Raw genomic sequence first — 144,179 nt, 5'->3', positions numbered from 1 at the left:
TCTAGAACGTTTGAGACAAAAAGGCGAAGAGAAAAAATTATTAGTGGGATGGTAATCAACAGAATTATTTTGATTTATTTAATAATGCAACTGATTATCTCCATTGCCTTACATTACATTGACAACAAAAGCATTGCATACAAATGGCTAAAAGATTATAGCTCTATGTTTTTATGGGCAGACCATGTTAAAATGTCCACAGTACAACAACAGTATCACACCAACTATGACAGAATATTAGGATTCAATTACGTTTTGTAGTTATGATTTTGATTATAATGCACTTGCTCACAAACAGAATCATTAGCCAGAAACAACTTATTCATCACAATTTCACATTATATATTCTACTTATTTAATCTTTCACCATTATCTTCACCGATTATCAGTTTCATCAGAATTGAGAAAAAAAAACAAGCAAGAGAAAAAGACAGTAAGCATTGAGACAAGCTACAGCTCATCGTGGCTATATTCTAGGAGCTCTACAATATCCCAAATTTCCTCAATTTCATTTTCAAAAGCTTTCTTTCCTTTGGCAAAGTCAGTTTTCTTCTGGGCTAAAAAGTTTATGACGACGCCCTTCAGATCTCGCAGTAATGTGGACCGGTCAGTCACAGCTATCAGTTGCCCCAGAATGGGATAAATTTCCTCAAATAGTTCTTTATTGTAGTTTTCCTCCCATGTAAGTTCATTCTTCAGTTGTGCCTAGGATAAATTTATTTTATCAGATGGGAAACATTTGATTAGCCATATAAAATAAAATTGTTTAATAAATTATAATTCCAATAACTCACCTTCTTTTTTGCTGCTTCTTTTATTCCACCTTGGAAGTATCCTTGTAAAATATCCTGAAAAAAAGAAATAAAACTTTCAATGGGTATCTATAAATGGTAAAGAAAATCACTGTAAGCTTTAAATTGAATTGTAAACTCTCGGCCGACAAAAAAAAAAGTCTTGCAATTGAAGCTTTTGCATTTGTTTTAGTTTTGTTGAGACAAATTCTTTAAATCACATCTTTTCCTGCCAACATGTTTACTCAAGTCAAAGTAAGAAGTCCCAAACCAAGAAATTACTCAAGTGAGAGTGAAAAAGTATTCAGTAAGACGGCTACTCAAGTACTAAGTAACCAATCATAACACCTGATGATATATTTCAAAATTATGTAATCGGGTAGAAAGAACTATAAGGTTAGGCAGAAATTCTGGTATATTAAAGGCAAATTATACACTAAAAAAATAAACACTTTTCTAAACTATTTTAATGTTAATTTAAATATTAAGCTTTAAAGCAATACTTACAGCAACTAATGTAAATATAGTCTGTTAGAACAAAGTACTTCCAATGACAATATCTACCGATTACTGTGTGTTCATTTAACCTCCAAATAGCTCAATGAGCTCAGCAGATCGAAAATAACATTAAAACAACAACGGTTGTGATTAGAAGAATCAGAAGAAGTCTCACTTTAACCTAAATCTAGGTTTCTGTCTCTCTGGTGCATTTTTTGGTTAAAACAAATATGTTCTTTATTCATGACGTTACTCACAGTGGGTAGAGTAGCCAGACATTTTACTCAAATAAGAGTATACTAGAGTAATAATATCACTCAGGTAAAAGTAAAAGTACAATGCAGTAAAATTACTCCTAAAAGTACATTTTGCTCAAATAGTTACTCAAGTAAATGTAACTGAGTAAATGTAACGAGTTTCTACCCACCTCTGGTATTACCAGATCACGAACAGACTTAAATCTTTAAATCAGAAGACAGACTTTTACTCTGATTCTCTGAAAACATGTCAATACCATTTAAAGCCTGAGCTGCCACAATTGAGGAAGACTCTTGGATAGGTGTAGAAATGTTTTCAGTAAAAACCGAGTAAGTGTCCGTTTGCCAGCGATTACGGCCTGTTTGCGGTTTTCTAATGATGGAAATAACTGAGAATTTGCATGTATCTGTGTGTGTTACCAGGTTTTCTTTGTCAAGCATTGAACTTGAGAGGTTAATCAGAGTCAGCAGAGTGAAGAGGAGAAGCAGTCCTGCGGTGGGTCTGACATGGGCGACCATGATTGCTGGAATAAAAATATTTGTAAATTAAATTACTTAAAAAAAAAAAACTTGAGTTTGATCTGTTCTGCCTTTGTTAACAATGATATATTGAAGCCTTAATTGTTCAGTAACAGAGCTTACCTGCTGGACGGATGACCGTAGACCTGATGTTGAGATGGAAATCAAATAAATGACAAAACAAGCTACAAGTGCTTTAAATACTCTTCAGGATGCCTGTTACATGATAGAATCCACCTGCGTGATCCACCTCTTAGGTTTCATTATTGAGTTCAGCTATTATCATCAGTTCTTATGACGCAAAATGACAACAGCACCAAGGAATGTGTACGGTAATATTTTCTTTCAGTTGTTGTTTGTGTGTGTCTAAAGGCTAATGGTGTATTTTCTTTAAAGCTTCTTTTACTTTTGATCTGAAGCAGAAGATGTTTTTCATCCTGTGCTGAACAGTTTTAGTGCAACCAGTGGCTTTGCTCAAACCTTTGGTCAGCTACTTGTTTGTTTTTGACTCAAACTAATCAGCCAGAGACATCTCTGATTTGGTTCAGACTGGAAATATTAAAGTAGGTCATTTCCAAACGTAAGAGTTTTAAGTTTCTCTCCTGGCTTTTTTTTTTTGTTTTGTTTTATAGATTACAACAAAGCATTTAAAGAAGAGACTAAAAACACAGTTCTTATTAGAGATAACTAAAATATCTTTGATCAAAGCATGTTCTATGATTAACAAAGATCCAGCCACAGTTTCACACTCAGGTTTGCAGGTTGTATCCCAGTAGTGAAGTGTGAAGAGTGTTAAGAAGTTCAGCGGGTTTAAAAAAACAATAAAACATTACTAACAACAGCCATGAATACGCATACTAGCTTCATGGGTAATTTAAGTAGCTTTAATTGACCTGGGAGGAAGCTGAACATGCATGTACAGAAAACAACAATTGGAGGCAACTGGACTTTTGCTCAATTTTTCGGAGAAAATTTTGACATCTACCCCGGAGGTCAGGTTCACCTGAATCATGATGAGACTGCTGATTTAATCTCTTTGGAACATGTTGGGGGACCGCGCTGTAAATACTGGGGAGTTTGAAGAGCAATCCTCCCCCTCTGTTTGATGTGATGACTTTTATCTTTTCACCCCTCTTTCTAAAAAGGAGAACAGTGCCAAAGATTCTTAAGACTAAAAGTAGGTCTTAGTGACTTCATTCTTGGAGAAATATTAGAATTAATAACATTAATGATAAGATAATTATTAAGATAACATTTAAAGGCTGCAGGAATAATCTATGTTAAAAATGTGAAAAACTAAATATTTCACTTTAGACATTTTCTTGTCATACTATAGTGTCCATATTTTAAGTAATTCTGTATATTGTATGTTAATTAGGCAGATCCAAGTGTTCCTGTAGCGCAACAAGTTGTGAGTCTTTTCATGTTTCATATTGTGTTTTTTAATAAGTGGATTGACATGCAGAACCGGTTTGACTCTGACTGTTCCATTTGTTATTCTCATCAATCACTTTTAAATGTTTCCCATTACTGTAAAATAGTGTGGCTTACAGTAACTGCATACAGGTGACTCTGAAGAAAAGAAACCTGTGTGAGCTCAGCAAAACAAAAGATAAAAACGTGCCAGTCTCATCATGCGTTTCATGATTACCGACCTGCAATTAGAATGACAGTCGGGTTTCAGGCAGGAGAGAACAAGATTTAATTGTTTTGCAGTACCCCATTGATGGAAAAATACATTTGATTAGATTAAAACGTGCAAAAATGGCACATACTCCTTCACAGATCATCTCCAAGGTGAGCTAACACGATCTACAGTTATCTGTTCGCATTGGCGAGAATTAGAAGCTTCCAACCTGTGATAGAAAACGTTCTTACTGATTTAAATTTTAAACTGAACTTGATGACATCACATATTAACTGTATTATATGTAGTGTTATGAATAATACAGGAAAACCCCATATTCAGACAGACAACAAGAGTTCAGTTCTTAAAAGGTTTATTGAAAAGGAGAATAATAGCAGATGAGGCAGGTGAACAGTACCGAACTCGATCAGATGAGGGCAGAACCAGACAGGTCAGCCCTGACACAGTGATGACAGCAGAGACTAACCACAACAGGTGCTTTAGACAGAGGAACCACCTGAAAAGGGCAGAGAAGACGACTGGATCTAACAGGGAAAATAAAGCAGACTTATGCAGCATACAGCAGTGTGGGCTAAACACAGCAGGGCAGAAGAATCCAGCTGGCTGAACGCACAGAAAATGGTAGCGGCACGCTGTCAGTACGTCTGAAGCAAGACCAGACGTTCAGGCAGTGAAGCTGACGCAGGTATAAGTAGCCATGTGAACAGGTGAGCAGAGATGACTCTGATTAGCTGCAGCAGGTGGAGCTGATCAGGTGCACAAGGGGGGGCTGGGTGATGGCTGAGCTGATTGGCTGAGAGGTGACAGAGTTGAATCCAGGAAAGTCCAAAACAAACAAAAACCTAAATCATGACGTTTAACTCTGTAAATTGGATTTAATTAGTTTTTTAACTTTTTGTAAAGTGCCTTGAGCCGATGTTTATTGAAAGTGTGAATTGAATTAAATGATGATAGGCCAAGGTATCAGCAAGAAGACCCTGTGAAGTCCCATCATTTAAAAGAAATCACATGAGTGGTGTTTTTGGTCAGAGCACTAACTGATATTATCGTAAAAACAAAACTGAAAGAAACATTTTGTGTAAGGGATATATAAGAAACAACACAAACAGATGGCGGTGCGAGATAATTACAGCTAACCTGAGACGTATTTAAAGCACCTTTGGCACATCAGTCATTTCCTCTGTTGGCATCTGAAAAGCAGCTCTTCTTTCATTTATCCAGCAGGTAAGATCTAAAAAAAAGAGCCACATTTAATTTTTTGACTATTGTTTTATTACAAAAGTGTGTACAGTGCTTTAATACCCAGAAGAATGGCCGCAGCAGACGGATCAGGAAGCCTGGCTGGTGTCAGACCCACCAAAGGACTGCTTCTGTTCTTCGCTCTGCTGAGTCTGGTTTATGTCGGAAATTCACTGCAAACTACAGAGAATCTGGTAAAAAAAAAAAGTGATAATATTGTTTACTGCTCAGGTTTTCTTTGGAGATGACAAAGTATGGTTGTTATATGAATGAAATGACAAGAAGACATTTTAGCACAATGTCTGAACGCACAAATGGCATATGAAGAAGGAGAATAGTCTCATTTTAAATATTTCAAGTTCTGTTATCTTTGTCAATTATTTTTTTGATTTTTTTTTTTTCACTTTCCAATTACGTTGAGTCAAATTCTGTTTGTATTCAATCCAGTCATAAGTAAATATTTACCATGTATTCAAGAAAGCTTCCTGAATAGGAAGCGAAACTTCTTCAAACTATGCAAAACCAGTCCAGTTGTTTTGTTTTTTACCTTTTTTGGAATGAAATTTCTGTGAATTTTCAGGAAATGCTCACAGAATACTATCAAGGTGGATTCCAAGAAGCTGCCAAAAAGAAGGTAACTAATGTTGTGCAATTACATGCTTTTAAATGTTTTAATCTTTACTGTCTGTCAGGTATTGTCCAGTGAATATCAGTCCAATTTAGTGTTGGAGATCATGAGATTTCAGAGACTGTTACCATGGAAGTTACAGATAGACAACGGACTCTGGAGACACAGAGTCTGACATTAATAATAATAATAATAATAATAATAATAATAATACATTTAATTTATACTGCACTTTCTATCAAACGATCTCCAAGTGCTACAGGGAATATATATATATATATATATATATATATATATATATATATATATATATATAAAAATAAATAAATAAAAAACATAAATAAATAAAAATAAAAGCGTTAAAAAGCATTAAAAATAAAACATCTAAAGGGGACCAAAAGCTTTGCCAAAAAGAAATGTTTTAAGGCCTTTTTTAAAACACTCCACAGATGCGAGGCAGCAGCACAAAATGCCCTATCTTTCTTAGATTGTACAGAATGATAAGAGGAAGATGTGTCAGCTAGGACACGTCTACATTATAGTATGATCTTCTCCACCAATGTGATGAACGGAGCACTGATATCATATTTTGCACGCCCCTGAATGGGTGTACACAATGAGTCCTACTCAATGTCTGTGTGAGGAATGAACAGGGGTCTCTCTGTCGTCCAGAAATCTACCCGTTGCGTTGTTGTGTGTTTGAGCTCAGTACTAAGGCTGAAAACATCCTGCTGCCTTTTAGATTAAATATGATAAAATATAGTTTCGGTTTAAAGAGTCTTTTTATTACTACAGAAGTCCACAATAGGACAGTGACATTGTGTTATGTCTTGGATCAATTAAAACAAACAAATACTTGAATACTTGAAAAATACTTGAAAAAATTATGCATTTTACCTGAATTAACAATATCAATAATTCTTCCTTACCAGGCTAGTGAAACTCAACAAAAACTACTAAGCAAATTTAAAATTAAGGAAACGAAGGAACTATATACACACAGAAACAACAGAGGTCAAATAAAAATGGTTGAAAATCATCATCTGAAAAAAAAATTATTAAATGAATTCAAGAATTTAACAAGGATCTTTAAGTTAGAGGAACAAAGTTAATATTAAAGAATTTGGAGTGAATCCAAATTAGCTTAACTAATTTTGAACAACATTTATGTGTTCAACCCATTTGCAATGCAACTCCGAGTTAAATTAAACATTATTTGACAGAATAACAATCGAAATTTGTTTTGCTAAATTAAAAATCAATAAGGACATTTGATTTTTAATTAATGTAATTACTTCTCCAGAAATAAGTAGGGTTAGACATGGACTGGTAACTTAAGATGGTGGTGGGACACTTTAAAAGTGCCCTGATATCACTGTATAAACCATTTCATGATATTGCTACACATGTTAATTCTCTAAAGAATTTAATAAAAAAAAAAAATAACATCAGCTTGTTGCTTATAGTCCGAATAATACGGTAGCTTTGGTTCCTGTCTGTGGAAATGTCTGTGGCTCTCCGAAGAGATCGATTTGAATCGACAGGAAGGTTTTGAAGGATCTCGGGAGGCATCCTGCTCCAGGTGTAGTCCTAATGTTTAGGCTCCTACCATCTCATAATTCTCATGAATATCAGATTACAGTCTGATGTCTATATTCCTCATGGCTGATCCACAGCACCGGTCTTACAGTGGCTTATAACTGTGTCTTCATGTGATCAATTTATATTAATAAATGAAAAACAAATGAAGAATATGTCTGTGTTTTAATTGAAATATATCTATTGTAAAACTTTATGAGCATGATGTTGAGAACATGAGCCAAAATCAAACTATTTTCACTGTTTGTTTTTTGCCACAGGCACAGCTGGAGGGTGAGCTTGCAAGTTTTAGAGACTTCTTCCAAGAAAAACTTGACAAGCTTTCCCCTCTTCTGAAGCGACTGAATGCCATAACAGAGGACTCTGACTACCTGAGAGACCTCCCCACCAAGGTCATGGAGTTTCTAAATGAAAAGATTCAAGAGGTCAATGATGACATGCAGGCTTATAGAAATGAGATGGTGGAGATCTGGGACTTCATAAAAGTCCTAGATGATAAACATGAGGAGCTGTAATGAACCGTGTTCATAAGATAATTACCTGCCTTCTTTGATTAGTTTTTATGTACAAATCAAGAATAAATGACCAATCAAACACAAGATGATAAACTGCATGCTAAATGATAAAGGTGTTTCTGACTGCTTGGTGATTCTATTGCTTTGTAATCAAAATAAATGTAAAACTTTCAAATAAATTTAAAGGATACTGATCTAAAACATGGTTTGGTGTGAATGCATTGGGTTGCACAGATGCAAACGTGTGAATTTACATCAGCTGATCTGGACAGCAATACAGGAAGATAAAAAAATCTAAACCAGGTCTTCAAGAGTTTAATATACTTGGTTATTTATGCTAAAATGGGATTTTTGATTTGGATTGTTTTGGAAATTACATGCTACCGTACTTTACTGTAAAAGTTTGATGTTCTTGGTCTGTTGTATTTTTCTAAAGATTTTAAATAAATCAGAATTGAGCTAAACCTATTCTTACTACCCCTGCATTTTTTGTCATGTGCCTTATTATGTTTGAGATGCCAAATAAGATGCTAAAATTTCCCCAACGTTCAGCTTTATAGCGAGAAACCTGATTACTGTACTTCATGACAGTAATCAGGTAATCAGGTCATGTACTTCATGACATTAGACATTAAATGTTATCTGGGTTCCCTTTTAAAGTTGAGGCATGAACATTTAATCCCCTCCTCAGACAATGCAAACATATAGAGTACAAGACAAATACCCCACACTCCCCCACACTCTCCACCCTCTGTCAACTCTTTCCTGTCGTGTTATGTCCTTCCTCAAAGTGTTGTTGTCCTTTTTTATCTACGATTTCAATGTCTCTACAGCTTGGGGTAGATCATTCGCCGTGATGCTAGCTTCAGCTAACTCTGCTACATTGCTAACTTTTGCCGATGTAGTGCATTTCTCCTGTCCTTTAGGCATTTTGTATCTTGCAAGCTTCTTACCATCCTTACCACCAATTTCAAACTTGTTGCCCAGAATTATTTATTTATGTCGAGTTTTGTAGGGTCATTTTGTTGTATACTGAGAAGCAGTTACCAGCTAAATCTTGCTTACAGTGTCATGACACCGGAAGTCCTCAACAGCTATAACGGGTTTTTAATGGCAATATGACAGCTGCGTCAGAAGAGGGTCAAATTCTTTTGTGCAAGTCAGATATAGCACAAAATAAGGAGAGACTTTTTTGTGAGGTTGTTTTTCTAAGATGTTCTAAGTGCTGGAGTGGCATAAGTTATAACAAATAGGTCTAAGATGTCATCAATAGTTTTAATAAAATCTGAATATTTAACTAAGATTGAATTAAAACATCATGGAGACCGTGGAGTAGGTCTGCCCGGCAGGATGGATGGGATTATATCCAGAATAATTTCCTTTGGCCTTTAATATAAAAAGTGAGTTTACAATTGTCAGGGTTCTCTGTGTTGGCTGCTCTAACTCTACTCCTCAGGTGTGTCTAGTTGGCTGAGGAGGCGTGGTCCACACCTGCAGCTCGTTGCAGGCGGCTTCCTCTGGCTTCTTAAGCAGAGCACTGGCAGATGGAAGACGCCGGAGCCTTAACCAGTCGTGGTACGACGTGGCCTCTGTCCCAACTCTCGGAAACCAGCTTGTGAGTTTTTTTGTTACTCTTCTTTTTTGAGTAATTTTTTGTACCTCTCTGTTGCTCCAGATTTTGGTGCTTGGATGCACTCACCTGTCTTGACGTCCCGTCCGAAGAAACAGACCAGCAGACCTGTCTGCTCAGATTTTGCTCTGGCGCTCCCCTCATACTTCCTGGAAGTTACCCAGCGAGGCCTGAGATCCCCTTTCCCGGGTTCTGTTGGTTCTGTGCTCACTCTGGTCAATCCATCTGTCAACCGCTGCCGATGAGGTCGCCTCGGATTCCTCGCCAGCTACATCTGCCGCCCTCAGCCACTAGCCACCTATCTCCATCTGAGTAGTCACATAGAGTTCTCCTGACGCTACTTCTTCCCGGTTAGGTCCGCCCAGCCTAATGGTAAGCAGCGCAACTCCTAGCAAGTTTCCTGGCTCTTATTTCAGAAGAACTCACTTGCTCTTTCTTACAGACTCTCCAGCCGTGACGTTCTGACCCAGCCGAGTCACCTGTAGTTCCGTCCATAGACCTGCCTGTTTTCCTTTAATAAAAATCTTAAAACTGTGCATTGCCTCCCGTTCGTATCTGCATGTGGGCTCGTCATCTGAAAACCATGACAGAAGAAGGCTCCGGCCACCAGAGTCCAGCGGATACGTTCGGGCGGCAGATAGCCGCACAGCAGGAACAAATGCAGTCGCTAGGTTTTGCTGTCAATTCTACTCAGGAACAGCTTCAGAGATTAGCCGCTCAGGTTAGCCTACTTGTGGACACAGTCACTTCCGCGAAGACGTCACCTGTCACTCAGGATCACGTTACCCCGCCTTCCGACGCTCCGAGCATGGAGAATCAGGTTTGGACTCCACCACTTGAGGGCGCGTCACCTTGTCCGGAGAAATTCTCCGGTGACGGTGGAAGTTGCGGTGGTTTTCTTTTCCAGTGCAAACTGGTGTTTAACCGTTCTCCCCAGACTTTCGCCTCTGATGAGGTAAGGATATCTTATGTCTTACGTCTACTAACGGGTAGGGCTCTTAGGTGGGCCGAGGCTCGATTCCCTGATTGTCAGTCGTTTGGGATTACTTTTCAGGACTTCATTGCTGAATTTAAGACAATTTTTTCACCTGAGTTGGATTCGGCACAACAGTCTCGTCATCTCCTCACTTTGAAACAGCGCGGTCGACGCGTATCTGATTTTTCCGTGGAGTTTCGTACGTTTGCTGCTGCTGCGGGTTGGCAGCCGAGACCGTTAAAGGCAGCTTTCTTTCAGGCTCTAGACGAGTCGTTAAAGGATGAGTTAGCTCGGGTTGAGGAACCTGAGGATTTTGAGGAGTTTGTAGCACTTGCTATCCGTTTGGATTCTCGATTACGCAGCCGAACCCGTTTTAGATCCAACCTTGCCTTGCAATCATCCACCTCCACCTCTTCTACATTTACCAAGAAGGAACCCCGTTCTTTTACACCTCCTCCTGAACCCATGCAGTTGGGGCAGGTTGGTCTTTCCAATAAGGAACGTCAGCAGCGTGTCTCGGAAAACTTATGTCTTTATTGTGGAGGTGAGGGTCATTACCTCAGAGATTGTCCTGTTCGGCCAAAAGACCGAGTCCGCCGCTCTTAACGGGGGGATCGGTGGACAGGTTGGGATCTATTCCCCGGGAGGCTGTTAAGGCGTCATTTGGTTCTCGTTGTTGTTTACCAGTTACTTTAATATTCGACCAGGAAAGTTTTGATGTTTCAGCTCTAGTAGATTCAGGCTCTGATTTTAATCTCATAGATCAGGCGGTTGTGGACCAGCTTCGAGTACCTGTCGATCTTTTACCCGAGCCACTCCAGGTCTCGTCATTAGATGGGCAGAGATTGACTCTTATTACCCATCGCACCCGACCATTGGTAGTGATAGTTTCCGGTAACCATCGGGAACAGCTTTCCTTCTTTGTCTTCCCGGTAAAGCGTTCACCTGTGGTTTTTGGAATAGCCTGGTTAAGGGTCCACAATCCGCAGTTTAATTGGGCTGAGTCCCGACTGGAGTCATGGTCACCTACTTGTCATTCCCGCTGCTTGCAGTCCGCTCGGCCCGTAGCCGTCTCCTCTACTTCCTTGACAGATTCCGGAGACATGATTGACCTCTCTCGCGTTCCAGAGGATTACCACGACTTACGGCAGGTATTTAGTAAAACTCAGGCTTGTTCTTTGCCCCCACATCGCCCATACGACTGTGCGATTGACTTGTTACCTGGGGCCCCTCTACCGGTGAGTCGGCTCTATAACATCTCCAGGTCAGAACGTCAATCGCTTGAGAAATACATCAGTGAGTCTTTGGCTACGGGGTTAATTCGTCCTTCTTCCTCCCCATTAGGGGCTGGTTTCTTTTTTGTGGGCAAGAAGGACGGGACCCTTCGACCCTGTATAGATTATCGAGGGCTTAACCAGATAACCGTCAAGAATAAGTACCCGCTTCCTCTATTATCATCAGCCCTCGAGCCAGTCCAGAATGCCAAGATTTTTACTAAGCTTGATCTGCGCAACGCTTATCATTTGGTTCGGGTGAGACAGGGGGATGAGTGGAAGACGGCTTTTAAGACTCCGTTAGGTCACTTTGAGTACCTAGTCATGCCCTTCGGCTTGTGTAATGCCCCGGCAGTTTTTCAGGCATTGGTTAACGACGTCCTGCGGGATTTTTTGAATGTTTTTGTTTTTGTCTATTTAGATGACATCCTGATTTACTCTCGTGACCTAGAACAACACAAGCAACATGTGCGACTTGTTCTCCAGCGATTACTAGAAAATCGCCTGTTTGTAAAAGCCGAGAAGTGTGAGTTCCACCAGACTTCAGTTTCGTTCCTCGGTCTTGTTTTGGAAGGCGGTCAAGTGAGGTCAGACCCAGAAAAAATAAAAGCAGTAACGGAGTGGCCAGTTCCTGAGTCACGTAAACAGCTTCAACGTTTCCTTGGGTTCGCTAATTTCTATAGGCGTTTTATCAGGAACTACAGCCAGATAGCTTCCCCGTTACATGCTCTTACCTCCACCAAGGTCCCTTTTAGCTGGAGTCCTGAAGCCGATGAGGCATTTAATCGACTTAAGTCCCGTTTTTCCCAGGCTCCCATACTCGTTCACCCTGATCCTGCGAAACAATTCACCCTTGAAATAGACGCTTCAAACACAGGTGTGGGAGCGGTCCTATCCCAACAGTCTGAGATAGATAAAAAGTTACACCCTTGTGCATTCTTCTCCCGTCGCTTGTCCCCTGCCGAGCAGAACTATGATGTAGGCGATCGTGAACTGTTAGCCATTAAGTTAGCCTTGGAGGAGTGGCGGCACTGGCTAGAGGGATCCGAGCAGCCCATCATAATATGGACAGATCACAAGAACCTCTCCTATCTGCAGACAGCCCGTAGACTCAACTCAAGGCAAGCCCGTTGGTCATTATTTTTTTCTCGTTTCAACCTCACCATAACCTACAGACCAGGCTCCAGAAACATTAAACCAGATGCTCTGTCTCGTCAATTTGCCCCATTTGAACAAGAGAAGGAGCCGGAACTTATTCTTCCCCCCACATGCACTGTTGGAGGTCTGCATTGGGATCTGGAGGACAGGATTAACCAGGCCCAACTATTAGATCCGGATCCTGGTACGGGTCCACCGGGACTAAAGTATGTTCCCCAATCTGTTCGTCCGGAGGTTTTACGCTGGTGTCACGATGCTAAGTTTTCCGCCCATCCGGGCATTTATAGAACCCAGTCTCAGGTGTCCCGGCGATTCTGGTGGCCATCGTGGACCAAGGACGTCAGAGACTATGTTTTAGCTTGTCCTGTCTGCGCCCAGAATAAGTCTTCTAACCAGCCACCTTCTGGGTTGTTGAATCCTCTTCCTATCCCCAAACGTCCATGGTCCCACATTGCCATTGATTTCGTTACTGGACTCCCTGTTTCCCAAGGCATGTCAACGATTTTGACTGTTGTTGACCGTTTTTCGAAGTCTTGTCATCTCATTCCCATCCGTAAGCTACCTAACGCCCTCCAGACTGCCCAACTCCTCATTAAACATGTTTTCAAGCTCCATGGTATCCCTGTTGACATTCTCTCTGACCGGGGTCCCCAGTTTATTTCTCAGGTCTGGCGGCACTTTTGCTCCGCTCTGGGTGCCCGTTACACGCTCACCTCCGGATACCATCCTCAAACCAACGGCCAAACAGAACGAATGAATCAACAATTAGAGACCACTCTCCGTTGCCTCACGTCATCTTCACCTACCGACTGGAACAAGTTTTTGCCTTGGGTAGAGTATGCCCTGAACTCTCACATCACCTCAGCCACGGGACGTTCACCTTTTGAAGTTGCCTTAGGATATCAACCTCCACTCCTACCCACAGACGAACTCAGGATTCCCTTCACCTCCGTCAACGACTATATTGCTCGCTGCCAGAAGATATGGAAAGAGACGGTTACAGCACTCACTCGCACCGCAGAGCGGAGTAAGAGGTTTGCTGACCAGCACCGCAGACCAGCTCCCCATTATCGCCCCGGTCAGAGGGTTTGGTTATCATCCAGAGATGTATTGACTAACCCATCCGCCAAGAAGCTTGCTCCCCGGTTTACTGGTCCCTATGAAATAGAGACAGTTATCAACCCGACCACCGTCCGCTTACGTCTTCCCCCTCACTCTCGTGTTCATCCCACTTTTCATGTATCCCAGATTAAGCCCGTTTTGGACAATGATTCATACCCTCCTTCCGGACCCCCTCCACCCTCCCAGGACAGTCAGAATCCTCGCGTCATCAGGGTTGTGGATGCCCGTCGACGAGGTAGGGGTCACCAATACCTCGTCGATTGGGAGGGTCGCAGCTCTGGGGATCGCTCATGGGTGTCTGCAGCTACCATCGCCAATCAGGATTTGATTCGGGATTTCTGGTCTACTCAGCCCAGCACTTCTTCGTCTGGGCCGCCAGGAGGCGGCCGTTGAGGGGGGGGGTAGTGTCAGGGTTCTCTGTGTTGGCTGCTCTAACTCTACTCCTCAGGTGTGTCTAGTTGGCTGAGGAGGCGTGGTCCACACCTGCAGCTCGTTGCAGGCGGCTTCCTCTGGCTTCTTAAGCAGAGCACTGGCAGATGGAAGACGCCGGAGCCTTAACCAGTCGTGGTACGACGTGGCCTCTGTCCCAACTCTCGGAAACCAGCTTGTGAGTTTTTTTGTTACTCTTCTTTTTTGAGTAATTTTTTGTACCTCTCTGTTGCTCCAGATTTTGGTGCTTGGATGCACTCACCTGTCTTGACGTCCCGTCCGAAGAAACAGACCAGCAGACCTGTCTGCTCAGATTTTGCTCTGGCGCTCCCCTCATACTTCCTGGAAGTTACCCAGCGAGGCCTGAGATCCCCTTTCCCGGGTTCTGTTGGTTCTGTGCTCACTCTGGTCAATCCATCTGTCAACCGCTGCCGATGAGGTCGCCTCGGATTCCTCGCCAGCTACATCTGCCGCCCTCAGCCACTAGCCACCTATCTCCATCTGAGTAGTCACATAGAGTTCTCCTGACGCTACTTCTTCCCGGTTAGGTCCGCCCAGCCTAATGGTAAGCAGCGCAACTCCTAGCAAGTTTCCTGGCTCTTATTTCAGAAGAACTCACTTGCTCTTTCTTACAGACTCTCCAGCCGTGACGTTCTGACCCAGCCGAGTCACCTGTAGTTCCGTCCATAGACCTGCCTGTTTTCCTTTAATAAAAATCTTAAAACTGTGCATTGCCTCCCGTTCGTATCTGCATGTGGGCTCGTCATCTGAAAACCATGACAACAATGAGTATTACTTTAAAAAATAAAATACTTTAATCCTCACTAGGGAGGTGAGGTTTCAAGAAAGTAAAGAAAGCCCAAATGCAGCAGCAGTCCTACTCCTCACGCATTCCATCCAGAAGTCCTAAACCTTCTTTAAAATTTAGATCAGCTCCACCATTTAGCTCTTTCAATTCATACCATCTGATACCAGATAGAATAAACGGATTAAATCACATCTGCTACACATGGGGGTTTGGAAATATATGAGTAAGTCCTGAAAACAGCGACATCCATGCTTTGGTTAAGGATGTAAAAAAAAAAAAAAAAAATGTAAAACTGAAGGTAAGCTGGAGGACAAGGTCTAGCATTCCCACGATAGCATGCAGAGAACTCAAAGAGCTTTACAACTGGTAATATTATTCCTGTTTGGTTTGGTTTACATGCAAAAAAAAAAATTATAAACCAGGAGGAAAACATCTTCCTCCCTGAAAGAGTTACCGCTGGCCTGGAGTGCGATGAGGACACCAATAATCTTTTAAATCTGTTAAATAAAGGCTGTATTAATGATTTTGTCTGTTGAAAATGTGGATATAGATATGTCATAGATATTTTCCTGCTATATTGAATGTAAATAAGTTAGATCAAAGCTTCCCTGTACTTCTGTGTTCTTTTTAACATACTTACTGGACTGGCAGCTTCTTAGCAGGGGGTGAATTTGCATGCCTCCTCCCATACGACAAACATCTTTCAGATTTAGTTTTGATAAGTGACATAACACACAGAACAGGTCTGACTCTGACCCTCCCATTTATACTTCTCCGTAATCAGCTTTGTATGTATTCCATCACTGTAAAACCATTTGGTTTACTGTAACTGCGTACAGGTGATTGTGAAGAAAAAGAAACCTACGTGAGTTCAGCACAACAAGCTAAATGTGTCTGTTGTATGATGTCTGAATATTTGTTACTCTCATCAAGATAAGAAGTGAACCAGTCTTATCAGTATGAATGACGCCAGCTGTTTTTAGTCTATTTTGTTTAACTATTACAGAGCTTAGCATAGACTTGACCAAGCAAGTAAGCGTGTCCTTTCTGTGGCTGTTGGGCAGTTCCCAGCTGATGGAAAACCACATTTAAAATGCACTGAAAAACAGTGAAATAGGCTAAATATACTCAAGCAATTGTCCAATACATCCATGTTGAAGAAGCCATTTATATCAAATGTAATAACAGTTTATAATTATTTGAAATAATAATAAAAATAATAATAAAAAAACTGCAGTTAAATGATTAAAAACCCAATAACAATATTTGTTATCTTAAACCCAAATGTGTAATTGGCCATAACTTTAGGTTCTGTTGGACATTGTAGCGGCTGGTTGAGTGGCACCACTGAGTCGTCGCGTGTATTCATGTCTCTAAGGTGAAAGAATACGTCTCGTTTCTGTCTATTTAATATTCCATTAACATAGTTAAGCTCAAGCACCATGACAAAGGTACAAAATCCAAGAAATAAACAAGTTTTACCTCTAACTCCGACAGATAATTGTGCAAAAGATTTATTTGATTTGAATTTTTTCACTATCCGATAATACAGACAATATTTGTTAAATTTTTTTTTTAATTTCATGAACAGAAAGAAGCCAAAGATCATAAAGTTTCTTTAGGTATCACCATTTCTGTCCCTGACTCTCCTCGAGATCGGTCGTGTTTTTCAGCTCTCCGCAGAGCTCCTTATCTGCTTGCCCTGCCCCCACGTCTCTCCTGCTATTTGCTTCGTTCTGTGTCTTTGTGCAATTTCTTCACAGCAACCGAAAAGCTCGGAAAACAGAAGCTAAGAATTATGGATCTCGTCAGCTGGTCTCTAAATGCCATTGATAATTGCAATTTCTGATGTATCAACAACTTCAACGACTGCTAGTGGCGAATTCGGCTTTTATCAGACTACCAGCGGGATTTGACGCAATCACAAAAGCGATGAATGAACAGAACATCAGGCTGGAGAAGCTAACGGTGGTGGTTGGGAGAGGCGAGATGGGATAACTGTCTCCCTCCTGGAACATGACCGTATAACGTGACCGGATAACATCTGGATGTGAAGATGCGAAAAAGAGCCCTCTAATTTGGAAAATTGGACCCCGGAGCCAGTGATGAAAAGACTTTTAAAGCTGAAGTAAAAGTGTCTCAGCTTGTTATCATAACAAATTGTGTATTAAATCAGACTCCCTTTAACCTAAATTCTCCCCTGCGTTGTTATGGCGAAATCGCACAGAACTACCCCTCCACCCCCCCACCCCGCTTATGCAATGAGGGTTTTTTTTACGTAGGGTTTCTCATACTGTAACGTTTTTTACATTATGATAAATTCTTGTCTTTTTTTCTCCCTCCACTATCCCCATGTTTTAATCTTAGATCGACAGATTTCAAGGCAGCGCCTGTAAACTCCGTTTAGGCGGGGTCCGGGCAGTTTGGAGGAATGTGGCCTTGACGGCTGCGCTGTTTAGCAGCAGCTGGCTGGCTGCGTTCCTTGGCAATGCAAGGCCTCAGTCAATCGTTCCCCCCAAAATGTTTGTTTGTTGAGTGTATGTGATGGACGGTTGTACTGGAACTGACTTTTCGATTGCAATGCAAATTGTAATTGACAAATAAAATTTGATTGATTGATTGATTTCATTGATTGATTTGTACCTGTTAAAGCTTGTGCGGTCACAGAGGCTGGAACAGCAGATAACCCACTGATGCCAAGGACTTCATAGATGTGGCATGCGTTAACAAATAAAAAGTTATCTTGGGGCAAAATGGGAAAGTAGAGCCTGGATTTCCCCGTGTAACAATGACACGTATACCAAAGACAACATGGGAAGAGTCGACCAAACCTGGAGCAGGGCTTTTGCTGATCTATATGCTGACATAAACCAGAGTGGGGCTCTCTCGCGTCCGGATTTCTACGCATTGTTTAATGTGTGAGAGTATAGTATTCTGTTTCCAGCATCATTCCTTCAAAACTATTATGCAACAAATGCAGTTCGCTTAAGAGGAAAAGAGCCAGGGCTAAGCTGCTTAACTGCAATGTGGTGTGGTAACTTTAACATACCTTTTGCACCAACAAAATTACTGAAATTGTCATCTTAGCTCTCAGTAACTGATTACGAAGCGGGTGGAGTTAGTCAGGCTTGATGAATTTGATGCAGTCTTTGTTTCAGTTCCCTTCTGTGTCAGAGCACTAATTTATATTGTTATGAAGCAAAAGTGAAAGAAAAGTTTCAGGTTAAGGAATATGTAAGAGGCAGCACAAACAGATTGAGCTGCAACACAATTACAGGCAGCCTGAGGAGTATTTAAGGCATCTTTGGCACAACATATGGTCATTTCTTATGTTGGCATCTGAAAAGCAGCTTCTTCTTTCACTGATCCGATTGGTAAGATTTGAAACATTGAACACTGACATTACTGCAAAGAGTAACATTTAATTTCTAAACCTTATTGTTTAATTGACTTTACATTTTTTTTTTTTTTTTTTTTTTTTTTTTACAGTGCTTTAATTTCAGAAACATGGCAGCAGCAGATGGATCAGGAAGCCTGGCTGGTGTGAGACCCACCAAAGGACTGCTGCTCTTCTTCGCCCTGCTGAGTCTGCTTTATGTCACACACGCATTGGTAGCTAAAGAACATCTGGTAAAACATAAATAAAACTAACATCACTACTCATCTTTTACTTAGAGAAGACCAAGTATGGTCAGTATCATAAAAGGAACAACAAGAAGGCATATTCTGGCACAATGTCTGAACACAAACAGAGCATAGAAAAAAGTTTTATTTACATTTTTAGGTCAGCTAACAGTTTAGATAATTATTAATTTGTTTGCTTTTAGGGTCTGCGTAGCATTTCCTTTTTTTTTTTTTTTTTTGACTCCCCAATTATATTGAGTCACATTATCTTTGCAGCCAAGCCAGTCATAAGTAAAGCCTCACGATGTATCCAACCTTGTATATTGGAAAATATTTTTCTGTGAATTTTCAGGAAATTCTCACAAAATACCATCAGGGTGGATTCAAAGAAGCAGCCAAAAAGAAGGTGTGTAGCTGTCCCTTTACTGAGCTATCACTGTGTCTATATGTGATCTGTTCATCATGAATACATAAAAAGAATTTCTGCATTTTACATGGAAATATTTACCAGCAGGCTAACACAAATGCTTTATGAGGATGTTGTAAAGAATTTGAACCAATTCAACGTTTTTTCACAGTTTTTTTTTCTTCCCAACAGGCAGAGCTGGAGGGCCAACTTGCAAGTTTTATAGGCTACTTTGATGGAAAACTTGACAAGCTTCTTCTTGTCGTAAAGCGACTGAAGACCATAACAGAGGACTCTCACTACCTGAGAGAACTCCCCACTATGATCGAGGACTTTCTAGATAAAAAGATTCAAGAGTTCAATGATGACATGCAGGCTTATAGAAATGAGATGGCGGAGATCTGGGACTTCATAAAAGTCCTAGATGAAAAACATGAGGAGTTGTAATGAAACTTTTTTCATAAGCTAATTACCTGCCTTCTTTGATTAGTTTTTATGTACAAATCAAGAATAAATGACCCATCTGGGCCTTCATAGAACTCCTGGAAAATACACACGATGAGCTGTAACAAACCTTGTGCATGATCAAAATGGCTTCTCTTCTGTTTGATTTGTGTTATGTTAACATTCAAGAATAATGTTGATGCAGATGTTTCTGACCGGTTGGTGATTCTATTGCTTTGTAACCAAATGAAATGAAAAACCTTTAAATTAATTCAAAGGATTCTGATCAACCCTTTGTTGGTGTGAATGCACTGGGTTGTACGGATGCAAACTTGTGAAGTGATAAAAAAAAATATATGTTGTTCTTGATTTGTTAAATTTTATCCTGTTGACCTAAAAAGACTTTCAATAAATCAGATGTGAGTTAAGTCTAATCTTACAACAACTTCATGTTTTTTACCCTATGCTTCATTACCTTTGGAATTAGAATTGCATTACCAAGCTCCATACCTTTCAGCTTAATATTAAAGAAACTTTATTATTATTAGATGTTGAATTTTAAAGTTGAAGAACGAACGTTTAATCGCCTCATTGAAAAGCAGGCATGCAATTCCATCATCTTAAGGGAATAGCTTATTCAAAAAAATTGGATTCACAAGGAAGATTAAAAATAATTGATGAATACAATTTTGTTCAATGTAATTTAGTTCTGCAAGTTTTAAGTCAAAGACTTTATCTGAATACCAATAATAGCTCCTCTCTCCTGTTCCATAGCCTTTTACGGGGTCAACATTAAGTGACGGGAAAACACATGGATGATGAAAGTCATATACGGGGCTACAGCCTTCAAAATATACCCAAAGTGTGTACTCTCTTCTCTCCGGACATTATTGTTGATTTCCGTTAAGGGGGCTTTGCTTATATGTCATGTCATGGCAAGGATTGTCGGATACCTTCAGGGTTCTTGCCGCCGGTAAGGGACTTTGCACGGTTCCTGGGTAAAATAAGCTGTGGGAGGAAACATACAGGCTCCTGCCTCCATCCTTACAGACTGCACTATTATCATGGTGACCGCTGACGCACCTTCGCTTTGGCTAAAGAGTCCCTTCTTTGTAAGGGTATTCGAATGGAACCCAAGCAAGATTAAGGAGCAACTCGATATTTTAATCTACATAAATTGAATGCTATGGGTTCTCCCCCATTTTCTCTCAACTAGTTTTCTCCTGTCCTGTGCCAGGGGGGTTCTTCTCTGAGTTTGGTGGATAAGATTTGCTTTTATTTTTAGTCAGGATGTTTTTTGTTGTTGTTGCTATCGTTTTGGCAATGGAGACTGCTGTGCAATTTATTGCATTTAGGTTACTCAATATCTAATCAAGTAATCTCCGGTCTGTCAAGTATTGTCCTGTGAATAGCGGCCAAATTTTGCGACGATAAGAGCACAATATAAAACAGTGATTCAAGCTCTGGCATTCTTAAAGAGCAAGCCTTGCACACATGTAGAATAAATTAGGGACAACTTCTCTTCAAAATGTAAGAATTATTTACTGAAATAATTTTATTTCAATCAGCAACTCCTTAACTAGGCAAGTCAAACTTACCTAAAACGACTAAGCAAAATTCCCATTAAATAAAACAAGAGAGCTATGGACACACAAAAAGAAAGGAAGGATATAAGAATGGTTGAAATCCTGAGAAACTTAAAAAAAAAGATAAAAAGAATTGGAAACGGGGATAATTAAGATGTTTATCACAGAAAATAAATCAAATTGCTTGTCCTCTCTGTTAAGGCACATGAGTTTCTGTAGTATACAGAACTTAAAGATACAGTCAGCACAAGTTTCGCCAGCCATGTCCAAGTCTATGGTGAGAACAGCGGAGCTACAATGAATGGCTAACACCGAAGCTAGCCACTAACCTAGCCGCTAAGCTAACCGGATACATAAACACTAGAAGTGCACATGCACAGCCAGCAAGCAGAAACTAACAAGGAACAAGGACAAACACTGGGCATTACATGAGCACATGAGAATGACTGGCATGTGGGTCAACCAATAGATAAGGTGATACCCACAGAACTTGAGGGACGGGGGGGGGATTGGTCAGAGTTTTTAAAGGCCTGCAGCTCTCACAGAGATAGGTCTTTTAACATCCTTTTTCTGAATAATGTGCCCATTTCAATAAAATTCTATTGTATTGACTACTGTAAAGATGGAAGGACCATTTCACCCAGCATAACAAAAATTGTTTTTGAACAGTATTACCAACTATAGCTTTAATGATTGGCTGAAAATTAGTTTTATAAATGACCAATGCGCATGAATACAGTTTACCGTTGCCACATGGTGCTTTCACACTGAACTTGTTCTCGGTGACCAAAGCGACCAATTTACATGGTATTCATATGTACAGGTGGAACGCAAGAGTGTTGCAATGCAAAGCAATGAAACAGACAGGTTTCTATTGATGCTACAGACACGATTTTGGATATTACAGCGAAGCCAAAGCGAAGCCAAAGCAAAGCCAAAGCGAAGCAGCGACAACACCTGGGATGGATGCGAAGCAACAGTAGATGGAGCTGAAAAATCTTAACTTTTGTGTCGTGTTGCATTGTGACAACCAATCAGGAACTGGATGTGGCTGTGACGTGGGGTGAAGGACTGAAGTGGAGACAAAGCTGTTTTCATTCAACATGGAAGATAAACTGATTGTGTCGGTCTGTGGTCAGCCTGAGTTGTGTGACTCAACCAATTAATACTCATGAGACAAGTCCAGAAAGGACCACGCCTGGAGAAGAGTGAGTGAGCAGACTGCAATGGCAGGTAATACTTTTAAGTTAAAGTGTCCCTGGCACCATTGTACTACATTTTTTTCTGGATTGTTGACCACTGTGCAAATTGCTGGCAATTTATCAGGCAAGTGAAAGCACACAAATGTGGCGACTTTGTGGTGTAAATGGCGTTAAGGACAACAAAGTCAATGCTTTTGATTCGCAATTATGACCTCAGTCTTGTGAAAATGTGTGTGCAGAGCTGTGAAAGTGTGTGTGAGCAAGTTGGACTACAAACCTGTGGGTTTTGGTTTTGGTCTCTGTTTTTGTTTTAATCATATCCCCGTTTATTCATGTTCTGTGGGTCTTGCCATACTTAAAATGACAACAGTACAGCAGTATTAAACAAGCTCTGACAGAATAGTGTGATCCAATTACATGTGATAGGAAAGGCAAGTTTGTTTATTAAGTATTTTTCATTAACAAGACGATTCAAAGCGCGGTACATGAACAAAACAAAATAACAGAGGAAAGAAAAGCGTTACAGAGACATTATAAGACAAGTTGGACTTCCACATTAACATGTAAAGGCAACTGTAAACAAATGGGTTTTTAACTTTGATTTAAAGCAGGGGTGTCAAGCTCCAGTCCTCGAGGGCCGGTGTCCTGAAACTTTTAGAGGTTTCCTTGGTCCCACACACCTGAATCAAATAGGACAATTAGCTCCTCAGTATGCAGTCACGTTGTTCAGAGTCCTGCTAATTACCTGATTATTTGACTCAGGCGTGTCGGACCAGGGACACATCTAAAAGTTTCGGGACACCAGCCCTCGAGGACTGGACTTTGACACCAGTGATTTAAAGGAACTCGGGGTTTCAGCACATTTACAGTCGTCTGGGAGATACATGGAGCATAAGAGCTAAATGCTGCTTCTCCTTGTTTAGTTCTGGTTCTAGGTATGCAGAGTAGGCTGGAGCCAGAAGACCTGAGTGGTCTGGATGGTTGATACACCGATAACAAGTCTGTGATGTATTTAGGTGCTAAGCCATTCAGAGATTTATAGACTAACAGAAGTATTTTAAAGTCTATTCTCTGAGATACAGGGAGCCAGTGTAAGGACTTTAGAACTGGGGTGATGTTCTCTACTTTCTTAGTCTTAGTGAGGACGCGGGCAGCAGCATTCTGGATCAGCTGCAGCTGTCTGATCCACTTTTTAGGCAGACCTGTGAAAACACCGTTGCAGTAATCAATTCTTGCAATCTTGTAAGCGACTTTGTAATTGTCTTTAGATGCTTTTGAAGGTTCAGCTCTGAGTCCATCACTACTCCCAGATTTCTGGCCTGATCAGTGGTTTCTAGCTGAAGCGACTGAAGCTATGTGCTAACTTTTAATCGCTCCTCTAATGGTCCAAAAATTATTACTTCAGTTTTGTTTTTATTCATCTGTCGAAAATGTTGGCACATCGATGCATTGATTTCTTCAAAACATTTACTCAGTGCTGGAATGGGTTCATAGTCACCTGGTGACATGAGATGTAGAGCTGTGTGTCGTCTGCGTAGTTATGGTTAGTTATAAGTTAGCTATTTTATAGTTATGTCTTGTCTATGCATCTGATAACAAACATTAATTGGCCAGAAACAGCTTTTTTGTCATATTTTATAATGTTAAAAATGTTTTAAATCTTTCACCATTATACTCACCGACTCTCAGTTTTAACAAAATTGAGAAAAGCATGTAAAGCAATAAGAAAAACTACAGCTCATCGTCGCCATATTCTAGAAGCTCTATGAAATCCCAGATTTCCTCAATTTCATTTTCCAAAGCTTTCTTTGCATTCGCAAAATCAGTTTGCTCCTTGACTAAAAGGTCTATGATGGCGCTCTTGAAAGCTCCCAGTAATGGAGAACGGTCGGTTACGTCTATCAGCTGCTGCAGAATGGGATGAAGTTCCTCCAGTAGTTCTTCATGATAGTATTCCGTGAATCTAAGTTTATTCATGTGTTCTGCCTGGAAGAAATTAATTTCAGGAAACATTTGATTAGCCATGTAAATGAACACAAATTGTGTTTGATCTGTTATGAATCCAATAAATCACCTTCTTTTTTGCTGCTTCTTTTATTCCACCTTGGAGGTATTCTTGTAGAATGTCCTGAAAAATTATAAGAGAAACAAGAGTCCTTAATTTAAATGGATCAAGTGAACTTTCAACGGCTATTATTAAATGGAAAAAAGTGTTAACTCTGAACTTTAAATTGAAATGTGAACCCCATGCTGCCTTAAAACAAAAAAAAGGAATATTGAAAATAAGGAGTTTTGTATTTATTTATTTATTTGTTTTATTGAGACATATTCGAGTTATACTTTTTCCTTCCATTATTAGATGTTTGTAAACTACACACAAGGATGAAAGTTCACAATTTTAAACCAAAATGAGCGGTCCATTTGCACCTCAAGAGCAAAGGACACACTTTTGACAAAAATGATGATCAGGTTTTGGACATGGAGAATGGATGGTTTGAAAGAGGGTTGAAATAAGCTTCTGACTTTGGATTGTCAGGAGGCAGACTGACCTACAGCAGGGCCAGCAGTGAGCTGAAATGGGGCATCTAGATACAAGCAGCACATTGATGTACACTTCAACAGCATCAACTCGTCTAAACATGCAGCGAGGCAGCAGGACCATCACAAACTACAAGTACAGTGACCAGCAACCCAGCAGCAAACTATTTCTCCCTGCATCTGCCTCTCGTCCTGCAGCCGCACCAAGTGACCTCCTCCTTAAGGAAGATCAACACCAACAAGACTGCAGGCCCACACATGGCGGACACTAAAAACATCTGCTGACCAACTGGCAGGCGTCTTTCTGGACATCTTTAACCTCTCCCTGCAGCTCTCAATGGTCTCTGTCAGCCTGAAATCATCCATCATCGTACCTGTCCCCAAAAAAACAACCATTACCTGCCTCAGCATCTACTGTCCTGTTGCTCTGACCCCTGTCATCGTTAAGTAGGACACCATCCCCACTGGCCTGGACAGCCTGCAATTTGTCTAAAGGGAGAATCGCTCTACAGAGGATGCTGTCTGACCAGGACTTCACATCGCTCTGATTCATCTGCAGCATCCCAACACCTATATGTTAGGATGCTATTTGTGGACTTCAGCTCAGCCTTTAACATTGTACTCCCAGACATGCTGGCTCTGAAGCTGCTCAACCTGGGATTTATCCACACCTCTATGCTCTTGGATCAGTGACTTCCTCACCAACAGGCCCCAGGGGATGAGGATTGGGAACCGCACATCTGCCCTGATCCTCAATACTGCTCTGCCGCTGGGTTGTATCACTACTGCTCTGTTAAGCTTGGTTGTGAATTTTGCAGACGACACTACTGTGGTGGGTGTAATATCCGCCGACAATGATACCCACTACAGAGAGGAGGTCCACCGTCCTACACAGTGGTGCTCCAGGAACAACCTCCTCTATAACAACAGCAAGACCAAGGCTTCTCCTTGCATACAGGGACAGGTGGTGGAGTATGAGGACAGCATTAACTCCTGGGAATTCACATTTCCTCTGATCTCTCCTGGACTGTGAACACCTCCCACCTGATGAACTATAGCGCCTGCTGATAATCGAATAGACCACCAGCCCAGATCATAATCTGTTTACAAGCATGCTACTGGTTCCACAGGTTCTTGATCCAAGGAGAATTATTTACACAGTCTCTCACATGCTAATGTCTATTTGCACACTTTTAGTTTCTCAGGGAGTGTTTGTTTGGACATCCAGGTTCATTGCAAATGTCTGTAACTGCACAGGATTTTACATCATCCTGTAAACAGACTCTTTGTTTTGAGCATGCACTAACTTGAACATTTCAATGTTTGCTAAAGACTATTTGCACACTTTTTAACTTTTGTTTGTCTGATACATTCACAAGGTTGTACAGTAATCTACATTGTTGTGTAAAGTGACTGTTTGCTACCTTTTTGTTTATTACTTGCCCATTTTTAGCATTTCGGGACGGCTGTCGATGTATTCAAACACTTGGAATAATTTTTTCTTGTTGTGTCTGTGTGTTGTGTGTGAATCTGCATTCTGCACATCACCTAAACATCAGTATGGTTACATAATGATAATAAAGATTTTTGATTCTTGAAAGAAGCCATCGTTGTCAAAAGTGAAAAGCCAACAATGAACAGAGGGGGAGGATTACGCAAACAACTCCTCAGTGTTTACAGCTCGGTCCTCCGACATATTCCAGAGAAATTACATCAGCAGTTACATCATGATTCAGGTGACCAAGTACTCCAATCACACCAAGTAGTAGCTTCTAACGACCCAGGACAGTGATTTGCATCTGACCTAGAATACACCTAGGAGAATGTATATCCTTAAAAACAGCAGCGCTCCAACTACTGGTTGCTCAAGGGCGAGCCACCAGAATTTACAAAGGACACCCTTGGGTTTGAAACGTTAAAAAAAAAAGTGAGCGAGTGAAAGTTGCTTCCAATTTAAGGCTGTTTGCTGTTGCCATGCCCCGGATAACTGAGAATTTTCACAGACCAATGAGTTCAGAGCTCAAAACGAAGCATGGGATTTATTACCAGATTTCCTTTATGAAACAGTGAACTGGAGAGGCTGATCAGAGTCAGCAGAGTGAAGAGGAGTAGCAGCCCTGTGGTGCGTCTGACATGGGCGACCATGATTGCTGGAAATAAAATGATATTTAAAATAAAATTAATTTAAAACATCATAGCTGGGTCATCTTTGCCTTTGTTAACAATGAAAAATTAATTGTTCTTACCTGCTGGATGGATGACTGAAGACCTGATGTACAAGTGACAAAGAAATCACAAGACAAACCACAAGTGCTTTAAACACTCCTCGGGTTACCTGTTACATGTTAGACTCCACCTGCAGGAACCACAGCTTAAGTTTCACTATTTATCATTATTAGCTCAGCTTTTAGAAAAAGTGCAGCGTCATCAGTTGTTATGACATGAAATTGAAACACCACACAGAATTTGTCATACTTTGTTGATTTCAGTTGGTTTTTTGGATGTCTGGTTGCTAATGGTGTATTTCTTTAAAGCTTCTTTGACTTGTGATCTAAAGCAGAAGGAACTGTTTTAGTGATTTGCTCAAACATTTGTTCAGCTGTTTTTTTGTTGTTGTTTTTTTACTTGAACTAAACAGCCAGAACTCTGTCTGGTGTGGTTCTGACTGACAATATCAAAAAAAGTAGACGATTTCCATACATGAGAAAAATCACAGAGCTTGGGGAAGTTTTCCTCCTGGCCATATTAGAGATTACAACAAAGCATTTAAGGAAGTAACAACTGACTAACAACAGTTTTTTTTTTTTAAACACAGTTTAAATTAATATTTTGATCAAAGCACGTTCTATGATTAACAAAGATCCAGCCGGAGCCTAGAGTTGCCAACTTACGTTTTGTGTTCATGCTTTGTTGCACATTAAGGTTTGCAGGGTGTTGTGACATTAGTGAAGAAGTGTGAGCACCATTTAGATGTTCTGTAGACCCTATAAAACACAAAGTACAACCAAACAGCCACAATGGTGTACAACAGTTTCACAGGAAATTTAAGTAGCTTAAATTAACCTGGGAGGAAGCTGGACATAAATACACAAGGGGAAAAAAAACTTTCAAACATCGCAGAAACATCTACCACCTTGTAGATGTGAACGTGAAATGCAGAGGAAGGAAATGCCGTAGTCCACAATTTTTAATAATAATAATTATTATTATTACAATGTCAAGTTACACAACGTGCAAGTGCAAATAGCTGTGTGAGGAGCAGTGTCTTCTCCAGCAGCAGAACCACAAGTGACAGAAGCAGGCGCCTTACTAACGTCTCACTAACTGGCTAAAATCCTTAAAACTCTTCCAGGAGTATATATGTTAAGATAAGTACATTACATAAAACTGGCTAAAACCCTCCATAAACCATAAACCATATAAAACCCCAAGCTGCATACATAAAATCCTAAACCAAACACCAAAGATAAATCAAAACTCCATAAAACACTAAACAGCTAAACTCTGCATCCATATGCATTTCACTGCCTTGGTCCAGCCCAGAACCTTCTGATGACCCTCGTTTCTGCACGGTCCTCTTTTAGGTGATGTACCTGGACACAAGGAAAAGGTAAGTACAAATATCATTCACTAAGACACCTTAAGATATAATAAAACACACAAACATCAAGCAGAACTAAATTGAAATATTGCACAAATATTGATCATGTTAGATCTCTAATTTCTGAAAAGATTTATAGGCAAAGCAGTCTCATTGTGCATTTTAAGATTACTGACAGATCATCATCTCGACTTTTAACAGGAATTTTTTTTTTAGTAACTAGAAAGGTTAGAGTCTGTTTTTTTTCTACAGCAGGTGGTTTTGGGCAGGATTGTTGACTTTGATGTAGTTTTTGTATCTGTTTTGTATCAGACCACATATTGATATTGTTATGAAGCAAAAGTGAAAGACATGTCTTGTATAAAGGATATGTAAAAGGCAGCACAGACGTGTTGAGTAACTACATCACTACCGGCAGCCTGAGGAGCATTTAAAGCATCTTTGGAGCAACATTTAGTCACTTCTTCTGCTGGTGTCCGAAAAGAAACACCTCATTGTTAAAAGGCTGCTGTAAAACGAAGAGCAGCACCAAACATTTGTTTAGAACTGAAAGAGTCCCCACGTTGTGTTATAATAGCAAAGTTGAATACTAAAATAACTCATTGACAGCGGCGAAAAAGGGTGACGCTGAAAATATATTAATCCAGAAATGATCAGACATTTATTTCTGGTCTGATCAGCCTCTCCTGACAGAAAAGAAAACACCGTCTCCTACACTTCTTGTGCAGAATAGGCTAAAAAGAAGGAAAAACCCAGAGTTAACCCAAACAACCCTGCTACCGTGCGGTAATTTGTTGTCATAATTTGACTCAAAATAAAGGCTGTTGAGCTTTCTGAAGCATAAAAGGCAGGGTATGCAGGAATTTACCCCAGAAATCCCTCTGGATATCCACTATCCTAGCCTTGGGAAATGGGGGTCCTGAACACTGAGATTCTTTCAAAAAGCAACATTTTACTTCTTAACTATATTGTTTATTATTGATACAAAAATGTGTACTGTCCTTTAATATCCTAAAAAAATGGAAGCAGGAGATGGCTGGTGTCAGACGGAGCAGGGTTTCAAACCCCCAACCCCCTAGTTACAGAAAAAATACCTTAGTTCCTGCACCACTGTAATAAACTGATAAAGTTTAGTGCTCAGCTTTTGTTTGGGGATATTTATTCATTGTTGAGAAAATAATTCCCAAATAGAGTACACGGAGATTGTTTTAAACATTTTACTTGTACATTTGACTTTACTTGTCTTTTTACATAAGTATCAACTTCATATTTTTGCAGGTTTTCTTTTGTTTTTTAAACATGTCTGCCTGTCAGGGTGCATTTCTGCCTGCTGCGCCCTAGACATTTTCTAGCACCTTCCTTCCTCCAGTCAGCCCTGATTCCACTCACTAATCATCCTGGACTCTCTCCACCTGCAAGCCTCACTATATAAGCTCACTCCAGTCAGCTCTTCACCCCTGGTTCGTCTCTCATCTTCACTCGATGAAGGACTTTGCTCCCTGCTGCGCTCCATCCTCACCTCCCACCTGGATCCCGCTCCGAAGCTCAGCTGCCAGCCTTGGGTTCCGTCCAGGACTCACCCACCGTCCTCCAGCCTCATCCCGTCTGCCTGCTCCTGCACTCATCATCCACCTGCCCCAGCCCGGTAAATACCGTGGTTCTCTTCCTCCACAAATCATCCTTCTTCAATAAAATTCACAAAACGAAGCTCTGTGTGTGTGTGGTTGTGTTCGGGTTCATCAGGACAACTCATGACACTGCCTAGCTTTTTTTTTTTTTAACCATCCATAATAATAATAGAACATCTACCCAGCTGTTATAAACTTCTATATCACTCTATTTTTTTTATTTCTTTATCAATTTTCAGGAACTTCTCACAAGGTACCGTCAGGGTGGATTAAAAGGAGCAGCTAAAAAGAAGGTGGGTTACAGGTCACCCTTAATAACATCTGAACCAAAACAGTCAAGAGTCAGCTGGGTTCAAATTTCCCATTAAAAAAACACAAAAAGAAAAAAAAACCTAAATCATGACACCAAAATGAAAGATACTGGGAAAAGGTACACACCCATGGTAGTTGCCTAGTGACCCAGGCTGTGTGTTTTTGTCTACACACGTGTGTGTGTGTCCATCTGACAAAAGAGGATTTAGCTCAGTTTTCTTGCACTATTTCTTGTCTCCCCATTCATTTCGAATTTTCATTTAATTTTTATCTGGAACATCAAGAGTCTTCAAAAGTAATAAACCTCACAAAATTGTATGAAAATCAAAACAATTTATATAATGGAAATCCTTGTTGTGGACAAGGTCATGGAATCTGAGCCAATTAACTACAACTTTTAAAGACAAAGATTTGAACTTGACTGGAACACAACATGAGGGTTAAAGTAGATATCCTTTCCTGGACCTCTGCTATTTTTCATCCATTTTCTGGATATCATTTTTTATGAAGTACATAGATAAATAAAGTTTTTTTTTTAAAACGTTGAAACTTTTACTTTAAGTGACCCAAACAAACCCTAAATGGTTGATAAAAGAAATTATGACAAATGAGGTGATTACAAATATGTGCAAAGAAGTGTATAATCTGAGGGACACAAGGTGAGCTGATAGAAGCTAATTCAGTAACAAAACCTAATGTTGTCACAAAAATCTGATGCATTTAAATGTTACACAAACATAACCTTAGCAAATGCAACATTCAGTTTCCGTTTAAATACTCAATCATTTCAGGGAACAAAATAGCAAGAAGGCAACGACGACTGTTTACTGTTTTAATTTTCTTTATTATAAAACACATGACAAAGAAACAACGATACGTTTACGTTGAAATCCACTCAGAAAATGAGGTGAAGGTGGCTCGGGATTACAAAAAGGTCCATCCTTTAAGACATCATTTGTCATTCGACTTGTACCGATAATCCGGACGGCGGGTCAGCCCTCGCTCAGGCGCTGACAGTAACCTGATCCTGAATCAGCCTCTGGAGAACTACAGTCGCGTTGACAGAAACAGCCCTGTCTTTGGTTCTTTCGTCTCTGACAGTGACATCTCTCTCATCTCTAAAGGCGTAGAAGAACCGGGCCCCTGTTCGGCCTTTGGATCGGTCGGGGCGTGCGGTGTTAGCGGTGCTACCACAGACAGAGGATTAGTGACGCCTGGTTAACGAAGACACGAGCTAAGACTGAAAGTGCACTTTTCCTCTTGCGGTTCCCATCGGTACGGCTGAATGAAAGACGGCAACGACAACAAAATATGGCTTTTCCACGTCTACGCAGGTAGGCGTTTCATCTTTGATTCTGCTTGAAACATTGGAGTTGCATGACAGCTGACGTTCGTGTTCACAACAGTGTCGTTTACATTTAAAAATTTACATCCGAACAACGTAAGCTGTGGCTCTCCTGAGTGTCTACGTTTACCGCATCGAACATTTCAGTCCGTCAGTAGACGTTCTCTCACAGACTCTGACATATAGGCTCGTAGATCTCTGTAAGTCTCTCGCTCTCCGTGCCACAGCTCCCCATTCAAAGGCATTTGGCAGTACCTAAAGTGGCATTTAGTTTGCTTGCAGAATGTTCTCCTTTTATATTGAGCTTTCTTCACACGGGGCCAGCGGTGCTGGATATTCCAACATTTGAAAACTGGACAGCTCGTCCTCCAGTCCTTTCATCCTGTCTCCCAGCACATCTTCCACCCCGTTTCCCTCTCCGGACCCCTTCTCTTCCGTCTCTGGCCGCGACGGCTCCCTCAACCCCGTCCTTACCCCCAGCGCGTTGGCCACCAGGATTTCCGAGTGGAGCTGCAGCCCGCCGCTGCTTGTGTCGTAGCTGGTGAACGGGGAATGCCCGTTGCTGGGGTTGCTGCTGATCCTGCCGCCGGCGACGCTGTTGGCGTGGTGGCCCCCGTTACCCTGACTGCCGAGCAGCGGAGCGGTCGAGCTCAAAGCCGCCTTGCCGTTTTGTTTCTCCGTCGGCCGGATCCCCTCGGACAACAGGCTGGAGCTGGTTTCGGACTGGGGGGTTGTCAGGGAGCCCAGCAGGTTCTGCCCCTTTCCCGGCGACAGCAGATGATCCGGCTGGTCCGACGACGTGGGGGTTTTGTTGCGGTTCACAAAGTAGAGGAGGAACGCTCCCATCACCAGGCCCATGAAGAAGAAAAAGATGTAGATCGCCAAGACGTGTCGGTTTCCCGCCAGGGCCGCTGATCCTTCAACATTCGGGCCCTCCAGGCTCAGGAAAAAAGCTGCTCGGCGGCAGGGGGTCGGGTCCCGGATGTTGGGTCCTCCTTCCTGAAGGATGCATAGGAAAAAAAGATTCAGTCTATGACTTTCTGCGATAAAGAGAAAACTATAATACAATGCTTTACAATGTATTTATACTTGTAAGAAAGCCATTATTAGCCATGGACTCTGGACTCTGCACCACGTTTGCATCTTTATTTGTTGCCGACCTTTTATTACCCATTTAAATAGTACACAACTCAACGTTTACTGCATTTTTGCACTTATTATTTCCACTGCATGATACTTTTCTATACAAATGTCTTTTTTTCACCATTATCTTTGCACATAAACAAAGGTTGAACAATTTTCTGCACACTGTTCTTGCACACTGTTTTACTCCTGCACTGTTACACTGCTACACTTTATATTGTATTGTAATGCTGCCTTATTCCACCTGAAATCCCATTACACTGTTGTAAGCTGTATGCAGCGAAATTTTGTTCTGTATGCACTTTGTACATACAAAATGACAATAAAGTTGTCTAAGTGTAATTATTGAGGCAAGACAAGTTTATTTGTATGGCACATTCTAGTAACAGGACATGTCAAAGTGCTTTACATGAACGCAACATAAGAAAAGAAAAAATTACAGAAGAAGGTTCAAGAAAGGCAAGTTTTCTTTCCACTGTCGCCACATGATTGTTCAGGAGGAGGGATTGCTGCAAAGCCAGGGATCTGAGGCAATGCGCTGGGTTTCCTTAAATTGCAAACTTATTTTTACCAATTCAGAACAATAAATTTAACTTGATTGCATTAAAATTAGCAATAAATTGGAATGTATAGAGTCTGTCAATCTGATCAGATTGAACTGAGTAAGGATTTCTGTATATAAAGTAGATCCATTTGTTTTGTGTGAAATGGCAGTATGTCAGTAAACTGAAATTGAAATCAAAAATGAAATTTAGATGCAGTGAAATACACGGTAGACTTGGGAGTGGGGCTGAGGTTTAGCCTCTGAACATGCTCACTATGTTCATTATTACGTTAGAATGGAACGATCAAAGTCGGGACCTGACTTTAAATATGACATTTGCTTTTCACAGACGCTCTCCATCCAGTCTGACTGAGCCGGAGTCATTTTGCATTGAAGGACTTTACATCTCAATGTGTGCAAAGAGACATAACCAAATAGATCTGCAGCTGGAACTGTAGCAAAAGGCGGTTTTACAAAGAACTGACTCAAGCCTCACTAGTTAGATTTTTTTTGTAAACGCTCTGCTGGTCTATCACATAAAGATTCATCACCATGAATCATTTTGGAAATGTATATAGAGGTGAACATTAACCTGTACCTGACAAGTGCAGACGTATTTGCCCAAGTTGTCCTCTGTCACGGTCACCGCCAGGTCAGAGTGGTGCTGCCTGGTGTGCCTGTGGGGGGGATACTCCCAGCTGCACGGCCGAGGAGACAGCTGGACGCACGGCAACAGGATCCGCAGACCGATGGACACTTTCAGGTCCTTGAGGAATGGAGTGCATCGTCCTGCATCACCCAAAACAAAGTACTTAAAAATAGTATTTACCATGGGACAGGAAGGGTTTACGAACAAGAAAAAAACAACTTATAAAATATATGGATCTACTTACCCGCTTCTGCATCACACTTTTTCAAGGCCTCATCCACAACATCACCTGGACCAGGCCTGGAAGAAGAAAAAAATACATATAATCACTCAAGGACTGTTGTCTAATGTTTTTTAGTGTTTTTATTTAGATTTTAATTTAATTTGTTTAATCCATGGATGTTTTATTGCTCTATGTTTGTTTCCTTATTGTGTTTTCTTATAGTTCAATCATTAATTTGTACTATTTTCTCTGGTTAATTCTATTTGCAAACGCAGCAGTGAAATCGTCTACAAGGAACAGAAGAGACCGTAGTTGAGGAAGTTTAGGTCCTTCAGCGTTAGCAGCAAGATGCTGCAGATGTTCTATAACTATGTTGTGGAGAGCCTGATCTCTTCTGCTATCATCTGATGTGATCGAAGCATTAGAGATAGTGAGCTAAAGAAGCTCAACAAGCTGATAAAGAAGGCTGGTTCTGGTCTGGGGACTCCCTCCAGAACATCTAGAGACGATTATGGAAAGAATGACTCTTCATGAAATGAAAACATTTCAGCCTCCTCTTCATCAAATGTCAGACCACGACACAGCTCTCTACGGAAAATCCTTCCTGCAAACCGACCATCAGCAACTACAGCGACTATAACTAACATTTAAAACATTTAATTTCCCCTAGATTATTTATAAAGTTTTATAAACTGAAGATGTTACAGAATGGATACATATTTGTGCGATAAATTTGCCGAGCTGTATTTGTATACGCCATTATAGTTGTTGTTGTGGTGAACTAAACATTATTAATTCAATATAGAAAGAGCAAGCAAATGTAAGTAAAGTTACAAAAGAATAACCATACTATCTAAATAGCTATGAAAAATTTGTAATATATATGTGTTAACTGTGCTAAATGAAATTTTAAGTCTTTATTTAAAAACGTGCCTCTCCCCTCTGCCAACTTCCTGTCTGATTACTGTGAATAAAGGCAAATAGCGTCACGATATATATATATATATATATATATATATATATATATATATATATATATATATATATATATATATTTCAAAGATGTGTGATCAGTTCTTAAAGAGAGAAGGAGATAGAAAAAAACTTAAGTTTAATTGTTTTCTGTTTGATGTTTTTCTGATGGCTATATCTTGATATAATGGGTGGATTATTCCTGGGTTCTTTGATCACTTCTCATTTAATTAATGCTTGTTATTTTTGTCTGTGTTATTTCTCTCTTTACTATATATTACACTGTCTTGACTACTGCTAGTGGTGTAAGAAGGATAACTTTAGTCAAAATCAAAATCAAATGAATGACGCAAACTATATACATTGCATAAGGATCAAAATCACCCTTAAGGGCAACTTTTTAACCTTTATAATGTGTGAAATCTGGCTTTGTGATAGTCCCGTTGTACTCACTCTGTTTCTGTGAACCTGCACACCTTGTCCTCTGCGCTCCACTCACAGCCCACTCCTCTGGCTCTGGCACAGACCTCACAGCTGGGATACAGAGCGCAGCCCTCCGCCTGCACTCTGGCCACAGACAGCGGGCTCCCCACCAGCGCTCGGCCCTGGAAACACAGGCAAACCTCGTAGAATCGCTGGAAACCACAACTGTGTACCCGGTTTTCCTAAAGGACACAAATATAACAAAGGCCGAAAGCAAAGTGCTTTACCTGATGCAGTAATATGTTGTTGACAGGCTCTTGTGGCGAGAAAAGAGGAATCTCTTGCAGCAAAGTTGCGTTCTGGCCCGCTACCGCCACCTGGTGGAGCTCACCACGATCTGCAACACAGAAACCAAGGAGCAGGTTTGCTTTGTGAAATAACTCGTTTCTGGCAAACCATTGAAAAATAAATCCACACAGACTGAGATCAACTGCATTTTGCTTATTGCTGCAATGTTGTAAATACTTAACAAGTTGCCTAACCTAACAGCAACATCTATTCATGGAGGTTAGGAGCCTGTTTCCTGCCTGAATTTGTTGTTTTAAAATGTATATGGAAAATATAAAGGAAATTCTGTCTCTGTTTATAAAGGACATTAAAGTAGTTAACAGTGACTCAACAAAACTGTTCGCACCTGTTCCAAGATGAAGGACAGCTCCCTTTTGGTCCTCTGCCTCGCCCATCAGCGTTACAGCCAGCTTGGTGTATTTGATTCCCTTCCGGACCAGCAGGGGCGCTGCTGTGACGCTGTTCTCCATCAGAGGGTGGTCCCTCACAAAGGTCAGCACCTTGTCGGGAAGTTTCAAGGAGGATTCGAATCCTTGAGCCTTTAGAGCGCTGTTCAAACACTGAATGTTAGAGGAAGAGAGAGAAAATAGTTATAGGAGGAGAAAAACAGAACATGTAGGGTGAATGACAGCAGGCGGCCTGGTGGTACCTGGCCTGGCCTTGGTGTGGGGACCGTCTCAGGACTGTTCCAGTTCTCGCATGTCTTCTTCAGCTCTTTAAAAGGACCGTCCATCACTTTGCTGATGTCAAACAGACTGAAAACACACACAGCTGAAACATCATTGGGCTCCCTGTAAAAAAGAAGGAAAGAAGGGCCTTGTTAGCAAGAGTGGAATAAAGTAAAGACATGTAGCTGCATATAACACTCCTATAGCTCCTTCATAAAATCTGAAATTGGATGACGTTAATACCCAGAAAAAAGGGAGTGCAGCACTATTTTGCCTTCATGTTCAAATCAATTTATCTGGTGATCTTTGCTGTGCAATTCCTCCCCACATATTCAGTTGTTGACTTTCTTTTTTATAAAAGTGAATGGAAAATGTACATTTGAACTTTGTGTTGATGTTCCAGCAGTCGTTGTTCCTCCCCAAACAATTTACTTTTGTTTAATTGAACAAGCGAGCAGCTAAAATAGCACACAGACTTTAAAAATGTATTCACACCCTTTGGCCTTTAGTACCTTTTTTTTACGTTAGCACCACATGCTTCAATCTATTTTATGAGGATTTTATCTGATGAACCAACAAAAAGTAGTTCACGATTGTGAAGCGGAAGGAAAAACAGCCGTTTGGAGCTGTTTACAAAAAAATCCTGCTTTTTATTCTGATAGCTGTGAATAAAACCAAGGGCAAACAGAAGTCACCTACAAACATAAATGATACATGAATATCAATAAATGTTTGTTTTCAGAAATACAATCTAAAATGGTGTGGCTAATCCACTTTTAGTATATACATTGTAAAAAAAATAAACTTTTGCTGCAACGCAAGGCCTCAGTCAATTGTTCCCCCAAAATGTGTGATGGACGGTTGTACTGGAACTGAATTTTCGACTGCAATGCAAATTGTAGTTGACAATAAAATTGATTGATTGATTGATTGGTTGAATTACAGCTGCAAGTCCTTTGATTTAGGTCTTTAGCAACTTTGCACATTTGAAAAAAGACCATTTGTTCTGTGTTGTTGTTTACAAAACACTGCAAGCTTGGTTGGATTAGATGGAGAATGTCAGTAAATTTTAAGCTTAGAATTGAAGTCCTGTCTGAGATTAACAATTGAATATCAGGCTGGACATTGAACCGTTCTTTTATAGTTCCTGCTGTTTGTTTCCTGCTCCACGATTAACCTGAACCTCATTCTCAAGTGTCTGAAAGCCTCTAAAACAGTTTTCAGCTAAGATCGTCCTGCATTTAGCTCCATAAATCTTCTATAAACCCTGAATAGCTGTCCCACCCAGACAAAAGGATCCCCCACATCGAGATGCCATGTTTCCTGGTAGGAATGGTGTGTTCAGAATCATCTGCAGTTTCCACCACATGTAGGCCAAATAGTTCCATTTTAGCCTCATCTGACCAGAAAACTTTCCACATAAGTCGCCTTAAATGACTTGGGACTTATTTTGGCTTTCTGTCACTCTTGCATAAAGCCCCGATTTGCTAAGTACACGAGTTTCTGTGACTATAGGTTCTCCCGTCGAAGCAGTGGATTTATACGAACAGAGATCTGTGAGATGTTTAAAGTCTGGGATATAATTTTAAAAAACTAAGGCTGGTTACTATTTAGATGCCTACTGAAGGGAACCCGTTGATTTTATTTAGGGGCAGCTTAGTTAAAGGGACTGAACACAAAATGCTGAATACAAATGCTTTACAGTGGTTATAAAGAGATAAAATGGGGAAACAAAAGGAGGTCCTTAAAGCCAAAAAGGGCCATTTTTTTTACCACTGGGAGGTGAAGAGCCCGTAGAAGTGGGTGCTGCTGGGGTCTCCTGGGGAGTGTTGAGCCGTGAAGACGTCCGTCAGGATGTTGTAGCGCTGACCGCTGGGTTTGTCCTCGCACACCAGCTGGGCCTTCAGAAAAGTGGTCCACCGTCGCTGCAGCGTCTTCATCCCCCCCACATCAGACTGAACATTGATTCAACAGAGATTTAGTCGAACGAAAGCCAGAAACGAGAGGAACCAGCCGACTCAGTCGAACCTCCGGGGTTACCTTGCAGACCCGTACCACCCTCGGCACCTTGGTGTACAGGTCGTGCTCTTTGGCCATCTCGGTGAAGAAGAAGTAGATTTTGTCGTCGTCTCCTGTCGGGTTGCTGTCCGGGGTCTGCTCTATGTAGGCGGAGCTTACGAACTCCGGGTCTGGAAGAAATGAAAAGGTCATTTGTAACGTGCGACACCAAGATGAGACGTCTGTGTTGACGGGCTGAGCATCTCACCGTTGAGCCAGTTGATGGATTGATCCGTTCGGACGCGCTCCTGCTCGGGGCCCGTTGCCCTGGATATGTCATAGAGCGTCCCCAGGAAGTTGCTGGTGGCCGCTGTGTATAAGATGCCATCTGAAGAAAAGAAAGAGACAGGGTTGAACAAAAAAAATCTATAAGAGGAAAGGCTTAGGAAGCTGAAGATAAGCAGGTAAAGAATTGATCAAGAGTTTGAACTCGCCTGCCATCACAGCTGTGTAACGCTGACTGGGCTCAAAGGGACACTTGCCCTTCCCGGTCTCCATCTTCACTGCTCCGTCCTCTGTTTTTTCCAAGGTGAAGGAGGGAAGGTGCTGCAGGACCAAAGAAAAATAAAGGGGTTAAAACCTAAACGGCTACCGTTCAGAGGAACTGTGACCAGTGGCGGCGCCAACGAGGGACCGCACTGCAAAAACAGAACTAAAAATAAGTCAAAATTTTCTTGAAATTAGTGTATTTGTCCTTTATTTGAGCAGGTAAATAAGATTATCTGCCAATGGAAGGAGTAATTTTACCCCAAAAAGAAGATAATTACATATAATGCACTTGAAATAAGTTGATGGAGATGACTTCTTCCTATTTTAAGTGCGAAAATCTTATTCCATTGGCAGATTATCTTATCTACCTACTCAAATCAAGGACAAATGCACAAATTTCAAGATTTTAACTTATTTTAGTTCTGTTTTTGCAGTGCGGGGTCTGTGGTTCAAAGGCTCCTCCTAAAAGTGTGCCGGCTCTCCTCGCTGGACTCCCACACTGGACAATCTCATGTGCCGAACTTATTCCACTTATTATTATTTTTTTCTCTAGTCATGTTATAGTTTTTATAGCATGCCATTGGGTCTCCACACCAGACCTTGTCTCCTTTTCCACATTTATATGATGACAACGTCAAAAAAACTCCTGAAATTATCTTCTGGTTATCGTATGGTGCCGTAATTTCATAAACTGGCCCCGTCTGACTATGGCTTTTGAAAAGACTGTCTACAGATAATATCGGGCCATTGCAATGTGTCTTTATGCAGGACACTGAACATCATCCTGTCCCTTAACCATGATCAGTGTATGAATATCTGTGCAAAGGACAAACATTGAGGATTCAAGTACTCTACTTCTAGAGGTAGTTTAAAAAGAATTACTACTGTGAATTATAAGGGGTAACATTTAGGCAGTGATCCCTTTGCAGTCAACTATCAACATGAAGCTAGAGAAACACATCAAACATGCTGCCGCTGCTGTAGTTTGTGTTTTTTTTCTGGTGCAGCAGTAGCAGAGAAGTAGGACGACGAACCAAGAATGCACACTGGGGGTCGAAGGCGTAGGTGCCACAGGCGTAGACTCGACCATCCTTCAGGTATTCCAGCAGACGGATGTAGTTGTTGCAGTCAGCCTGCAGGGGGAGACAAAATTACAGAAATGAGAACCAAGCCTGAGTCTGACTCCTCGGTTCAACTTCAACATTCAAAGTAACCATAACAGCACACGCTTACGTTTCTGTTTAAAACCTTTCATTTAAAGTTCCTATTGTGTCAGACATTTGAAGATAAACTGCAGACTTAGACTGAGAAAAGAAATAAGCAACAAAGAATTGAGATATACAGTAGCTGCATATGTTTCTAAATGTTGTTGTTTTTTTCTCATAAGGATGTATTTGGTCTTTAAAAAGTTTTGTTTTGGGATGAAGTGAACAGCATACGTGCCTCTAACTGGATATTTGAAACCCCAGAGCTTCAGGCGACACTTGAGATCCCGGCCGACCAGGCCGCTCTGGCTCGCATCGCAACAACCAGATATAAAGATGAACATAAAACATGGATGTGTGTCTGTATTGTTCACTCTTCTGTCTGTCTGAAGTGGAAAAAAACACCCTCATAGTCTCACCTCGCTTAGCGGGAAACCATGACGCAGGTAATTTATGTTGAAGCTTGCGTGTGCGTGCGTGCGTGTCTGTGTATACAACATAGATTGCTTGTTTTCCTGGATGAGCTCAAGGCCTCTTCCCCAGGGAACGAGGGCCGGATCATGTCACCTGAATCAACCCCCACCGCTAACCTGCACCAGCGCTACAGCGCTTCAGCTCAGTGGGAGGACCACAGCCGGCCAGGAGGGGGCGAGACGCGCTCCACTCATTCAACAGAGGATCAAATTAGACACAGCAACATGTAGGGGATGCAGTATCGTTACTCTTTTCCTATTTTTAATCATGATGAATTTACATTTTATGTTTAAAGCCTCTATGATTTCAGCCTTCTGGGTATTTACTAAATGCAGCTGGCCCAGATAGAATAAGGGATTTCTTCCTTAGCTGACTCTTTTCAGTAACATGATGAATAAAAAGATTACATTTGTCGTTTCTGAATCCATAATCTGTGTTTAGTAAAATCCTGCTGTTCAGGCAACGTTGTAATGATGCAGTCAGAACTATAGATACATCCCCACTAATATATGGATGCGCTTTAGCAAGTTGACCTTTTTATCCACACTCGTTTTGTGGTCGTCGACAAGCTGATTCTATTTTTTACAGAACAATAAAGAAAGCCCTGTTCCAACTCAACAGAAATCTGAATTTTTATAAAATCTGAGTTTTATAACACAAGGGTAGAGCTAGTTAACAATAATGATGGGATGTATGATAAAAGTGAGGGTTTTCAAACCCAGAAACACTACATAGCCTGTTGGGTATGGCGGTGGCAGCATCAGGCTGTGGTCCTCTTTCACTCCCAGTAGAACTGGTGCACAGGGGACAGAGCCAAAATAAAGATTACAAACCAGCAGGTCTCAAATCAGCAGGTGGGTGTTTAAAAAGGACAATGATCCAAGCACACATCAGAACCGGTTCTGAAATCAATCATTTTAAATGAACTCTTTCCAGTGTTCCCAAGAACCTTCCTGTACCCCTCTACTTCTCTCTCACATAGAAAGTACTCCTGGGTCAGGGCTTTTCAAACCCCCAGTCGGTGGTGGCACATGGCCGCTCACACACAGACTTGCAGATTTGTGAATTATTTTCAATTATCTTGACCATTTCAGTATTTGGTTTGAGGCCCCAGAGTTTCACATGGAATTGCTTTGGTCTGCCTAGAAGTCACTAGGAACTGTAAGATATCTATTTTACAACTTGCAGAATTTGGTTCTGGTTCCACACTGTCGCTACATGCATGCCCGGAATGAGGGGTCGCTGCAAAGTCAACGACACAATCCAGACGACTGTCCCCTGTGGCTACATCCAAGAGGAGGGAATGCTGTACATCAATGACTCGCTGGTAATTTGATAGCCGATAGCTACGTTTACCTGGACAAAAGTAATCAGCATAAAGGGATAAAAAAGCGTCATGTAAACAAGCCCATCGGAATATTGCGATCAAACTAATCTCAAAGGGAATGAAATTGTATTACGAATGAGAGCGGTGGTTTATGCCGACTGATAATCCGATCAACGTTCACATAAAAAACTCGTCAGGATGAATGCGCCTGACGTAAAGGTGACGTATCTCTGTGTTGTTGAGTGGCAGAAATACGTCGGGAAGCAAAACAGTCGGAGCTCCCGATACAAACATTCTGTTCAGAACAATAAAAGAGATAAAAATTATTGTTTACTCTGACGTTTCAGCCATAATTATAAAGCTGGTGCTGGTCCTGCCTGGGCGCTCGGAAGGCAAGCGAACTGATACAAAACCTGCTTTGTTTGCTATCTTTTGTTGTTCACCAAAGACGGAAGTTCTTCTTCTGTGTTTTTTTTTAAGGGAAATTTGATAACTGCACGTCAGAGTGGTTCTATTCTGAATAAATTCAGGTGCATAGAAACGCGCATTATGATCGGATTAATTGACTGTGCGCCCATATCAACGGTACAATCCGATTATTTTTTGTTTTTTAATCCTACTGCATTTCAATCCGGTTGTGACATTTTGTGATTTGATAGAACTGACTTTGTAAAGTGCCTTGAGATGATGCGTGTTGTGAACCGGCGTTATAAAAATAGACAGAATTGAACTGAAAAGTGGTCAAATATCCAGTCAGAATCATACTAGTAGCTCATCGAAGGCTACAAAAAGCACTAAGCTGAAGTGCATCTTGCTTTGGGGCATTTCACCTAAATACTAACGAGCGTTTGTGTGTATATATTTAAGTCTGAAAACAAAAAAAACATTTGCACCCAATATCTGTTTTTGAAAGTCAGTTGTATTATCAGTCCATCTAAGAAAACAGATAGAATGATATTGATTAAAGAAAATTTTAAAAGCCCAAAATTTAAATGAAATTAACTGCACATAATTAGATTAGGAATATGACTTTAGAAGAGAGTTTCTAAGTGGATGAGTTCCTTAATACATTACTTGTATCTTAGTATTCCCCAGACATCTAAATGTCTGCACCACCTTCACTCTAAAGCTGTCTAAACCTTCAAAAAGCCCTTGAATGTGGTGTGAAATGTGAAGAGACAAACGTCCTCAGTTCTACAAATATCTCTCCCTCCAGTGGTTTAAAACGGAGAGAACCAGGCACACAGACGCACGATCTTCTGTTGAGTCTGTCGCCTTGGTCCTCTAATCTTGCTTTAGCTTTTTCTCACAGTTGCTTCCTTCTCTCTCCATTCTTTTTATTCCCTCTGACTCACACATATAATCTTTTAATCAATGTTTTTGCAAGGGGGGGAAAATATCCCCCTTTATTCCTGCCTTTTTTCAGTGAGTCAGCTCCCAAAGACTTTAGAGAGGGACAAAGAAATCTGCTCAGAGCTAACAGCGAAACTGTCTTAAAATGGACTTTTTGCTCGTAGGAAGCGGATTCTTTTTTTTTTTTGGCAACACAGTTGAGAGGACGGCAATTTCTCAAGTATCCATTAAAGCTTAGAAGCTTTTTTTCTATCTGACCAGCATGAATCAACAAATACACATGGAGTGTAGCATTTACTGTACGCGGACACGGCAGAATGAGATGTACAGCTTGGCCGTACAGTACGCTCTATTTATTCGGTCTCCACAGACAGTTACCGGACATCTGTGACTTCATATACAGCCTGTCTGCGTGCCACTGTGTCTCTTCACGAGCTAACACCCTGTATGAGGGGTTGGCCAGAGTCCCAGAACTTCCCATCTGATGCCCAGCAGCATGAGGTTGTGGCGTACTCTCGTGAGCGAGCGCACACACGGACCAAAAAAAAAAAAAAAACACACGCACGAATGCTGCCGAAAATAGTTGCAGAGGTAAATGCAACTCTGGTCCAATACATCCCACTTGAAAGTACTTGTGTGTCCCAAAAAAATATGTGCATATTTTCCAAAAACTACATGACATTGTTGATTTTTTTTGTGTGCCTTTAATCCATGTTTTTATTAGAATTATTATTATTTTGATCTTCAAAATCATTTGACAGAAAACAAGGTTACAGACTGCTACACTTATCCCACGGATATTTCTGGATGTTACAGGTGACATAAAGGTACAAGTAATATTTTTGATGTTCTACACTGCAAAAACGGATCTAAAAACAAGTAAAATGTTCTTAAAGTTAGTCTATTCGTCCTTGATTTAAGCCAGTAAATAAGATTATCTGCCAATGGAATGAGTATCTTTGCCCCTAAAATAAGATAATTAGACATCCTGCACTTGAAATAAGATGATGGAGATGAATTGTTCCTATTTTAAGTGGAAAAATCTTATTCCATTGGCAAATCATCTTATTTACCTGCTCAAATCAAGGACAAATGCACTCATTTCAAGAAGATTTGACTTATTTTTAGTTCTGCTTTTGCAGTGTATTATTTCCACATCGGTCGGCACAATTGGCCGTTTTATGTTCGAAAATAGATCTTATTATATAATTTTTTTATTAAATATGCCATGTGACTGCTATGACACCCTGAGAACCTCACAGGGGGCCAAGCCTGTGTGGCCACAAAAACGTCATTAGACTTCAACGCGAGTTAGATTACGTGATCTATGTAGTAGATCTTTAAGAGCCACGGCGTCTTTCTTAACAAGTGGAAACCTTTAGGGGAGTTCCCTTCTTACGACCACAGTGTGCATCACCAGGTGGAGGTGGAAGGGGACGGTATAGTGGAAAGTTTTAGTCATTTTGAAACCTGGCTTTTAAAATGGTCGTGCACTCTGAAATTTGAAAGTGGGCTTTGTCTTGTAAAAAAAAAAAAAAAAAGATTTTGTGTTTCCCAGAGTATTATAGCAGGATTAATGACATTGGAACAGTAAATAATACCAGTTACTGCATATCAAGCTACACAAATATGCTATTTCGTGAAAATATTTCAGACAGTCCCTTATTGCGCCTGTAAATCCGAGGTGTTTCTATCTGAGCTAGATCAAAATCGACGAGGGCCGTTAAAGGGTCTTACCTCCGTCTTTCCTTTCCCCACACAAGACTTCCTCTTCTCTTCCGGCACGTCCCAAACAATCTAAGAGAAAGGTGAGAAGACAGAACAGCATAAGTGACCATGAGCTGCTACTCGGCAGATGACTGGGGCTCAATGTTAAATTAATCGCCATGTTTTAACCCTTAGCATGTTCAGAGATTTGCTATTCTTGTGTCATTCCCAGGCACAGACTGATCTCCAAAGATCCTTTAACACAACTCGTGTTGTCGCAGCAGGTAGCGCGACCCATATACGGAGGCCTTAGTCCTCGACGCGGTCGACCCGGGTTTGAATCCGACCTGCGGTCCTTTGCCGCATGTCTCTCCCCCTCTTCCACCCCCCTTCCTGTCAGCCTACTTTCAGAAAAAGCGAACCACTAGAGCCGCAAACCCCCCGCCCCCCCCCCCCAAAAAAAAGATACAATCCTTTCTCCATTTTCGCAAGATGTGTACTTGTTCAGCGTGCCGGAAACTTGCTAAAAAAAGAATCAAGCCGCTAAATCAAAGGAATCAGTTAAAGATACTCTACTTGGTAATTTATCTTTTGGTTAAAATCATTTAATCTAGGAACTTTCTATTGAATCAAGTCTTCTCTAAAGTTAATGCTGTATTATGCAGGTTGCCAAACTTTTATAATCTAATCAACAGGACTTTAGTTAAAACAAGAGAATGGCTTATTTTACACTCGCGTTTATCATAGGATGCTACATACTACACCTACTCTATCATCTATAATGGTAGAAAGTGCTCTCCAATGAATGAACTACCCAGGGGTACTTCATTTCTTCTCAGGTTTGTGTCGTCCAGTGTTGTAGTATTCGAGTCCGAGACTCGAACTCGAGTCCGAGTCATTAGCTAAATTTAGAGACTCGTGACTTGACTTGGACTTGAGCACTGATGACTCAAACTTGGACTCGGACTCCTACATTCAGATCATTCTGACTCGGAAATTGAGAAAAAGACTCAACTTTTTTTTTATATCATTAGGCTATAATTTTAATATGTCATTAGAATATTATTTGGTGTATGATTTTAATATCTAAATTATTAGTGCAATGTGGTGGAGTGTGGATTTTTTTTAGTTTAAAAACATGTAGGCTATGCTTACTTTAGTGCGGAACTTGGACTCGACTTGATCAATAGTGACTCGACTCGGACTCGACTCGGATTTTTTTTTTATGACTTGGACTTGACTCGGACTTGAACACTGGAGACTCGAACCTGGACTCGGACTCGAGGCATAGTGACTTGACTACAACACTGGTGTCGTCTGGTGTGAAAAGGCGACACAGACGTCCCTAATTATTTGGGCTCCGTTTCCGTCCACACAGCTCGCACAGACACGTTCAGACTCGCACTGTTACCTTTTTTGGTTGTTGGTTCAAGTCCCTGGTATCTACAGCTAGTATGGCGTTCCTGGCGCCCAGGAAAAGGGTGCCGGAAGAAGGGTGCAGCAGGTAGGTGCTGACGTTTGTCACACTCTTGAATGTCTTTTGGTCCAGAATGGGGGCTGTACCTAAAACAAAAAAAATAGATAAAAAGAGAGAGAAGAGGGATTAGCACCGTTTCCTAGATAAGCAGATTCTGCAGCAGACATCTCGGTTGATGAGTCTCTTCTGGAGTCTTTTTCCATGTTTGTTTTCTAAATATCTTTCTGGATTCTTTGCATCTATTTTGCATGTGGAGCTCTGCATTCAGAATCAAATTCGCTCCCCCGGGAGGAATAAAACAAGCTAAATAATGCATCATAGTAATGTACAGTAAACAATAGACTCGTCTCTACATAATACATGGTGTGCTATATCAGCTATATTTGTCTCCTCTTCTGAAACAGATCACATAAATCAAATCCCTGAAGCTTTTGAATGGAGCTCCGGCTCTTGTTTGCTCTCTCAGTCAGTCACTCTCCTCCTACTCTTTCCTCTTTACAACAAAGAATCGTGTGTGTGTTGTTGTGTGTGTGTGTGTGTGTGTGTGTGGTTTTGTGCGTTCGCGCCCTCACTACAGAGAGGGAATGCACAGCTGTGTGTTCGGTGTCTTTGGAGATCAGGTGGAGGACTTTAACTGCACCTCTGTGTGTTTGAATGTGCAGATTTCAAAAAGATTTAGCAGCGTTTTTTTCTGTGTGTGTTACAGCGCCAACCTTTAATGAAAAAGGCCGACACAATCATGAATAGAGCAGACGTGCAAAAACACAGCTTCATGTCCATAGAAGGTGAAGCAGGAGATTGGTTTGCACACAGAAGGACGCAGTACCCGATGATTATAGAGGATTTAATATCAATGCAATAACAATAAAACAGCAAAAAAATGCAAACAACCACAGATTTAGGCCCCCATAGAAAAGATGCATCACGTTTATATGCATTAAAGTATTTACAGGTACATCTTTAAAAATTTGAATAATGCTTAAAAGTGCTACATTTTTCACCAGTCATCTCAGAAAGTGAATCTAATATATTACATAATATCATTGCCCATAGAATGACATATTCAGAGTCTTTCCTCCTTGTAATTTTGATTATTATGGCTGACGGGTAATGAAAAAGCCAAAGTCATTCAGTGACTCAGAAAATTTGAATACGGTGAAAAGGTTCATTATTGGAAACTCAGCGTCACACGCTAATTAATTCAAAACACCTGCAAAGGTTTCCTGGCTCAGTATCGGGGGGGGGGGGGGGGGGAGTAGACCGCTGACTCTATGGAATAGCGTCTCTATAAATAACCGTTTCACTATATGAAATGACTGGCAAAAAATATATTGAACTTTTTTTTACACATTATTCAAATTGTTGGAGACCTGTAATGTGCTTTCGGCACAACCTGCGCACTTTATAGATCTACATCAATCCCTTATGGTTAAATCTGCAAATAAATAAAATAAAATGAAGTATAACATACAAACACAACTGACTTGTCTAAAGTGTACAATAGCAGCATTCAACAACTTCATGGAATAATTTAAAAAGTAGGTTTTTTTATATACGTTCTGTGGCAAATGCTAAAAACATCTTCATGCTCTGTAGTGCAATGAATTTCTTGCATTTATGCAGTTAATGCGCTTCATATTTTCTTTTAAAGATTTCCATAATGGGAAAAAAAAAAAAAAAGAACAAAAACAAGGAGCATGGGCTGCATGCCCGCTGATTTCTATTAACAGTGCCAAAATGTGACTGCCAGCATTTAGCTGACAAAAATAAGATGTCTGTATCATGATTCCATCTTCTGCTTAAAATTAAACCAAGAAAAGATGACTTTGTAGTATCTAAGATCTCACAAAGGGAGCGGACTAGTAGGGTGCAACATATATTTAACAAGCCTGAGTAACTGCTGGGTATACCAGCAGCAAAAAAAACAACTTTTTGATGACGATGAAGCTTTTATCTGAGAGGATAACATTAAGAAAAATGTTACAAAAAATGATAAATATTGGAAAAGATTCATACACAGATCAAGTGTCTGACATTAAATCAGACAGAACCTTTTTTTTTAAGGTCAGAATCACCAAAACTATTTCTACTTGCTAAACGTCAGAGATCAAATGCTGCACAAAATCGATAAAAAGTCTCTTAAATGACCAGACCTAGCAGAGAACTAGCTATGATTTAAAATTTCAGATACTTTTAAACTGCAATTTGTTACAAAGTACCATTTTGTTCCACTCTTTTATGAAAGATATCACTGACATCAAAGTTTGAAGGACAGAAAAATAGTATTTGACCTCCAGCGGGAGGATTTGAGCCATTAAACGAAAACCTGGCTTATAGACGATCGAGTGAAGGACGGCAAATCTCCTTCATCTGGTTTCAAAACGTTTTCATTTTAAAAAGTTTGTTGGAGTTTCTGACACTTTTACTTTTGTTCTCCATTTACCCTTTTTGCTCCTTTTTCCTGCACAATGTGCTGTCATGGCCAGGGACAGGGACTAGATTAAAAATGAATGAAAAAGCACAGAAAGCCTGAAAAGTTATTGATCAAGACCACATTAAAATGTCCCAGGCAGGTTTGGCTGCTAACCATGATGGAAAAATGTTGAAAACAGGTAGATCCGCATGCTCCTCTTTCATTTTTTCTTACCTGCAACATTGATAATATAGGAAAATATAGAGATGAATGATGGGGGATACACAAAAGCAAAAATGAGAATCAACCCTGCATCTTTTTGTACGTCCACTAACAGAAAATATGAATTTTCTGGGGAAGTTTTTCAACAGGATAAAAGTCATCACTCCGATCATATAAGGACGTCAACGGTTAGAAAAGAGCTCAGTTTCTAGTCCATAAATTACGTAACACTGGGAATTGCTGGAGGAGCTGACAGAGAATGTCTCCAGATGCACTTTGGAGCAACATGACCTCCAAAGTAGCAGCTGTGGAGTGAAAGATTTACGCCGGCGCAGTCATCCTGTTTCTTCTGACTCAAAGCGCCACGTCGGGGTTATTCTGATAAATGGCCCCCAGCGCTGACATGGTTTTCCACTCAGGAGCCCGTCCACATTGCTCTGCTCTGCGAAACGAGAAGATCCCGGACACACCGACATCTGCCAGTAACTCAATCACAGACACTTTCTGTCCTCTCGCCTCTGTCCAGACCCCGTCATCCAGATAGTCTGTGTCTGTTTCCCATTACATTTCACATGAACGTCAGTTCTCATTCACTAAGAAGCCATCTCTTCGACTAATGGCCTCCAGGCTGTCACAGCACAAGGCCGCCTCTGGTTTGCCCGCGCTTCCTGGAAATCAGTCACACTGAAGACGGAGATGTTGAGCGACACAATGAAACTCAAAGTTTAAACGTTTTCTGACAAGTTTTGCTGCCGTCAACCGATCATTCTAATATTCTCTCAAAAAAAAACGCGAGAAGAGACACAATCTCTTCGGGTTCGTCTCATCCTTTATCCGTTTCCATCCCAGCGTCTCCTTTCCCCTCGCACCTCACGGCACCGGGACCACTTCATCAACCCCACACGTCAGCTAGTAGCTCTTCATTTCTGGACGCACTCACACACGCACGGACGCAGCCAAGTGCAGCAAAGTAGACATAAGCGTCAGTGACACGAGCCAAAGGCAAGATCTGGAGCCGTGTCCTTGTGAACTCTCCTCACTGGCTGTGTAGGACACAAACACACACACACACACACACACACACACACACACACACACACACATGCACATGATGCCACCACCTGCTGTTCGCCCTAATGTAGAGAGATGATTCCTAGAGCTGCACCATCTGCCGCTACATTAACAAAACGCAGGACTCTGACCGTCATGAAGCAAAACTGAGGTTTTACCTTATATCTTTATGGTGATAGCCACCACTGTTGGTCTGCTGCACCTCGCTGCACTGCTGAAAATAAGTAAAATTTTCTTGAAATGAGTATATTATTCCTTGATTTGAACAGCTAAATAAGACTATTTGCCAATGGGATGAGTATCTTAACCCTAAAATAAGATTATTAGCTATTCTGCACTTCATAATAAGATGATGAAGATGAATTGTTCCTGCTTTAAGTGCAAAAATCTTATTCCATTGGCAAATAGTCTTATTTACATGCTCAAATCAAGGAAAAATGCAAACATTTCAAGAACATTTTACTTACTTTGAGTTCCCTTTTTGCAGTAAGTATATTAAATCCCACATTCGGTCTTTGTCATTTCGCTTCCTGTGGGACACGCGTGGGTGCAGACGTACGTGTGAGTGTCCGTTTTTTGACTGGCGGGGTGTCAAACGTTTAACGGAGAGGCGTCAAAATCAAATAGATCTTTAAGTGTAGTCGTGTTTTTAACTGAAGGTGGTGTCACGCTGAAAGCAACTAGTTACCTTTTATACCCGGGCTCACCGGAGAGATTTAAAGGAAGAAATCATTGAGGGGGAAAGAAAACAGGAGATGAAAATATTGACGTATGTACAACAACAAATGCCAACCAACAAATGGTTGCATAAATACAAATAGCTCTTTTTAAACAAACTAACTGACTTCTCTCAGTTCTACCTTCCTCGTCTCACTGAGACGGTAAAGCTACACCGGCAGCACATCTCTACCTTTTTGCACGTACCCCAGTCAGGAGACCAGCAGGGAAAAGGTGGGGCTGGTCCAAATAAACAAAAACACTGTTAAACCGATTGGTATAAACCAAATGAAATTGCCATTTTTAAAATTGCCAGTACCTCTGCCCCATCACGACACACTTCTCAAAACGCCATAAGGTTGTGGAACCCCCTGGTCTCTATTACAGGAGAGGATCATAATACCAGAGTGACACACGCGGTGACAAATAACAGCTAGACGGGGTTTTATTTATAAGCTATAATCTTTAAAATCTCTATTTCCACAGAGTTATAAGAAGATTAACAAGCTAAAGGGTTGGGAATCATATCAAACCACTAAACAGCTCCTGTATAAATGTACCGAGTGTGTAGCACAGATGCAATTTAGATTCTTTATGACCATAATTAGAGAAGGGCTGCAAAATATAATTTACTTTTACTATATATTTTACTCTACTAATGTTGGATGACACATTTTTCTGACTCCTGTCTTTTCCATCTTTATAACCTTATTTTCTGTTAGCTTTAGCACTTGAGCCACTTAATAATTTAATATGCATGCAGTGTGTCTAAAGGGCAGTGAGAGACTATCCCAACGGACCAATAAAATATTAGCATGCTGAGGGTAAATTGACGATGGCAACTGAAATATATCCAACCAAATACGGCACCGAAGACATTTATGTCTGCTTAATGGGGTGCCGTTAATGGGGAGTTTTTCTTTCCACTGTCGCTTCATGCTTGGTCAGTATGAGGGATTGCTGCAAGGCAATGGACAATGCAGACGACTGTCCCTGTGGCTCTACGCTTCTCCAGGAGTGAATGTTGCTTGTCGGGACTTTGAAGCAATCAACTGGTTCCCTTATATAGGAAAATTTTGAACAATCTGTATAATATGATTGAATTTGACTTTGTAAAGTGCCTTGAGATGACATGTTTCATGAATTATCGCTGTAAAAATAAAATAAAATTGAATTGAATTTCTGCCTGCGACATTGTGACAATGATTGTTATTCTATGTTATGACGCTCTATTGGAGGGCATCCCACTTTTGCCCTTTATTTTGCACATTCACAGCGACATGCAAGGCTAGCCGACGGTTCAAAGTCCAACAGATGCTACACTTGCAAAGAGACTTTCAATCTCGCTTAAAGACACTTTAAAGTTACAAGTATTACGAAGTGCGGTATCATGGTTTATCTTTCTGAATAAGCAGACAAAACCTGCATTGCGTGTAATTTGTCTGAATAAAAGTAGGTTGCCAGTTGCCAGAAACGTCTGCATTGCATGTTTATGTAAATCAATCAGCAGCAGATGATAGCAGCATTGATACTTGCTGTTAATGTTCAGTTTCATAATTTAATTTATATATTGTGAAATAACATCCAGCTTTTATCCACCCTGGTTGAGGATCTTCAAAATTTGGTGTTTCTTTCTGCCACTGGACGTCGGCAGGAGGTTTCTGGCTTCCTGCGCCTGTTAGTCATCTGCAATCAGCGGGCCGGTCTTCAATCAGAGAGTCTCCCTGGTTTTATCAGGTCCTGCTGTTGTTTTCCTGCACCCTGTCGGTTTCTGCAGCTCTATGTCAAGCTGCCATTTTCACCCTCGATTTTTGGAGTTCTAGAGGCTCAGTTCAATTATTTAAGCGTGCCTGCATCCCGACTCCCTTGCCTTCCTGCCAGCATTTGCATCCATCGTCAACCAACGATTGACGCCATCTTGAAGACATGTCTGAACTTGTAGAAGAATATTCTACAAGATATAGTTTCTGGGTTTAAATTAGGGGCCAATGAAATAAATCCAGGAAGTAGACGTAAGCATGAGCATTAATTTGATTTAACCACCTCCAGGTTAACATAACTGGCTCCAGCCCTGCTTGGTCCAAAAGAATGTATTCATGATTTTTTTTACTTTTCAGAGGGTTTTGGAAAGACCGTAGACAACGAGATGTTAATTTAATGTTGTACAGTTTACCTGATAATGAGCTGAACATATATTGTTGCAAAAATGTCAACAAGATAAGATTTCTTGCATACATTTAATCTCATTCAGGGTTAGGGTTCTACAATTATTGTTCTTTTTTTAATATGCAACACAATTTTGCTAAATAATAATTTAAAAAAAACAGGCTTTTGCAAATATAAAACGTAAGAATTTTTAACGATCTTAAGCTGAGTAAAATCTAATCTGAAGCAAAAAGCGAGCGGCAGCGACATAAATGAGTAAGTACTCCTAAAATACAAAATTCTCTCCCTCGCCATGAATCATTCATTCATTATACATTAAACATGACAGAGAGGCTTCCAGGGAAGGATACCGACAGAGAGGCAGTGTGTGTGTGTGTGTGTGTGTGTGTGTGTGTGTGTGTGTGTGTGTGTGTGTTGTCCATTAAGGATTTAATAATCTGACTTTTGCTCTGAGGGACCAACCTCAGTCCTGCGGCTGCAGGGCACCGAGGTACCAAGTGGGAAGTGATAAATTATACACCTCCCTCCTTCTTCTGTCAATCACAACTGACGGGATGGAGAGAAAAGCTGGAGGGGGGAGACGCACATGTTCATCCCCCCAGAGTCTCTGAACACACACACACACACACACACACACAAACGTTTGGCGCCTGCAGAGAGACAGGACACAGCTGCATGAACACCACAATCCCACAGACACACATGCATACAGCCACTCAGTGCCACTTTAAATTATGCAGCTGCAGCTTCCTGTAAATAATACGTTTTGGCTACTACTACTACTGCTACCACTACTTCACAGGTTAATGCAGAAAAGCAGCCGTCGGTGGGCTGTCTGAGCGAACCGGCGGTCTGACCCGATCCACGTTTGCGTCTCACCCTCAAATTAACCCAACGCTGGAGGACGAGCAGAACGAGGAGAGGAGAACAGCCTTCCTGGTCTGTTTCGTCTGCCGTAGACACCTGTTGAGACTCAACAAGGACGAGTCAAACGGCGCTAATCTGGACGCCGTCTAGTGATCAGGTTTCAGGACGCAAACACGCATCGATACGTGTGTTGTTTTGCTAACTGCTTCCCTTTGTAAATCTGTTAAAAACCCCACAAAACATGATGCCAATCTACAAAACCCTTTGTCTCTTTAACTCCAACAACACGGGTTTTGTTTGTTTGTGCACCTTTTATTCTCTGGCCAGCACTTGAGTCGGCCTTGATGCAGAATTGAAAGTGCTTCATAAATCCTTTTTATTTAGAAAAAAAGCGTCAGTAAAACTGGAGCAATCTTAAAAAGGCAACTTGTAAAATAACCAGCACCAGTTTTTACACGGAGCTTAAAAGGTACGGTTTTAACATGTTTCAAGGTGCAGGAGAATATAGAGATGATGAAAGAGATTAGATCAATTGAAATGTTAGTAGAGTAGGAAGCCATGTTTTATTGCTCAAAATATGAAGCTGTAACCTTGAAACCCTGCTCCCTCTGTTCACATCCCTGTGTGGTTTTAATGCCCAAGAAGTTACATTATTTAAAAAAAAAATAAGTTGTTGCGGCTTTTGCATGGTTTTGTACTCTAGACGACTGTTAGGAGCTTCATGTTCAAGTGGACTTGGTTTCCTTACATCTATTTTCATGTCTAGTTGCTGTTTAATGTGTAGTTTGTGTTTACATCTCTTCTCCGGTTGTATTCTGAAAAGCACTTTTCCTGTCTCTGCTTTACTCCCAGGGCTATTAGTACCTGTATACATTACCAAGGCCTTTCACATTTGTTGCTATAAAACAGGTTAACGGTTGTGACTAGAGATGCATTAAGTCTGCCGATTATGATTTGGGCCAATTCTATAGTCAATAATGGATGCAGATATCTTTGTTTAAAATGTTGTTTTATTGACACCATTAAAATGTAGCAAACCTCTACCAGGTTTCTTTATGGAAGTAACGCTTTCTGAGCCCAACAGACAATCAGAATCAGCTTCATTTGCTACTTTGCTGTCAGATTAGACACTAAAAAGATAAGTATATTTTAAAATGTTGTTGGAAAAATAAACAGTTTTTATGGTAAATACATATACAAAAGAGGAAGAGAAATATAGTTAGTAGACATCATATAAACTATTTACTATTAATGCTTCTGGCAGGTTTCACTATGTTAAACCAGTGTAATGAGCTTTATTGGTAGAGATGTTTCTTTAGTGTTTGACTGTTTAAATTGGAAAGAGATTTATTATAAGCTTGTGTTGTTTATTGTAGTTAGCATCAAAACACAGCAAATGAGCAAAATGAGTGTGCTCAGTGGAGATGACAAATGGAAAGATTAATTTTATGCAGAAAAAATGTTGACTATTATTTACAAGATAAATACAGATTCTGTCAAAAAAAGACTCTAAATAGAGGAAAACCTTTCCTTATCTTTCGTTTTGTGGGTTTGATGTTTGCTTACTTATTGTTTCTGAATGCCTCATTGTCTCTGCTTTGACTGATGACAGAAGTCAGCTATTTATGTATATCCTGCCTTAAATGTTTAGACTTTGCAAAAGCTAGAAGAGAAGTCATTTAGCAAAAATGGTTATCTTTGAAAAAATAAAAACACCAACAAATTAGGATAAATCCTCATATAAAAAAAACAACCCTTGCAAAACATTTTGGTGAACAAATATCAGGCTAAATAATGAATGTGTAAGTGACAAATAATCAGCCCTGAAGTTGCTTTATTCCAGCACCGTTTCCACTTCCATCAGAAATTTTAACCTTACAAATACAAAAATCATGAAAAACATCTCAGCACAAATATGTCAACAGACCAAAGAGCCAAGATGAACCGAGACAATGAAGCTCATTACACTCCCTGTAGCGCCTCCCACCATATATTTTTAACAAACACATCTAGACGTGAATAGATTTTAACAATTTATTGTTAGTTTTTAAAGCTTTAAATGGTCTCGCCCCATAGTATTTGTCCAAAATTTTAACTTTATGGGAGCAAAACCGGCCATTGCGGTCTTCAAATCAGTTGCTTTTAGAAGTAAAACTGGCTTTTTAATAAGTAGCAGTGGTGTGACAATTCCTTTCTTTTGTTTCTTTGTAACCTTTTTGATTTTATTGTTTTCTATGTTCTCTATTTCTATTGTATGTTGTGATTCGACTCATTTTAGAAACATGCTGGTTGTTGTAAAGTGCTATATAAATAAATTTTGATTTATTTATTGATATCTTGACACCAAGCACAACACAACTGGAAGCTACAAAAACCTGTGTGTCATTTTTATATTTTTCTAAAACCTAGACCACCGACAAGTAGGCATTTCTCAAAGTTACAGTGGTTTCAGTACCAGAGAAAGTGCTGGAGAGACCTCCGTTATCTCCGGTTGTTTGGAGCACACAGTAACATACCCCTGCCCCTCCCCCACGTGTTGCTGGTTAGCCACTTAGAAATGCTTCTGGTCACAAAAAAGCAAACACTAACCTGGACATTCAGAAACTATGGAGCACCATCCACTATGCTCATTAAGGTAATACTGATTAAACACCACTACAGATGACAAACTATGAGTGAACTGTTTATTAAACAGCTAAAATCAGTTTGTTATACTAGTCTTATTGTATAAAGTTCACAAATTTTAAAAAAAGTAAATTCTGTGCAATATGCAACATGCAAGATAAAGAATCTTTAGGCATTTTGTATTATAACTGGAATGATTAAAAAAAATTAGCAGCAATAGCAATAAGTGGTGCTTTTATGTTTCAATCAAAATAATTTTGATCATTTTGTGTATTTGTTTGAACTGCCTCAACACACCTAAGTGTAATAATCAGGTTATGAGCAGGAGTCTGGAGAAGTTGACTGCAGACTGAGGGGATAATTCAGCCATTTGATTCAGGCGTGTTGGACCAGGGACACTTCTAAAAGTTTCAGGGCACCGGGCCTCGAGGATCAGAATTGAGGACCACTGCTCTAAACCATGATATTTTTCCTTAAGGTTATCAAACTATTAGACTCTAATACTGGCCCATATTCCAATTATAGTGTTTTGCATCCATTAGAATTGCAACCTTTACCCGAACCTCCATACTTTGGTTTAAATTTCCCTATAGGGCTGTACGATTTTGCCAAAAATCTAAATTACAATACATTTCACACAATAATTGCGACTTAATTTTGACTTTTCTCTGCATTAACCACAAGAAACAAAAATGACCTGTAGATAAAGATGACTGTAAACAAGGACTATTTACAATAAGAAACTGAACTGTTTTTATTATTCAGAATATTATTATTGAAGAGAAAAGCTTGCTGAGTTGTACGTCAATCCTTGTTGAATATAAAGTTCAACCAATAAACAGGTCTATGTGTTAAACAGTTTAACCGTTACTCAATGCTATGGTGAGATTCCTGACAGTTTCTGGTAAAAATGTATGATTATATAAACTCATAAACAAATATTACAATTACATTATTTCTCTGTTGCAACTCTCTTCCACACACCTAAAGGATGCGTCTGATCCAATAATTGTTACAGAACCAAAAATTGCAGACCTCTGCGATATGGAAATTGTGTTTTTTTTTAATCTTGACTATATTGCAAATGCAAATAATCCGGCCCTATTTAACTATGAGGGTCAGTACCTAAAATGTACAAAATTGAGCTCTGCAGTAACGCATCACAGCATGTCAACCATTGTTTATTCCCCTGTAGTTTGTCTTCTTTTCAGCCAGATGTATTAAATCCACACCCAGGGGGTTTCTCTGGTTACAAAGCGTCGGAAAATGTCAGCATGTCAAAAGTCATAACTTATAAACGGTTGAAGTGCAGCATTTACAATGTACTAACCAATGAAATAGACATCCACCTAAAAATAAAAAAAATAAAAATGTCCCTCTTTAAATGTCAGTATTTTTGTGGGTGAGCCGCTTCTGTTAGCAAACCACAGAGCACTGAATGTGAAACAGGGCGCGGTAAAAAGCTCAGCCGTTAAATATTAAATCTATGCCAGCGCTGAATCATAAACTGTTCAAGGATAAGATGAGAAGCAGCTTCGGCTTTTCTAAAAACAGAAATGCTAGTAAAATATTTATTATTTGGATTTAACTGTCAAAAACGAGCCCTTTCTGAGGCAATGAGAATATTAGGTCATATATGAGCTACTGTTGCTATAAGTAAAATATGAGTTTCATGTTATAATAAATAACAACCCCTCTTTGTTAATTTCCTAACAGATGAAGAGGATTTTGTCAGTGGCGATACATTTTATTGGTCGATTTTAGTCATTTCACCTAAATGGCATAAGTACATCTAGAAAAACGAAGAAAAAAAACGGGTCCCGGCACACAACACATCTGTGTTTCCCTGCTTTTGTTGAGCTGAGCGTGTGAATATTTTTATTTATTATTATTTTACATGCAACCAACCTTGTCTGTGCAGCTGACAAAACATCTGCAGTCTTAAGGAGGAACAAGACATGAATGTGGGCCGACATGGACGAGGAAGAACGTGGGGCACTTGACAAGCGACCCAAAACCCCCCCAACCAACCAACCAACACCCCTGGTCTGCAAGAAATATCCTTAGTGAGCGTAAGGCTGGGAGCTCTGCCTTAAGACATCGTCACAATGTACATTTATTCTATTTCTATCAAAGAAATCTGTAGAAAATTTTTTTCAAAACTTGCAAAACCACTAAAATTATCCATCACGCATCCTTTTATTGATATACAAAGAACAACTATGAGTAATTCAGGACAGTACCTGACCCATCCCCCACACCCCACCCCTGCCCTCGTTACTGTGCACAGCTGGTCAGCTGGCTGCAAAACAGATTAATACAGTCTCTTATTTACTAAAATGACAAATTTCTGTTTAAAAATACTTACTGGCAAAAAAAAATAAAAATCAATTATGACCAGCTAGTTTGAGCTTTTAAAACTTTTATTACTTTATGAAACAGAAATGATTCTGCTCAACAAGGACAGCAATAAATATCTGCTTCAAAAACATATCATAACTGAAATAATCAACATGTTACATTAACATTAAGTAAGACTGATTGTTCATTTAGATCCTGCTTGTTCATGTTTTGCAAACATACTGTGTAAGTGGGTATATTTTTTTTACTAAACATAACCATGAAGGAATTTGGAAATGACTAAAAAGCTGATGTAGAGTTAAATAAGTTGCAGAATAGACTCTCTTCTTTGCATTAGTTGCATGTAAAAGAACCAGGTTTATATGCCAAGTTGCTAATGTAGCCAGCCAAAAAGAGGTTATGGCCTTCAAAATAAAAGCTCATTCGGTTTTGCATATAGAGTTAACACTTTATTTATGTTGAATATTGAAGTTTCTTTTGAGCGGGACATCTAAAGGCCCATAAAGCGTCCAGGTCTGGTGTATGTTGTGCTAAATCTTAAACGATTACCCGGGTGGTTTTTTAGCCCAGGTTTCAGGCGGACACTAGTAAAACGGGCCTCTACAGCATGAGAACAACCTGTTTGCTTTTATCCTTCAGCAGTGACGTAACAGCAAACATGTTTGAGCAGGGGGGGGAAGCCATTAGTCACAGCTCATAAACCCCTTTGTCAACAGTTCCCTCGCTCAAAAGGCCGGTGACCACGTCCGCTCAGGCCTCCCTCCTCTCCACTCAGTGGTGAAGACATCAAAACCGGCAAATGACCCCGAGACGCGGCCCTGGCATCCCCGTGGAGGTTCTGCTTAAGTGGGTGCAGCGACACACACGTCGGTGAGGTCCTCAGGGAGGAGGGGGATTATGAACCATAAAGAAATGACTGAGAGAGGGAGAGCAGCGGGGTTGAAATTGATAGAAAACGCTGTTGATTGTGAACTTTATCATTTAATTGAACGCCGCTCTTCTCCTTTCTTGTTTCAGTTCACTCCTCCCGCTCTTCCCTCTCAGGTTGGGACGGAGGGAGCGCATCCGCGTGTTTAAATTTGGATGAATTTAGATGAATCCTTTAATGCCACGCATCCAACGTATTCCCGTTTCCAGCCTCCCACCCGCGCTTCCATTTCCACTCCCCCGGTTTCCCAGTGCCTCTCCCACCCCCATCCCCGTCTCCCTCTGGCTGTGGATGATAAGCGGTGGCACTACTAATCAGGCTTGCCCTAAATTCGCCCGTGCCCCACAGGATTAGCTTGTGTGCAGTGCTGTTGATTCAGAAGCCGGTTGCCAGCAGCCCGGTTTTCGCCAGTACGGCACAGAGAGGGCGTAAATAAAGCCCGGTGTGAATGAGAAACTCCACTTCTGTTTCAGGAAGTCAGTCGAGCAGACAGAATTGGGCTATTTTTATCCTACAGTGAGTAAAACTGTAAGTAACTCAGAAGATTTTATTGCATAATTCACAGAGTATTTACCATCTTTCGTCACACGGAAATAAAACTGCTAAGTATTGCAGAAAACCTGACATCTATGTTAGCCAAACCACATGACTTGCCTCTAAATTAGTAAGAAGAAGTAACCTCCTTTTAAAAATGGCTGGACTATCATTGAATCTCTTTTTAAAAACCGCCTACAGTATAATAAAAGAGCCCATTTTCAAAGAAATGACCTCACACACCTGTCTTCCTGGGTTTGGGTGTCTTGGTGCTTGATTTAGACTAAACAACGGGGGAAAATCCTTGTTTCCTAGGCCAGAAAAGAACCAAAGCAGACATAACACTCGCCACACAAGAACAATTGTCCTCTCTATCTTTTTTTTTTACCCTGCAGAGAAAAACAGCCTCCTCACTGTGTGCGCCAAGAGGAGACCAGTGGTCAAGTGTAAGGAATAAGATTTTGCACAGCTAACTTATAAAGCATCAAAAGCATAACGATTACCTTTTCCACTAAGTTTTTAAGCTCTCTTTTTCCATCTGTGTTCAAACCAGTAGGAAAACAATATGTGCTCCGCTGACTGGCCACACGGCCCACGTTTTGTGCTCAGCTGAGTGATTTACAGATGTTTTCCCTCCGGTACAGATTAAACAAAAAGAAAAAGAAAAAGAGAGACAAGCAGCATGAAATTAAAAAAGTCTAGGCTGAAAACACACGTAAGATTAACCCAACTCTCCCCGACAGGTCTGGCCACAAACTCGGCTGCTACTGAACTCCATGTTTCGCTTTAAAAACGTGCCCGTGTGCTCGGGGGAGCCCACACATTTCTCATTAAATCTGCAGAAACCACACAGTGGCAGCTAACATCTGCAGGTGATAAAGTCCTCTCACACACACACACACACACACACACACACACACGGTGGCCAGATAACCACACGGCACTGCCTAAACGACAGCTTGTCGGCGTCGCTGACCATCTCTGGGGTCACAGCGGCGGGGCTGCGCGGGCTGGACCAGCGAGAGGAAATGAACCAGTGTAGAGAAACGCCAGGGCAGCAACATCTGTAAAGCTTAACTTGGTTGTAACTCTGCTCCTCTGGATGATCACGACGGTTTTCTTCTTTTCTTGCTACATTTTGTTCATCTCTTTTCTGCTTTAAGAGGGAAACAAAAAAAACCCCGCTGAAAACGTCACTTCTCTGGTATACCACGACCTATGTCTTCATTTCCACACCAGCAGCAATAAATAAAACAGACAGAGGTTGTGACTAATATGCCGAAGGCGATAGTATTCTAATTTAGCTTCAAATGATGGCAAAGCAGCAAGTGGGAGTGTTTGTTAATCATTAAACGAAGCGATGCTAAAAGAATGAGTCACAAAGACAGCTTCCTGTCCTTTGCTAACACTGACATCAAGGCAACTGGGCTACTTACAGTTAAAATTAAACTTATGGCCGTCATGATTATCGCAGCTAGTCTTTACAATCATTCAATCAACTTTATTTGTGAAAGAAGTGACTCCTGCCGCTAAAATATGTATATAAGTCACCGTGAATGTACATAAGACATCCTCTACCTTATTTCTATTTGTGTTATTATGTTTATTTTTTCAGCTACCTCTTTTTGATCCACTGTATAAACGGGAACTCTGTATATACCTGATGCACCTTGTCCTACTATGGAACCCTCTTCTTATTCTGATTACTGACTACTGAGCCAATGTGACATGTGCATTTCTCCAATGTGAGATCAATAAAGCCTATCTTATCTTATCTTATTTACTTCTATGACAGCGGTTCAATTAAAGTAACAAATCAATAATCCAAACTATTCATTTTCTCCCCTGATTAATTAGCAACGACTGGCTAGAAGTCGCTGTTTTTAATAACACCATCGTGTCACACGGTGTGTCATCTGCATCAACCAGCAGTACAGCGATATTTTTCTGAATATCTTCCTTTTTATGCAGTATTTACAACCAGTGAGTGTATCATTTATCCATTGTCTGTACCCGGTTATCCATGCAGGGGCCGGCTGTCATTGGGCAAGAGGTGGAGTAAACCCTGGGCAGGTCGCCAGTCAATCAGAGCGCTACATCTATCGTTCATTCATTTATTCACTTATATAGCACTTTACAACAGACAACCAGACAGCCAAAGAGCTTTACTACAAAAAAAATAGGTCTCCTATAAGCTTTTAGGTGAATTCATAAACTATTATAAGTGTTATACAGTATGGGGCCCTTATATAATGCTTCTTATGTTTGAGCAAACTCCTCCTGTAATAAGAATAACAATAATAATGCAAACAATTAAGACAGCGCATCTTTATTAGATCATTATAAATAAATCATGACAAATGCTGAGATAAATAAGAGACATTCAGAGAGTAAAATGAGTCTTTAGGGACTAATTTCAGTCATAATCTGTCCATATCTTTACTTGGTTCCTTTAACCTCATTAATGAAGAATCACTTCATTTGGTTTTTGTTTGGATTTCTAAGACATTTATGAAATTCAACTGAAATGGATGACAGAATAAATAGAAAACGGATAGCTGAGAAGGAAGGACGAGGATTTTATCCACGTTTTCTTGACGGATTGACAGAATTAGACGCATCTTTGATTCCCTTTAACTCAGTGACTATCCATCAACGTAATGTTTCCTGTCTGCTGCTTCCTGTCCCGCTCTGTGTTCGGCAATGGAGTCATTGTGCCCTTAGATTAGAGCTAAAGGGTCATGTCACTAATAGTGATGTCATTGCCTCAATTAGATGTAAATTGGTGGAAAAATCAGTGGGGTGAACGAGCATCAAGGATAAGTGTCTTATCAACCAGTGGATAGTGGCAGCTCAATTACAAAGCAGCTCCATGCAGGCGTTTAGTCAAAGGATCTGTCCTTCAGGGATGAAAGGAGGACGTTAATGTCCCATTTGGGTTGTGTTTGTCTTGCCTCATAGGAGGAGAAATCTATAGTGCAGAAGTGCACAAGGTTAAATATATTCTCTTTCTATACTTCATCTCTTTTTTTTTACCAGATTTCCTAAAATTAAACAAAGAAAGGTGGAAAAAAAAATCTGCTGGTCATAGTTTAAAGAGGACCGCTTTTAGAATTTATTATGAAGATATGGAAACGCAACGCTTGTTGAAATAAGAGGAGACCTGAAAGGTACCTCGCATGCGCTTAAAGAAACGTTTCCATCCACGGAGCCAGTCTGGCAAACCACACAAACACATGCCAGGTGACCCCACATCCTAAATCTCATAACCCAAACCTCCGACGGCGTCATTAACATCTGTTTCCACGGACCGCTTTTCCATCGTGTGTTGTGTCAGGAAACCCGACTGGCTCTGCTGGTTTTGGGTAAAACGGTGGTTTCAATTAAAACCTGCGCTACAGGATATTTGTCTGGCAATTATTTCAGACTGTTTTTACTCTCTGAACCGAGTTCTCCGAGGACTGAAGCAAATTTTGCCTCTCATGGGCTCCACAATGTTTCTACTTTTTAAAGCCTAATATGTCCACAGATCACTTTGCCTTCCCTTTTATCCAAGTAAGGATCACGGAGAAAACATTTCTAGAGGAGAAATCCCGACCTCCCATCACCGGCAGCCCTCTGCAGCTTGTTCAGAGGAATCCCAATGCATTCCTAGACCTGACCGGAGATTAGGTTCCTCCGATGACTTGTGGGTCTGACCCGGTTTATGCTCCTAGAGGAAGATGCCTGGAAAACCTCCAAGAGTACATGCCAAGAAAAAGGCTCCTGATCAGATGCCTGAGCCACCAAAACCAAATCCTTTGAAAGCAGAGGAGCACCAGAGCCTAAGCCTGAGCCCAGCCATCATGCAGAAACAGCTCAGTATTTTGATCAAGACCCACATTTTTGGCTCAGCTCTTTCTTTATCGCAAGAGCCAAGCCCTTGGTGATGCAGATGAGCCCAAAGGCGGTCGATCCGTTTCCCTGGTGCTTCCTGCCATCACTTGAGGCAGAGACTGACCACTTGGCCGGGAAGGGAAGTTTCGTCTGCGAACCCCTGATAGTCCAGCCTTGGCTCCTGCAGGTGAAGAAAGCTCCTTCCACACTGGCCACTTGGGTAAGCTGATTCCTAAAGTCATATTCTGACCAAATATGCCCCCATTTTAAAAAAGTTAGCCCCCTCTTTTTAGGTGTTTATGTGGTGAATCAGATAAAAATGGCATTATAGACTGAAGACAGTATATATAAATTAAGCTATCTGTGATGGTGGTTTCAGGAGTAGATTTAAAGTAAAACAAAAGCAGGATTTTTACAACAAAACTTTATGCAAAAATGTGAATTGATGCAGACTTGAGACAAGAAAGCTTTAAGGGGGGGATCGTTGCAAAGTCAATGACATCAAGTAACCAGCATTAGGTGGGTTAAATGGGTGATTTAGATCAATATCTTTTTTTGTAAAACTATAACAAGAGCAGTGACGGCAAAAAACACTGAAAAATACGTCGCAGTGTTTTTTGCCAACAGGTTTTAGGACTGCGACTGCAGGTCGCTGCGCGCACTACTGCCCTCATTAACAATGTCTGAGTCTATTTTTGACACAACAAAGCAGCCTGTGTTGCTGAACTGGCCACAGTTCAAAGTTGCTAACTTTTAACCACAAGCTGCAGACTAACCCAGAGGGCATGTTTGAGCCCAAACGGGAAAGGCCCTTTAACGCGGCCGTCAGTAATCATGGTTTTCATTAAAAAAAAAAAAAAGAACATCGTTGAAATTCTGTGCGCGATATTATCTCCTATGATGGGACAGCTGGTGTGAATCTTCCTCCTTTATCCGCCGACTGGCCTCCCTCCAGGTACGGTAGCTGCTGTTCATCACGGCCGCATCACTGAGGCCGTCTTCCCTAAAAAGGGAAAGACACTGAGCAGCTCCGCCGCTCCGGTTCGCTCCGGAAAGAACAGTGGACGCCTTGTTTCAGACACATAAGTGACTCGTTTGGTCTCTTTCTCAGATGACTAAAATAATTGCCTCTTGCCGGGCTCTATGCAACCCAAGCCCGCTAGCGTGCTGCTAAGGCCCGGAGCCAGGCGAGCAGGCACCTCACCATGTGGCAGTCTGGTGTGTTTACGTCAGGCTTTCACTTCAACGGTTCTCAGCAGACACTGACATAAACATGGCACCCTCTCTGACCTGTGATCCCTTCTCCATGCAGTCCGAGCCGTTCACGCGAGTTTAACGCCGCGTCAGCTGATAAGTCAGTATCGGTGTGCGCCAGAGGAAGGACCTTGGAGCCGAACAGAGACTCGTTTCATCAAGCGAGACGGTACAAATCAGCCAGATTCCACAACGAAGAGGCAGAGATGGAAACTACAAGTCACATGCTACTGGATGTAAACATATTTTTTTTCCATCTTTTTTCTGCCTCCGTTTATTCTTCGTGCAAAATCTGGCAGCTTCATCAGGGTCAGGCCGCGACGCCGTTTGTTCGATGCTCTTTTAAATCGCATTCGTTCGCGGCTCATTGCCTCGCTTATTCACAAAGCATGAGTGCGTCTGAGCAGCTTTATGAACTATTTAGCATATGATCCAATCACAAAACGGGAAGCCTCACAAAAAATAGAGAAAGAGACCAAGAGCGCGAGCTGGAAAATAAAGAGAAATGGGATCTAATTAAACAACGCCATGGGACTGATGCAAAAATATCTAAATCTGGTCAGAAATAACAAAACAAAACAACCAAACCGCAAAGAAACAAATACTGAGCACAAGTGCAGCATTAGGAAGGTTTTGTTTCTGTGTTTCAGTTCATGACACTGTATACAGATCAACATATAATAAATGTGAGAAATATGTGAAAAACAGCAGATTCAGTATTTATTGTCGTCTTCCAACACTTGCTGAACATAATTGCTATTGCCAGTGAAGCTGTGAAGATGTAAAGTCCTCCAGCATCATTTGTGAAGGAGGACATATCCGTTGTAGAGCACACTTATCGGGCCCTTCTGCTACAGATGGGGGAAACTACCTAAAATGATTGCAGGGGCACAATCTCCCACTGAACATCTTAAAAAAAAAAAATCCAAATTTTATTTTAAATACAGTTACTCAGAGGGGGGCTCCTTCAAAGAGAAACAAGCCTGCAGCGTTACAGGTCCTCTATCACACTCGTCCGTGGGTAATTTCTTCTTTTTCAAACGTCAAATCTTTGTTTTCAGATTTTTCAGAGTGGCCAAAGCACAAAAATCCCACTAGATTGTAGCTAACTCCGTTTTTACATTCATGACGGCGGGACAGAAAACACCTTTTCACGGAATGGATCCAAAACAAGCCGGTCGGCACACGGTGACCCCCTAGGATGCCGCTCTTTGCCGCCGTTCTCTAGAGTTGGGTTAACATGGTGCGATCACCTTACGGAAGGTTTTGTGAGAATTGGGAGAAAGATCTGTGGGTGGTGAGCTTGAATCGTCGGTCTGTGGTCATTCAGTGTGACAGACACAACAAAAACAGAATTAGCACAAAAAGGACCTACGCTAGATATTAAGTAGGGTCGGGGATTTTATTGGGAAAACATGCAGTTATTTTTTTTACCAAGCTATATGGTCTCTTGCTTCCTCCTCTCTTCCCTTTCACTCTCTAATAATAAGTGCAATAACACCCAAAACTTGCTGTCCATTTATTGTTGACGTGATACGTCAGTCTGAACTGAACGATTTGAATCGGGTTATCATTGAGATTTTCTTATGTTATACTCGAACAGTGCGAGATGTTCAGTTTCGGTGCGATTTTGGAGAGAAGAGCTGTTTATCCCATTTTTGTCTAAAGCTGGATGATGTTAAGCCAAGTTTAATTTACTCCACCAACTTGTATTGTCCTCAGGTTGGCTTTCGATTACGCATCTTGGCTGACACTGATGCTGTGACGGTATTATTGTGAAGTGCCGCTACGCTGCTTGGAAACAGGCACACGTGCACAACGCAACACATCTACACTCAATGCTACCAGCAAGCAACCATTTCTGCAAAGCAGTATTTCTGATCTGCGGCCTCAGATGTGGTTTCACACATAGGAAGCTGTGAAGAACAGGGGCTTCCCACTTTGCACACTCGCAACTGCTCCGTTTTTGGAACTGGAGGTACGCGCTGTTTCCATGCTAGCAGTGTTAATCAGAATCAGCTTTAGTCGCCAAGTATGTGGGCACACACAAGGAATTTGACTTCGGATTCCTACGGTGGCATCATGTAAACCAGGCAGACAAGCAGAACAGCAACGACAACGTATGACAGAAAGAATACAAGGGAGTATTGGTTTTGTATAGATGCATATCTGTAAGTATGTATATATGTATCTGTACCTATATGCATAGGAAGGGTTACAAACCTGCTGAGAAATTACGCTTTTTTTCCTGCAGAGTAGCTGGCTACCCTGGCTGTAAGGTAGTCATCTGAGAAACAGCCTGGGGATGGAAACTGGCTCTGTGTCGACTCGTTTTAGCCTCTGCGGCACCGACCGGAAGGTAAAAGTATGAATGACCTGTGACCAGGATCGTGTTTAAGGCCAAGCTGAGATCTACAAACTGGATGGTGGAGGTAACGCAGGATGAAGCGTAGGCCCAGGTTGACAGCATCCTCTGCCGACCCATTGGTCGACACTCAAACTGAAGGTTTTGTAGATTCTTCAGCACCAAGAGCTCAAAGGATTTCATGACCACAGACGTGGCATTGCTAACTGGAGTGGAACAACACATCAAATCCCTATTGTCATCTCTATATCAATGTGTTCAGTGCTGCAATTACAAAGAACTGTGTTTGCCAACGTTATATTTAGCTTGGAAGGACTTTCCCCTGAGATGCAAAGGCTGAGGGAGAGAGCCAGAATATCTGAATGATGGTAAACAGAACAAGGAAAATATTGCATTAACTGATGTAACCTTTGCAATTTTGAGCAATATTATCACAATGTGATGTTTTTTAATAAACCTGCAAAACTTATTTCTACTAACGCATGCCTTCAAAATATCCTTGTTAGGCCAAATAAATTATAGCATGCGTATTCACTGCAACACGGCCTACTGACATCGCCACAACTAAACTGACTGGTTTATCACTGACTGGTTTTCTTTATTTTCTGTTAGATTCAAAACTAAGACCTCCAATAAGAAACCTGCAGCACAGATTTTCCCTTTGTCATCAATGTTCAATACACTTAATTAATTTGTAAGTTAAAACAAAGTATAAATTAATAGGCTGTTGTGTGTCATAGTCTTGAGTGGAAAACAAATCGGAACCAGTCGTTAAAAGATCGGACCTTTTTGTAATAAAAGTTGTTGAAATGTTCAGTTTACAAATGCAAGAATTGGGTTCAGGAAATCTATAGTTTACATAATAAGTTATCAAACAATTATGCTATATTTTATGATACAGTGGTCTCCAATGGTCCACGTTAACCATTGGAAGTACAAGATTTATTGAACTCCTGTGCATCTCCATAGAGTGTTTCTAAGATTTAAATTCATCTAGAAATAACCTAGCGTGTAAAACCTTTCCCAAAAATGATAAATTATTCCCTAAGCGCAGCAAAACAATCCAGTGAAAACGAGAGTTGTTCTGTTTCTGTTAGCACATCTACACGACAGCATTTTCAATCACTATCTCTGAGGAAGAGTAGCGACGCTAAAAACGGTGAAATTTATCTGCCACGCCACCAGAAGTCCGTTTTTTGAAACTCGACAACATGCCAAGCGTTTTCCAGTTTTTCCTATCTACAAGATATCAGAGATTGGGATGCTTCTGAACCCTTGCACTCTGGAACCCGTTTTCAAATCCTGCCATTTTCTGAGCAAACGTGTGCCGCTGCGATGTACTCAAACAGTAGAAACGCAACAAAACCTTTCTGTTCATGCGCACAGGGCGTTAATCAAGCTGGGTTACAATTATATAAAGCATTACCACTGAAAACATCCATACTGACACATTTGGGCAGTCGATAAACGGCTAACACACCATTTTTCTCTGTGTCGGCCATGAATCTGCTGACTAGAGAGTCGGAGATGGAAAGTGCCGGCTGGACAGATACGGCTCTGAGATTTAACCAGGGTCGTTTTCTGAGCCCGTTTTCACCGCCGGGGCTGCTGCTGCGGTTCAGCTCTTGTGTCTAAGGTGATATACGTCCGCAAAGGTCGAAGGGTTAACTGCTCTGTTCTTGTCAAATGAGTGTTGAGGTGCTCTGTGCCTCTGCAGAACAGATAGCTGTGTGCGCGTCCCGCCGGCAACTCTCAAGATCTAGAGACCAAATTGAAAGAGCAGATGGAGCGTCACACGTCACTGCACCATTGATCAGTGGTTTAAGATTTTAAAGAAGGATGACTAAAGCAATTAAAAATCCTGACTTAAGATCACATGGAGAAAAACTAACCTAATATGAGTCAGTTTCATCCTGATGATTTAATGCTTTTACCGACAATGAACTTTTTTATTATTAGATTGCACAATAAAATGTCTTTCTTGTCATGGAAATGATTAAATGTCAGTGTTTAAATCTGTCTCAAACATTCGTGTGAGTCACACATGTGAATTTAGATGGCTCTTTATTTTATTTTTTTGGGAGCTACATGATGTCACTGCCTTAGGAAAGTCAATTCATAGAAATAAAAGATCAACAACAACAAGAGCATCAAATATTCCATGACAATTAGTCTGTTTGAAGCTGTTTGAAGAAAATAATCTCTTGTTGTTGAGCTCAATAGCCTTGGAGCCACACCTTCTACAGTACAACCAGATAGTTGTGCTTCAAGATAATTTTTTTGTCCAAAGACATCAGGGTGTGTGTGCGCTTGTCATTATGCGTCTTAACAATAGAGTCGTACAGAGTCACAAAAGATAAAACGTCAAAGGTCTATCAGGTACAGCAGGCTTTATTCTGTCATTGTCTGATCGTCAAAGACTTCTGCATCAGAATAGCAAGACAAGATGAAAAGTCTCATTATGTTCCTTCAGGGTGTCTGTTCTCTGTACCTTTTCATTGCTGCTTATTCGAATGAAAAACTGAATTTATTCCAGTACAAGGATACTCACCTAAGAAGGTAACAATTAAATATCAACATCCTGGAAGAACCACTTTTGTTTCACGTGGACATGATTTAGTTAATAGGATGAGTATAGAGCTTTTTGCTGAGACATCAAGGACTCAGTAAATGCATGTAATGATCCTTTTTCTTCCTATAATTGTCATTTATTTAGAGATTAAAGCGCCATTTTACATGCAGGAACATTTACTGTACATCTGAATGCCAATTGGAGACTGTCCAGCCATTTCAATGAGTTTTCAGTGACGTTAAGGCCTTCCTGGTTCTTTTTGAGAGTGACGCACATAGTGGTGCAGCTACATGGGCCTGCAGGCGAAATTAAAACTATACATTATCAAATCAAATTAGTTTATTTATATAGCGCTAATTTATAACATGTCATCTCAAGGTACTTTAACATTTCAACGAAGGACCTCTAAAGCAATTAATTCACGTAAAATCAAACCAAGTTTCAGTGCCTAAACGCGTCATTGTGACACCGAGGGAGTGGAAGAGTGGGAGATTTTCAAAGCCGAACATGAACACAGCATTGAACGCACAAGAGCGTGATGACGTCAGTTCAATCAAATCCTCCAGATTGGTCAAAAGTTTTCTATTTAAGGAAACCCAGCAGATTGAATTAAGTGACTGGCTTTCAGGAGAAGTCCCTCCTCCTGAAAGAGCGTGGAGCCACTTTGGACGTTCGCCTGTGTAAAGCTAATAACTGCAGCAGACAGGACTATAAAAAAGTGCAGACAGATAACAGATGGATGAATGGATGCATTTTAATCTTGTTATATAACTATTTTATTATCTGGTTTTGAAATTGATCCATAGACTTAATATTAAATGAAAATACATCATAAAAACACCCTTTGACCGTAGTAGCACTTTATTGTGCAGAATATTCCCTACTTCATAGAGTAACACAAGTAAGTCTAAGCTGTTATTGGTTGGTTTATTAGTGGGTCTATCTGTAGAACCTGCAGTCTAACAGATATGTAACTCATAACTTGTCAGCTACATATTTAAAATGGTGATATATTAATAAGAGTGATGGGGGTGGTGCTTCCTTAATATCCAAACAATGACTGTACAGTGGGGTGGCAGTGTGCAGCAACAGGTAGGGGAGGGGCATCAAATCACGTTCTCTGGACTTTAAACCATATGAAGGATTTTAGCTGTTGAAACTTTGGTGTACCTTGATAATGATTAGCAGCCCATGCCTACTTGTAACAAAAATTCTTGCAGCCTTCTTTCACCCAGCTGTCCAGCAGTGAGCAGCAATACACGGGGGAGGGGCATAGGAAAGGTGTAATATCAAACTTGGGGTGTTTTCATAACCAGATACGGGTTTATCTGGATACTTTTAACCGAAGCCTGTTGTAAAGTGGAATTTTAGGGCAAGAGCTGATGTGAAGTCTAGAATTAGGGCGTATCACTTGCGAGTGGATCTGAAACATGGAAACAAGACTGTGGCTAAAAAGATTTCTATTAGCTTTCTAATAAGGCCAAGCTGAGATCCTATTTTCAGATCCTAGAAAGCTATTAGCTTTCTAGGATCTGAAATATGTTGTGTAAAAATATGTCAATGCTTGGACTTCATTCACTTGAGAGCACTGTGGAGATGAACGTGCACAAGTGAGATTGATATCAGAACGAAACAAGCCTCCAAGGGGGCATTTCTGTCAGCCGTGATGTGCCGTAAACGGAACAGGGATATTTCCACAGCCGGGTTTCTCACCACGTCTCATGCGTGCACTTCAGGATATTTACTGTTCAAACATCATCGGACATCATTTTACCGTGAGGTAGCAAAGAAATGTCACGCAAACAGCGTTTCTTAAACATTTGTAACTACGAACCACAGCTGTCCAGCAGTTTCATCAGCGGTAACATCTTTTTATACCGACCAGACACCATTCAGAACCATCCCACATCCACTTGTTTGATTGTATCTGTGAATATTAACATGATCTCTCTCACAACAACATCCCATCACAAATTGCACCACATCAGCTGGTTTCTGTGCTTCTGTGTAGATTTTTCTGGACAAATTGTGATTTGACACTCAACGGGAAAGTGCCCCGTCATCATCTAGCAAGCAGAGTCATTTCAGAAAGATGGAGAAATGGACTTATTCTCAATTGTGAGACATGTGTTACTCTCCTACTTTAATGTCCTCCAGCCAGGCAATACCTAAAACAGGCACACACACACACAAGGTCATTCAATGCTAAATAAATGATGCATGTTATTCTCACATGGCTGAAGTTCTTGTGCTGATTCACTGCACCCTCAGTGAGCCGGAGTACGAGCGCATAAACATGCATTCAGCAAGCATTCAGCATGCATCATTAAGTTGTACTCTGACATAAGTTTGTGCCTTCACGAGTTCATTTCATAGGATGGGGAACGCAGTTGGAGCATTTCTGAACCAGAGCTGGGGAGTGAGAGCAGGAAGGCGGTTTATATGAAACTTCTTGATGAGGTGGTACCAAGGGTGAGGCAAAGTTCAGAGCTGCAGCTGCTTGCAGACAGGAATCAATGAGCACGGGTTGGTGCGTTTGCTTTTATCTGGTAAAACAAAATAACATTTGATACTCAGGAAGTGTTTCACTTACATGAACAGTTTTGTTTGTAGCGTGCATGTGTAGCCAAGCCTCGTGGGAAAGACTGCCCCCACCTCCGTCCACGTACTTCAGGTTGTACCAGTCTGTTTTCTCCTGCCTACTGATTAGATATCAACCTGAATTTGACCCCTTGTGTGACCCAGGGAACCAGGATACCATAAGCAGCCAGAGGAGTACTGAGGACACACCTTTCTCTCTGAACTGTTGGTCTCGGTTCAAGTTAAGGCTGGTGGTGTCCAAAAGGATCGCCTTGATGTTTTTCCTACAATGAAGTAGTATTAGAATGTTGCACTGACAAATCAATCATGTGATTTGGATGAGATTTCAGAGACAAAGAATGATGTGAAACAAGAAGCACTAAAACTGCTGATTAGTGCAAGCTGTCAGTCAGCTGTATACGATGCCCAAGACAGAGAAGTAAAAACACAGAAAACGGACACAAGCCACAAGAGTTAGCATGTCCATCGGTGCATTAAACAGCCTCTTTGCCAGGGAGAGAAAAGTCCAGCTAATTAGCAACTTAATTGGCTTTTTAGGCTCTGAATGCACCACAAACAGGACAAGACCCAGGAAGTTTTGAACTGCAAAGCAAGTTTTTCATTCTGGCCCCGTCAACACCGAGGCGAGATTAGGTCTATCTGCAAAGGTATTTTGTCATTTAGGCTACGCGTTCACGTGAATGTGGCGTTTTGGGAAACCGTAAATTACCATTTTTCAAACGGGGTCCCAGAGTGGACATTTTAAAATGTCGATTTCATTGTTCCATGTGTACACGCAAACCGTATTTTGTCTTAATGACGCCGTAGCTTTGCCTCTCTCTGTAACCCGCATGCACCTCATTCTCACACAAAGATGGCGCTGGCCGGAGACTCTTCCTTTCTAATGAGCCCACTCTAAGATCACGTTGAACTTGTGTTAATGTCTGAATTACGAACATTGTGCTATGTTTACCTCACATCAGCTGTCTGCGCATGCCTGGTGTTTTGTGCATGTTTCTTTTGGCATTGTCACAGCGCCACCGTTGGGCCCGGCATACTTCCTACTGCCGTTTCAGTTGTGCTGCATCCTCTCATGTGGACACACATTTTTTTCTTAATTGCTTATGAAACTTTACAGTGTTCGTCTCCATGTAGATAAGACCTTAGTTCTGTCTACTTTTTGCCGCAATAACGTTCAACATCAATTCTTATCCAATTATATAGAACGTATTCGGTCCAAACGATATTCAAATCAATCCAAGTTGTTCCCATAACATCCAATTATATAATCCAATTCTGATCCAATTACTTACAGCCCAGTTTAATTTAATTTTTACACCATACTGCCTTATATAATTGTGTATAATAGTTGGTTAAATAATGGAAAACAGAATCATAACTATTCAAAACTCTTTGGACAAACAAGACACTATATTACTATGGCAATCGAAGAAAAGTGAATTCACCTAAACAAGAAATCTTTACATTTTTCTTTGCAATTTTTAATTACATAAGTGACAAAGTATCCAAATGCAGGATATTACATAAAAACTAATCACTAATTTTATTCAGCAATTTATTGTGCCTGAATGATCTCTGCAAAACTCAGGGAAGCGCGCTGCCATACATTAAAGCCTATGGGACATTTAGAGAAACCAGTTGACTGTAGGAGGAAACAAGGGTACTAGAACAGAACCAATGCATGCACAGGGAGAAAATGCTAACTCCATGCAGGAAGACCCCAGAATGGGATTCAAACCCAGGACCTTCTAGCTAGAAGGCAATATGCAACCATGCAGCCCTCAGCTGATCATACAATACTGATTATTAAAAAAGTAGGCCTGCAGACAGCAATATTTTTAGTCCTTATTTAGCATGCCAGGTCAGAATTTACTGCTAAAACAAAATAAAGTTCAAAACAGCACTCTGACTCTGATGCTTTATGAGGATTTTAACTAAATAAACCTAAAGAAATGTGAGAAATAACATAATTATAATTTAAACAGAATTATCTGTAATCTGTGCACATATATTTAAATTTTTTTCAGGTAAATTAATAAAATAAGATACATTTAGACTGTATGGTCAACACAATATTCAATTTATCACCAATGCCTATATAAGCTTTAAGCCTGCGTCTGTCATTTGTGTTCATTCTGGATGAAAATAAACCTGAAAGTAATTCATTTATTCAACTGAAAGATTTTTTTTTTGTTCCCTTCCTTTCATGTAATTAATGCTCGACCAAAAATCAATACTCTCCACTCCATGAGTGAGTGGATGCAGACACTAAGGGATTCCTCATTGACTACCTCTATGCTAATGGACAAATGTTTGCATGTTGAAGGTCCCTGTTTCACAGCTCAGCACACCGCGGTCAGACCTGAATGCTTTTTAGGTCACTTTGGTGTTATCCTCCACGGCTGTGAGATACAACTGCCACCGTTGGGTTAAATAGCATCTATATTTGCCTGCGTGGTAGAGATAATGTTGGCTTGACATTTATAAAATATCAGTGGTTAAGAGGAAGTGAATAAGACATACACAGCTACGTATAGTTTGAGGTTCCATATTTGCACGCAAAGTGGTGTTAGTTGGATGATGCATTTCAATTTCTAAATATTTTTTTTTTAATTGCTTGGTGTGATAACACTGCTACCCGACAATATAAGGTGCTTATAATAGTTTAATGTAAACTAATTATTTTATCTCTGCAGGAAAACCCCTGTTTTACAACAACTGCTCTATCTCTCATATGCTGTATAACAACACTTCTGCTGCTTATATAAAGTTTCTGACTCCTTTCAGCAGATCTCAGACAAAGATATTATGAAGGCTGCTCCCAGATCTTATGTTAGAGACAGTCATCAAATATAGGCTAAAATCTTTATCGGCAGGTAAAGGATTTTCAAAACAGAGATATTTCTGATCAATGCATCTCCACATAAAGCCATTTTCCCTTACATTAGCTCACAGAGTCAGGGACCAAAAGAAGTCAGAAATAATAATAATCATCTTTATTTGTCATTGCATTTTTTTGTATATTCCAATCACATTTGGTTTTTTGTCTTCAATCCATCCTTTAGGGAGCAGTAGGCTACCCCAGTGCAGCACCCGGGATGCACCCAGGATGCAAGAGACTTGCTCAGAGACCCAAAATGGCAGCTTATGGGATTCGAACCGGGACCGAACTTCCAGCCTTTACACAATGTGAGCTCCTTACTCAAACCATTATTCCTCCCCTTCCCACAAATGTGAATGATTATTTCTTGGGATCCAATCTTACAACCTCTGGTGTCTAAAGACAGCGTTCTAGCCTGTGAGTTTTTTATACAGTGCCTAAAATGTGGCTAAATTAATTCTATGTTGACTAAAAAACACAGGTGAGTCACTTAAGACAAAATTAGTACAATTCTGACTAAAATACTAAACATCTGGTGAAGAGAACGACAAAACAACATACTATGTATTCATGGTAAACAAATACATTAAGAGGCGAGTGAAAACATACTAGAGGCAGCAGATTAAAGTACAACAATTAACTCTACTCGAATATAAATCCATCTGGTTGGTCCGGTCCAAATTCCTTTCATCCTCTTTCTTTTTCCTCTGGCAAAAGCTTCGTAAAGTTATTTTGTAATTAAATTATACTTTTTCCACAGGACTATTCTCTCCTAACTGTTGTCTGACTGTCTGTTTGCATTTGTTATGAAGAAATTCACTCCTGCGCATCGAAGCTACGGGGGTGGGACTTTGATGGACAGGTACAATTAATTAATCTGATTGGATGATGGATGACACAAAAAGGTACCGATTGGTCAGAGGCATCCCTCAAGAGGAATCTTTAAGTGACCAATGAGAGACTAGCATGAAGTCACATAGAAAGCAAAAGTTTAAGAACAATCATACACTCCTCTGGCCAGCCCCTCTTACCATTGAAACTTACGGGTAAGTAACCCCAAATAAACCCGAAATGAAGTGGAAATGATGGAAATTAGAATAAATATATACACATTTAATGAGAAAAGATGTGCTAATTACCCATTCTTATTTATGTTTACTGTGTCTATGTCATTTTGATGGTGGAATTGCTCTAGTGGTCCCCATTGACAAGCCCCTACTGCTGCTACCAAGTGTAGGACTCCCTTATTTTGGTTTCATTAATCTCTTCCTTTACGTCACGTTGAAATTACACCCTTGCCTCAAAACACGCCAGGTTAATTTAATTTATGTATTCACATTTGTGCTTGCATGCATCTTTTTACTGCATGCACACAGGTCTGAAGGTCATTTCCCAAGATGCTTTGCAGCTCTCACAGTCCCCCGTGACGCCATCGTCACTCTGGGTGACAAGGGGAAATATAGAGGCAGGGTTTTCCTTCCTGACAAAATCTCCAATACAATGGAGGCCCACACTGCTGTGGTTCATACAGGAAAAGCTCCTGGATGGCAGCTCTGTCGCTGCAAATGTAGAAATTTGTGTGAATGTGTCTGAATTAACTTTGTTCCTCCTAAACAACTTTTTGAATGAATGAAACTGGTAAACTAAAATGACCAGTTGCAGGATTTAGGTCTGGATTGTTTCTACCTGCAACAGGAAGTAGATCTTAAAATAAAGAGCAAGGTTTCCCCCCGCCCCCGACTGCTGGCAAACAATCAGACAAGCAGAAGTTTGGGGATAATTATTTCCTTTATTCCTGTGAAAGTCGGCCAACCAAACATAGCAGAACTTAACTCCAGGGTTCACCTCACTGTCTGAATGGCGTGTCGTTAAAACGAGAAGTCAAAAATAAAGAACATCCTCTTTAGCATCAGTCACGGATAAAAACAGACCGGTGTCACAAAAGTCCTTACAGTAACCAACGAAAGCAACAAAAATATCCAGTGAAGCTTCCTGTGAAACTGAGAATCTTAAAGGACAACTCAGTTTCACAGGTAGGAACACCAGCTTGTTCAAAGATGTGCACAAACACAAGCGAGCTTAATGACGGAGAGCCTGCGGTGCCCTGCCACCAATAGTCCTGCCTCTGTGTTTGTGTGTTAGTGTGCGTATGCGCAGCTATACTGAAACTAAAAATGGGTTAACCTGAGGTTAGCTATTAACCAGCTTGTTGAAATGCTGCGAAACAAGATGTGGTACGGTGAAGGAACAGGAAGAGCAACAGCTCATTGTTGTGGAGATGCGGTCGTAGCGTAGCGTAGCCACCTGCGCATATTAGGATCCCGATTCTTTAGTCGAAATGCAACATCTGCATATGTTTCCTTGTAACAGCCCCACTTACTGATAATAATCCTAACAATTAAAGCTGATTCTAAAACTCCCTGTTTACTTCATTTATATCTTTTGTTTGTGGTTTATTGGACGATTGCGCAGCTGCAGTCTGCCAGATGACTTACAGTCAGAGCAAAGTTCTGCATGCAATAAGCCAGTTAGGGGCACAAATTAGGCGGTCATAGATGTGAAAAGAGTGGAAGAAGATCAGACAGCTGTGCATTGCATCAAATCTGATTGCACTTAATATATTTGACCACATGGGTGAACTTTTACTCTCTTTTACGCTGAGATACGACTACAGACCTTAGTGAGCAAGATCCTGATGCTCGTGACTAGTGGTGAGGACACTGCCATGATGGAAAAGAAGGAGAGAAGTGAGGAAAACATGGGTTAATCACAACTGATTTTACACAGACACAAGATCTGCAAATTAAAGAAATGAATGAAATGAGAGAAAGAGCTTGTGACACATCGTGAAACAGACCCGGACGCGATGTGGAGACTGTAACTTGTACTTTGTGTTGACGTCAATATATGCAACGCCAGCACATGCTGTTCCTGTTGACAGAGTACACTCGTCTAGATACAAACACCCGTCTGGATCGAGAGGGTTCAACTCATGGACATCTGATAGAACGTCTTAAGCAAATGTCAAAACAACTCAGTTTCTTGTGAGCCAAATAGCAGTAACCTTTATAGTACCGAGTTACTAAAGTGGCCTACTTCGAATTGCAATTAAGACAGCCACTCCGCCATTAATTATGCTGAAGTAAAGAAAGCTGAACAGCAAATTATGAGCTATTTTTCTCCCAAACCCTTTAAACATTCAGAACACCTTGTAATTCACTGAGTTTCCTGTCGCAATTTAGAGGTTTTCACACAGCTCAACTAATGAAAGAAAATGATCCACAAAAACAAACTCATGCAGAAGCTGTTGAAGCTTTATTTATACAATTATTTATTTGTTATTTTTGCACACCAGTTGCAATTCTGTATATGCAATGCCAAAATCAGCCTAAAACGAATAACATCCAGCAAAATATCTGCTGTAAATGAAGCCCTGCAGACATCCTTTCTTCCTTCTCCGAGGCCTTGCCCGATTACCCAGTTGTCTAATTTGGAAAAAACAGATCTGGTACATATGTGAACGAACCAGTTTTGAAACCGTCCGCACCGCATTCTGCTTCATTGTCTTTACTTAATTGGCCAAGGCACAAAGAGGCGTGACTCAGGTGAGAGGAATCACTTTCTTTTCTGCTGCTCTCTGCGGGCAGAACTGCAGTTCACGACTCTGAAGGAGTTAAAACGAAAGAGTCGCTCGCGTGCAACCGGGCAGAAAAACAAAAACAAAAAGACGAGCGGCTCAAGCCGAGGAGAAAAACTGAAAGAGTAAAATGTCATCAACATTTTCGCTTCGCCCGGGGAGACTCTGCGATGCAAAAAAAAAAAAAACTCTGGAGAACTGCTGTGTGATTGCATAATCTGCACTAAAGATCAGCCATTCATCTGCGAGGACAGTGTGCCGCCAGATGAGGAAGGAAAACACACACACGTGCTATTTTACATCGTTGTAATGATATTTCCAAAGAGTGCTTCAGCGTTTTCAGCACATACATTCGCTGTTGACCTTCCAAACACGGGCGCTCGATCTCTCCGGTGCTTTCTAATTTACCTCCAGGTCTGAGCAAACAGGAATAAATCCCTCCCTTCTCCTCCTCAATCCAATTTCTGCTCCCTCTGGGGGAGACGGGTTTCTTAAAGTTAAATCACCGCCTCTCCTTCACATGCCCTCCCTGCGCAGCGCCCGCTCCCCTCAGCCACATCTCTCTGTCAGGTCTGGCTCCATCCACTGTGTGAGCCAGCAGGGGAGACCACTCTTATCTAATAAGCCCCTGTCACACAGATTAATGTCCACTGATGATAGCTCTCCGCCCTGGATCGGGTTCAACCGACTGTCTGCTTGATTAAACCCAGAGGAAAAGACGGAGACACAGGAAGAGACGGAGAGACAGAGGAGGAGACTCTAAAAGAGCCGTCGGTCTACAAAACCCTGACATCTTAACTTTTTGACTTTTGGTCCCATCTGTTTCTTTTGCAGCATTCACTGAGGGCTTTTCTTCCCAAGTCCTGTATATTATTCCAATACAATACATTTCTAATAGTAAACTTAAAAAAATAGGTGATTTTAAACAACACATTGTTTCTATAAATTTATACAGACTCAAGAAAACCCCAAAAATCATGCAAAACACTTGTAGCAACTATGCCAGGCCTGTGTGTGGTGCTGTAATGCTGTGACAGAAATACAAAAACAGAGAAAAAGATATGAACCGTACATTTAAAGCTTCCTTTATGGGACTTTTGTGTTTATCAGAGCAAACATGTAGGAAAGTCGTTTCAAAGAGTCGTTTTTTTTTTTTTTTTTAAGAATTAAACATTTTGGGTTCCTAAAACATTGTTTCTGTGTGGATGGATGCTAGATTGAAAACATTTTACGTAACGGTTTCTCGTATGGACAAAGTCTTGACATATACCAACGTTTTACATACAATGTACTGATTTAGAAAGGTGAGTAAAAATTCTATAAATAATTTATTTCTAACAGAATTTGAAAAGAAATTTTGAGATAGAGGAAATGATCTCTTTTTAATCTGCTTGTCTATTTAATTAGACATCTGCTTTCATCCCTATCAAACTCCTTAACTCATGAGATGACAACTAATTAACAACAAAAAGGACTGTTTATCTCAGTATCTAATTCAGCATTTTTACCATGGAAAATAACGTACACAAACTGCGTTTTAATAGTTGCCTAACGGTGCGTTCACACCCAACGTGTTTTTGCCACATTTGTCTTCAATGAGGTATTTTTTTACAAAACTGTTTCCAGCAAAGTCACATCTCTCTAAACCCTTCATTTTAATGGTAAACAACAGAAGAGTCCCTCAATTTCTTGAAATTGTGGTTTAAATATAGATATACAGTATACTATGTTTCAAATTGTTTACCATCAGTCTTTTCACATAAAGGGGTAAAATGTTCCTGTTAAAGTTATGATTCACTGATGTGAAATTAAGTTTTTCACAAAATTATACTCGAAATATTAGCTTTTGTACATTACTTTGCTACATGATGATCTGATGTCCTTTCGTGTCACTTAAGAACCTTCTAAACACCAACTAATTAAAACGCAGAACATTTTCATCGCAGTCGCTTCACACTTGTTTTCACTCCGACATTAGGAGCCCAGGGAATGAGACGAGGACAGATGCTTAATCATGTTTTTGAAAGGACCCACTGTTGGGTTTTCACAACTAGAGTAAATGCATTACAAAACCCAATCTGTGCTTTTAAGAAGCCGTAATCAATAGACAATAATTGCTTCATAAAATGGTGGGGGCTAAAGCAAAAACAAACCGCCCCAACCAATTTGAACGCCTTTAACTCGAGCACGTTTTCGATCCTTGGCAGAAACAAAGCAAACGATGCACACAATTTTCTGCTTTTAACAAATCAGATGCTGGTATATGATAGAGAAAATAAAATCTGCCCATTTTACCCTGCATTTAAGCTTCAGGACCAAGGATCTAATACAGAGCTTAGCACATTTAAGCGCAAGACAATACTGAATTGAGGTCAAAAGGTTTTGACCAACCTTGTAAATTAGAAGGAGCTCTGTTAATCTTTTCTACCCCCTGCCCTTATAATCTAGACAAGCCCATGAGATCCCCTCTTTACTGCAGCGGCTTCACACCACAAAATCCCTGTTTACCACCTGAACAATCATCTGCACTGCTTCATTTGTTTTGTAGTGATGGCTCAAAAAACAACAATAACAACGCAACACATGGTCATGCAAATGTGAGTCAATCATGTCTTACGACCTAATAGGATTCCAGCACTTAAGAGCATGCAAACATGTGGTTGCACCTGTCTGTGGGGATACACCTGGTGGGAGGAGCTTCAGTGGCACCTGACAGAGAAACGAAAATTATTTCGAGAGAAACGAGATGGGAGAAATTCAGATCACAACGTCTGTTTGTTTCCTGTATACTTTGTTCAGAGTGTGTGTGTGTGTGCGCGTAAACATGAATATTCAGTGCCTGCCCAAGGTTGAATTTAGCTGGTTTGCTCCAAAGCAAGATTAATGACCCTAAACTCACTCCTGGTAAATACAAACATCGCTGTTTGTGTGGAGTTGACCCAACAAGGAAGGCTTTGTCCTTTGGTGCCTTTCAGCTGTAAGTCAACATGCTGGGGGAGACTTCACACGTACGACCAGAATCAGATACCATTTTTAAAATAGTAGTGTCACTGTTGCACATTTATTACGTCCAGAGCAACATGTCCTTATAGGGACAAGTTTCAGCACACGTTTCAGTTCCCGTAAAACAGTTTCCTGCCAACTTGCTATATTTTTTATAAGATTAGCGATGCGTGTTATCTGAGATCCTCATGGGTTAGGCTCCCTGCAGGAGTGATCATGCCTGGTCACATGAAATCAACACGCGCAAACAATCGAACAAAAAGACAGGGCGGTACATCAAAGAACATGAAGGCAACAACAGATCAATATGGTCCACATTCAATATTAAGATAACTAAAAATAGAATTATATTAAAAGGAAATAAAACAAAATAAACTGCATTTATCGTCATACATAAAAAATGAAGCACATCAAATTCAGCCAATATGAATATAAATAGAGAAAGTACAGTAAAATAAAATAGTGTAGACTAAAAGTTAATTCTTATCTTGTGTTTGTGACATCACTAAGTTTATCCACTTTAAAATCCCTTTTACTTACTTTTGTTCAAAATCAGGTACATTTGTTGTGAATAAACTGACATACTTTCTCATTTTTATTCATTGTAAAATAAAACCTTAGTTTGTTTTTCTGCCTTTATTTTGTTTTTTTAGCACCTCTACGTTCTCAGTTTTGTGACCAGCCTCTCCGAGTACATCTCTGAGGGCGTCTGCTCGAAGCACAACAACAATGACATGCAAACTCTCTTCACATTCCCAATGCAAACGAGTCAGGGCGACTAAAACAAACACAAGCATGCCGTGACATCCAATGTGACACTGACTGTATACAGACCTATAAATACAAAAGCCAGCGCATGCCCTTGCATTCTGTTCTTGTGAAAGCTCAGAAACCAGCTCCTCCGACAATGAAACATGTCTTTCAGATCCTTGGTGGACCTTCAGTGGTGTGTAGCGTGATCAGCCCCACTTTTTCCACTATAAACATTGCTCTAAAGTGTAATTTTTAGGGTTTATTATGCGACTGCGCCCTCATAACTAGATCTGCACAGCCATTTATTGTCCCATCAAAACCAGAGCACAGGCTTTTATTTTCAGTCAGAACTCCTTTCTGATCTTATAAAGAAATTTCTGATAAGCTATTGGTGTTATGAACCAAATTCATCCATCCATGCACTGTCTTCTGCTCATCTGAGATCGGCTAACAAGCCAAGGAGACGGGTAACGTTCCCAGGCCAGATGGGATATATACCTTATTTTCTGGACTATAAAGCACGCTTAAAATCCTTACATTTTCTCAAAAATGGATGGTGCGCCTTATATATGATTACCGTCGTGCTTACTGACCAATTTTATGTGGTTCAATGCACTCGAAAAAATCTGTCCAAATGTGTAAGTACGACTCCGCTCAATGGAGATTCAGAGCATTACGGTTCACTCTGTCTCTACCTGATTGGACCCCTGAGCTGTCTACAAGACTGCCTGACTGTAATGTCTAAACTATAAGTGCATTCATGTAAGGCAGCCCGCACCCGGAGTACAAGCTAGCAACAATAAACCAAGTAAGTTAATTCAATATAAAAAATAAGCTTATTATGGCCTTATGTTAGAAACAGGGCAGTATAGTCCAACTATTCTGTCCTCCTGATAGAGACAGATAGCTCTTCCTCTCAGGACAGAGCTGTGTACGGAGGAGGGGCGGAGTGATATTACACACTTGGGAAGAATATTAATGCACCTTATAATCCGGTGCGGCGTATGTGTGGACAAAGACACACAGACATGTTAATTCACTATACGCCTTATAGTCCGAAAAATACGGTAGTCCCTCCAGCGAGTTGCGTGTCCTCCCTCTGGTCTCCACCCAGTGGGACGTGCCGAGAAAACCCCCAAAAAGAGGCACACAGTTGAATATCCTGGTCAGATGCCTAAACTGTCTCCTTTCGATGCAGAGAAGCAGTGGCTCTAGTTTGAGCACCCCTCAGGATGACAGGGCGCCTCCTCCTTTCTCTAAGGCTGAACTTGACCACCCTCCAGCCTCTGACCAAATTCACGCACCATAGTCCAACAAGCTTGAGCTTCATTTCATATTAAATATGATAAAATGAACAAAAATGCTTCTATAACTTTTAGTTTTTGAACCACATCAGCTGCTTAGTATTTAAACTCATAATAAAATGTGCAAAATTGATATGGAGTTAATTTTATGAATGTACCCTGTTAGTTTTGTTTTTAAGCAGTAGTTTAGTTTTACATCTACATGACCTAGTAAAGTCCCTCGGGTCAACTGTATGTTTAGAAAGCGCTACATAAACAAAGCTGGGTTTAGTTCAGTTAAACCATGGGATTCTTTTGAGGTTTTCTGCCACAAGGATTTGTTCGACACATAGCGTGTCTGATTAATCGGTCCTAAGAGGAACTGTTAAGTAAACAACAGCCCCCGGAATTTCACAAGTAATCCATTAATAATGTTAATCATTTAACCTAGAAAAAGTAAATATTACGTAATCACATCTCAGGGATTCAAGGTGCTACTGTTAACTGGTAGCCCTTCTTTGTGTGCACTTGCTCCAAAGCAGGACGTCATAATCATAAGTAGTTAATACATTACCTCAGTGTTTCATTAAGCTCCCACCCCACGCAGCATATTACAAAACACACACACACACACACACACACAAAAACCCACACAAGCTTTAGAAAAACTCATTATCAAAGTAATTGACGTTAGGTTCAAAAGTTAAAGCTTATTAGCTGTTTTACACCTCCCCCCCATAAGTTCACACACAGCTCGGCTTCACCCATATGTCAGGGTGGGATAAGTCCACATCCCCTCTTAGTGCCATTAATACCATTGTTTTATTTTATTTACCATTAGTGCAAAAGCCAAGCCCCGCGTACTGCCTCAACGAACGACTCCTCCTCCTTCAGTTCCCAATTAGTTTTGTAGCTGCAGGCGTTCATATGCAACAACAACAGTTTGAATTATAAAGCTAAATCACTGTTGTAAAACAGGCTTATGATAATGAGGCTTTTAGAGGCCGACGCCGGTTTACCAGTTTTATTTCAGGCCTGACCTGCGAGTCCTGACATATGCAAACGCAACCGAGTAATCTTTGTTTTAAATTAACATGAAGGAAAGATATGTGCTGCTTCAGGTTACTTGAGAGAGAAAGTAGAGTTGAAACTAGCAGAAATAAAAAAAGGTGGCACGTGTAACATTTTTATTTTTTAAATGCAGTTATTGATTGGTGTCAATTCTAACTTCTCTTTATTAACATTTATATATAAATATTTTTCTAGCCTTCCTGTTGACAGCGAATTTGTAAACCCTTACTGCTTGAATTTATGTATAATTAAATAGAAACATAAATCAATTTCTTTTTTCATTGAGAGGCTAAATTACAAAGGCGCTAATGTCAATTAGAATAACTTATATGTATAACAAGATTAATCTAGGTATGATGCAAATTAGCCACAATAGGCATAAATGGGCTTCATAGTACTAAAACAAATTTAGTTGCTCATATGTAGAGTATTTTATTCATGCAGCTGTTGCTGAACAGTAGCCTCGTGAGACCATCCTGATCTCGCGAGCTTTCAAGGTTTCACTCGCAGATCAGTCTGGCTACTCTCCGTTAAAGAAAATTTGGAGCCGTTCACCAAACGAACGTCCAATCAGCATTGGCTTTGAGGCGGGTTGAGGTGTGACGCAACGGGAAGCGCGTCAGTTCAGTCTAAACAACATGGCGGTTTCAGCCGATGAAACTAGCGTTAGCGTGGCTATCGAGCAAGTTTTATCGGAATTACAGAGTATTTCTCTGCTGAGCTAACGAGCCTTTACCTGCAGCAGCAAGAGCAGCTTGGCTTGTGGTTGTGTTTTCGTCGTCGCTCGTAACAGAGCGACGACGAATCTGATTGGTTCATTTGGCCCGTCTATCACCAACATAGGCCAATCAGCTAACCAGTATTTTCGCCCCTTCCCAAAGTTACTTCAACGGAAGGTTTCCAGATGGATATGCGGAGCAAATCTATCTGGCGGAGTCAGGTAAGCTGAACAGGGCCTTGAAATTAAATTACAACATTAGTTTCTGTACAACCCATTCATGTGCATCTTCACTGTGTTTCAAACAGCTTAATACTGTAAAATCATTTACACTCTGATCACTAGACGGCAGTAAAGGGCTTTAAATGTGATCCTTTGTGTGTGTCGATATACATCATCAGACATCCCAGCTGTCTTAAGACTGGAAGCAGATTGAAGTGATGGTATTCTGAAAAGGGCTAACGAGTAGAAAGAGAGGCAATGTTGTGGGATTTGTGTGAAACAGCAGTAGCTATAAAAACCGGGTAGCACTACTATTTTAACTAAACAAAATAATTAAAAAAGCAGTGTAAGTGTGTGTTTAATCCTCGGTAAATATTGATCCCACGCTCAAAAGTGAAACGTGTTGAAGGTCATCATCTCCAAATATAACACATTCTATGTCAGACCGAGAATGAGACTTGCTACTTTAGCTGAAACGGCTAAAACAGAGAGTTTTCTGTTCCACTTTTTTGTTATCTGTTGATAATCTAGCCCTCTCTCACCCACTTGCAGCCTAAATGAGACATAGATATATCCTGGCATGTTGCAGAATAGAATGCAACCTTTTTATTGCACTTTTTATATCTCTCTGCAGTTTGACATTACCAGTATTTGCATTGAGGAGTATTGTTACCACAACCTGTTAGTGTACGGTACGGTGGGTTCTAGCCACCTGCTGACTCTCTCTCTCACTCTCTCTTATGAATTTTTGGTCGTCAAAACACAGCACATTGAAGAACATGGTTTTTATTCATAAATTCATTGACCGAACAAAGGGTTGGTTAATAGAGTAAAAACTCAGTAATTGCCCCTGGGACATAAACTGTTCAAGTCAAAAATAAAAAAATTAGCTGATTACAATCACTTACTGAGCCATAAAAAAAAAGTTATGCCTAAAACTTAGTCAGTCAAACATATCAGGAATAAATATTCACACTCCCTGAAAGTAGACTTGAACAAATATTTGCCTGTTTAAAAAAAATGCTGTACATAATATAAGGCACAAATACTGTGCTAAAATGTTGGTTTGGGGAGTATGTAACTTAAGTTCTCCTCAAATTAAGAAAAGCTATTACTCTGTGCCAGTTGGATGCAAGTTTTATGCACCTTAAAGAACGCACAATGCATGCAACATGGCTGCAGAGTGATGCAGTCTTGCAGCTACAAGGTCTTGGGTTCGGATCCTGCTATTTCCTGCTATATCCTGCTATATGTGAAGTTTGTTCTTCACGTTCATGAGGGAGTTCTCACCAGGTACTCTGACTTCATGCTGAGTGTTGAATTGATTGGTTACACTAACTGTCCTTAGGTATGTGTGTCTGTAAATGGGAATTTGTCCTGAATGTTTCTTGATTGCCTTGTGAGTGCTGGGGATAGGCTACCCACAACACTACCTTACAAACGACAGATAGATGGAAAAACGCAACATGCAATAGATGCTGACATTTGGTACATCAGCCAAAAGTCAAGCATTCAACCAAACAAGCAGCTCAGAAAACGGTGTTTGCATTTTATCATCCCATAAATGTGATCTGTTAGTGGAAGACGAAACATTAGGGCTGAGAGGGCAAGTGGCCGAGGCTAATTTCCTTTGAAGCAAAGCTAACATCTCACTTAGAGATATGATGAAGACGTGGATACATTTTCAGAGAGATAATGTTCCCATTAATGAAAAAGGAGACAGCTGGGGAAGTCTGGGCGTCTGATAAGGAGGTCTCTCTGGCATATAACATCGGAGGAATCTGAGGCACAGCTTGCTGTATGGTCAGCCCAGAACTGCAAGGGAGATTACACACTGTATCTTATCTGACGTGGAATTGCTTGTGGATATCCCAGCAAGAACTGGGTGAAGCTGCAGAGGAGAGGAATGCATTTAGAGTAAGCAATCAAGCTAACGGTGATGTTTTCTTGGACTGTGGGGGAAGTCAGAGGACCTGGAGGAAAAAAGGAAAGACCACGCAAACTCCAGTCAAAGTATTCGTAGATAAAAAACACATGTCACTGTTAATGCAGTTTGCGTCGTTGTTGTACCCCTCTAAACCAACCTACAGTTGGGTAAATACGGCTCTCATTACGCTGTTTTGTCAGCCGAAAGCAGAAACGTTTGGAAACCACTGCTTTAGATTAAATCTAAAATTGTTCAGTGACTCATGCAGATTATGACGTCACCCGAATATTCAAGGATAAAAGGCCGAGTCTGTAAACCCGACTGGATTTGTGTCTTCTTTTTAATGCATACGCTTCGCCAGCCAGCCCCTCCATCAGCCTGTATTTTATTAATCAACTCTGGACTGCAGGGATGTAATTTCCATCCTGCTCCATGTGAACGAGGGACCCCTTGCATAAAAGCACTTAATCTGATGAGATTCACCAAGACGGGAGCTGCTATGGTGTCGTGAAGTTGTCTGGCTGCTCACTCCGATCAGCGAGGTCACTCAAAACCTTTAATCATAGCTTTAAATCACGTCTAGATCAGTATCCAGCAGTTTCCCTCCGAATGTATTCAATACTTTGAACCTCGAAAGGTGTATTTCTAGCCTAACAACTAAACAAGAAGTGTGTTGTCTGTAATTTACTGGAGCTTTGATCATGGTTATATTCAAAACAAAGGCTCAGTTGATGTGTTCTTAGCGTGAAAGCACCATCTACATCCATGGAGTGCCCATGTAGGGCTTTGCGATGTTGATATGCTTTCTAGATCAGTGATAATGCTTTCAGAAGGCTTTTCCGGCCTATGATTCACCGCGCACACAAACACACGGTCTGTCTTTCATTGTAATGTTAAGCTAAAAGATGAAAGTACGGTGTCTGTCTGGCACTAAAGACCCTCTCTCGCTGCATCTGTATTCCCCATGGGCGCCCGGCCGCGCACACACCAAATACACAAACAGGCTCCACAGACACCTCAATTATGATAATGTGGATCAGCGTTAATGTATCCTTACAGCACGGTGGGTTTACAGCGACGTTGGGGCGCGATCGTGTGTGAGCGTTCCAGACAGCAGGAGAGGACGGGTGTTCGCCGTGCCTCGTTTGACACAGGTTACTCTCCGCAGAAACCTCGGTGCTTCTGCACAGAACAAAATATGCCGATAGGGCTGTGAACCAAGGGTAGAAATTAAGTTAAGACTTCAAATGAGGGAACCTGGTGCAAAGGAGAGGGAAGGAAAACAGGCAAAAAGGAGTAAAGAAAATTTGCTTCAATTCTTCATCCTTTCATGTACTAGATTGTTTTTCAGCTTTAACAATATAAAACATCACAAATATGCAGACACAAAGTGGCCTTTCAGACTATTTGGATGCTCAAACTTTTCAGTATTGATGCATAATTTAACAAAAAAATGCGTAAAATGAATTACTAAAGTCTGACTCTTTATAATTATCGGTATCAGACATTTTAAACAGGAAGATGACAATAAAACAAACTTTTTGCGGTCAGTTCTGCACCTGACCTACTTCAAAAAGGTGTCTCCTTTCTCCTCTTTCATCCGAACCGAACACTTCCTTTCCTTCCGCCTCCTTCTTGTTGCCTCCCCTCTGTCTCCTCCTCCTTTGCTTCCTACCTTCCCCTCCTCCTCCTCCTCACCCAGACTCCCTCCCTCCTTCCTTCCCTGTAATTACCACCTCAGACTCCAATTAAAAGAAACCACAATAAGAACAGTAGAGGAGGGTAGACCAAGGGGAGGTATTGAGGTGGGAGAAGCAAGAATTTAATGAGCAGTTTGTCCACAGAAGCACAAGGAAATATAAGCCGGTGAAGCAATCCTTATTGTGATACGAACTTCTATTTGTTTTGTTAAAATGAATCACACGGTCTAACCTCAAATTAAACTTTCAAGCAAATGTTCTCTAACCCTACCTAACCTACTCACGGTGCTCAGCTTTTATCTGGAAGGTTACTTCACATGCAGAAACTTTGATAATTTGATTTTCTGCTAAAACAACAAACCTCATCTGGAGTTCTCCTCAGCATTGTAAACCACTATTAAAGCTTACATTTTGTCAACGTTTCTTTCTTACCCTAATTAAACCTTAATTCATGTCCTGTCTGCATTGACTGAACTGGACCATCGCCCCAGTTGCTTGTCCCCAGATGGTAATTGTAAGGTTAAGGAACTGCTGGGATGTCTAAAAGAAGAGAATCTTTTCTAAATAAAGAGTATTTTTATTGTTACCCCACTTTTTATCTTTAACTCAATCTAAAGTCCAACTTTTCTCTAACCCTTGCTATATCTCCAAAGATAATTTTTCATTGTACCAGGCTATGTGTCCCTTTTATAATTGCTTGTCCCCGGATAGTTGGCAAATGTAAAGATCCCTATGGTCAACTAAAACTAGTCCATGTTTGCAAACAAAGACAATGGTTACAGCAGTAACACACCCCCAATTTTTAAACCTCAATCCAAACCTATTGTCTCAACCAGAAACGTCTTGAAATGTAATTTTCTGCTTTGACTGAAATAAAAATATTTATTTAGACTGGATGCCATTTTGATGCCATTTCTAGTGTTAACATAATATTTAACCTTAACTTTTATTTAAACCATTTAATAGTGGTTTAAACAGGATAAATTCTAAAGATTATCGTAGCTGTTGTTGTACTGGGTTTTGGTCCCTCTTCAGATGGCTGGTCCCCAGTAAGGCTTTAGAAGTAAGTTCAAACACCTGAGTTGTGTACTACGTCACTATTTAACCTTAACTGAGGTTAATTTTAGATCTTTTCTCTGAGCCTGTCTTCGAGGATGTTGGTGTCCTTCGTTGTACTGGTATTTGGTCCCGATTAGGATCCCTGGTCACTATTTAGTTTTGCGAAACAGTCACCAAAAACAAAGAAACTGTTTAGAACCAAACACTATCTTTAGTGTTAAACTTAACCTAAATAAAATTCCAATTTGTCCTCTGAACTAAGACCATGTGTTTTGAGATGGCGCTATCTGCTTCGATTGAACTGGGCTTTGTTCTCCTTGAGGGTCCCTAGATCCTGGAGGGTCTGTAACTTTACCAGTAAATGTCCTAATTAGGCACAAAAAAGACATAAAACACTTTTACATGCAAATAGGAGTGATACAATTCATTAGCAATGTTTACATGGACATAAGTAATCTGAATATTAGGGCCAATCTGAATAAAACAGCATCACCCAAACAAGCCAAATCGTAATATTATAATCGGATTAAGCTCAATTGGAATGAAATTATATTCCGAATGAGAGGGGTGGTTTATGCAGATTGATAATCCGTGCGTGCGAATAAACGCTTGTCAGGCTCACGTTATTAAAAATGTGGCAAACTGACCTGAGTGCGCATGTGCGCCCGTCGTAAATGTGACGCATTTCCACGTTGGTGAGTGGCGAAAATAAATCAGGAAGCAAAACTGTCGGGGCTCCCGATACAAACTTTCTGTTCAAAAAAATAAAAGAGCTCAAAACTGCAGCTTACTCGGTAAGTTTCAGTCATAATTAGAACATCGTGCAAGTCCAGACTGGGCGCTCAGAAGACAAGCTCATAATACTGCTTTGGTTGCTATTTCTTGTTGTTTAGCAAAGACGGAAGTTCTTCTTCTGTTGTTTTTTTTAGCGTAATTTGATAACTGCGCCTGCCAGAGTGGTTATATTCTGAACAAAAGGTGCATATACATAATGCTCGGATTAATTGATTGTGTGCCCATATAAAAGGTACAATCCGAATACATTTTAATCTGATCGTGATTCTTTGAATCAAAATATGTGTCTCAGTGCTCCTGGACAGTATTTAGGTAAGTCTATATAAGATAAATCAAAATCAGAGTGTTGCACAGGATGAGTTATAGTGGCTGCAAACATGCTTCTGTATACATTAGTAAAAAAAAATCTGAGGAAAAAACACTCAAATACCATACATGTAGGAATTCATCAACCAAACGAGAATCAAACATTTTCTACTGTAAACCGATTTAGTTCAGTGCAATATTTCTGCATTTTTCATCCTTAAAACAGCTTTAACCACGAACACAGACCTTACTATTGGAGCAACAAGTAGTTGCAAAGTCACAAAACCTCATAAACTGGATCGTAAACCTAAATTAGAAAATGTCAAACGATCAATGACTCTAATAAGGGGCATCCCAGATAAGGCAGCCCACTGGCTCTGAGAGTCATTCAACAATCTCTGAGAGGAAATTGAGTTCTGTTTTTATAATGCTAACGCGTCTGTATAAATGAAACACACGAGGTTCGGCTTTTACGTTTGCAGCAAAATATCAGAGGAATGGACCTGCATTGAAAGTGGTGTAACAGAAATATTTTAAAAAGGAACAGAGAGGAATGTTTTCGACTATCAGCAGCAGGTACGTTTGTTTAACTTCAGGCAGAACAAGCGCAGAGTGTAAGATCCCTCCCCCTTCCTACATACCTGTGCCTCGGCACCTTGTGACAACAAACAAAACCCTTTAACTTGGTGCTGCAGACATCCTGAAAACTCATTTCTGCATGTAGGTAAAATGACTATAGATGGATGACTGGGATATGTGCAGCGTCTGGCATTGTAGATTTAAGTAGAAAAAAATACATGCACATCCAAATGCTCCTTTAATAGATGAATTATGCAACAGAGTACTCGATTACTAAAATATGGGATTCCTGCATCTCTGTACACAAAGTTAATTTCCTGTTACAGCCTCCGATTTACCTTAGGGCAACGAGATTCTTAAAATCCAGTCTTTTATAAATTGTGAACCATAAGACGTGGTTTAACATGTTTCCAGTATTTTTGCTTAAGCATCTGTATTTCAACACATCTGCATCTACGTCCACACCTTTGCAGAAGCTTCAATCTGAGAGCATTTAAGTTTGAGAGGGGGGGGTAGTGGCTGACAGCTTTCCTTTGTGTTTGCCTAAGCCTGTTTCCTGTTATTAAGGATCCTAGTGTTGCCATGCTTCCCTTAACAGTCCACATACACAAACACACACACACACGCGCACACACACACACACACACACGCTTCCCAATGTAAAAACACAAATGAGACAGACGGTCAATATGCCCAAAGAGCACCATAAAAACAGAACAGAAGGACTGAGAATTAACAACAAAAAAAGCAGCACAGCATGAACTTTGAAATTTGAGCAACACACACACACACACACGCAGACACAGACACACACACACAAATGTAAAATAATACCACAAAGCTTTCAGCTGTGGAAGACTCGATCAATCAATAAACTCATAGTTGCTGCAGCAGTGCATCCCTTCCTGTCAAGCTGTCATTGAGTGAGCAAGCATGTGTGTGTAAGAGGATAAAATGGGCCTCATTCTAGTGTGTGCCAACTGTGACTGCCAACACACACACATGAATAAAAAAAAAAAAAGTGTGGGAGAAGTAGTGAAGAGAGGTGCTTCGATTTACAAGCCTGCCAAAGGGAGACCTGGCATAATTCAGAGAGGAAATGGATATGGATCCGTTATACACACACACACACAGCAGCTCCGTCGGTCTTTTCTTTTAAATTAAAAGATCCGATTCTCAGGTTCTCCTTAAAGACTTTAGTTGTATGCAACAGATGAGCTGCTGCTCTGACTTTTATACAACCAGGTATGTCCCCGAGCTAACAAGCTTTGCACAATACATCGTAGAACTGGATTTAAAATCATATAAGTAATGAGGCTTTTTATATTATCTTTAGAGAAATGTAAATAAACTACACTCCTGTATGCTTAGCATTCATTTCCTCCGCCTACCAGCTGATCAACTCCTGGCCAGTTCAGCCTGAAAATCCAGCTTTACGTCTTCTGTCCTATGACCCACGTGTCCCTTGTTTACTCTTTCATCCGGTTAATGACTCAGCCCTTTTATTAAAAACAAGGCAAAGGACATTTAACAGCATTTTTAATTATACGGAAAGAATATCTACTGCTGCACTCATGCCACCTCTCATTCTTACTATCTTACTATGTTCTAACGATGCCTAACCCCAGATTCTCTGTGTTTTTATCTGATTATGCAGCATACCTGAAGACTTCTCACTAACGCTAACACTCTTCGCTACAAGCTATTTGTACTATGGAAGCTTGTCGACTGTTCAATCAGGCTGCTACTATCTGGAAAATTCTTTTGCCATTTCACATTTCTTAAGTTTGGATCCTTTAGTAGCAGTTTTTTGGACACAGAGCAGTTTTGGACACAGAGCTGCATACTATATTGAATTGCAGTTGTCATCGCAATATCTATGTGCATTATTGCAATCACAATGGTCTGTTTGGCTGCTATAGTTGGTATAAAATCTAAATTTTAGTGGCATGTGTACAAGTTCTGTACTTTAAATGCCTTTCAATGACTTTAAATGCTCTCAGTGATCACATGTTCAGTGGATGTGATACTTGAGCTCAGAATTAATGGGACAAAGTGGGACATTGTGATAAATGACAAGAAGGAAAATGTAATCCATTTAAACATTTGACCTCTTTATTTTAAAAATGCCAGATTTGAAAATGTTGGCACAATTTTTCAAATCTCAGAGTCAAGGTAAAGATCTTATTTTCTAGGTAATAAACACACAAAGATGGATGTTTACAGTTAGTAAAGCTAGCCTCGTTATGGATGCTGATCACCGATATAAGACAGTAAAGACAATTATAAATATCAGATCAATAAACATTTTCACTTTATTTAAAAAAATAATAGTAAAATTTGCAAAACCTTGTTTTACAGCCGCACCTTGCCACACTGACAAGTTTTACAACGTAACAAGAGCTGATGCAGGTTTACTGTGCCATTCATTCAGCATGCGTTTGGAAAAAAACAACATTTATGCTCTAAACAATGTTGGAACTTAAGGAAATAAATTTTGAAGACAAGGTAAAGTTTTACCAAAAAATCCTTAAAGACAATGTAGCCTAACCAAAAAGTGGTAAGAAATGTAACCTACTGGACTAATTCCTGGTGATTAATGTGTCAAATATGAGTTAAGTTCATACTTCTGTAAAAAAGTCGCCGCAAAATCATCTATCTTCTATTTCACTGATTGCACTTCTGCTGTGCAATCAGTGTATTTGCCGGTGGATTTGTGAGATGTTTGCTGCTGAAAACAGGAGATTACTGCAGCTTTCCCTCAACTTCCCTAACGTGGTGTTTACTGTCAACAATGCAAACTTGTTGGAGAAAGCAGCCCACACAAGCAGGTGACTCCGACCAATCACAGTCGAGCTCAGCACTGCGTCTTTCAAGCCTTTCATCTAACGCCTTTGAGGACGAATAAATCACTCCAAAATGTTTAATTCTGGTTAATTGAGATCATGGTTTGGTCCAAAGAAACTGTAAAGTTAGGAATAAGTTTTGGTTTATCGTCTTGCTGAAGAATAACTCAATATCAGGAAGTTGTGATCGTTAGGCTGAACAATGATCTTCTGAGCTACAACCAACTTTAATAAAGAATATTTATCATACTTAATGTGTTTGAACGTGTGTAGGACGCCGTCATGTTGCAGTGTGGCATAGCTTGTTAGATCTCGTGTCCGTACCATGAGGAGAGAACAAAACTGAATTGAACCAGACCTTTCCACTCAGTAGTCTGCACACGGTGGCTTTTTCCAGCTTCCAGCTGTCACTGAGGGTAATAAAATGCCAGCAGGCACAAATCTGGAGAAAGAAAAGCTGACTGCTCACTGCAGCATCGGTGCGAAGAGGTTAATATGACCACCTATGAATCCACTTCTGACACAGACACTGGGACAACAGCATGCTGTTCATGAAGTCCCAGTAGGAGAGAAGGAATCAAAGAGTTGAAAACAAATGCGGTTTGATAAAGCGTGTGTTTGTTTATGCGTGTTTCCGGCAGGAAGAGGTTCAAGGAAGCGTGGAGGAGAGAGACTGCACATATTTTTCCTTCAGTTTCTACCCTCCTCCTCCCCTTGCCTCACTGCTGACAGGACAAACACAAAGAGCAACATACACAAAAATAAACGTACATTTCAGGTTCAGCAACTTGTGTCATTATGAGTCAAATGAATGGATGTAATGATATATTCAGCTCACATGAAGCGTAAAGGAGAGAGCCGTGAAGGTTTAATGAATCTCAAATAGTGTTTTAAAGAATCCAAGTTCAGCAGAGAGTTATCGAGTTCAGATTTTAAGATCAGACCATCTAATTCAGTCCAAATTCTTTAAAATAAACAGTTAAGTAGTTTAGTGTTAACAGTAAGCTCAGATGCTTTTTCCAATGGAACTTAATGCAGTTAATATCAAAGTTAACGACATGGGAGCAGATGCTCTCTGAAGAACTGGGTCCTAAAGAGTTTCTTAAAGATAGATGGGGACGCCCCTGCTCTGGTAGAGCTCAGTGGGTCATTCCCCCATCTCCGAACGACACATATAAACACAGGATTGTGTTAAGCATGGTTAGACACTGCTTGCCGTCAATCGTTTGATGACCAGAATGACTGAATCGTGCCATGAGCCTTTGTGAAAATATTCAAATAAATGGGAGCTGTTCTATTAGGCACTTTATAGGTTAATACCACTGAAGTTGACACAGGCGACTATTGGTAGCCAGCGGAGCTGAATGGACAGAGGGATGACATCTACGTTTCTACACTGATTCAAGACCAGACCCGTCGTCAAGTTCTTAAACACCTGCAAAAGCTTCACAACCCAGATTGGGAGACCAGTTACAAGGGTGTTGCAATAATCAAGGCAGGCAGGAGATGACCAAAGACTGGACCTGGGTTTGGTTAGGTGGCGAATGGGTGTGGCGTTCTTGCGTTGTTTGTATCTTGTCTGTCAATGGTTCCTGTTTCTGCCAGGTACCCAAAATGTTGGCACATAAACTATTTGAATGGGAGTAAGGTCTCTACGGTGCTTTTGTAACTGACCAGCCCAAACAAGAGTCTTTATTAGCAACAAGAAAGCTATTAAACAGGTGCTAACTTAACATTGTTACCGGCTAACATCTAACTATACATAATTTGTGTCTTATCTGTTGCTCTGTCAAAGTTTAAATTTTTAAGTATACTAAACTCTGCCGCACAATGGTTTCATCCGAATACCCTTAATAATAGCTCCTAGTTCCTGTTCCTTGACCTTTATTAAATGTTTCAAATAAACAAACAACTCTTAGCCTGGTGAGGGGGCGAGTATAGTCTGCCGGCCCGCGAGGCTTCTAATACGCTGGGGGAAACCCTGGATACGTCATGTCACACAAAGGATTGTGGGATACCTTAAGGCTTCTTAGCACTGGTTCTAGGCAGAACTAGCCGTGGGTGCTAGCATACAAGCTTCTTTTCCTACCGCCATCCTTACTGACTGCACAATTCAGACAGCACTTATCATAGGAACCGCTGACACACTTTCATTTTGGCTAAAGAGTCCTTGCTCTATAAGAGATTACACCAATGTTTTAAAAGTGTCTTACAATAACTCCTTGCTGGCTCTTAGGAAGCTAAGAATCTGATGCTAACTCTAGACTATAGCTAGTTGCGGTAATTCTACAGCACTTACAAATGGCACATATCTTGAGTCACTTTTCCAACATTTTTTATCCTCTAAGTGGGCATGATAAACCTCATTACCTAAATCTAATGTTTTAGTTGATGCGTGTAGAAAATCTCTGCGACGAGTAAAGATTTGAGAAGAAAATGTGTCTGTGGGATCAATTGATGGAGCATGCTCTCACATCCATGGTTTTCCATTATTAAATGTCCTCTTAAATGTCCACACACACACAAACACACACCGTAACACATAAAGACAGCCAAATAAATTGACAGGTCAAACAGCTGATGACCTTTGTTGATGCAGGCCCTCTAATCTGTCTGAATAAACATTCCCCAAACCCCCGGAGGATCGCCTCATTTTGACCTCACCTGAGCACGTGTGTCTCTGCGTGTCTGACATCGCAAAGAAGCTAACAGGCTAAGTGAATGCAGAGTCTCAGAATGAGCATAGAGACTCGGCGTGACCTCTGACCTCATCTCAAACATGTGAGGTGAATCAGGCCCTGTGTGTCTAGTTTGTTTTGTCCTAACTGAGAGAGATCAATTACTCTCTCTATTTTTTTTTCAGGTCATCAATAACTCTTAGTTTCTGTCACGTATCTCCTGATAAATTCTGACCTCTCTTCACTTGATTTTTTTTTATTCTTTGCAATCCCAGTGTTCACATGATTAATGTAAAACTTTTAAAGCCATAAATATCTGCCACCCTTTAAATTTAATACCATGCTAATCTATATTGATATTTACGATAGATGGGAATTAGCAATCCCCAAGCACTATACACAAAAGAGCAATTTAAGTAATCTACAGTTTAAGTGTGCTTTCTTCATCTAAATGCATAAAAGCACTCTCCAAGCATTTCTTTTGGTCTCAGCTCACCTTCCATCAGATGGGATTTTCATGCAGCTGAGGGAAATGAGGAGGGAAAGCAGGTGAGAATCCCAATGAGTTCATGATAAATGCGTTTGCTCTGAAGGTAATACACAGAAATGGCTCTTCGGTAAACCGCTGAATGCTTAACTCCCCAAAAATGCAGTCTTTGAGACATGGCGCGCATATTTCATGTGCTGTTCATGAACGGGGGAGTGAGAACCAGGCAGGCGGAATGAAGGAATGAATGAACGAATAAAAGGCAGCGCTGGAATCCGTCAAACGTGTCGCTGACCGGTCGCGCAGTTTGAAAAGTTCACCGAGGCCGAACTTGGTGAAACGGAACAAGAGACACAAAGTGAGGGGGGGTGAAAAAAATGGCAAACCTTCTTGGAATGAACATAAATTTGCTTGACTGTGATTACGTGTGTGTGTGAGACCTTTGACTGCTGCGCCGCTTGGTTCCCAGTCACAGCGCTACTGTGGGCTCACCACTGACAAACAACAAAAGGGTTTGCGTGGCCGACAATGCCCGTGAACGCTGCCTGTGTGCTTCTGTGCATCAGAGACAGCATGGAGACGTTATAGAGAGAGCATTATGAGTCAAAGCGCACGGGGAGTCAATGAACTCTGCTGACGAACGTAAAGAGGAGTGAGGAAGTATTTCCTGTAGGTGGCCTGCGACAGCGGATAGTTTACTCGTCTGACCCTTCTTTCATTCAGTCTCCCTTTGTGTCAGACATCATAATATTCTCAGCGGATTTCTACAGCCCTTCCACGGTCATCCTAAACCTCTTGGCTGCTTCTCTGACTCCTGCTCTCCTTTCCTGGTCTGTCAGGTCAGGGTGATGGCGACAGTGGCACTGGAGTAAGGGAGGTTGTCCTGCAATCGGTGGATCGCCGGTTTGATCCCCCGCTCCAACCATCTCAGTCGTTGTGTCCTCGGGTGAGACAGTTCACCCGTAATGCCTGCTGGCGGTCGTCAGAGGGCCCGGTGGTGCTGATGCATGGCGGCCCCGCTTCTGTCAGCTGTGGCTACTAACATAGCTCACCACCGTCAGGGTGTGAATGGGTGAATGACTGACTGTAGTGTAAAGCGCTTTGGGGTCATTGGACTAGTTAAAGCGCTATACAAGTACAAGCAATTTACTTACTAGTAGGTTTGCAGTTGTGCCAAAAACTTTTTTTATTAAAGATAATGGATTGAAAAGGGCTCTGTGTTAGATGTTAAGAATTTAGAATATTGCTTTAACACCTAAACCTGCTTTCAGTGTTGTATAGTAACGAAGTAAAAATACTTCACTACTGTACTTAAGTATACTAAGGAGTACTTTATACTTTCCTCGAGTACAACATTTTTGGATAAATTTCACTTTTACTTCACTATATTTACAAACTTAATTGCGTACTTTTACTCCAATACATTTTCAACGTTTGGTTTAGTTACTCAGTACAAGAAAAAGCGAGATTGAGAGAGAGAGACACGCAAGTGTTTTGACCCCACCTTCTGATATTGTTACAGGTGTATCTATTTGCAGGTTTACCACTTCCTGTAGGTTAACTAGACCTGGTTTATCACTTAACCATGTTCTTAGTATACACCCCCTTTGCCTGCAATTGGTTGTGTACAATTTTAAAGTGCATAGCACTGATCTTACTTGAAGAAGGAAAACTGAAAGCTTACAAAAAGGTTGTATTTTATGTCTAAAATTGGTCTAAATCTCTCCTGCACTTGGTTGTGTTCAATTTTAAAGTGCATAGCACTGACCTTACTTGGAGAAATTTAGACCAAGTTTAGACAGAAGATATGTCCTTTTTGTAAGCTTTCAGTTTTCCTTCTTCAAAACTTGGTTGTTTATATTATTTTAAGTGAATTTGACCTTCAAAGTTTACCAAAATTTAAAAAATGTCATTCAAACTGCATTTACCTTGTTTTACTTTTTACTTATACTTTTCATTACATTACTTGAGTACATCTATTTTTACAGTAATTTTCATCCTTAAGTACAAGACATTTTAGATACTTTAAGACTTTAACTCAAGTAACATTTCAGTCAGTGACTTGGACTTTTACCAAAGTCATATTTTGGAGAGGTACTGATACTTTTACTTGACTCTGAGATTTCAGTACTTTATACAACACTGCCTGCTTTAAATCAACCAACAACTTGGTCTACTAATTAGTTAAACCTCTGAAGATCAGTGGTAGCACTGGATTTTATTTAGATATATCTCAAAGTAAAGGGGGCTAAGTGCATATGTACACCACATTTTTCCAGATTGAAAACCACGTATAATTGTCCACGTCGCAATAATGCTCCGCTGTGTGTTGGTATGATTTGTTGTTGTGCTGTGACAACATGTGAAAAAGTCCAAGGGATACAAATACTTTTACAAGGCACTGTGTATAATAAAAATAAAAATAAAAAAAAGCAGTGACGGAAATGAATGTGAGTTGTGCGTCAAGAAAGTCCAAGCATTTCGGATAAAGCAAGAAAATGTGGAAGACGGGGAGTCCAATTGTAAAATGTAGCACCTTTGTTTGGTCAACCCAAGGGCTTTATCAGGCTGAGTTAAAAGAAGAGCTAAAAGCATTTGTGGAGCCTTCCTCCATTCCCCTGGAAGCACTTAACTCCACCACACCCTATCAGCTCCATTTCCAGGACGGATAGAGCGGAGGGGCAGAGAGGCAGACAATGGGATGGAGGGAAAAGAATGGAGGAGGTATTGTTTTTTTTTTATTATTCTTTGTATAACCACATTACACTCTCCAGGGGGACACAACAATGCAGCTTCAACACAAACACATTATCAGCTGAGGTCCACATGTATTCTCACAGGCAAAGCATGTTTTAGATCGGTGGTTACATTTCAGGGCCCAATCCCACGGCAATCTTCTGTTACGGAAACACTGCAGCTACAGGAATAATGAGCATCACGAGCCAGAGCGTCCGTTCAAACATGGAAACACTGCGATAACCGTCATGCCACGGCTGTCAAAAGGAGAAACTATTCTTCCCAAATCTATGAATTCAGATCCGTTATTTATATCGAGCAAAAGTCACAACAAATGTCACCTAAAGGACAAACTGGTCCAATTTATATCCAGTTATACAGAAATCTAATTCAGACCAAATCAGGTAATAAAATAAGAACTCAATTACAAAATGGTACAATCAAATTCAGTTAATAATTTAATGCGAAGATTTCAGAGATCTTGCCTTCTACTGAGATAATTCCCGGAAATGTTGTTGCTGTTGAACTCGTCACAATTTTGAAGTTGGAAAACTCACCACTAAGGATATATACCAATAAATTTAATAACCCACATATAAAAACAGAGAGGTATGGTAGCTGTTTTCACCTGAAGCTACTTTTTATTTATTTTTTTAAATTAAAAGGTAGAGTGGAGATTTTTCAGGAAATGAAGGTAAGAAACGGCCATGTCCCTTTTTGAATAACTGCGCGAGACCATCTTACCCGCTCTTCCGCTCCTCAGGGGGATCACGTGAAAAGAGTTTCCCAAATCCACTCTGGTCTTATTTCTTTTTTTCTGAGGCCTTCCTCTTCTTCTCATAAACTTGTTCACAGTTTGCTTCCTGCGACTCTCAGCCATTTCCAAAGTATACGGTGAGAGCAGTGGAGCTACAAGGAACGGCTAACACCGAAGCTAACGTGACACATAAACACTAGTTGCGCACGCGCAGCAAGAGGAAATTAGCAAGGAACGAGCGCACATATTGGCGCTAGGAGAGCACATCACAATGACTGGCACGTGTGACAACCAATAAATAAGGAGAACCCACAGGAACTTGAAGCTAAAAGAAGATTGTCTACTATACCTTTAATGTCAGGAGAGTTTTTTGATTTGTGAAATTACTTCGGTATTTCAATCAGTTTTTCAGTGGAAATGTCGCACAATGGTACAACATTTGGATTTATCATTTCACAGATTCAGGGTTACTGTTTCAAATTTTCACTGAAAGATTTCCTTGCGTGCTTTTACTGCGGTCGATTTGCCACAGGTACTCCTGCTTCCTCCTATAGTCTACCTGAATTTCCCCTTTGTGGGACAACAGGGTCTCTTTTTATCCTAAAGAAGCTTTTGTTAAATAGTGATTCTACATTTACATGACAATCTTTGTGTGTTTTTTTTTTTTTAGTAAGGTTTAAAGTTAGCAGTGCAGACTAGAGCGAATAAACGTTCACAAAATGGTCTGGACCCTACCAGGGTACACTTTGAATGACAAAGGATAGACGTGGTTCTGAAGTTTGCTGACAGTAGTAAACTTTTTACTTTTGCTGTTTTCTCCTGATGCAACAAATCATTATCATTGAACCATTATTATTTCGATGCTTTACATCACTAACAGAAGGCAACACATTAAGGTTGATCATTTTCAAAATATTATCTTAAATATATTATTATGAAATGATTAAACAACACACAAAGTGCCTGTAATTTGTTTCCATACTTGATGTTTTAGCTATCCGGGTAACTTCCTTTTCAATAAAGCAATGGGAAATACAGCAAAAGAATAACTACAAACAAACACCAAGTGTGGGGACATTGAGATGATCTCCAGAAAACTAATTAAATGAAAAAAATATGGGTAATAATGTTGGTTTTCTTTATTTAATACAGACATTAAGCGAAATCCTCATAAATACACAAAAAAAACTGTGAAATTGTTGTTGAAGCTATTTGTGTGGGCTGGCCTTTTAACAAAGTCTGGATTATTAATGGTCTGTAAACATTGCCAGAAAAGGGCAGAAGAAGGACCGCTGAAGACTTTGGACATTTGTAGTAGTACAATTTCTTCCAACTTTAAGGCCAAAGAAAAACTTTCCCACATTACTGAGAATCACTGGATGCATCCTGTGAGGTTTAACTCGCACCTTGCTAGAGAAATTCCTAAGAAGCACCTATTAGACCTGGCTTAATGACCACCGAAAGTCTACATTCCCACAACAGACACACACGTAAAGCGGTGTGCAGTCGAATGACGGTCCTTCCGCTCCACCCCACAGAGGAACCATCACTTTTCGAGTGTAAGCATTGGCTTAAAAGGCAAAGAAGTCACCAGAGGGTGATAAATCAGAAATCTAACAACTATTAGGGTGAGAAATGATACTTGAATGGAGATTCTGCAAAGCTTCTGTTGACTGCAAACGAAGATTAAAACACAGTTTTGAAAGGCCCACTCAGGTGATACAATCGGTGGACACTGGGTGGTCCCAAGAGCGTGCTTATGCGCCTACATAGTTTCTGACCAGCCAGGGAAATTAAAGTCGTTACTCTAGTCTCTCTCACCATAAATCCGGGGACCCATTTAGTGGCAACACGGGTGGGCGACAGACCCCTTCAATCCCCTGTTTGGTGATACTCTAACGAGTTTCATGTGAGAAGCATTAAAACTGGCGCTAAACCAGTGAGACTGGCTGCAAGCAGGGCGAGGTGGGGAGCCGTTGATGGGTTTCTTCAACCTAAAATGAATGTGTCTACAGTGGACTCATTGTATGTTGTGTAGTTTCATCGCGTTGTATGACATTTCTCTCCCAACACTTGAGCGGAGAACTGATACCTCAGTCTAATCAGTAATACCGACACTCCTTAGGAGCAGATCCCATAAGAACAACAGAAACGTGTGCAGAAAATAGCGTCTATCCGATGCAGTCGGATGCATGCTGTTCTACAGATGTGTTCACACCAGCTACAGCGCTTGCAGCAACATTCAGTATGTCCAGGTTAGATTACCTGGACGTTTTACTACGCAGGTTTTAATCACACACACGCATCATCACCTGACTTACTGTGTGTACCGACTACAGTGCCCTTACGTAACGGGTTTTTATCAGCTCTAATAGTACCTCAGCAAACATCGCCTGCAGTCATTCCCTTGCAAATATGCTACAAGCAGCTGAAACATTTTCATCACTCGTGCAATCTGAGATGTCCCTGATCTTAGAGGTGCGCAGTGGTGTTTAAACCTACATCCAAAGTAACATTCAAGTCCTCAACGAAAGCCACACCTCAGTACATCTAAAGACTCCCTTCATGTGAGAGTAGTAGTATTCAGAACCTCTTAACTTTTGTAAATTATTGTAAATTCTATCTAGGACCTTTCAGTCATTTTCTTTGTAAAACCAACTTTAGGTACAACTACAGCTACAAGTCTTTTTGGGGTCTGTCTCTGCCAGCTTTGTACACCTAGAGACCATATTTTTGCCTTATTCATTTACAAATTAGCTCAAGCTCAGTCGGATCTGATGGAGAACATCGGTGAGTCGGTCATTTTCAAGACTTGCTACAACTTCTCGATAAGATTTAGGCGTTGAACGTTGACTGGGCCACCGTAAAACATGAATAAACGTTGAACTAAATTGCTTAAATCTAGCTCAGGCTGTATGTTTGGAGTTGCTTAAGGGTGAACTTAAGCAGCTTTTCTTCCAAGATTGCACTGCATTTAGCTTCATGCATCTTTACATCAACTCTGACAAGCCCCGCTCTCCCAGCTGAGGAAACGCATCCCCACAGCATGACGTTGCCACCACCATGTTTCATGGTGAGGATGATGCTCACATTGTCCGGTGTCAGTTTTCAGCCTCACGTAGCATTTTGCATGCCAAAAAGCAGTGGCCGTTCTACACCATATTTAGCAGGGTGGGGGGGGGGGGGGCAGTGTTTTGTTCAAAGGGACACAGAACAAAAACCTAAACAGGTCAATATTTCATTGTTTGATATATCAAGTGAGCCAAAGAGCCAATTGTGGCTCTGGAACTGCAGGTTGCACATCCCTGATCCTGTCTCAACACGGCTGGAGCTAAATAAGAAACAGCTTAATTTTTAAGCTATTGTTAGAGTAAAACTGTAAATGTAAAAAATACAACTGGTCCAAGTGACATGTCAGTTATGGTATCTCTGTCAGCATATATCATCGTAAGAAACTTATTTAATATCTTTAGTACAGGGGCCAGTTCTACAGGGGCACCGGCCCCTGTTGGCCCCTGTCTAGGACCGCCCCTGCCAGAAAGCACAACCCTCTTCCACATGTTTGCTGTGTTCACTGTGTTAGTTTTCGCAATACATGGTCCTCTGGGCCTCCTGTACTGCATGCTTTAGATATCTCTCTGCTACCACACAGGTGATTTCATTGAATGCATCATTTCCAGGCTTCTGGAGAACTTGCTGAAAACATGATGTGATCTTCTGAATCAGGTGTGCTGAAGCAGAGACTCCACATGGCTTGAGATAAACTGCAAAGGCTCTGTTTGGCTTTTTTTAATTAATGACCTTCTTCTTGCCACTCTTTCACCAGGACCAGATTTCTTTTTACCTACAGGACTCAAAGCTTTTTTTGTCAACAGATTTCCTGAGCTGTGGCTCTACGCAGCTCCTCCAAAGTTACCGTACGGTACTGGGATGTTTCTCTGGTTCACGCTCTCCTTGTCCGGCCTGTCGATTTAGGACACGTCTTGCTAGGTCGTGTCACACAGGTTTCGTTTGCACCTGATTATTCAACCATCTCCACATGTTCCTTTCACTTTACAGTCATGCGCTACCTGGTGTTGGGCTATCGCATTAAACCCCCAAAATGTGAAAAAGTTCACTTGGGGGTACTATAACCGAGGTACTACATGGATGAAGTGTTCATTCGGGTTAAGGTATAACACAGGTGGAGCGGGCGGCGAAGCAAGACGGGCTTTGAGAGTTGTTCAGTGATGAAATGAGTCTGGAGGATGCGGGGGCCGCCCCTGCTGAGAGTCATTCCACTTCTCTGAAACACTCAGAAAAAAACTCTAGACTGGAACTAGTTGGCGTTGCGTGCAGACAAACTAGTAATGCATGTCCTCAGCTGACAACTGTGCCCCTGCAAAAATATAAAAAGGCACCGCTCTGAGCTTCAACATATCCGAAGATTTTCCCCCCGTGTTGCCGTTCTCTTGCACACACCTCTCGCCATTCGCTCCAAACTACGTGTTGCATCCCGCGTGCCAAAGATCCCCGGTAGGATCGTTGCACGACGCAGGGTCTCGCTTTGAGACGGCAAATCATTCAGCTTTGAGTCAAAACGGAGCAAATGATGCGAGTTAGGAGGTGGATGCGGGTGGGAAGTCCTGCTGCAGAGTGAAGCCGGTATTAAAGCCCTTTAATACCGTCAGGTGACCCGAGAGCAGGCTCATGGTCGTTGGACAGAGTGACGCAGCCTCTAAATCTTATTCTCTCCTACTGTGCCAAGCCGTAAGCACCGTCACCTGGTGGGGAGAGAAAGAACCGGCTTGGGCTAAACAATCAGACATAGAAAAGGAGATGAAAGGACCAGGTATTACAGATTCCTGGACGGTTTTAATTTCAAAGGAAACTAATTATGCTTCAGTCAATCGCTTTGTTTTTCTGTCAGTCAACCTCTTAGGGAAAATAAAAGCCTTGATATTATTTTTGATAATACAAGCACAGAGATTTGGCTTTGCTAGGCTTTTTGTTATCTTCACCCTCACTCAATGCCACATAACATCTTTTTTTCACCCCACATCACTCTTTAATTCAGCAGATTACTTCAAACCACACTGAAATGAGGAAATAGATGATTTTGCTTATGCATTAGGTTGCAAAGCATGACTGACAGAGTATGAGCAAAAAAAAAAAAAAAAACACTAAATCCCCAGCAGCTTCCGAAGCTGCAGGACCTGACCTTTGCCATTCCTTGCAGAACAACAATGCACTTCCTCCGTGCAGAAAACTCATCTGACCCGAACTGCTCCTTTAAAATCCTGAGCCCAAAAACGCGTGCTTGGATCAACCATGGTTGTAGCTCGGAGTTTCTTTCTGCCCGGCCGGCGCGCTCGTTGTCAGGGCTGGAGCAGAGCAAGTCTGGCACCTGCTTTCTTTGCCAGAAGTCACCATTTATCAACTCCTGCGACAAAGACTGGAGGCAGCCGTTTGGCTCTGCGCTTTGGAGTGCGTAAAACCGGACGCGGACACGCAAGCACAACAGTTGGGTTAAAAACGACTGCCAGGACGCAAAGCGCGGCATTCAAACCGTGCATGTCAATGAGTGGACGTGTTAAATGGAGAGGTAAAAAAAAGGAAGGAACCCATAAAGTTGCAGGTGTTTCCCTCTTCAGTCGCCACGCTGGATTGTTTTGATTTCACAACAACTGCAAAGCGCACAGATGGAGAGAGTTGATTTCGTCTGGACTGTACTCACCTCCGAGTCCACCCAGAGTCGCTGTCAGGCAGCCCCCGGACATCAGGCAGCACATCGGGACCAGAACCAGCACCACATCGCTGAGGGTCATCCCGTCTCCCATCCCCGAAACTACAGCAGGTCGGATCTCAACAGCCGGCTCGCTTCAGAGACGCATCCTGATCCAGCTTCCCGGTTTGCAGGGCTACCCGAATTGGTTAACTTTATTTCTTATAACAAAAAAAACAAAAACAAACAAAACAAAAAAAAACGCGTTTGACTTTGTTATCAACCTACAGGTTTAGTGTTTGCTCCAGCTACCGTCTGCACAAAGCGCTCCGAAAGTGTGTTCATCCGCCCGGGGCAAACCTGAGGGCTTTATATTCCACCAATAAGGCGACAATTTAAGGCTTTATTTAACATCCCGGACACAAACAGCGCCGCAAAGTAAGTCAAAGTACCGTCCTCTTCTGCGTGGGGGATAACGTCCACTGTCCCGGGCTGTAATAATCCGAACAACCTCGCTCTTCACCCCGCCGTTCTGCACCCTGCTGTGTCCGAGCCTTTCCTCGGGAAACAAAGGTTTATTCCTGCCAGGCTTCAGATGTTCGCAGTGAATATGAAGAGGAAAAGCAGCGTCGCTGGGAGGCTTCGTCTCGGTCCCGAGGCGCAGGAGCGAGATCACAGAGGCGAGGCGCGCCGTGACACCGGCTCGCGCAGAGGATGTGTTGAGCGGAGAGGCTCGCGCGCTGACTGGACGCCGGTGGCCCCGCCCTCCTCTGTGGGGGGGGGCAGCTCACTGCTCAGGTGTGAAGGGATGGTGACGTCACAGGTGCGACAGGTGCGCGCAGACGATGGATTTCTTCGGAAACACGGAGCGCTGCCTGAGAACTATGGAGTTCCGACTCTGACACATTAAAAAATAAATATAGAAACTTATACATAAATAAATGCATGTTCAATAAGTATATCAGCATATATTAAATGCACAAACATGCTGCAAATAAATAAATGTGATCTGTAATGAAATTATACAATGAGACATAAATGTAAATATATCTTTTAATTCACTTATTTATTTATTCCTCTGTTTAATAATCATCTCTCGTTGAATTTACAATGATTCAACGAGAACCGGTTCGGGCTGGTTTCATTGCAAGTTCATTTGTCACATTTTACACAAATCTTAACACTAAAACAATCCAGTTTTTCCTTAAGACACCTTCCCTCGATCCAGAACATCTTTTGTTTCATGGTACATCAAGATATCAAATATCGCAATCGACATCACAAAAAGAATTAATGTTTACCATTCTTGTGTAGTGACTTTACAGTTCCAGATATCCGAGGCATTTAATTCTCTTAATCTAGAATCGACATAGGAGAATTTGCACAATTAAAACATTTCAGATACCAGCAACACCGCTTCTAACTAATAATACTTTAATTTAGATATCCAAAATAAAGAATTACTCATCATGATTTTTTATATATATATTCATTGCAAGAATAGCTCCTTCTAGTAAAAACATGAGTCAACATTTCTGTGACTAAGTAGTGATATCAGAGATCACCAGGTAAGGGAGGAATGCACTCATAGATGGCTGAAGCATGACCAGTATGCATGAAGCAAGGCTGACGTCATTGTTTTCAGATCAATGAGACATCTGTAATAATCTGTAGCTGACAGACTCACCTTCTGATGACTGTTGTGTATCTAATGACTAATTTTACAACCCACCACTCCTCCGGCAACCCAATGTGGCCATAATTTCCTCGTCCAATGTGTAAAACAAACTGCCTGTTTTCATCTTCGTAGCTTGCAAAGCTCTGTAGTAAAGATTTGCACGATTTTGCTGACCTAATCCATCCATGTTATCACCCACTGTCATCTTTTAACAATGACAGAGACGGTCGGTCAGGTCACCTGACCTGAACACTTTCCTCAGAATTGGCCGACAGTCTGGGGAGAGCAGCTGAAATCTCTAGTCATTCAAGACCATAACATTCAAAGCAAAGCAATAAATTGTGAAGGAGGAAAGAAACCATCTTCTGGGATTTCACAGCAATCCCAGAAAAGTAGGTTACAAAAAGTAACTGCAGTCTTTCCCACTCAGTTTGTTTTTTTTAATCTCTCTTGATTAATTGTACTCCAGCCACAAGCTCCCTTTCCTGCTTCCCTTCTTCCTTCTTCTTCTTCTTCTTCTTTCCAGGAGGAGAGTTGCTATAAGCTTGGAGCACTGACCAACAGATTTCATGGGGCGTGGGCGCAGACTTGTACCCGCCTGTCAGAATAAAGGAGAGGGTCACCGAGGAGACCAGATTAAAGGATTTGGTAGACGATGAGGTTTGCAGGGGGAGGAGGAGGAGGAGGAGGAGGAGGAAGGCAGGGGTCAGGGGTGAGGCAGCAATGGTTAAGAGAAGCCAAGGGGAGCTAAAGGGGACGAGCGGCGCCATCTCTAATAGAGCCCGATTAATCGCATGCTGTGCGTGTCGCATCTTTATGCGGGCGGTGACTTAAGAGTGGCCAAACGTTGCCTCCGTCTAACAAAAGATGTCTTCATCAGGAGCCGTCACAGCGGCCTCTGGAGCTCAATGCGTTTTCAAGAAAGCCACTCTTGACTTTTCCCGGGAGGTGGGCATATTTATCAATGTCTCTGATCCGCCACCGTAGGGCTCAGTCCCCTTTGTAAAAGGAAAGGTGCGTATGGAGGGGGTGATCTGTGCAAAGCACAAGTGCTGCCCTCTGGTGGACAGGTGAAGCACAAAGGCATTGATTTTTATTGTTGTCGCAATCGTTTAAAAAAAAAAATTGCCAAACCTTTGTACAGATTTTTAAGAAGAAAACAGAGAAGCACACAACTTTGCCGGGCTAGAACCAAAAAAAAAAAAAAAAAAAAATCACCATGCATATCGTTTACAACCCAATATTTGCATAAATTGGTGCCAAAGGTTGGCATACATTAACGAGATGCACCAACCACAGAATGGTGGGGGTCTTAAAGGGATTGTCACGGCTGCTTATCTGTCCCCGCAACATTAATATTCACAACCTGATGTAAAGAGACTGCAATCCGTGACCCCGCACTCCTTTGGTTAATCTATGTGCCGGGGTGAAAGCGTGGCTCCTTATTCCAAAAAAAAAAATAAAAAATATGTGTTAGTATGTGCGTGGCTGTGCATGAATGTGAAATTTTTGCCCCGGACCATCCATGGGTCTGAGAAAAAGGATTTTGTGGGTCGACATGACGGTGCACGCGTGTGACTAACGGGTGGAGTGCTTGGAGTAGCTGTTGTGTGAGGGAGGAGGACGACGCCAGAAAGGAAAATGAGATAGAGAGAGAAAGCGATGAGGAAAGATCGGAGACCACCTCATCCAGAAAATTTAATTATATGACTCTGAATCTCTTGGGGAGATGCTCCTTGATCCGACAGAAACACACACAAATTGACCTTGTTCTTGGACATAGACACACAAAAAACATTGATTTTTGTAAAATAAAATAAAAAAACAACAAATGAATGCACTTAAATCTTGCAAATCTATGACTAATCAACTGTATTTTGATGCAATGGGTGTTTTCTTAGAGGTAAACTCATTCCAGAGCTTTTTAGTCACAGAAGTGTGTGATGCAGAGGTCTCTAAAGACAAACGATCGCCCACCCTGATGGAAGCAGCGTCTGTGTGACGGCAGAGTCTCAGATACAATTCATATAGACAGAAGATTTCATTTTCTGAATTAAATCGATGCTACCGTGAGATATAACCTTCGATCTCTCACCCTCGTGTCCTTAGAACCCTTAATCAGAACAAAGCCAGATAGAAAATGACTTACAAAAATGTAATATTGTGACTTCTCATAAATCTGTGGTCAACTAAAACATTGAAACCAATCATCATAGCGACGGCGTGAGCCGATGATGTAACGGGGGGGATGTAAGGACGGACAGTAGACTGTGATAGAAGTCGTGAACAACTGGGATCGACACAAAAAAAGACTGTTTTAGACAGATTTGTTGGCTTTGATGAATGCTGTACGTTAGGATCCACCGTTGACAGATTCCAGTGTGGGTTCAGGCACATCGTCGTCTGTTCTGACACGCTTTTTTCCCTTGATGTATATACTGCGATGGAGAAGCATGCAGCGAGGCTCAAACAGAGGCAGTGGTGCAGCTGTAAGAGGTCCAGCATCACGTGTTTGAGCCAGATTATGACCCTGACAACTCAGGCTGACGTAGACGCCGGTGCTGAAACAAAGGGAGGATTACATTTTTTTTTTTACAACCTACTGCAAATATTACTGAAACCTGACATACTAATACTGTGAATAAAAACATTTTCACTTTTAGTCAACGTATCAGGAAGAGGATTGTGGACTTCTTCAACCCTGGTTCCTCCTTTGTTACCATTTCAAGCTGCCTAAAGGTGCCACGTTCACTTTTTTAAATTATTACTTGAAAGTACAGACCGCATTGTGGTGTCATCCATACCCTTTAGAAATGATCAGGGTCCTGTGCCCCATACGCTTTGGTATGAAATGTGAATATCAACCCCAGAACACATGCAAAAGACCTTGTGAACATGCTGGCTGAAACGAGTCTAATAAATTTATTATACAAAGTAAAATGTGTTCTGTTTAAACATGGGGTGAAAGGCCACTCAGAGAGGAAGAAGCCATTGTTCCCAAAAGCAATTTAAATGCAGGATTACAGTTTGAAAAAGCACAAAAGCTATTTTTAATACTAATCTTAAAACTTTCCTTTTTGACAAAGCTTATAGTTAGAGTGGCTCATACCCTGAGCTACCTCTATAGTTATGCTGCTATAGGCTTAGGCTACTGGAGGACATCAGGGTCTAATTTTCTCACTCTACTGATTTCTACTGTTCTCCAGTTTTGCATTGTATTACATTGAAATGACTGTTGTCATTTCAGCTTTTAACTTTCTGTTCTCTTTCTTTTTCTTCATAGTAGGTACACCTGGTCTGGCGTTCTGTTAACTGTGACATCATCCAGAGAAGACGGCTCACCTGCTACTACCATCTAATGTAGAACAGATTACTGGATCAATGTGTGCTTCTGTGCTTTTTGTTTCTCTTTTTGTGTCTCTGCTCTGTCTTCTGTAACCCCCAGTCAGTCGAGGCAGATGACCGTTCATACTGAGCCTGATTCTGCCGGAGGTTTTCCTTCCCTTTAATGGGGAGTTTTTCTTCCCACTGTCACTTCATGCTTGCTCAGTATGAGGGATTGCTGCAAAGCCATGTACAATGCAGACGACTCTCCATGTGGCTCTACGCTTCTCCAGGAGTGAATGCTGCTTGTTGGGACTTTGATGCAATCAACTGGTTTCCTTATATAGGACATTTTAGACCAATCTGTATAATCTGACCCAATCTGTATAATATGATTGAACTTGATTTTGTAAAGTGCCTTGAGATGACATGTTTCATGATTTGGCGCTATATAAATAAATTGAATTGAATTGAATTGAATTGAAAAGACCTTCCTTTTTTAGAGACTTGGTCTGAAAAATCTGAAACTGAAGTGTCTTGTCATAATGAAAAAAGGTGGGTGGGGGGATGAAAGCCTGAGAACACATTGCCAACTTTGAAACAAAGATTTGGTTTCGTCATGTTGCTTTGGCTCTTTGCTGCATGAGGGACCGGTGAACTTCACAAAATCATCATAAAAGAACATCATGTGGAAACATTGCAGCAACATGTCAAGGCGCCAGACACCGAACTGGGGCACAAATCGGTTTTCAAAAAAAAACAATGAACATAAGAATTTGTGTGAACTTCAGAAATTAAACAACTTTAAAGCTTTAATTTAAAAAATCCCCCTTTATTCTGGTTTTTCAAAATTATGAATCAAATTTGGGAATCATAACTGTCCTAAACAGGAAAAGCGTGTTCTGATCTAATGCTTTCTGTGACCCACCCAAAATCACCTCAGCCAGGTATGTGGCAAGTCAGCAGCTCCAATCCTTGGCAGGCATGGTGGATGATGCTCCAGGTTCATTGATTCTGTCAGGAAATACTATATTTGGTCTCTAAAAATCAAACCTCAGCTTTTCATTCCATCCTAGGTTTGTGTTGATTTTTTTCTTAATAATTATCAGGAAGTCTATACGGTGCTCTCAAATACGCCTTAGGAGTTGTTCTTAAGCAAAAATCTGATTAGACCGAGAGAAAAACAACTAATAGTACTTACGATTACATTAGCTGTATTTTCTGTTTTATAAGCTAATGCCTTCTGTGACATCTCCAAGTGATGAATAAGCAAAGCAAAAGTTGATTTCTCGCAACAGCATCCTTCATCACGTTGAACAACATTTTACTTTGGTGTTTCACTTTAGAGAAAGTGAAAGCAAACAATTAATCTGATTTTAAAGCAGACAGTTTAATAAGTTTAAAATGTTTTTACTCCATCTTTGCATTTTTCACCAACTCTTTCCAAATAAATAAAAAAATTGAAGCAAATCGCCAGCACAAGATGTAAAGTACAATGCTGCATGTATGAATTTCATGCAAATTGTCTGGCTAAACCAGATTATCAGACAAGCGCGTACGGAGGTCAGTCTTTACCCCTCATACACGGTGTTCTGGGCCGCAGTCGGCTGGTCGCCATCTGATTTACCCCCTGTCCCTCACCTCTGCTGAGGAGGAAATGGAACAAACAGCTCAGAAACCTTTGCCTCTAATCCTCCAACAATGGATTGTGCTGTTTGATCTGGGGTGGGGGATCCAAGCGGTGAAGCTGAACTATGCTAAGCTCAGGTAAGCCTCCCGATTTGGATCAACTCTCCAGTTAAAGCGTTTCATTACAGCCATTCCACCCAGCTGATCCGTGAATAAGTGTGTTTTCCACCCAAGTGGAAAAAAAGGTGGAGTGATGCCTTTTTAAAAAGTAACCAAATCGTTTGAAGTCACAGCTTGGTTTTAGTTCTCTTTGACAAAAATAAGAGGCATGTTTGTCAAAGACACTTGTTCAGCCCTTTTATTGTCACGCTGACCACTCAAAGAGCTTTAGAGCCTCATCCTACACACATTCATACACCGATATGCAGCTCAGTAGGCAACATGGGGTTAAGTGCCTTGCTCAGGGGCGCATTGACACGTGTAAGAAAACAGTAGGTTGTGCGCATTTTACAGATTGACCCGGAATCTACTTCCTTTTTGGTTCCTAAAGAGAATCCATTGCATCCTAAAAACTCTCTTTCCTAATATTCAAAAATGGTGATGTGTTTATCCAACGACTGCTTGTTTCAATACTAACATAAAAAGCTTGTGCATCATTTATCTGTTTAGCAGCTGTTGATTTGGCAGACAAACACAAGAAGCTGCCCGAAATGAGCCACAGGTGAGGCAGTATGATGAATGTAGCTTTCCTGCAAAAAGACTATGGCATGCATCTGTGGTCACATCATGAGGTATTTTGAGGAATTCAATCTTTTCAGATCACAAATACATGCCCATAAATCAAACGGATAATATTTCCTCTGAGGGATTGTCGGGATAGTCGGATCAAGCAGCTCTGGAATGAAAGTGCTGCAGGAGAACCTGTTAAGAAGGACCTTAAGCACTGGAGCCGCTTTGATTGGAAAAACCCTAAAAGCGTTTTTTTATTGTTTTATTTAGAAAAAGGCTCTGAAGTCTGTACAGATGGAGGATCTACCTGATGACGCCTACCAGGATCTCAGCAATGAAGTAATTCATTAAATATTCTACTTTTCAGAGGATGTACTCAGAGGTCACATCTATCGGGGTATACTACGTGCCGCTGAATGGTAGTATGTTTGAATTTTGAAGGAAGGTCTAAAGGTTGGTCAAGAGTGTGCGTATGAGCTCAAATTAGCATTAGCCCACCCATTCAAGAAGCCACAAGTAGGTTTATGGTGTGTACATTTAGTCTCAGAAGTCATAGCCTTGAATATTCTGGACTTGAGTGGAGCACCTTTCAAGTTACGAGTAATAAAACTAGAGGGGTGTGCTCTTTGTTGTGGTGCTAGCTACTATTAGAAATATGAGCGTATAATGTCTTCTTTTTTTTTCATTTTATGTATTCAAACAGGAAAGTAACAGGTTCAAAAACAAATATTTTACAGAGATGTGTAAACCATCATAACCGTTGATAAGTAGTTACCAAAAACATTCACTACATGATGTATCCACAGCAGCTATAGTGGATTCTAAACTCAGAGCTGCTCGGTAAGCTCCACTTCAGACTTCAGGGGCGTCCTTGTGGTGTTTCTAAACGGAAAACTCTGCAAATCCCACTTTACAGCAGAAAGAAATGCAACCATTAGGCTTGCATCTATATTGAAGTGTGCTGCCAGAATGTGCAGTCTTTTAATTACTGAACTTCCTTTGTTTTACTTGTGAAATTTTGCAGTTGACCAGTGTGAAACAATATATCACCTACAAAGAGAGGCAATGAGCTAATGTTAGTTATCGCTCAGTGAATGCTACATATACTAGAGTAATAAAAAGTATAGATGGCTGTGAGTTTTCCCCATAGATTGTTTCTATTTATTTTTGCTTCACCTGCAACTGGACGACATTATTGAAGGAATTATGAGTTCTGCTCCTATCTAGAAATCCTGAATGAGACTATGTGGCCATCACTAACGCCACATATCATTACCTAATGTTGAGCTCCAGTGGGTTTGAGTTGTACCACAGGAAAATGTTGCAAAGTGCAGAAAATAGAGTACCTGTGACTGGCTAGGAAAAAAAATTAAAGTTTTGGTCAGGGTCTGGGAATATAATTGGAATAAGATGCAGTGGCCTGAGCTTGAACCAGATTTTTGTGCTAAAAAACTCTCCAGGGTGGCTGAATTACAACAACTCTGCAAAGAAGATTAGGCATTCACAGTGACGTCAACGTTGTTACCAAGCTGCCAAAGGTGTTATAATTCTTAGGGGGCAAAAACTTTTTTCACACAGGGCCAGGCTGGTTTGGATTGTGTTTTTTTTATTTCTTAATACATGAAATTCCCTTAACTAATTAAATAATAATTAACATAAAATGTGTAAGGGGGGTTTTATCACTTCAAATGGTTTTTCACATCATTGTTTCTCCAACCTGTTTGGACAACTTTGCATTTTCTGGTGAATATTTGCTTTGATCCATATATATATATATATATATATATATATATATATATATAATTTTAGGCTTTTTTTAAGTGTTACTGCTCCACAGATCATCAGCTATTGACGATGATCTGACGACAGGACCAAAATATTGTAAGGAAAGGAATTTATGTCAGACTTCATATGATGGCGCCATGATGACTACGAACCTGTAGTTCTGACTATTGTTGCTACAGAGTGGTAAATGATGTTAAACAGTGTCTTTTTCTGGCTGTTTTGTTTACATCTCTATCATCTACAATACAAATAAAATAATGCAGGAGCCTTTGTGAGGTAGAAATTTTGATTTCTATGTCAAATACGGACTAAATAACTGCTCGGAAAATAAGCATATAGTCTCTGGGACAAAGCAATGGTAAAACAAAGAGCTTTTATTCTATGGGGAGGGGGGGGTTCAGACATTTCCACCTTTTCTACAGAACAAGGCGGCAACATGAGAATGAAAGCTGCAGGTACTTGTAATTAAAGCTGTCAGCCTTGCACTGCTTCTGAGGTAAAAGCCCTCCGCTCAGCTTTGATTTCAGTCCTTCTCCAACGCGATGTCTCTTTCACCGACATTACACCTTAATGAGTACGGCAAGAAAAATCACAAGAGCTTTCTGTGTCTTTATCTTTCATCCTCTTGTTATCTGTGGCCTGCAGCTCAGTGGGGGTCAGGATGACATGGGAACGATAAGGGTGAGAAAATACTGTGATGCCGAATGAGTATGCAAAATCGTTCAATTTAAGAGTGTTCAATAATTTATCAGGAAGAGCAGTAAATAGATAGATTATCCCTTGTCACTTTACCCTTCTATGGAAGAAATGTATCTAAATGAAGATGTAGTTCTGCCTCTTGGTTACTATAATCCCTTCCTGTTACCAAGTTATCTCAAATATCCGGCAAATTGTACAAGTGAAAACAAGGAGGTATAGCATTAGGTTTTACGTTTTTCATTGTGACATAAAAAACAAAAAACAAAAAAAAAACAAGCTAAGTATCAGTTGAGGTGTTTGGCAGCAGAAGCTCATCTTCCATGTCCATCTCCATGTATTTTGAGGTTTATATATCGTTAATAAAACTGTTGAAGTCACAGAAACAATACCACTCGAGCTCCTGCCAGTTCTACCATTGCATTATTTGGGAAAACCGTGTGTGTGTGTTATTTGGTCTCTGTGCTGTGAATTGAAGATGTTAAAACAAGGCTAGGCCATGAATTATTAAGGTACAACGCAGTCTGGCCATGTGAAAAACACACATGCCCAATCCTGCTGATGCTCATCTTAGATTGAATGTAGAAGCCATTTATGTGAAAGGCAATTTCTAGACTCATTCATCAAAGGGCTACGGATTAGCCTGTGAAAACACACCCACCTATACGTCAAGGGTCACTGAAATTGAATCCTACAGAATCTAATCAGCTGATGGAGTGATTTTTTTGCCCCAGGATAACCAATTTAAGGTTATAATAGAAGCTGAAAAAGGCTTGATATAGCCCACAGCTTTAATGCACTAAAGAGGGGGTCTTAAAAAAAGGCTCAAATGATCCAAGATGGCAGCTTGTCCCGTCTTTTTAAAAACAAAACCTTATTGTGTTAACTTTAAATGTCTAACTTGGATCTTTAACTTAAAAAAAAACAAGAAGTAGAAATCTCAATTAAAAGCAGTAGTCCAATATATGACATGGCTGCTGAACATCTGAAACAAAACATTTCGTGGGAATAAAGCCCTCATTTAATGTGATTTTCATCAAATTAAACCAGAGGCACATATTATACCGCACAACCTCTCTCTGGGTTGACGTTCTTTTACATGTTCTTCATTTGTTGAATCCATAGAACGGACAGAATTGCATCGTTATAACCTTACAAATTCTGTTAAACTCCTCAGGTGTCCTTGTATTGCGCCGCCACGGAGTCAGTGATCCTGCAACTCAAATATTGCAGTACTGACATAATAATAACACTCGAATAGTACTCACTCTGCTTAAAACCGAAAGTTAATCTTTACTCCGGGGCTAATACTTTTTGACCATTTGGAAAGAGCACTGGGATTTCATCTCCGCATGGTCAGTGATCCTGTAACATGAAAATGAAATGGACAGATGAAACAAGGCGTCTCAGAAAAGTGATATCTCCGGTTACATGACACTGCAGAGCACTGTGACTTCAACCCCACTGACTCCAGCGTGTGCAGATTTCAGAAGGCATGTAAGTTCACAGACAAACTTGAATGGTTTTGACAGGGCTTAATGTTCAACAAAGTCTCCATTTCCGCATGTTTATAATTGAAATAAAGTTATTTTTCACCTGCAAACAAGATAAGTTAGGAAATAACATGCCACTGTTATCCAGGGGACTAATATTATACTAATAATATAAGTAAATATCACTGGTATGGTTGTTCTTTCAGGGCAACTCTGGGCTGTGTGAGTAAAGTCATTTTGCTGAGTTTAAACATAAGATCCATGCATTTTTTGCCGTTAATCTCCAGCTATTACTCACTGTAGTGCAAAACTGCTTGAGTTTGAATTGAACGGACAAACGGACAGAAAGATGGAACTTTAATCAAAACTAAGCAATTTTACCATTTAAACTGTATAAAATTTGAGTAAAAACACAATTACAAACCTTAAAAACCACCGATTGGGTAAAGGATTGTGTTGCCTCAGCAAATTTACAATTCGATTTAACCGCACAATAATTCATTTTGACGTTTGCCGCAAGAGCTGTGAATGTAAGAAAGTTTGCATGAAAGGTTGCAAATACGTTGCAAAAATCACCCATCAAATTCATATTACTTTTGGTTTTGCAGCAAAACCTTGTATGACATTATGTTAAGAGCCAAAAACCCAAACATTTAATATATTACTGGTGGTGTAGCTGAGATACGCATTAGATCAGTTTTACATTAATTAACTAGTAATAACGTGCTTTAGCTCAAACAAAGGTAAAATGCAATTAGCCTGTGGTGTTGTAGCCTAATTCTTTGCATTGTGGCGGACGGGGTCCCGACACAGATGGTGCTATCAATTATTGAGTCTGTGAAGATGAGCCTGCCCTCAATCAGATTAAGCAGATTATGCCAACACCAAGTCCCTCCTGAACCAGACTCAGCGTCTTAGATAAACACAGGGCACGTATTTGTGTGTTTAATATCTGCTTTATTTAAATGTGACGTACCCGTGACACGGGCCGTCTTCTCAGACTTATTCAACTTTAAAGACAGCCGATGGAGTAACATCCTCCCCCCCCGCCGAGATGCTCGGTGTTCCACCCAAACTAACGCATGTCCCTTTAATCCCATCAGCCCACTCTCGAGCGTGTGAAGAAGCCGGGAAGAGCGGGAGAAGGCCTGCGGCGGCTACGACATTGTACCCCCCGCCACCCTGCTGGGATCTAATTGAAGAAACAAGCGCTCGGTACAAAGTGAAGCCCTACAGCTCCCTGGGACATTAAGACTCGAGTGGTGAGAAAAATACTTGAGAGAAACCTGGGCGATCCGCGGCGTGCAAATCTGAGAAACAGGATTTTCTGTGTGGGGGTGCCGCCGAAGAGGAAGCTCATTTTAACAGCAGCAGCTTGCTCTGCTTTTATGGCGAGGTTTGAAGCTGCCTGCCTGCCTGATGAATCATCTGTTCTATAAGGGTGGCCAGCAAGTCGAAATCCCACTCAGCAAATTTCATTTTGGATTTCTACATCTCTGTACATACATTACATTTATAATAATTTGAGATAAGTTGTATGATCTAAGTTGTCTTCCTCAGAATTCGGAAAGTACATTCTGAATTCCATTTAATTTATTTATATAGCGCCAATTCTCAACATGTGTCATCTCAGGGCGGTTTACAAAGTCAAATTGAATCAAATCATCCAGACAGATTAGTTTAAAGGTTTCCTATCTAAGGAAACCCAGTAGATTGCACCGAGTCCCGACAAGCATCATTCACTCCTCCTGAAAGAGCGTAGAGCTACAGGGAGAGTCGTCTGCATTGTTGATGGCTTTGCAGCAATCCCTCATACTGAGCATGCATGAAGCGACAGTGGATATTTTACATGTTATAATTTGAAATTTAAAAACCAATTTGGTGCAATCGTTTTTAAACAAGCCTGGCTTTGTCCAGCAGTGTAACCAATATGTCTTCAGACTTATTTGATTCTAAGTTATTGACTCAGGTACCAGCAATTTACGTCTCACATTTTCAGGAGCCACATTAACATGTAGCAATACATTCCTTAGACACATGAATCGGATTTATGATTTTATAATCATAGCTAACAGCTTGGTAGACTTGGATTACCGTCATTAGCTTCATGTCTGTACTGCAGTGGGGGCCCAAGCAGCTGTGGCATATTCCTGTTTCAGAGTCTCCCAGCTGATTTTTTTTTTTCTTTCCAAGGCCCTTCAGAATCAGAGCGCTTATTGTTTGAGCGAGAAGAAAGCTTCGGTTGTGCTGGTGTCAGACGGAGCGCTAAAGCCGCCGAGGACAGCTCCAAGACCGTCATTTGGGCCCCTTGGACCATCTCCTCCTAAAATAAATCCACATTTTTAAAGTGTGATTAAATTCAGCCTCAAGCTGTGCTTCCTGCTGGCAATAAAGTGTCTTAGATTGTCCCATCACTGAGTGTATGTGGGAAGGTATCCTGCAGAAAAGATAATAAGAAGTGGTGGATTTGTTTGTGAAATACATTCATAACCACACGTTTACATGAACCGACACGTAAAGCTTTGCCTCTGTTTGGCATTGAATCAGAACTTCTGCTGTTTTAGGTCATTAAGGATTATCTAAATGACTCCTATTTGTTCAATGCCAAAATATTGAGAGATTTGAGATGATTGAGAATTTATTTCCACTTTGAATACAGAAGTTTACACACTGTACATTTCCTTAGTATTTAGTGGGAGTTTCTTTTAAGCTGTATTAACTTAGGTCAAATGTTTGTGTATCGTTCCATAAGCTTCTCGCAGCAGTTTGCTCGCGTTTTGGCCCATTCCTCCTAATAGTCATCATGGCTAAAAACTGTAATTTTAGTTTCCTCATGTCAAAGGAAATTAAACTAAAAAACGATCTGGTTAAACCTTTTTAAAATAAAATCTGTTAGAAATCCCAAAGCGGCAATTGTCACCGGCATCTAACTATAAATCTAATATACATCTAACATATATGCAACATTATTTGAATGCTTTTCATTATGGGTGCCAATATGTGTGGATGCTGAGCATGCAGATGAGTTTTTTTCTCACACTAAAAGAGATTAACATTTTCCAACGAGAGATTAGGGCCGTGCATAAAAATCGATACAAAGATTAATATTGATGTTTTTAAAAACAATTTAATATCGATATTTTGCCTTTCAAGGTCGATATACCTCCCAACCCCTACGGGGCGTTGTTACAGTGCACCATTACTGTTCACAGTGAAGAAGTGCAAGTGAGTTTGCGTAATGGCCGACAGGATTTTAGAAGTGCCTTCGTTCGTTCAATAAATCTAACATAAATATAATATTTGGCTGATTTTGTTCATTGAATGACTTTGAGCATTAATTTGAAAGTAATAAATATAGATATTGGAGTCAAATGAAATCAAGCTGAGCTATATAGAGAATTGTATTGTATCGTGAGTTTTGTATTGGCTCATCCTAGATGATACCCAGCCCTACAAGAGACGCTTAGCAACTTAATGGGAACTATGTCTGGGTGGACGGGGGTGTGGGAGATGGGAGGACTTAACGGAGGAGACAGAGGGAGGCATCTGTCCTGCCTTAACATCTGCCTTCTGATTAGCAGGAGACGAAGGGCCAGCTGAGCACAGAATCACAGAGAATCCGGAGAGGTTTCCTTTTATTCTGTTGGTAGGTGTGAAGAGACATAATGTTCCACGTGTTGGTTGAATACTGCAAGGGAATAGTGAATACATTATTGAACAGTGACAGAAAATGTCTCCTACAAGACCAACCCTGGATAACCTCTCGTCTCCTTCCAACTGTGTGCATTTGACATAAGTGAAATCTCTTGTACCTCACTGCTCCAAAACCTCATAAATACCTTTCAGGGGACCTTAAGACACATTAGGTTAGCATGTGAACAGTTTCCATATAAAGAAAATTACAACAAAAATGGTTTTCTCTGACAATTGACGTTGATGTTCTGGATTTTGCTGGGTTGGTTCAGGACGGTAACAGCATAAAGAGCCATATTAAAATCAGTAGCTTATCAGCTCATTAGCTACTGGCTCACAGGAAAATACAAGTCAGTGCATTCAAAATGCTAATACTGTGGAGAAAATGCAGAAAAGAGTCACTCCTTCTGCGTACATCTGTATTTTGCTGCCCTTTCTGATAATATTACTTTTAATTTGTGTCGATATCAAAGCTTCAAAGCATTTTTGGCGAGAACTAACTGGATTTTCTGGACAAAAGCAAATTTTTTTATCATAGTTGAACTTATCTTTGCTCTTTTAAGCTATTCATCAATACAGTCTGTGCTGGGGTGAGTCGGTGGCTACGCTAAACAACGCTCAAAAGCAATAATGGCCTGTAGATTTTAGACAAATGATGACCTGTTTTAGAAGTTCAGTGAGTAACTCATCTAAACGATGCGAGAGGTTGAATTTTAATTTAGATCGTTTTTGGGTAATAAGGTTAGTTGTTGGAAAGGTGGGAGCTATGTTGATTGCAGAGGCTGGGTGCTTAAATCTTTATATCTGTGACAAGACTTGTGCATCAACTCTTTATATTTAAACTCAATTAAAAGATGCGTGCTTGATCACAATGTAAATGGTCCCTTAGGATGTGAGTGTGAGAGGTTGTTTTATCTAAGCGAGCTAGTAGCTATTATTACTCGTGTCTATTCTATCTATCTATCTATCTATCTATCTATCTATCTATCTATCTATCTATCTATCTATTAATCGAGTGTATCACACCTTGTCACTTTGTTGTAGCTTTAACTCTGTGGTGGTCTGAGTGGTTAAACACAGTCAAACTAAATTAAGTCCTCCTTGTCTCCCCCTGACTGTATACCGGCAGTTCCTTTAAGACTCAATTTAACCTGACAGGCTTGTTTACCACTGTTACCCTTCGGCTAAACAACAGGGAATTCTGATCCGGTTAAAGGATTATGTGGGGAAAATGGACCCAAACATCGCTGGTAGATGTCAGAGGGTTTTACATCAGTTTTGTGGGGTGCCTGCTGTTTTGAACACCCCACGTCAACTTGTGTTTGTCAGAGTGCTGAGACGAAGCTGGAAGGTTCCCTTTTAAAGTTTGGGTCTGACTGTCAAAGATACGGCAAAGTAATCAGGTTCGTACTCTGTTCTGATGGGCATGGTCATTCCTGCACTTTCTTTGGGTTATTGTTATCTTAGCAATCTATTTCATTCATGGAGTGGATACTTTTATATTTAAGGTACTAGTACACCTTCATGATCTGCTGTCTGTGGTGGACGAAATAAATTTGTACATAAATCTGTATTTCCCACATATGATGTTCATACTAGAAATTTTCAGTGTCCCTAAAGTATAATTGTGACATCACAGAGAGACCCTTTCTTTTAGCCAATGGCAGCTAAACCAAATTTATATTCCCACCATGAAAAGTAAAAAAATTGTTGAATAATGATAGAAAAAATGTCTAAGGTCACGGTTAGAGCACAGTGGCCAGTTCTCCCCTTCCGCAATTTCTATCCCCATTGCATACTAATGCCTTGCCATTTTGTCCTTTACTAGCGTTGTTTCGTATCTATGTACAAACTACTCACACTGATACCTGTTTTGGTAACTTAAATCTCATTAAATTGATAGATTATGAGCTATAATCATACTATTGCGAAACTAAATACACTGCTCAGACTTAAACAACACAATGTAACTCCAAGTCAGTCACACTTCTGTCAAATCAAACTGTCCACTTAAGAAGCAACGCTGATTGACCATCAATTTGACCTGCTGTTGTGCAAATGGAACAGACATCAGGTAGAAACTGGAGTTAATTAGCAAGTAGTGGTAGCATTAGACAGAGGCTACAACCCACACAAGTGGCTCAGGTAGTGTAGCTCATCCACGATGGCACATCAATGCCAGCTGTGGCAAGAAGCTTTGCTTTATCTGTCAGCGTAGTGTCCAGAGCATGGAGGCGTTACCAGAAGACAGGCCAGTACATCAGAAGACGTGGAGGAGGCCATAGGAGGGCAACGACCCTGCAGCAGGACTGCTACCTCCACCTCTGTGCAAGGAAGAACAGGAGGAGCCCTGCCAGAGCTCTGCAACATGACCTCCAGCAGGCCACAGATGTGCCTGTGTCTGCTCAAACAATCAGAAACAGACTCCATGAGGGTGGTACGAGGGCCTGACGTCCACAGGTGGGGGTTATGCTTACAGCACAACACTGGGCAGGATGTTTGGCATTTGCCAGAGAACACCAAGATTGTCCACAAACTTTGTTGTTTTAATGGTATTTTCTATCTTCTGAGCTCATTAAGCTATTTACAAGCCGAGTAACCATACAGTAAACATCCATCCATCCATTTTCTGACCCGCTTAATCCCTCATGGGGTCGCGGGGATTGCTGGTGCCTATGTCCAGCATTCACTGGGCGAGAGGCAGGGTACACCCTGGACAGGTCGCCAGTCTGTCGCAAATACAGTAAACAGTAGATTGTTATTAGAAGTAGTTTGCACTGTTCTAACATACAATATATACATTAATTGCTTGGTTTAATAAGTTTTATGTTGAAAAATATTGTTCACAAAAGTGTTTCTTTTGCCTGAATTTCTTACTTTGTAATTGTTAATTTGTAAAAAAAAAAAAAAAAAAATTATGTTAGTCGTTAAAATATCAGAATTTCCACATCATTTAATATATTTGCCTGACCGATTGCATCATTTTAAAATATTAAATCAGTTGTTCTAAATATTTGCTCAGACCCTGAGTAGCCTTCTTACTCGTACTTTTTTACTCTTACTAAAAAAGTACCTTTTACTTTGACTTAAGTAATGTTGAAGTAGTGCTACTCTTACATGAGTAAAATTTCTGGCTACTCTACCTACATCTGTGTATCTGTCCTACCATCACAAACAAAAAATGTGTAGAGTATGCAGGACAGAAAGTGGAACTGCATGTTTTGCTTTGATAAAACTAAGATTAAGGTTTTCAACAACAGGTTTTAGGCAGGTTTGCCGTCAAACAAAGGATGAATCTGCTATTAAGCACCTTATGCCCTGTTGAGTGCGTTGGAGGATCTGTGATACTGTGGGCCTGGTTTTCTTCTTGAGACCTTGAAACTTTGTGAGAATGTTTGACATCAGGTGCTACCAGTGAAGTAAAAATGGATCAGAACCAGGCTCTTTTAGCAGAATGATGATTCAAAACATATTGACAGATAAACTTAGAAAAGCTTCGTTAGAAACAAAATCAACCTTCTGCCATGGCATTTTCAGACCCAGACCTAAATCCTATAGCAGAGCTGTGGGCTGAGATAAAGAAGAGAGCATAAAGGGGAACATATTCTGGACAATCTAGAATAACCGTACAAAGATATCAGTAAAACGTCTCTCTCTGCACGCTATTAGCAGCAGAATATTGGTATTTGATTGTGTTCTTCAGGGGAAAATTCAATTAATTCTAGAAACAGGTTAAAGACCAGATTATTTACCCATAAAGAATCCAGAATTGACAACGGGAGTTTTTTTTTTTCTTTTAACATGACTACCATAATACAGCTAGTTTCCTGATATGAGTTACTATAGTCCATCAGCAGAAAAGTGTGTCCCGAATGATTAATATGGATTATTATAAGAAAATCCAAATGTTTTATTTATATATTTTTTTTTATTATTTTATTTATTGTAATTGCACATTCATTGACATGTCAGCTTTAAGCATCAATATAAATATGCCAGAATTAGCACCAGAGATAGTTTTCATGCACTTTCCTAAGGGCAGGTAAGGACTATACACATAAAACAAGACAATATACAGAAGAGACACTTACAAATAAGATACAAATAATGTGAATTTAAAATTAACTCATATTATTAAGCCCCGGGACAGAAACAATCTATCTGAAAACGCATGTAGGGCTAGATTTCAACAAATATTTCAGTGTTTTGAGCTGGCAGTGTGCCATAGCTGCATAGCTCTGATGAACGCCACCATCAGGCCAAATTTAGCCCTGCACGACTGCAAGTTGCTGTCTAGTGTTTATGCTATTGCTATTCTATTACTTTTTCACCCATAAATCCATAAAAGAAGGAGAGGGAAGTCCGTTTTAGAGTAGTCCATTTAAATTCTTTGGGTACTGCTTTGAAAACGTCTGGCATGGTAATGCAGAACTAGCCTGCTAAGAGGACAGCTCACATATGCCACCACACTGGCTCCAAGCAATGAAAGATTAACAAGAACATTTTAGCAGGAAACTAAGAAATATTAATGACTTCTCTGAGAGAGAGAGGGGGCTTTTTTATTTTTTTACATCTAAAGTAAATACCCACCATGTTGGAATCCATGTTGCCAGTGTTTAATCTAATATTTTTTTTGTTTTTTGGAGATGTTCTATTGCCAAAACCTGCAACCTTTTTTTAGTCCACTTACGTTACATTAATATAAAAAAAAACCTATTCACCCAAAGCAAGCTTTCACAGCGGACTTATAACTGCAACACGGAAGTCAAAGTCATTAAACCCGGTAAATGCCAAATGCTAATATTTTTCAAATCATGCATACATATATTTTACTCCATGCCTTCAACTATTTCTCCATCTCTTTTGCAAACACGCTGTCAGTGCTTCCAGCTCCCAGAGGGGGCCGAGGAAGACGGCTTTTTTTTTGGGAGGGGGGGGGGGGATGGTATGATGGTGGTGCTGATGGGGGATGGAGGGAAGGGTGTGAGGAGCAGTGCTCTACCAGAATGTCAACACCCACGCACGTGCACATGAATCTACATTAAACACGAACACACGCAAAGACACAACAGAGAGCGCAGGCAACCAAGCGCCATGCCCATCGCCACGCACACCAACTCCTACATGCAACTGCTGCCAGACTTTTGCACACAGACTCCCCCCCTGTGAGGCCCCTCCACGTTTTAATTGGTGTAATTATATTTGCATAAGGCCGTGCTGTTTCACCAGACGCACACACACAAACTCACACACTGCCACTGACAAGTTTTAATGGGCGACATAATTGAATATAGTGTCCCAATTACGCTCTTAAGGACCTCCATGTTTATGAAGGGTCAGGAGTTTTACGTTTTCCCAGTGAATTGATGGCACCGCTGCAATTAGCTTAACTGCTGGTTATAAACTTTGAGGACTAATTTACTCGACGATCCAATGAAGTCATTTTAAGTTGTATTTTATAGCACACTAAGAAAAATGATCATTTTAGGATAATTTAGGCTTGAGGCCAAAAAAAAAAATTCACAGTTGTCGCCTTCAAATCCTCAAATGGATTTTATGATCCTCTCAGATGCGTAATGGACAATGTAGTACATAGCATGTATGCAGGACCCTACATGTCTGGTGAAGAGAGGTTTTAATAAAGGAGAAACAGATATTAGATTAGATTAGATTCAACTTTATTGTCATTACACAGGTACAGGTACAAGGCAACAAAATGCAGTTTAGGTCAAACCAGAAGTGCAATAGCAGGTGGATATTACTGTGAATAGAGTTTTCCAGATATGTACAATAGCATAATATACAGATGATTATTATAACAGTTTACATGTACTATGAATATATGTACAGGTGGCTATTACTATAGGCAGAACTGTGAGCATGATATACAGGTAGCTATTACTATAAAATAAATAATACAGATTGGTTCTAAAGTATTTCAGTAAAAATAAAAGTGTGATTTACAATAACCAAGAAATAAATTGATACATTGTTAAGTCTGAGCTCTGACAATTGTTGTTCCCTTGTTATAGAATGGGAAATATCGAAGCTCATAACACAGCACATTTTGCATGTTGGTTTTGTTACAGTTGAAATAAGGCTTGATGTATAATCTTTTCACAATGCATACTATTTTTTTTTTATTTAAGCTACAATCGAAAAGCCGTGTATGTAAACTGCTTTCATAGGATTAAACAGGGATAGTTAAATACGATACATGAGGTAAATAAATTAAATACTCTTTATTAACTGTTCAACATCAGGGTGGCCATGTTGTAACAGCTTGCAATGAGAACCTCGCTAAACAGTTTATTGATATTATAGAAAATTCCTTCTTGATTCAGGAATGGGGATCTGGGGCAACAATAAGGAGGAGAGGTAAGTGATTATTATGAGAAGTGAAAGGGGAGAATATGCCAGGAGAAATGAGGTGAAGCTGGGTCTAACTGTGATGGAAGTGGAAGTGAATCCAGGGAGCAAGGCGAGTAGATCCACAGGAGCTGAAGCTGACAGGTTGCAGTGAGTGTAGCGGTTTATTTGGTGGTGTCTGTTTCCTTCTTCCCGGAAGACGGAGACGACCATGGAGTCGAGGAGCATTGGAGGGTGGACAGACAGGTGAGTTCTGATGTTGGGATGCAGGAAGGTCCAGCCAGCAGTCCCTAGGAGGAGTGATTGGAGGAGCAGTGAGGAGATTCTTGGAGGGGATTCCATAGGTGGAAGCAAGGAGGAACAGGCCTGAAGACCAGAGGAAGGGCCAAGGCCTGGAGAACAGGTTTCTTCCTGAAAAGAGACCTCAAGAGATAAGATAATGTACAAGAGTTTAGATAATACTCAAGGCTCCCACATACTCGGGGCTGTTGTGCACATACTGTGAGCCGCGCTGACTCTCCGTGGACGTTTTACACTTCATAGTCGAGTGTACTATGCGGACGCCGGGGAAACCAGAACCACAGATGCCCAAAAGGACCCCCAGAGCAAAGGTGTCCAAGAGGGACACACACAGAGATAGCTGCCTCCCCCATCCCAGGGAAGAGCAGAGAGGAGCTCCAGGAAACCCCCCAACAGCCACAGTGCCGAAACCCCCAGGGAGCTGTGGTGATGAGCCCGCAAGCTCCGCTGGAAGCCAGCTACGCTGGAGCAGATCCCACCATGGGCCCAGAGACCCAAGGCCCAGGGGCATCCACCCCCAGCGGGGCCCGGACAGAGCAACAGGGCCCAGGCCCAAGGAAGCACACACCCAAGCACCAAGCAGCCGCCAGGAGTGAGCCAACCCTGGTCAACGAGGACCACCAACGCACCAGCGGGTCAAGCACCAGCCAACGAAGGTGAGCAGGCCGGGGGGGGCCTTACAAATGCTTGGACTAGTTTTTCAGCATCACTCCTGGACATAATGTTTCTAATTTGCCGATATTCCTGAGGAGAAAAAAGGAAACTCTGGAAACCTGTTTAATATGGGATATAAATGACATGTCTTGGTCAAAAATAACACCAAGGTCTTTTACTTTATTACCAGAGGCCAGGTTAATGCCACCCAGATTGTGTGATTGATTAAGAAGTTTATGTTTTAAGGACTCTGGACCAAAGATTACAACTTCCGTCTTGTCAGAATTTAAAAGCAGAAAACTTAAAGTCTTCCAGGTTTTGATGTCATCTAGACATGCCTGTAGTCTAAGTAATTGATTGGATTCGTCAGGACTTATGGATAATTATAGCTGAGTGTCATCAGCATAGCTATGGGAATTAATCCCATGCTGTGTGATTATTTTACCAACCAGGAGCATACATATAGTAAAGAGAATTGAACCAAGGACTGAACCCTGTGGTACTCCACAAGTGACCTAAGTACTGAACATAGTGTTTTTGCACCAGCTCACTAGAGCACATTGTTCCACGTGGTTGCTGTATCCCTGTATCCCTCGTGTGCCCTTGTTATAAACTCCAAAAATGACTTCCATTCATATCTATAGATTTCTTTCAGTCCTGGCTTTCTCTTCTCACTATTCTATAATCCAGATTTATGAAGGGCATCACTGGAGTTTTAACAGATTGTTTCACCTGAGCTATAAATCTCCACAGCTCCTGCAGAGTTGCCCTGGAACTCTCGGCTGTTTCTCTGATTAATGCAATTGTATCTTACTATTTCTCTTTTCAGACAAGGCATTCAGCAGAGCTCCATTAGTTTTTCAAAGCTCGGTTTATTGTTTTTTATTTTCTTTTTCATTTTTTTAACCTAACACTAATTTAAACCTCTATTTAAATTGATCCCTGACCTGCCAGATGTGCTCCTTGGTCTTTATGACGCTATTTGTTCACTGATGCTCTCTAACAAACCTCTGAGGCCCACACAGAACTGCAAAGCCAAATGTATATTGAGATTTAATTACACACAGGGGAGCTGTATTTACTAAATAGTTGACCTCTCAAGGCAATTGGTTGCACTTCATTTAACTTTGGGTATCACTTTAAATGGAGCTAACTATAAAGGCAAGATACACTGTTCAGGTTCTTATTTGTGATAAAATAACACATAAAACACACTGAGGTGTAGTATTGTAAAGCAATAAAATGTTAAACAGTTCAATGTGTGTGCAAAAGTTTGATGCTGAATAGTCGATTTGGGAGTCTACTAAACGTTTACATCCAAAAGTGTTATGGTTGTATGAATGTAGGTCGAGATATTTATGGCCAGTTTAGATGCAGTTTGTGAGTGTTTTGAAATGAAACGATGCTCACTTGCTTTTAGAGGAACTGCAACATGTAGAGGGGTCATTGGTTTCTCATTTGCCTCCCCACCTCATGCTTTATAGAGAGATGCAAGGAGAAAAGGTTTCAGTATTACATGTGATCCCTCTCGACTCTGCTGTGAGCTGTTTGACCTCGTGCAACAGTTCCAGTCTTAAGGCTGCAGAGTGACTGCTGATTGTTCAGTGATACTCTTACTGCAACACTACCACCGTCCTAGACAAGAGAAACGTAGCTCCGTTTCAGGACATATTGTTGGAATATTTGAATAAAGAAAATAAATTATTCAAAAATTGAAGATGCCTCAAACTGATTAAGAATAATCCTGAATCCCCTGCTTTAATGATCCCCATCTATTGATTGTTGTATTAGGCTTTTTATCCTAATCTTTACCTTTTTTGAGGGGGGAGGGGGGGATTTGTCAACCATACTCCTCCTCCTTTTCTTTCTCTTCTCTTTCATTTATGAACTCATTTCACCTACACCATCAATCCATCCCTCCCCCCACCCCATTTCTCCCTCACCAGGTACTCCTCCAGGTTTTCCCACACACACCAAACCGCCTCGCCTATGAAAAATGAAATCTGATTGTCCTCCATCTCCATCCCTCATTCGCTTCTCACTCTTTTTCCCTCTCTCTCTCTCTCTCTCTCTTCACAGTGAAAAAAGGGTATCTGGCTCTTTTGTTCATCCACCAGCTCATGTGGCCTCCCCCGGTTGCCACAGCAACCGGGTGTATACATTCGGCTCCGGGAGAAAGAGCAAGAGATGGAGGAGAGGATGGGATGCAGCGGGATGACAGTCAGGAGGGACGGATTGAGAAAGTCGAGCATAATCAGAGGGCATACAGCATGGAAACGGCAAAAGATTGGAAGTATTTCGGTGGGAAATGGGGAGAAAATGCAACGCACGACCAAGAGAAAGCCAAAAAGATATAAAAAGAAAGAACAAAATAGGTTTTTTCTTCCCTACCGCAGATAAAGAAATATTTTAATTCATCTTGAATAATCTCTTTTGAATTAAATGGTTGAGTAAAATCAGCTCCAAGCCAATTTTCCAGATAAAACCACAAACCTTAGCACATCTTAATTCTAATAATTCAAAGAACAAAGTTGTAATTTCCTTTTTTCTTTATTTTGTTATGTTATGTTATGTTATAGCAGCTAGTTAGACAACAAAATACCCATTAATCAAATTCAAAGCATCTCAAACATGCTGCTATGAAGGGAATGATCCAATGCAAATAAAAGGGACTTAAAATTTGAGAAATTGTTACAATTGTTTTACAGTTTACATTTAGCCGTATTTAAATGTGGTATATATAAATGGTGACCTAGAAATACATATTTTCAACTTCCTGGCCTCTGAATGACCATTTTTAAGAATATCAGCAGAATATGTTTATGTATTGGAGATAAAGCAAAACCTCTTAATGGTAAATAACACAAGAATAAATGGACAGTGCATCAGAGAGGAGAGATTAGGACACAGTAAACACAATAAAAACCATCATACTCATCACGGTAGCATCTTCCTCCACCCAGTTGTCTGTGTTTGCCGTCTTAGAAATTCTGCAGGAATCCAAACCCTGCAGACAAGCTTCCATCTGCCATCTTGGCTCCAGTCCAGCACTGCTCTTTAGGGCCAAAATGAGAGAAAAGCTTCCAAAATCACTCAAACAAGACATGTTTCATTACAAGGCAAGACATATACATGGACAGAAGTGTAGCTAAAAAGCAACATAGCTGTGTAGTAGTTTGCCCAGAGGGAGAAAGCTGGTTCAAGCTAGAAAAAAAATGACTTTATTCTCTTAATCTGGATTTATTGCCTTCTGGAAATTTCAGTAAATTAATAACCAAAAAGCAGAAATGGTACGTCCTATGCACACAACTAAATTTTTTGGAACCATAAACCTTGCCATATTAAAACAAGATGTTTCTCATGAAAGTGACGTATGGCTCGTGATCCGCGGTCAGCATGTTACTACGCCCAGTGAGGTCTGCGTTTTATTTTAAAGGGGCAAAAATGTCTGTCTGCTGTGGGTGACCACACCACACAGAAGACACCAAGGGAACAGCAGCAATAGAAACATTATTTGTCAGATGTTCATGAATAGAGCTTTATAAATATTACAGGCATGTCTAGTCAATGAGAACGGGAACCCCAATGTGAGAAAATATTAAAGTTGCAGCAGCTCTGTGAACTGTAAGCTGCAGCCAAGGGTTATCATGATGGATGGGTGGGTGTTTATGTTGGCATCACAAACTGAATCACAGTTTGTAAACTGAGTGATATTTTTCTGCTTTAAAGAAGCATAGACAGTTGCTGTCAGGATGCAGCTTGTGGGCTGCATGCTGAGCCTCCCTTTCTCTCTCTCTTCCCTGCGCAGCCTGATTGGTTTCACCTGCCAGGCTGCAATCATCACTGATCTGTCTCCACCTGTTGTCTCCTCTATATATACTCACTTCATTCTGTTCTCGTTGCCGGTCCGTAGTGTTCACTTCTACTCAGTTTCTGCCAGAACCTTGTGTCAGCTTTTTTTTTGTTCCAGTCAGCCAGAAGACTTTACTTCAGCTTTGTTTCAGCCCAGCCTCACTCAAGACACTGTTCCGTCCTGGTCTCAAGTCCTCGGCTCTGATGTTCCGTCCTGGTCTCAAGTCCTCGGCTCTGATGTTCCGTCCTGCTCTCAAGTCCTCAGCTCTGATGTTCCGTCCTGGTCTCAAGTCCTCGGCTCTGATGTTCCGTCCTGGTCTCAAGTCCTCGGCTCTGATGTTCCGTCCTGGTCTCAAGTCCTCGGCTCTGATGTTCCGTCCTGGTCTCAAGTCCTCGGCTCTGATGTTCCGTCCTGGTCTCAAGTCCTCGGCTCTGATGTTCCGTCCTGGTCTCAAGTCCTCGGCTCTGATGTTCCGTCCTGGTCTCAAGTCCTCGGCTCTGATGTTCCGTCCTGGTCTCAAGTCCTCGGCTCTGATGTTCCGTCCTGGTCTCAAGTCCTCGGCTCTGATGTTCCGTCCTGGTCTCAAGTCCTCGGCTCTGATGTTCCGTCCTGGTCTCAAGTCCTCGGCTCTGATGTTCCGTCCTGGTCTCAAGTCCTCGGCTCTGATGTTCCGTCCTGGTCTCAAGTCCTCGGCTCTGATGTTCCGTCCTGGTCTCAAGTCCTCGGCTCTGATGTTCCGTCCTGGTCTCAAGTCCTCCGCTCTGATGTTCCGTGCTGGTCTCAAGTCCTCGGCTCTGATGTTCCATCCTGGTCTCAAGTCCTCGGCTCTGATGTTCCGTCCTGGTCTCAAGTCCTCGGCTCTGATGTTCCGTCCTGGTCTCAAGTCCTCGGCTCTGATGTTCCGTCCTGGTCTCAAGTCCTCGGCTCTGATGTTCCGTCCTGGTCTCAAGTCCTCGGCTCTGATGTTCCGTCCTGGTCTCAAGTCCTTGGCTCTGATGTTCCATCCTGGTCTCAAGTCTTCGGCTCTGATGTTCCGTCCTGGTCTCAAGTCTTCGGCTCCAGAGTTCTTCCCGGTCAGTCTCTCAGCACTCCTCCTGCCGGCCAGCTTCTGCACCCTACACCTCCGTCTGTTGAAAGACTCTGGGTTCCATCATCAGCCATCTTCCACACTGTTTGTAATGAAGAGGTCTTCATTACTGGGACTGTTTTTAGGAAAAGTAACTGGTATTGCAATTGCAATACTTTTGCACTGTAAACTTGCACCTTTAATTAGCACTTTGTTTAGCACAGCACTTTAAGCATGAATTTGCACAGAAATAACCACTTGCACACAAGAAGTTTTAACTATTTATTGGATATTTTAATAATTAGCATGTAGCCTTTTGTTCAGGCTCTGCACAGCTGCTCCTCATTGGGAAATGGTGTGGGCTCTGTGAAAAGAAGAATTGTTATTTGGAGCTAAGGTCTACTGTTAGGAAACTTAAGCAAATGGTATAGAATCTGTGAGATGAGACAGTGTTCGCATGTGGTGACCTGTTTTCTATGTCCTCTCCAGGGTGTTTGGACAAATGCTTCCCCGGGGGTCCAGACACCATTTATAGGTTCCGGGAGAGACCATGGGAAAAGCAGGGGAGGAACTTTTGCACATTTGTTTTAAGGGGTTTTTAGGTGTGTGTTTAAAAAATTAAATATTTATAAAAAATAGGTGGGAATGTGTATTTGTATTATGTAAATATTGTATTTTATAGGTAAAGTTAGTAGTAAATTGTTTAGTGCAGAATGGTTTAACCCTTAATCAGCAGAGAGTATTTAAGGCAGTGATTGTGTCTGTAAAGGGAGTTGGTTGTTAGTTGGTTGTCAAAGTGAATGCTGCTACCAACAAAAAATATATATTACTACTTCTACATGCTGCGGCTTCGTCATCATTCCTGCTGAAACTCCAGCCTCAAAAGGCCACGAACCGACACTGTTCAATAAAGTCACCTTTAAGAACTAGCTCTGTGAGTGCTTGCTGTGTCCGGGTTCATCCCAGAAAAATATCATGACAGTTGCATTTTTTTGAGTGATTATTCTACACTGATGAAAGATTTTTCCTGTTTGGGATGTTTGAAAGATTTTACAGACACTGCATCCTAAAAACATTGTGGGCCCAGATGATATACTCCCTTACTTTTTACACCTAGCCACAGATATGATAGCAATACCAGTATGTCACTTTTTTTAACTTTCAATTTGAAATGACATTATTGCTGACGTTTGGGCAAAGGCTTATGTTTTTTTTCTCTGTTTAAAAAGTGAATAACTACAGGCCAATGTGAAACTTTTAAACTTAGCCATAGTTTTATAAAATTGTTAAATGACAAATTTAAGCATTACTTGTGTTTTGAAATTGTAACATACTTTCACTTTATCACAAAGAAGCATAGTACAATCATTTCTGCCACTAAGGTCATTAATAATATAGAAAACTACTGTGCTGCTCTTTTTATTGAGCTTTCTAAGGCCTTTGACATTGTTGATTCGTGGCATTTTGTGCCAGAAACATCAGCTTGACTGACCATGCACCGGATTGGTTTATAAATTATCCGTCAAACTGAAAACATTATGTTCATCTCAATGGATCCTCTTCAGGACTTTTAAATATTATCATTGGTGTACCTCAAGGGTCAGTGTTGGTAGCTACACTGTTTTTCCATTATATAAATGATGTAGGTTAACATAGACAGGCTTCTGTCTATCTGTACGCTGATGACACCATTGTTTACTGTAGGTATATCACTGTTCCTCTTGCTTTTTAACAGCTGCAGTCTGCATTTGATATTATCCAGTCAGTACTGAAACAGCTCAGACTGGTACTGAATGCAGATTAAACCAAGGTGATGTTTTTTCTGATAAAAAGAAAGTACCCGCTGTTTTCTTGTGTCCTTTGAAGGTTCTACCATTAATCTTGTGTCCTCCAAATATCTTGGTACGATAATTGATCAAAACATACATTTTAAAAGTTCACACTGATAATCTCTTGAAGCTGAGGTTAAAAGTATGTTTCTTTTTCAGAAACAAGTCACGTTTTTCTTTTAATGGCAGGAAACATATTGTTGCTGCTACATTTTTTTGACTCATTTGGGTCATGGTTTTATATATGAATTTTGTACACAGTTCTGTTAATTTATCAGATTCACCAAATCGTGGAGCTCCAAGATTCATAACTGGATTCAGATATCTTACTCATCGTTGCACTCATCATTCTTTAGTTAGTTTGTCATCACTGTCTCTGTCGTTGCGGTTGAAGGCTGTGCTGAGAGTTTTTCATCAATATATTTACATTTTTTAATCCATTCTTGGTTTATCACTGCTGTATTTATCCTCCTACATGTCACCTAAACACACAAGTTGCAGTTTACGATCCAAGGAAACGGCCTATTCTTACTCTGAACCTTCAACCCGAAATTATCTTCGACAGAGACTGAAACTGTCATTTCAAATTTCTTTCGTTAAAAAATCTTCCAGCAATGTCAAAAAGTTCTTGCTTTTGTTCTTAAATTTCTATTTGTGTTGATGATTTAGTATTTTGAACATTGTGGCACTGTATTTAAGTAAGTCTGGCATTTTTGCTCTGTATGAGTTCTTACACATGAGCTAACTGTGCTTTCCTGTAAATTAAATGTTACTAAATCTTTGAGTAATCAAACATTTACTGGATAAATAAAAAATAGACATATTGACAAAATATACAAATGATTTATAAGCGATGGGAGAATATCACAACTGGTGAACCACAAATTATGCTAAAGTTAGCTTCAGATGCTGAACTTTGAATTGGTGCTAAAGTAAAGGGCGATATCATAGTTTTTAATCCCCATGAACTTTATAATATCAGCTCTAGGTCAAAATGTCAAATATTAATCAAACCTGGACGAATCAATCTTAACAGAAAAGCATTAAACACAGTTTAGCGTTTATGAAACCTTACTTCTGTTTCACAAAACACATAAAAGGAAATGTTCAAAGCTGTTTTTGGCATCAGGACCACCTTAGAATGTGATGAACAACCAAATTTAAAACTATACATTCTACACAAATGAAAGATTATTTAAAAAATATTTTGTTTAAATGTTTTCTTTATTTGTGAAAACTGGAAAAACTAGCATCCTTATAGTTTTCTCAGAAAAAAAATGCTAAAATCTGATTCTACCTAAACCCAGGATGTAATATTATAACCCTACTATGTTGTGAAAATCCTACATGGGGTTAGTTGAAGATTCAATTTTGTGATACTATGTATAGTAAAATAATTGACGTTACAGAAATGTGTAAGCAGTTTCTATTTAACACAGCAGATAAATACAGATACAGGGTAGTTCAAATATAAAAAAGCATGTCAGAATCGTGTATGTCCTGCTGATATTTAAATATGTATGTGTGGGGAAATGGGCTGAAAAATGTGCCCGTGAGGGATTTTCTATGTGTTATATTTTGGCTTCATATTAGCTGCCTACATAAATTTTATGCAGGACAATACAGGGTTAAAAGTGGGACCAAAATTACATATAACTGGGTAGCCCAATTGGAGCTGTTTCTCAAAATATATTTGAGACCTCAGCTAGGATGTTCACTGATTTTGTTGCCGATATGAGTTGTTTTTAGTCGACTCAAATGCTATACGAAGCCCTTTGTGAGCCCAGACCAAATCAGTGCCTATTCAACCTAAGCAATATACCTACAGTGCACACATACGCATGCTGTTGTGTTAGATTTAACTCTGATTCAGGAAGGCTGGTCTGCAGCAAATCTCTCGTTTCCTATGGAGGAGACAAGATATTAACACTACTTGACATTTCTGTGGTGTTACAAGATGAGGGAGCAATTACTGTCTGTTATTTCAGGTTGGTGGTAGTCTGAAAGCATGACTGGTGACCTGCTTAGGATTAGTCCGACTGGCTGAGCTGGAGGCTGATAACTGAGCTGGAGCGATGATGAGCAAGCGCAGGACACAGAAATACAGGGAGACTGTGGAGCTATCAGTATCAGAGCGATTAACCAGGCCAAGTGCACATACATAAATGAACATCGAGAGCTGCAGAAGGATCATTACATGATACTCTGATCTCAGACTAATGCAGACTTCCTGGCATCTCTCCATCTCTGCCGTAAGCGATGGTAGTTCTCCACAGAAATTGTCTTTTTTTCTTTGCATAATGCCAATCCCTTCTAAAACTGTCCAAATGTGATCATATCTCTTTGTTTTGGATGTTCCTGCCATCATAATAATACAATCCCTATAATCCTTATATATTCTTTATGCAATAATTGCTATGGGATTTATTACTATTTGGCAACAGATTACGTTCATTAAAATGTTTGCTGTCTTTTTGACAAAGCTAAGAAAAAAGAACCTAACACTAAAAACCAGAGACAGTGCATCACAGGGACCCCCGAAGCTGCCCAAAGGCAACATCAGACCTGAGAAATGGGAATGAAAATGAAAAAACAGAAAAGAGACAGAATTAGAACAACAGAAATAGATTTACCAAGAGTTACTTTTTCCACAGAAATCTACCTGAAGCACTTTATTGCCATTCTGTCCTGTGGGTGAAAATGTTTAATTTGTCAAAATAGATGCAATTTTTAGCTAATAGATCTCAACAATGAATAATCTTTATTGTCACCATGTGGTACCATAGACACTAGCTCAGGATACACAGATAACATAAAACACGCAGACACAACAAGACATAATATTTTATGTCATAATATTATTTATTTTCTAAGAAATGAAATCAGTTCAATGCACTGACCAAAATGCTTCCTGAAAAGCGTGTCCAAGTCCAAATAATCCGTCATCAGTCCTTTTGCTAGCGATATGATTTACTGTGGTGTTGCATGAATTAATTACTCAGCGCTCTCTCAAATATGCGCTCATACTTGCAGTAATACTGTGCAATAATCATAAACCTTAATTTACAGAACTGTGCAATCAGACATTCCCTGGGAATTAGTGTGCAAATAAAAAATTATCAGTAGTGTGTTTGTAACACTTAAAAGACCACAAGCTTCTCAGCAGGGGGTGATTGCCCTTACATTTTATGGAAAGAAGTTGTTTTTAAGGGTATTCATTTTTGATTTGTTGTTTCTGACTCATTTCTCTGATGGAAGTGGGTCAAACAGTGCATCTTTGGCAATGTGCCTGGCCCTTTTCTGGACTATCGCAGCATAAACTGTGTCCAGATCTTGTAGACGGCATCCCACAATTCCCTTTGCTGTACTTACCACCCGTGCTAAATCCCTCCATTCCTGCACTGTGCAGGTTCCATACCACACTGTTACGCTGAGACTTAAAATGCTTTCTATGGTAGGTCTATAAAAGTTTTTTAACAGTTTAGTGGAAAATTCCAGTCTGCTTCAGTTTCCTGAGTAGAAGAGCCATTGTTGGGTATTCTTCACCAGGCAGGAGGTGTTCAAAGTCAAGGGTAGGTCAGAGGAGATGTGAATGCCAGGAACTTCATGCTGTCCACACGCTCCATCACTTCTCGCTGTATGAAGGGAGACGTGTGTTCAGGCTTCCTGGACCTTTAGTAGTCACCTATGACCTTCTTGTCTTGCTTGTGTTTAGGGTAAGGTTGTTCTGGAGCACCACTGTGTCCGATTGTGGACCTTCTCTCTGTACTGGGTCTCATCGTTGTTGGATATGAAATCCACCACAAGAGTGTCGCTCTCATAGCAAAGCAGTTTTGGGTGAAGAGGGTGAAGTGAGAAGGGTAGAGGACACAGCCCAGCGGCATTCCAGTGTTGAGAAAGCTGAGCTGAAGTTCACAAATAACTTCCTGACATAGGTGTGTTTGGGTGCTGTAGATTAGTCAGAGCTGAGTGCAGTGCTAACGAGAAAGCATCTTCCGTGGAGCAATTCCCCCCGTAGGCTAACTGATGGCTGTCCAGGCCAGCAGGGATGGCGCTCTTGGTGTGTTGCAGGAGGATTCTCTCGAACTACTTCATGATGTCAGAGCAACCTGACGGTAGTCGTTGAAGCACATCATGGTTGTTTTTTTGGGAATAGGCACAATAATGAAGGACGTCAGGATGGCAGGGATCAGCTGCAGTAACATGTTTATGATGTCAAGAAAGACCCGATGACTTGGTCATCACGTGACTTAAGCGTCTGACCTGACATTATGTCTGGACCTGCAGAGGGCCACTTGGCGCAGTTGCAGGACGAGGGGCTGATGGTGCTCCTCTGGTTGAGGAAGATGTTCAGACTTCCTGCTGCTTGGAGAGTTGAAGCATGCAAAGAAGCTGTTTAAGGTGTCAAGGAGAGGCGGGTCGTTGCTGAGCTGCTGGTCCCTGTGCTTTTAGTCCTGATGTCCCTCCACATGTTGCGAGGTATGTTGCTGCTGAAGTGATTCTCAATACCCTGCTTGTATCTGTGCTTTGCCTTCTACATGACTTTTTTCAACTCACTTCTAGCTCTGCTATGAGCCAGTCTGTCTCCTGATCTGAAAGCTGCAACTCGGACCTTCAGCAGTCCACCCATGGTTTCTGTTTAGGAAACACTCTGATTGTCTTCGTGGGTAGGACAGCATCAGTGCAGCTGTGAATATAGGACAGCACAGATTATGTATATTCTGTCTGTATCTTTCCATTTCTGTCAGCACAGCGCATAGATAGTAAAAACCAATATGGTAAAATCATATTGGCTTCATAGTGCAGTTAGTAGCACTGTTGCCTTGCAGCAAGAAGGTCCTGGGTTTAAATCCTGACCTGGGATCTTTCTGTGTGGAGATTCCATGTTCTCCCTGCACATGCATAAGTTCTCCCCAGGTCCTTCCAGCTTCCTCCCACTCTTCAAAAATATGACTACTAATTGTTTAATCTTATCCCCCCTTTGCTATGTGTGCATGCATGGTCCTGTGTCTCTGTGATGGTCCAGCTACACGCCCATAGGATACGCTTCCTCCCCTGCACTGACAGCTGGCTAAAGAATGGCTTTAAAACACAATGGTGTGGGATTTTAGTTTTTTTTAGAGGTAGAGTTGCTGGTAGAGTGATTGTCCTGCTCCATAATCAAAGTGCACTTGAGTTTAAGGTCACCAGCGAATGCCTGGAGATTCATCTTCCGGATTTTCTGCAAGAGAGCAGAATTCAAGGTTCCATCAATTATGAGAAGTGGCCTGCAGGTCCTTTAGGAGCAAAGCAGCCCAACACCATCACATTACCATCACTACTGTTAGTAAAATGTTCTGTTTTCTAAAGCTTTGCTAGCTTGACTCCAAATGTGAAGAGCACACCATTTTATAATCATTATTGCACAGAGTTTCTGCACAGTGTGATTTGTTATCGTCGAATCATGAACCATGACCTTAAGCGAAGTGAGTGAGATCCACAGTGGTTTGGATGATGTAGTTGGTGGTATTAGAACCTCTTAGACATTTAGAAATCTAGGTAGGCCAGTTTGTTTCATGTTTCGTCTATTTACCTATAACGACTCTGGCTGTGGTTTTCATCCTCAAAGGGTTAGAAATGGCTTCTAACCTTTTCCAGACAGATAGATGTTACTCAGTTTATTTCCCTTCCGGTCTCGGTTTTCCAAAAATTCCAGCCTGGATGCAACGAAATGACGAGATCTTTAAGACTACTTCATGTTGTCAGACTGGTTCTATGTGTTTTTTTCATCCTATTGATCAACAAGTAATCACAACGGGATGTGGCTAGTAAAACTGGGCTAAAAAGTGTGGCTAATTACAGCAAAATAAGGATTTAACAAATAGGCAATAACATTTTAGCTTAGGCACGAGATTACTTGGGTAGCTTTTTCTCCCTTAATCAATGAAATCATGAATAAAAAAATGTATTTTTGTGACTACTCAGGTTATCTTTGTTTTATATTACGTAACTTTAGGTTGATTATTTTTATTCTTTAGCAGCACCTAAAAAGCTACAAAACAGGACAGGTGTCAATCCACTGTACATCTAAGTATTTTTCTTTTTTTAACAGTTACCCACAGAAGTTACAGGCACAAAAAAACTAATTTCTATAAATTTCATATGTCAAGTTGTAAACCCATAACTTTTCCTGAAAAAGTAAGACGATAAGTGATCTCAAACTCAATCTGAGCAGCATAATGTATACTTTACAGGAAATGTTAACCCCGTTTGTCTCTGACCGAGTTTAAACAGCAGCCTACATCTTTACCAGGTCAGAGGGATTAGACATTATATTACACCCATGTCCGGTGTCCGTTTAATTACAGATTACATGTGATTACAGTGCACACATAGACATCTGTATAAAATTAATCCCCATATACATGCTTCTTCTGACGCGAGATAAAAGTCAGCATGTTTTTCTCATGACTGTAACTGATGCCGATTAACAGTAACGTGGTAAAAAAAAAAAATGTGGGGGAGTAGCTGCATGACAAAAGAACTGCATG

General features: G+C 40.7%; 1 protein-coding gene and 1 long non-coding RNA gene across 2 annotated transcripts; both read right to left on the bottom strand.

Annotated features, from left to right (window-relative positions):
- Nucleotides 1–266: 266 nt before the first annotated feature.
- LOC118565891 lies at nt 267–2,282 on the bottom strand. Its single transcript, XR_004932699.1, has 4 exons — nt 2,189–2,282; nt 1,967–2,070; nt 795–848; nt 267–705 (listed from the first exon to the last, which is right to left on the bottom strand). It is a non-coding gene; the product is annotated as an uncharacterized LOC118565891 (long non-coding RNA).
- Nucleotides 2,283–31,255: 28,973 nt separating this feature from the next.
- Nucleotides 31,256–109,256, bottom strand: sema4f (sema domain, immunoglobulin domain (Ig), transmembrane domain (TM) and short cytoplasmic domain, (semaphorin) 4F). The gene is made up of 16 exons (XM_036146611.1): nt 108,840–109,256; nt 108,564–108,747; nt 46,772–46,923; nt 45,391–45,450; nt 40,329–40,427; nt 39,240–39,351; nt 39,014–39,133; nt 38,788–38,936; nt 38,521–38,702; nt 36,729–36,870; nt 36,426–36,639; nt 36,019–36,128; nt 35,762–35,913; nt 34,358–34,413; nt 34,063–34,253; nt 31,256–32,776 (listed from the first exon to the last, which is right to left on the bottom strand). Exons 2-16 carry the CDS (start codon nt 108,664–108,666, stop codon nt 32,072–32,074), a joined length of 2,547 nt encoding a protein of 848 aa, XP_036002504.1. The 5' UTR covers nt 108,667–108,747; nt 108,840–109,256; the 3' UTR covers nt 31,256–32,071.
- Nucleotides 109,257–144,179: the final 34,923 nt, after the last annotated feature.

Source organism: Fundulus heteroclitus, chromosome 14 (assembly GCF_011125445.2).
Source record: "Fundulus heteroclitus isolate FHET01 chromosome 14, MU-UCD_Fhet_4.1, whole genome shotgun sequence".
Classification (NCBI taxonomy): Eukaryota; Metazoa; Chordata; class Actinopteri; order Cyprinodontiformes; family Fundulidae; genus Fundulus; species Fundulus heteroclitus.
The sequence above is the reverse complement of the archived record's forward strand: the minus strand, read 5'-3'. Positions and strand labels throughout refer to the sequence as shown.

Coding starts and splice junctions, on each gene's coding strand:
- sema4f (XM_036146611.1), bottom strand. CDS start 108,666: ATGGGAGACGGGATGACCCTCAGCGATGTGGTGCTGGTTCTGGTCCCG. Junction 36,871..38,520: donor GGGCTCTTCACCTCCCAGTG/GTAAAAAAAATG, acceptor TCTTTTTTACAG/GGAGCCCAATGATGTTTCAG. Junction 36,640..36,728: donor CCACACCAAGGCCAGGCCAG/GTACCACCAGGC, acceptor TCTAACATTCAG/TGTTTGAACAGCGCTCTAAA.